Source organism: Denticeps clupeoides, chromosome 8, assembly GCF_900700375.1.
Source record: "Denticeps clupeoides chromosome 8, fDenClu1.1, whole genome shotgun sequence".
Taxonomy (NCBI): Eukaryota; Metazoa; Chordata; class Actinopteri; order Clupeiformes; family Denticipitidae; genus Denticeps; species Denticeps clupeoides.
This window is the reverse complement of record NC_041714.1, coordinates 18,130,068-18,236,375: the sequence shown is the minus strand read 5'-3', so window position 1 is coordinate 18,236,375 and position 106,308 is coordinate 18,130,068. Positions and strand designations below refer to the sequence as shown.

Genomic DNA, 106,308 nt, shown 5'->3' with positions numbered 1-106,308 from the left:
TTGATGTATGATTGAATGGTTTCTTTATGGGGTCTTCTTCATTCTAGTGTCTTCTCGCAGCAGCGCCTGGACCGGCAGGGAGGTCGGGAGATGAAGGGCCGTTTAGTTATGGGCTCTGAACTTTGGACCTTGGCTGCTGTAGATCCGTTTCCCACCAGATGTTCTTCTGAATTCTTTTTGCAGGGTGGGCTTCACATGTCTAATACAAACCACATCCTTATAAACACTGAAATATTTAGTAATTAACAATTCCTTAAGAATAATAATATTGAATGACTTTCATATACATTGTATATGCTGCATGTTTTCTTTTTTTAATGATTTTATTGAACATGTTCTTTATTTTTGGGCCAATGTACATTACGTTGTATGAGGATATTGACCCTGAAGAACTTGCAGTGTCAGATGCTGAATCTACCTGTAACTGTGGTCACCAAGATCTCTTATAATCGATTTCCATAACCTAAGCAGGGCGAGAGCAACTTGTACATAATAGCTTGGTGTTGCTCTATCCGTCATCGCCCACCAGGAAGTCACGTGGGGCCCGCACACAACTGTCGATGATCTAGGGCCCTGTGTGGGCCCACTGAGCAAAGCAAGGTCCCCGCACACTGCTCCCGGGGCGCCTTTCATGGCTGCCCACTGCTCACCAGCGGAGGACACATTTCGTTGTGTGCGGCGTGTGCTGTGCTGCTGTGTTGCACAACCACTTCACTTTTCACTAGTTGGTGTCTAATTATTTCTGCCACCCAGAAGACCTTTAATAATGTTTTCACAGTCTAACGATTGGCAGCTCTCATTCTGAATTTGTTTCAGCTCTTCATTCATGTAAAATGCTGAGGAGGCCTGTTTTGTACATTCATTCGAATAAACATCAGCCGAGCATTAATATATTGTTTTCACAAGCAAGTCATTATACATTTTTTATGTTGCCCAGAAAAGATTCATAATTAAGTAATAGTTATTCCGCTCTCACCAGAAGTCTGTTTTGTTAGAGCTCGTGCTGAACTAGCATGTCACAGCCTCCAGGTGGCTCTCCGATCATTCGAGTGACACGTCCATGGACCATGACCAGAGGAGGCATGCAATATCTCCTTCTCAACCAGAGTCCAGTCCACCACCGACAGCTGAATTACAGCATATTACATCCTATATATACACACATACGTCACAAAAAGGAACCGCTTGCCTAAAAAACAGAACCCCCCCGAGCACGACACAGCCTGTATCTATTGTTTTTAAGGCACTCTGGGTAAGGCTGATAAATTCTGTAAATGTAAATGATCATAACAAATATAAAGAGTATACCAACAATAATCAATAATATTTATAATCAAATCTGTTCCCGAAAAGATGTCATCTTCAGTAATGACCTACACTGGTCATAAAGATGTGATATAGAAGTATCTGCTTTCACATGACTGCTTAGTTGGTGTGAACACAGTCAGATTATGTTAGTTCATGGTCAGTTGTCATGGTCCATCTTCATTTCCCTGCTGGTAAACTACTTTATGTGACATTGTGGCATTCATAACAATAATATAGATACAAAGTTGGCAAAATATCATGACACACTGAAGTTTAAATTGAGCTCTTGAATATGGGAAAATTCAAATTGGTCTTAAACTTGATATAAATGTGACTGGCTGGCTCTTTATTCCTTGCTGATACGGACAACAGTCTTGGAACGGCACTAAATCCAATAAAAAAGTTCAGACTCTTGGCACTCCCACCCGCTCCCCTCTCCGAACCATCAACCTTCGGTGCGGAGTGCTGCCGGCCGGCATAAATTCATTTAGTTCGCGGGAGGCGCTGCACAGTTACAACTAAACACATTTGTGCAGGATATAATTGATGTGTGCAATAAAGAATAGCTGCTTTCAGTCGAGGCGGACGTTTACGGCATTTTATTACGCCATTTGGCATATGCTCTTACCCAAAGCTCTTATATGCTCTTTCCTGACAGGGACAATCTCACTGGGTTATATATGGACACGGTGCCGAGGCACCTAATTAAAGGATCCTGAGTAATCTCATCTGATGATTACTCAGGACCGTTTAAGACCAGCTCGGCAGCACCCAGTGGGTGCTGCGACATTAATGCAGACACTTGCTTTACCTTTTGGCTTTTGTTCCTGGGTCTACGCCGCATGCCTTTGGGTTGGTTTCTGTTTAATTCTGTTCCTTTTGGCCCTCGTACCAGTTTAGTTTTTTGAATAAAATCCTGTATCCCAGGTGTCCCGTTCCTGCCCTTCTTTCCCCCGTCGTGACAAAAGGTAACTTTTACATTGCAAATATTTCATCAGCATTATTACCACAATGCTAATCCTGCAATTGTTTACTGAAGGAAGTCATTTGTTCAGGTTGCAGAGAACGATTTAGTTTAAGAGGTGATATTTGTCTATAAGAAATTCAAGACTTTCGTGTGGTAATTGACTAATCTTACATTATTTTATATATATAGATATATACACACACACACACAAATACATACACGCACATAATGGGACAGTTTCACATTCATGGATTAAGACTAGTCCTAGAATTTTAAACGTTTCATTATTAGCATTCTCTTTTAGTCTAGGACTAGGCCTTATCCATCCATTCACAGGAAACTGACCCAAAAAGCGTATAATGTTTGTAAATATGCAGTAAATCTCAATGTATATGAAATATTACTGCACATTACAGCCAAATGAGATTCCCAGATAAAGTAAGGAAAAAATAATCTGCGTTGTACAAACAACTGCCTTATCTGCAGCCACTAGTCTGTGATTTATGTGGCCTGTCTGTATTTGAGCTCTGGCTCTACAATAAGGCAATTAAGCTCATGCCACTGGGGCAAAAGCAGGGAGAATCAATGTGGAGCAGAACAGAGCAGCTCTGCAGTCACCTTCAGAGCAGAATGGCAAAGAGTGGCTCTCTAATCCAGGCTAATCTCCAATCAGACGTATGACATTTTAGACTGTGCAACATGTTATAACTTGCCATAAGAATTTGTGGAACACCGTAGATTCCAGAACGGATGCATTCATACATTTGAATTATGAGCTCATTAAGAATTTTGTTTGTGGTTATGTAAATCAGATATGACGACTGCCACCAGGCATCACCACAGGGCTCAGTCTTCTGGACGATCTCGCATCACATCAGATGCGAGATGGATTAAACCAAAAATAACAAATACCAAGGAAGGGTGTACTCATCTGTACTATTAGTACAAAGTCATATAATAAAAATGTAATCGTTTCACAGCAGTTACCATGTCTTTAACGGACAAAAAACAAGCAAGAAGACTGAACATCTCTTAATTGTGTGTTCTGTGGCCGGACCCCTGGTACCTTTAATTATGGATTTTACACTAAGCCAGCTCTTTAGCCGCAGTTTCCCCTGTGAGCACCAGGGGGAAGTGTTCTCTGTCCATTCTTCATCACATTAATCACGATTGACTGACTTGTTCCGGCGGACTGGTTTCCTGTGCCAAGCACACAGCCAGCTGTCGTTCAGCTCCAGTGTGTTTCTCGGTTTCTTTTCGGCTGTAGAGATGTCTGTCTGAAGTCCCTTACAGGACAGCAAGTTTTGCGGTTGAAAAGTGAAAGTGACAAGACTGCTGTATTTGTGCTCTTCACTTGGCTCTGGCCGGGTAGTCCGGGCTGGGGGGGAAGGCCATGATAATGCCATGAAGGCTAAAAGACACAGGTCAGTCATCTCAACACCCTCATCTTTATGCTGAGACAGAGAGAAGGTCACGAATGGTCATGAATACAAAAAAGAAAAGTGAAAAAAAGTGAAGTGATTGTCATTGTGAAACACTTTTTTTTTTCTTTTTACTTGGGGAATCATCAGTACTGCATTCCAGTATTTGATTATATCTGTAGTAGTATATTGTATGTGTTGTAAGAAGCATTCCTTGTTAAGAAGACTAAGAAATGTAGAGATTTTTCCTTGTTAGGATTACTCAGAATTCCGCAGACAATACAGGAAAATGTAACGTCAATCCAATGCATTATTATATTCATTATTATTATTTTATTTTTTAAATAATTTTATTTTAACTGGATTAGTTAACTGGAAAGCTGGAAAAGTATTATCCTAATCCATGAAGGAATGATGGAAACCATCAAAACCAGACAGATTGATCTTGGTGTTTGATGCCAGAATCAATATGAACAATAACAACAAGGCCATTAATGATCTTCCATTAAAATATATGTATGTCTGTTTGTTAATCGGTTTGTGTATGTGCTCAGAATGGAACTGGAAGATAAATTATGTTGTAGGCTTCTTACGGCCAATTTATGCAAAGTCCACACACACCAAACGAGGAGCCGATTTCAAACCCACAACCTTGCAGGTGTGATGCTACCTGTATCACATAAAATCTCAGATCTCAGGCTACAGAACGCTCCTTCTACTTAAGGGATCACCTCCAGATTTACCTTTCCCCCCCCCCCACTGACCCCATCTTGGTGTCTGCAGAGGGGAACAGGGCAAATGCAGAGAAGCAGTGTCCTTATGTTTGTCAATGGGAGTTTTTAAAATGTTGTGCATATTGGATGTCAGAGAATATAAAGTGTGAAGAAGTGTCATTGAATCCAGAATGTCCGCTTCTGAAGCCATAAAGACAACGCAGACTATTACAGACTGCTGGATCCTGCGCAGAAGCAGGATATAGGCAGGAAAAGGGTTCCCACATGTAGAGTTAGACTCTTATCTTCAAGGAGGTTGTTAAGACAGTATACTGAAAAACAACATTATCATAACTCAAAGTCACTGTGAACACACGGTCACGCACAGAGAACGTTCTAGGCCTCCTCACAACAGATCATTCATCTCAGAAGACGTCTGCCTTATTGTCTAGTATGTTCGTCTCTTCCACATGAATTCTCCAGTAATTAGATGCGTCCTAAACAAGCACAAGCCGACTGGACATTTACAGAGACTGGCCCACGCTTGTAGGCACGATGGGGCCTTTTACACCTTTGCAGCAGGAAGACATTAAACAAATCAAAGCCTTCTGATGTTCCCTGGAATGAAATAGTACAAGAGCCAGAGTGCATGCGTGCATTTTACTGAACCATTCCACCCACACACACTTTCTGGGCCCTATTTCTGTGATCTATGGTGAGTTTTTACACCTTGTCCACCAGCGGTTATGCACCTGCATCTTCCCAAATAACTAACAATTTTGTGCATGCTTCATGCTAATGGGAGCATTTTTTTTTAATGAAGTGTGGCTGGGGAAATAGTCAGCATGTTGCTATTTTATAGCAGTGAATTGAATTTGCCCTTTTTACCCACGAAAAAATACATCCACAATGTGGTTTAAATGCTATGTAAGTGAGAAATAAGTGTGCAGGTGCAAGGAACACGTATTTCACGTATTTGCAGTGGAGTTAAATTATTAATTTAAAGCGAGCTATTAAAATAGTCTGTAAACCTGACTTTGCATTAATTATATAGATAATTATGAGTGTTCAGCGTTATTATTAGGTGGTCGTGCTCACGCAGCTTCTATTTCCTATGCTGAATATTCCCAACACGCAAGACACCATCTTATCTCATTTATAACATTTAAAGGTAACTTTTAATTCCGATCAATTTTACTTGCACCTTCTGCTTTGATTTTGCATCAGATTACAAAATAGGGCCCACCCTCAGAATTCGGTTACTCCACTGGAGACCTGTGGGAAAATCTTCATGGGGCCAGGTATGGCAGAATTGTATACAATATGCCACACGAGCGTGTAGCATGATTGGTGAAGGAATTTTACTACCCCGCAGTTCAATAAGAGTAGCTTTACACCCCTCAACACAGCCAAATCCATACAGTGCCTTAAAACACAGCAAAAGATTAGCAGAATCATATCCATATTCATATCCAGAGGGGACAACACACTATTACAGACATGCTCAACAACACAATCTAGCAGTCTGCTCACATGTCTCGCTGCAGTCTCACACACACACACACACACAATGCAGAGGAATGGACAAGCCCCACCCACAGCAGTTTCCACCTGAGCATCCAGCAATACAATCTGTAGTTAAAGCACCACTATGCAAATAATGTTTTACCATTATTTTTAAAAAAAATCACGTCAGCGGAAATCTTTTGGCCAATCCATCCAGTTTAAGGATACCCTCTGTTGGAGTTTAGTTTTCTTGCCAGCACAGGTAAGATCAATGTTCCATTAGATTAAGCAAAAGCTAACAAAAGGGACTCCAGACGCGTCAATATTAGGATAAATTAGCCAGGAACTGGCTCTTTCTCACTGCCATATGAGAATGGAATAGGAATTATGGGCGGGGTCCTGCTGTTCTACACCAGAGATCCTGTTTCTGAACAGGAAGCAGCAGTGTTGTCCTGCTCTGTACTTTGACTGACTGATTTCTGTACTTTGACTGACTGCCATTTCTATGAAACGCTTGTGTGAAGAGGCCTGAGATACACCATGGCTCGACGTGGGAGAACCTAAAGCTAATATTCGGCAAGATGTGGTTGTTCCAAACTTAGTAAATACTTTTTACATTGGAAACCGCCATGTTTTAAGCTCTTGGCAGACACATATTCAAATATTCATTTAGCAACACAAATATAAAATAGCCTGATAAGCCCTTGCTCCTTCTGACAAACTGTAAATGAACTGAGAGGGGCTATTAGTCTAATTTTACAATATTATAAAATTAACACATCTGCAAAGGTATAGGGATGATCATATATGTATTACTGAGTAAATGCTGATGGAGCACAAGAATTTAATGAAAAATCTAATGTCTGCCTACTGTGATTCATCCATTTAAGAGGGGCTTTGGAAAATATTAGAAATAGGGTATTTGTAGTACAGCATTATCTGAACATAAAATATTGATAATAAAGTATTTATTAGTGGACAAAAATCTTTTTGGACCTGTTTGGGCCCATTTGTTTCACTTTGCACATCACTATAGTTATTCTCTTCATCTATTGGCGATTAAACGTTTTGGGAACGATATGATAACTGCATAATAAAAAAGATTTTGTGTATTTTTGTATAATTATATGCTTGTGGCGTATTTTTTAAAGAACAGACAGAAAAAAAATAATAAAAAAATTTAATCAGTTTTCACGGCCAGTGCAGGGCAGGTAGGACACAGATGCACGACTCAGGAACAAAACAGGGGTTTAATAGACAAGACATGGAAACACATAGCTGGTGACTCAAGAACATTTACAACAAACTTCAGTCACTTTGGCACACGAAAGATGCAGAAGAACGGGAAAACCTGGCCCGAGTGCCAGGTTGACAACAATATATATTTTATGATCGTAATTGGAGGATCAATTCAGCCCCATTCAACTGTAATGGACATGCACGTTGGCGTGAAACAATGCAACTTTGCACAGCCAGAAGTGCCAGTGGAACATTGCCATGGTAGAACATTCCAAGTCACGTGGTGATGTCACCATCTAATCAGGCATTACAGCAGTTGGCAGCTAATGTGGTGTTTCATTATAGTCACCAACGTCAATGAACAGAAACGCTTATCAAGTGTTGAAGTTTGCATGAAGTCAGTGTGCAGGTTCTTACACACACAAAGCTACACAGGGCTGTGGAAGAGGTATTTTTTGGAATGAAATTCTCCTGGCATCAGCTTCCTATGCAGAGAGCCTCCCGTCAGCTGACAACCCGCTCAGCCATGCCCAGACTTTCCACACATGGGTACATGCCTATCAAAAGGGCTTTCGGCTTTGATGAGCAAAATTCTGTTATGCATTTAAATAAAGTTTAGAGGGGATGGTGTGTTCATGGGTTCTTTCTACCCTTGGGTTGCTAAGATGGGCTAGGAATACAAGACTTTGAATAGAGTGAGCATTTTATATAAAAAAATGGACTTACTTGCTAGGAACTGGAATTAGATGTCTATGAAAGTGAAATAATTCATTGTCACTGTGAAAAATGTGTCCTCTGCATTTAACCCATCACCTTAGTGAGCAGTGGGCACCCATGAAAGGTGCCCAGGGAGCAGTGTGGGGCAGTATTTTGTTAAGTGGCACCTATCACCACCTTGATAGCTCAGGATTCAAAGTGAAATGATTGTCACATGTGATACACAGCAGCACAGCACATGGTGCACACAGTGAAAGATCGGTATTCAAACAGGCAACCTTCTGATTATGGGGCCGCTTCCACCACTGCCCCTATGGTTAATATGGAAAAAACAACATAACCAGATGATCTGTCACCTAAGAGTGAAGGACATCCATGATGCCATTGTAAATAAGAAGAATAGTATATACAACTCTCTCTACACAAAAGCACTGTATTTAAACCACTTCAACCTGATTCAACCTGGGAAGACCCAGTTCCTGAAAAAAGTGCCAATGTCCACAAGAGAAAATTGTTTTATACATTTGGCTCCCAGGAAGTTGTCACAGACCAATCGAAATTTGTTGTTTCCACCCTGTTTCTCTTGTCGTCGCCTGCTTGGGGGTGTCGCCACAGTGCAACAAAGACACAAGGGGAGGACCGCGAACAAATGGTTGGCCTTTCATACCTCTTGCTCCAGGGAAGGCCATTTGACAAAAATATGGAGAACAAAGAGGTGATTATCCTCTACGCAAGACAAAGCTGCAGAATATCAATGGCCCTGCAACTTACCATCTTACACCATCAGAAGAAGACATCAACTTCATGTTTGAGAAAATGGCCAATGGCTTATCAACGGCTTAATCGAGGCCAGACTAACCAGAGGGGTTTAAGATGTCCATTATAGAAATCCCTCAGTGCTGGAGGATTAGAGATCAAGGTGCAGAGCCAGGGTCAACAAGTGTCACCGTTCTGCAACACGCAGCCCAGGGTGCACCAAACTGTGTGATCCAACGACCTCCTATGTTCTTTTTGTGTTAGTCTCCTCCGGGTTCTCCGGTTTCCTCCCGCCATCCAAATGCATGAACACTAGGTGGATTGGCAAGTCAGAAAATCCGTAGGTGCGAGTGTGTGAACCATGTGTGTGTATGTGTGTGTGCGCCCCGCGGTGGGCTGAAGCCCAGTGAACTAAACTGCACAAAATTCTGCCGGGGGTTCTATTAAGAAAAACAACCAGAACATCTTGCTGTCACTATCTGTCATAGTCTAAAAAAAGTCTAATTATAGCAAGCTTTAGTCTAAATAAATGTAAAAAAAATTAATTCTGCTACATCCCAACCCTTTTCACCATTTTTATTCCATCTGTGTTTAGGTTCTATGATAGAAAGACCTATTATATCGCTAAGTGCCTAATTAACTTTTGAATGTAATTAACTTCTTTGTAAATCCTACAAGTAAACTGACTCGATGGCACTTTTCTAAACAGTAAAGTGTAAGTAATTCTCTGAGCGGCAGTTCAACAAAGAGTAAAAGAGCGACTCTTATGTCTCCTGTTGGAGCTCTGGTGGCTTTATAGTGCTGTAAAAGATGCTGGCTCTCAAGGCGTTAGGGGAGTGATTTATGATGGACAGTGGGAAGTGTTGACTTCCTGTTGGCCTGCATTAGTGCCTAAGTGACAGCTTCTGCATAGTGTCACACTTCCCTCTGCCTGGGCCCCTGGGGGACTGTGCTGTCAGGCTCACTGATGGGCTTGGCCGTGATCGATCCGGTGCTGGATAAAAAGTCTTCATTTGGTGTACATCACCTTTCGCTAACAGCCCGAAACCGAGCAGGCATTACTGTCACAGCCGCCCGTCCCCGGATCTGCTGGGCCGATATAACAAACGGGGAGTGGAGGCGTAATGGAGGCGCAGCTGGCGTGGCCGCATCCCCATTTCAGGGCTGTTGGGCCGTGATTGAGATAATAACGATGGAGAAATTTGCAACCCCCACTCTGTCTGGGGTCAGAGGTTCTCACCGCAGCTCTACAGACAGCAGGACAGTTGGGTACTCTGGTCGTTGTCGGCACTGTGAATGGTGGCATGGTGGAGGTTCCACCTTTAATAGAGCCATCGCATGAAATGTCTCTGATTACGAGGAAGTGTTTTAAAGCCTGTTCACGCAATATAAAATAAACCTGACGGTGAAAACTGTACCTTCGAAGCGAAGTGGCGGTTTCGTGTCTATTAGATGTATTTTCCAATTCCCTCCTAATGACCATGTGTGCCTCTATTTTTCTTTCAGGTGGTTCAGCTTGAGGAGTCGCTGGACGTCCGCCACTCAGTGTTTGTTGTGGGCAGCGCTGGCACTGGGACATCACAGGAGCTGAAGTCTCAGAATAAGACCTATGAGAACTGGCGTGGGCTGACCTGAACCCCAGAGCCAGTAAGAGTGTGACAACTCCTTGGTAACGTGCTCATGTAATGTGTGTAGTGCAATATTTTGTAAAAGTACTAATGTGACATGTCTGTTGTTGAGTTGTTGTCTCTTAATTATATATGTGTTACTGTAATATGGGTTATCTAAGAAATGACATGAACGTTGCCGAAACGTCGTCTGTGTTCTGTCAGTCATCTATCTTGGCAGGCGTGAACTGTGTAATAAAAAGGTTCAGATATCAACGTGTCAGTGAGCGGCCATTAAAGGGGTTGTAAAAATGTCACATGTGATGAGGATTACTTAATGCTCATTGTGCTATTTAATCAAAAGGTAATTCATGTGTCATCCTCCATTATGAGGAGCAGTTATAGAAGACAAATCATCTATGCAATTCAATATTTGTGTATCCTCAAGCACAGAATCGGGATCCGTTTTTTTAGTTACACTTTTTATTTGGATTTCAATAGTACAATATCTAGAAATGTATTTATGTACTATTTCCAGATAAGTTGGAGAAAAAGTAGTGTTGCTTGTTAGTGGTGGGAAATGAGAATAAGTCTCAAGGGACACTATTGTCAAGCTGTTGTTTAAAGCAGTGCTATGATATAAGCATGAGACTGGTTCCCTGGCATCCGGAGGAAAACAAGATGGAACCACTCTGTATATATCTCTGTCTTGTTGGTGTGTAATTATTATTTTCATAAAATGATGGTTTCATACATTTAAAATGGAAGAAGCCTAATAATGTTTCACATTGTCCCTTTTCATTCTTAATTATTTAAACTCCACACATCAAACATCGTGAAATTATTTGATTCTTTAGATCATGTAAAATTAATGGTCTCGTGTAAAAAAATGGTCTTGTAAAAGAGCCCTGTACTCAGCTGTCACAAATTGCATGGGTTGGATTTATTGCATTTATGAGAAGAAATTTAATATGATATTGTATGTAGATTGCAATAATCTGTCACCCTGAATCACTGACTTTTCACACAAGACGTTTATAACAAAGAGGAGAAATCGGTGGAATTTGCATTGTGCAATGTGCAAGTTTTTTCTCAATATGGCTGCACCATTGGCCCCAAGCAGGTGTTAACAGTATAATTTAAACAGTTCTGTTAAGACTCAATGGTGTGAGCTTATCCCATGGTTCACCATCTACTATGTTATTGCTTCAACACTTCACAACATTCATTCATTCTGACATCATTCAACTGATGAATCCCATTTTTCATGAGACTTTGATCCGAGGACTACATTTAATAATGCATGTGGACTGGATCTCTGGTCCTGATGGGACCATCAACCTACCTTACCACTACCACACCACATACAGAGTATTGCCTCTCTTCTCCTGACCATTAACCTCCAGCTATAAACACTACAATCCTATTGTTGCCCCTGGCAACGAGAGGGAGGTCTACTAGGTCAATAACGTAAAGCATATAGACCTCCACCATGTTGGATGGATGCCACCGAGTGGCTCCTAAAAACCCCTATGCTTGAGAGAGGATTTCCTTAGATGAAAAATGTAAGTTCCTCTCAGTTCTGCTGTCATGTGAGAGCTCAGTATCTCACTCGCTTTCCGTCTCTGCATTCTTCCCCATGTTCACTTCTTCTAGACTGAGATGATGAGAGAATAGCCGGAGCCACTGGAGCTGTGTGGCTGGAGAGCTCTGGGAATAGCGCCAGTGTGGACATGTGATCATTCCAGGGATGCGTATATGGGCTAGAAACCTGCACATCTTATGTGTGTGTGTATAAACTTTGTGTTTCATATGTTCATGTACACACATTTCTGCATCACTTCACATTATGTTTTCAAATACGTTGAGATGAGAGTAAAGGCCTCGTTCACACGGACGTCTGAACCAGGCGCTTTTTTGCCGTTCACGGCGTCATCTGCGTCCCAGCATCCACACGGGTTTCCGGGTTCCTGCAAGTTTGGATGGTGTGAAATAAACATTGCATGCAATGATTCTTGCCATTTATTTCCGCTGAAATCCCAGTTAGCAATAAAGACCATCAAGAGAACACAACTATTCAGAGGGCGTTCATTTTGAATGTTCATGTGGACGAGTGTGTTGCTGTTCTCAGATCATCGATTATGTTCTGTGCTGCATTGATGGAGAATACTCCACATCTCCATCACGATGAACTGATTATGAGATTAATTTCGATACCCTTTATACATATTATGAAAAATTAAAGCAGTACACAGACTTATTCTCCCTCTCTGTGTTCTGAATGCCTCATTCTCAGTAAAAGCAGCAGAATTCCCTGAGCGCGCGAGTGCTGGGTGGGCACAGCGGGCATCGGGACATCTGCCGGGCAGACCGCCGAGCAGAACGAGGGGGAGAGCGGCAGTCTGGGAAACAGCAGGCTAATGGAGACTAATGGAGGAGGATTATCCAAGAACAGGAAGCCTGTTTACGGTCTTTCCTGTACTTACAGTTACAGTACGGCGCGTTCAGTCCTACATCAGGATCATTACTCACGGTCCCACAGCACAGCAGTTCTCGGCCTATTTTCCAGGACCATGCCCGGATCTCATGATCCAGTGAATCGCTAGACACCAAGCTTAACAGGGACATTTGAGCTTGGGACAAGCTAAGTAACACATTTCTCATCTCCCAATGTGGACGCTCTGACCAACATCTGCAGCACCAGCCTCAGCAAACTGAGGTTCAGGTGGTTCACTATGGAGCAGGAGGTGTCCAAATAACCACATTTGCAGATGTTCGGATGAGAGCTGCAGCAGAAATGACTGTACCTTCATTTATTTACATTACAGGATGGAAAGGGGAATGAAACTTTGAATTGAAAACTTTTGATGTTTTTATTAGTTAATAACACATTAATACTATACCTTAGGTTAGGAATGTAATGTAGCTATGTTTTTACATTACTTTACTTTACTTTACTTAGCAGACGCTCTTTATCCATAGAAGATGACACCAGCAATTCTCATTCGGTTTCTATAGAGTTTTGAGAGCCCTGATAAGGCTTGTCAGGAAAAGAACATGCTCGGGAATAGCATGAATATCGCATTCATAAGAATGTTTTCCCTGGGTTCTCTGTGTCAAACCTTCATCAATTCGTCTGAATTTACTCAGACACATTCTGCGCTGAAGGGCTTTTCTATTAATTTACGACTGACCTGAAAGCAGAACTAATGATATAAAGTGCGTTTAATTGAAAGTATGGGGGAGCAGATCCAATCTCAGGGGTGTCATGGTTTAATGTGTTTAAATGAATATCTAATACTCCGTCTGCAGGGCAGCACAGCTCCAGGGCCCGTATTTCTGTCATTTCATATTTTTTTAATGCAGTAATTAATGTTGTCACTTTTTTCAGCAGTAGAGACCAGTGTTGAAAACATGATCTGAAAGCCAGCTGCAAAGAGAGTGTTGGGAGAGGGATTACATTATATTAAACCATATGGCTTTTATCTATATTACGAGTCTTTATTTTGGGTTTGCTAAATATTCAGACTGCCCCCTTGCCAATCAAATATACACACATTTCAATTTTACAGCTCGTATGCTGAATTGAACTCATTTACTTCATAGTCATATAGTTTGGCTTTGAATCAGTGAGAGGGTTTGACTAAACATGTGGGTATCATGTGAGCGGTTATCGTCATACAAACATTTCTCATCTCTGCAGCTTTCTGAGACGACATTGTGAGAACACTAGAGGCCGGGAGGAGGAAAAAAGCCACAGGATCCCTGAGGAACCAGTCTTTGCATGGTCATGGTCCTCCTCTGCTGGCTATGGGCAGACATGTGGACCCAGGAACTCGGAGACCCTCTGTCCACGTCCAAATGAGAAGTTGGGATCCCATCCCCTTCATCCCTCCTTTCTCCTCACTCCCTCCTTTTGTCCCAGTACTCCAACCCCTCGAACAATTCGGGGCGCAAGTCTATACAGCATCTGCCCCCCCAGCTGGAAAAGCTGAATCAGGGGACCCCATCATCCCCATCATTTGGTCCGTCCAGGAATCCTTGTGCTTCATCCCTGGCAGGAAGATGAGACACATGACACTTATTTAGTGAAAGTGAAGTGATTGTCATTGTGACACTGCAGCACAGCACACGGTGACACAACGAAATGGGACACAACGGTAGTAAGCGGGGTTTGAACCTTGGAATTTGTTTGTCCTATGGTTTATGGGCGAATGTGTCACCCACAAGGCGAATACCACTCACGTTTAGTTACCAAAATTCCATCTGTTGCTTCACCTCTTTGGCGACCTTCCCGTCATCAGCGCCATTTGGTTAATATATTCGTCACAGTCCTGCCTGTTCTCCCGATCCCTTTCATCACAATCAGACCACAGCTTGCACTCCCAGGCGTTCTTCAGTGACCAGTCTTCTTCCTCAAGCAGGCTCAACTTCAAGGACACTCGTCAGAGTCAGTCGTTTTTGATGTGCATAATAAATAAATTACGTATCTAATGCGGCAGCTTTAATTTATTTAAATGCTAGGGGCTCACAATTATGTATTTTTATTTTCAGGCTAATTGTTTGTGATTTTATTATAAACTGCCACAAGGCAGTTATTTGTAACACTTCAATAGACATAATTAATTAACAGATTGTGAGGTTTGGATCAGCTAAACTAATTAGCCTCTATTGGGGGCTGTTCACTTCAATGTCAGGTGCCATGACACCAGCGGGCGTCACCAAAGCCTGCCGCGCTGAGCACCGTCTTAAATCACCATGCGCGCATCCCTGACAAGCAGAGAAAAGCGACTCTCGACTCCGCACCGGCCTATCAGGGTGATTTATCTCCTCTCAAGCGCGTTGTTTCGCTGCTGCCGCATTCCCTGACGAGCCTTTTGATGGGTCATTGTTGGAATATAAATCAGCACAGGCAAACCCACAAAAGCACATTGCAAAATGGCAGGAGGCGGGACAACTTAGTGCTTAAAAAAACTGTTTGTTTGCGGCCAACAAAATCCAGGCTCCCAACCAACTGCCTAATGTGAGCGCAGCACACGAACTGCAGCCAGACGTGGTGGCGAGGAGGTTAGCATTGCCGAGGGCTTCCAGCTAAGAGGGGGAACTATGTGCGGCTGATTGTGTCCTTACATTGCAACCATTCATTTGCAGAAAAATAGATAGTACTGTGCAAAAGTTTTGTTTGTGCAAAGTGGGCAAAAAACTGAAAATTTGAATTCAATAATAATTTGATTTTACGTAAGTTTGCCTTCAAACCAGAATCATTTATTACATTTACATTTCGGCCATTTGTTAGACACCCTTATCCAGAGCGACTTACAATCAGTAGTTACAGGGACAGTCCTGCTGGAGACACTCAGGGTTAAGTGACTTGCTCAGGGACACGATGATAGTAAGTGGGATTTGAACCTGTGACTCAGTAATCATAGTCGATTGTTTTTCCCACTAGGTTACTACCACGCGTAATTTTTATAGGTCCACTTGCATGAAGACAAGAATTTTGTAGGATTATATTCAATGAGTTATACCAAACACATGCTTATGATCATGAACTCCACATATTGAAACACATTCATTCACTGTAACAGGAACAACTGGTTAGGGAGTATAAAAGTTGGTGGGGAACAGCCAAACTCAAGTTATAGTGCATCAGCAAGATCTTTCCCAGAGAACGATGTCAATGCAGACTGGGCCTTCAAGAGGTGCAGTTCAAGCTCTTTTGAAGAACAACAAAGAAACAAGCTGGTGTTAAAGATTCTAGATGCAGCGTTCGCACACAGAAAGAATTTCCCCTTCAAAATGTCCAGCCGTGCCATCACCTTAGAACTGGCAGAACCAGCGGGTTCTACGAACACCCATCTACTGTCTGGAGATGTCTGGCCAGAAGTGGTGTTCATGGAAGAATAAAATGCCATACCTCCATTCAGACTGGCTCTGGTTCATGTGGAAAGGCAGACATAGATATGTAAATGTTTAACTCCAAACGCCATGCCTCCGACATGGAATCAAGACAAAGTGACCCAGCTATGCATGACAGATATGGGAACTGGGGAACAATGCTGAATGCTGACAGGAGGCTCTCTGGACTGGGGAATAGCAGGAGGCAGGTTGTACATCAAAGGCCTGGAGAGCCGTACAACAACAGGGCTGCCAATTCTCAACGCAATGAGTGTGAGACACTCGCATCTGACTCGTCTTCACGCGCTCTCACGCCACACCTATGATTTCTCATATTTTTTATGTATTTTCCAACAGAACATGTATGCAGAAGATGAGGAAACTGAAGCACCGAATATGTAGCCAGGTAGAGTGCAGCCAGTGAAGAGCCGGAGCAGCTACAACTGAACCTGGTACCGTTTGAGGGCGTTATGTGCATCACATGCAAGGAAAGAAATGCTGTTACAGAGGCTGGAGCAAGAGTGCTGATGAATGATGGAGAATTTCGTGTGTGTGTGTGTGTGTGTGTGTGTGTGTGTGTATATATATATGTACATATTTGATATTTTCTTTTATTCAGAAATGACATGTCTTTGTTAGGAGCATCACCCATTTCCGCCCACCTCTCTTCTCTGCAGCTGGCGCATTCACCGGATCCTGGAATCTCCCTGTGGAAACGCACTACTGGTGGGGGGTGGGAAGCACGGGGAAGCTTGCCGCCTTCATCAGCTCCCTGGAGATCCTCCAGCTCCCGCTTAAAAGGGGATCTCAAGGTTCATCACATCATTTTTCATGCCACTGAAACACACGCTTGTAATGCTCACCGAAACAGAGTTTTATCCTCACCGTAATGTACAGTGCTTACAGTAACACACACACACACACACACACACACACACACAGGGCTTACTGAAAGATTATATTATAACCTATGGATGCTTAGCTACCTTTTTTAAAAAGGAAAATTTTATTGAGAATGTGAGAGTGTGCATTTCATATTTTGATTCAGATGGGCTCTGGTGCATAGATATATAAATGTTTAAACAGATAGTAATAGACATTAAAAATAATAAGAGTATTAATAACAATTGCAGTGAATAAGTTCTTGTATTCTATTCTTGTCTTGTCTGTGATCTCATTTGCAGAAGCTCCCTCCCTGTGCTGTGCAGTTTGAAGCTCATCATCTTTTACTGAGTAAATGAAGTCCCAAGCGAACCTGGGGCAGGATAGCAGAGGTGGCAGAGACTGATTTCTTTTTTTTTTTTTTTAAGTGGCCTGGGCTCTGTGCAGATCAAAGTGGGAATGAAGAATGTTGGAAGCCCAGGTCGCGGATGAGAAAATCCTCGCCCTGTTAAATGATCTTGTGGCATCAGGTGAGCATTTTAATATCGTCCCAGTTATTAACACCCACACAACATACCAGATCCTGCATACAAGCGATGCAATCATCTCCTTTCATGCTCTATTCTACAGCTGACATTTATGTAAAGGTTAAACAGTGAATATATCATCCGATAAAAGACCGCTGGCCTGTGCGATGATGCCCTGGGGCACTTTTCTCATTTCCACCCCTGTGCCAGCCTGCTCCGCACCCCCAACGCAGATCATCATCATGGTGGCATGACAGAACAGAGAACACAGACAAAGTAATCTGTCAGTTCACAATCAATATTTTTTCACATTTGCAGCTGTATGGTCAGCACTGCATGATTTTAAATCGATTCGGTTTTCAGCCATTTTCAGTGCTGAATAAAGCAGTGCGATAAACACAATGAGATTAGTTCCGTTCATGTTTGACTAACATGCAGAAATATCACACTAGAAGCTCGAATCACACATCCAATAGAGGCAGGTGGCTGGATTATGTGAACAACTTGAATTTCCGAGGTCCAAGATGAAGCGTTTTGTAACAGAATGTGGAGACAATGAAAAATAATGCAGCCTGCCACACTGCAGAAATTTTTCTGTAATGGTTTGAGGAACATGACAATGACGCCAAGGCGTAGCCTCCGCATTCATCTGATACCTAAATGTCCGATCCATGGAGATCCAACTCACAGTTTACTTTAAGAGTAAAGGCCATGCTGATAACATTGTGGAACCCGATTTCTTTCTATAGTCCATGGCTGAAAGGGTTTTGTGGTCCACAGTATTAGGCCGACGATTTTCAAGTTTGGCTGATCTGCCTTACCATCTGCACAAATGTACAAGCAGCTCGCCTTCACCAAGGAATAAAAATTCCTGAAGATTCTAGAAAGTGCTTCCCATCAGTCTTCCCTCAGCGAGCTGTTGTTTTGTATTGTGGCTGTCTCATTATTTCTCTGCAATTAAACGTCTTTTGTCTTGGAGGATTTGAGAGAGACACTTGAAAACAATGACACATCACTCAATCAGCATTCGAGAGGCAGCTTGATAATGGTTGCTGAGTTTAGGTCTCAAGACACATGCTCGGGGGACATTTAATCAGTCTCGCTCATCACCTAATGGAATTAAAAACCATTTCAGGAGCTGAAGTCAAGCAGCTAAATGGCTGGATGCCCACTACAGGAGGTATAAAAGTTGTTCTGCTGGTGACGGTAAGGTCAATAAAGTCCTGGATGGACCCCCTTAAGGCCAAGCTGGCAGCAGAGGAGGTGTAACTGAAGCAAAAGAACGAGGAGGAAAAATCCTGAATGACTGATGCAAGGGGTTTGCATGGAAACCTTGAGGAAATCAGACAACAAGGATCGAATGGTAGCCAACATCAACATGGTAGTGATGGGAATGAGGACCAGGCACCAATCAAGAAACTCTGTCCTTGGGGTTTGAGGTCAGACTCCTCACCTGGCAAATTGGACTGGTGCTGAAATTCTCTCTTCTAGCATAAGGGAAGTTTTGCTTTCAGAAGTTGACTGCTATGCATGTTTAGAGGGATTAAAAAAGGGAATATAATGGGATTAAACTGCAATCCGCACCAAACCATTTAAGAGCAAAGACTTGAAAGTGACTTGGCTGTTTACTGGTGTGAGATGTAACATGCATAACTGAATACATTTATTGCCGCAAGGTGATAATATTATAATAATAATAAAACACCAAACAACAGAAGGAGGGGGATGGTGGTCCCTGTATTTAGTGAATGTACATTGCTCTGAACAACAGAATCTTTGTGAGAACCTTACAATTAAGTATCCAGCATTCCCAATTTTTCTTTTTTTTTAAATTCTACATTGCAAATGAATGCTAATGACTTCCAATCTATGAAGCGCCACATAATTATGTAGAATTATGTAGAAAACAAATAAAAACAAATAAATAAATAAAAAAACAGAATTGGTTTAAGTCTTCAAAGTCGCTTTGACAACAGCTTTGCACAATCTTGGCATTCTCTCAGATCCATAAAATGAATAGTAAAGTAAAAATAAACAACAGTCCATCATTACTTTAAGACATGAAGATTGGTCAATCTGCAAAATTCCAAAAACTGTAAATGCCCATAGAAATACACCGTAAACACATTTCAGCATCTTCAGAGGAGAATGCATTGATCGCGGTCAAAGAAGCCACTGATGAAAAACAACAAGAGGTACAAGGAAGGATGTCAGGACCAATGGAAATCTGTCTCTTCATTCTCTCGGCTGCTCCCGTTAGGGGTCGCCACAGTGGATCGACTGGTCTGGTTGACCAACCTTTCTGACACCAACACTGTCACATGCGACCCCAGTGGCTGGGTTGGAAATCTGTCCTTTGATCTGATGAGTCTACCGGAAATCCAAGCCACACCTCACCGTTTTACGACTGAATGCGACGGCGTGTCCAGTTATTTGACTATAGTATGTGTTGCAAAAATACCTCAAGTTTACATATATACATTTTCCTCTTTAATGAAAACACATGCAGTCATGCTCAAGCACACACTTCCCCCCGAACAGAATAGTAAGCAAGTTCTTGCGTTAATTATTAAAGATTAAGTCTTACTGAAGGGAATCTGTGTGTGAAAAATGCTGAATCAGTTTTGGATTTTAATGCTGAATGTACACTGTGCTCATGCCACGTCAGTATGTTCAACACAATGAATGTAAAATGTGTATTTGTTTAAAATGTGTGTGTGTGTGTGTGTGTGTGTGTGTGTGTGTGTGTGTGTGTGAAAATGTGTCCGTTGGTGACAATGTCCCCCTCATCACGACTACTTCACCAAGTATTGCGGACAGCAGCTGATGGAGCAAAGCTGGAGGTTCTACCTGAACCAGCTGCAGGTCCGACAGCCTCACTCCATTCACACGAGAAATGCCTGGGGTTAATGTACCACTTCACATCCATTCAGCCTTCCGAATATGAATATTTATGATTCAAATGCAGCTGGAACACATGCGCACATTAGCATGCACCTGCTACAGAAGAGCACTGCTGTTACTTTTCAGTTAAGTACCTTGAGTTCATTAAAGCCCAGGACTACACCCCGTGATGGAGGTGTTCGGAAATGGAAGGCATTTTACACCCTCAGTTATTAAACCAGAAGAGGAATCACGCATCATACATCTGTCATATTAGCAAGCCTTTCATGGTACTTTGGTTTGATTTTTCTCATTTAAAAATGAATTCTTTACATCACTGAGGTCTGGTGAACAATTGCTCCTCATCTGTTCCCAGGTCCAGGCTAAAACACGCTGGTGATTGGGCATTTGCAGTTGCAGCACTTTGACACCATATTTGGACATTTTAAAAATGAGGTTGGAAACTTATTTTTATACACTGACTCTGTGTGCCGGAGTGAAATTAATACACTACATTTATAAGTATATTTCTATAAAGGTGTGCTTGGTGTCTTTTATTTTCTTATTTTCTAAAGACTTTTATTTTGGTTACCTGTATTCTGGTGTGGGTGAGGGAATTATAATGACAATCTGGGTGTTTAATTAATTGTAGAATGTTGAAGTGTGTTAATGTTTCTGGTTATGTCAAATATGTTTCTGTATTTTTGTTTGTTCAATTTATGGTTATTGTAAAAAGTTATGTGGGTTATGAAACTTTGATCACCCCCCCGACAATTGTTTGGTTGCGGCCGTGCCCTTGGGTTAGTGGGTTGGAGACCCGGTTCAGTTCTCTTGGAAACATGGCGTGAGTTGTGAGAGGTGCGTGGGGTTGGTGTGCAAAAAGTTTTTCCTTTTTTCATTATAAATTATGTAAATTATTTTTTTTATGTTCTTATAATACTGTATATTGTAGAGAGAGGTGCAGAAAGACGCAATGTGTCAGCTCATCATTTGCGGTTCGAGAAATGAAATAAAAAAAATTACACAACGCAGAAGAAGAACCGCTACTGCTGACAGAGGAAGGAAGCGCAGAGGCGGGACATACTGGGAAACAATGATTTATTAATAACACAAATCAAACCAGCGCAAGGACCAAAAACAGGGGAAAAAGGAGAAATGAAAAACTGCACACAAAATTCTGTTCACAAAAATGTTGCAGCCATTCACGGGCGGAACCACAGCGCCTTATAACAGCACCCTCCAGAATGGTCCCAGGTGTGTCTCCAGGGGCAGACAATCCTGACACCCTATTATGAAATTTTCACATCAAATTCTGCTTCGACGTTCAGAGAGCAGCAGCTCAGATGGTCGGATCTGGAATTGCCCACCCTTCCTCAAAAAAAGTAACTCCATTGACCGTTATGGCTTCCAAATGTGTGAAGCGTTGCAGTTGCTCAGTGATTGGATGTAAAAATTAGCACAAATGTATTTCGCGAGACTCTGAAGAACCAGTGAGTTAAATTTAATAGGTTCTATAGGTTCAGCCATGTGAGCTTTAAAGAAAACTATTTTTTTTACAGGTTTAATACTTTCAGGCTGCAAAAACCCAGCTGATATAAATGCTGTCAAAAAAGGTCCATCAAAGACAGTTTAAGTCTTTCAGCATTTTTATACTTTTTCATCATCATCAGCATCATCTATCTTAAAAATTAATGGTTAGCCTGGGTGTACCTTTTTAAGTGAAAAAATAATGAGCTCAAGTTATTTCGAGCTGTATGTCTTATCAGCAGAATGTAATGGTGACTTGGTTTAATTAGCATGACTGTGGGCACAATGGACGCTGCACTCCTATTATATTAAATAGCCATTAAAATGTCCAACATGCCATGATGGCTCCAGTCTGCTGTTATGGTGTGCATGGTTCATCTTGGTTTTCTTCCTGTAATTGGTGGTCACCTGGAGCAGCTCGTGATCTTGAATAGGCCGAGTTTCTGTGGAAACATGCAGCTGGCGGTATGACACAGTCCCAAGAGGCATAGTCTACAGATCCGAAGGCATTCGGTTACCCATGTTGCCCCTGTGATACAACACATGGCTGCGCAGCCAGGCTGAAAGTCCAGCTGAGACAGAAGAGCTTGAAGGCATCATGTGGAACACATGGATGGACCGGGGAATGTGTAAAAGCCCCCATACGTCACCAGACGGCAAGACTATTGCGGATTTGTATACAGAATTTATGGACTCTGTAAAAAGGACATAATAACCAATACCAGGTACCAAAATTGCAGTGGACGATGCCTTATAAATTATACCTATAAGGTCAGGAAGGAAACAAGGGTGGGGGAGGAGCCAACAAGAGGAGCCTGGAGGGAAAGAACAAAGCAAAAACAAACCAATACGTCCCCATGACCCAACACATAATACCCAACACATAAAAATACCAAAACCCCAGTTTGCTAAAAACACAGAACACAAAAATGAAGCATACAGCAGGGTTTAGGAATGAGACAGGGCAGCAGAAATCATATTGTCGATGCCTTTTTTATGGCAAATGGCCAGAAGGTAATTCTCGGCCACCAAGGATGACTGCATTAGCCGACGGTGGTGGTTGTATATTCTAGACAAGAACATTATAGGGTTATAGGCCATATACACAACCTTGGGAGGAGAGCTAGAACATACATATACATTAACCTGCTGTAATGCTCACAGCATAGTGAGGGTCACCTTCTCAACATTGGAGTAAGCTGAACTTGTGGGAGAATTTGCTCACTGGGTGATCTACTCCATGTTCATCTTGCTGAAGCAGGACTGCACCTGCCCCCAAAGCACTTGCATCGACCTCCAACGTGACCAGGAGAGCTTTTATACTTTCAAATGCATGCTCAGACAAGCAACCTTTGGGCTAGCAGACCAGAGACTGGATCAGGGTAATTATGTACTTGTAGAATATGTAAAATAATATCTAATAAAGGTGGTACCAGAACAATGTGATTAGTAACATTGAACATGGGTGGTAAACATGGCAACAGGTCAGAATGGGGCAGGCTCTTCCTTCTCTACCGCCATACGGTGCAAGGCCAGAGCGTGCTCATACTCGTGCTTCATGGCCTTCTCCTGTGCCTCCAGCTGCAAATGAAAAACACACAGTGTCACTCACGCATGGTCACGTAACCCACTCGAGTTAAAAACCCACAGAAATGCAGCTTTCGCCCGAGTACCCACTAGTTCATCCATCACCTGTTCCTTGCTAGTTGGAGTAGTTATGGGAGTAGAATCGACGACCTGGTCACCATGGGTGGTAGTAGCCTAGTGGGTAACACACTGGCCTATGAACCAGAAGATCCAGGTTCAAATCCCACTTACTACCATTGTGTCCCTGAGCAAGACACTTAACCCTGAGTGTCTCCAGGGGGAACTGTCCCTGCAACAACTGACTGTAAGTCGCTCTGGATAAGGGCGTCTGATAAATGCTTTAAATGTCACCAACCATCACACCCTGCTCTGCTAAGGACTCCAAGAGAGTTTGGTAAAGATCCTGTTTAATCATGAGATGCGAGGCTCAGCACCGTTAAAATGAGCATCAACCCTTCATCAACCATTCGTGATGATGATCCTGGAGTTTTGCATTTTGCTCTTACTGACTGACATTAAGGTATACTTTATTATTTGGAGAGTTGTGGGCTGCGCCGGATGTACCACTGAGACCCATCGTGCTGCAGTGCATTAGTCTGGGTTAATGAGGGAAACGGCTTTCTTCACTCACTGCACTCTTGAGCTCTGTAATGACTGGAGAGCAGTGAGTGCGTCAGTTCATTTGAATCCCAATTAGGCCTTGTGCTGACTGGTTAATTGTTTGTTTTCTGGTTCTGGGGTAATTAGATTTAAAATATGCCAGGGGAGACATGCTCATTTCTAATGAACTCATTAAATTTGGAGATTTTGACTCTCCTCCTCTGACACTAAACTCACCCAAGGTCGGTCCTTCTCCCAGAGAGCAAATTATGCCTCCCATGTCTGAATTACCGGAGCATTTTTTTAAACATTCTTTTTACAGTTCTGGTTTGCGGCTGTGATCAACGTTTGAATCCACTGGCGCTTCCAGCCCGAGTTCTTCTTGGAGTGCAGCTGAAGGAACTAGACACCTGGAGAGCTCCCGCAAGAACGAATTTCCCCACGGGAAAGTTTTTCTGGTTGCATTTCCACCACCAGAAGGAAAATTGATGTAAGTTTGTCAAATGAGAGAAAAAACTATTTCTCTCATTTTTCTCTCATAACAACAAAGTGAAGTGATTGTCACTTGTGATACACAGCAACACAGCACACGGTGCACACAGTGAAATTTGTCACTGTGCATTTAACCCATCACCCTTGGTGAGCAGTGGGCAGCCATGACAGGCACCCATGATTCGAACCGGCAAACTTCTGATTACAGGGCCAGCAAAAATGATCCACTTTACTGATGTGTTGTATCAGTGCAACACCTCCCAAGCTGCGTCACTACAAGAAGGGCAATGATCTGTTTAAAACAGACCTGATGTGACTCATGGGTTGAAAACTCCAACATGTACTCAACCAATCAGATTCCTACTACATACTGGTAATTCCCAGTGAAGCGAATTAGACTGTACACTGAAGTGGGAGATAAACTAGAGCCACAGTGGTTCCTAGTTTGTCTAATTAGGGAGAACTTCTGCCAACTGGTCCTTAGAACTGCAAAACGGCTCCTCCAGCGTCTCTTGACTCTTGTTCTCTAGGTGTGAATGGTTTAGGTGGATTGCCTGTTGTCAGAATAATGGGTGCTGCTGTCACTGGACTGCCATTGGGCTTCTTTGTAGCTCTCAGCCTCTCTGTAGCTTCCCCGTCTTCGGAGGAAACAGTCCCATTTCTCACTCTGTCAGACGGATGTTGGGGATTGAGTGATAGTTCCGACAGAGTGGAATACGCAGTGGCACATCGTGGCCGTCTGTTGGCACATGCCGGTGGAATAAAGTGCGCAGAAAAGTGTTCTTTTTACAGACAGACAGATCAGCGATGGAACAGGAGGTCAGCTGTCTGACTGCTTTAGGTGACAGCAGCTGAGCTTTGAAAGTGGAGAGAATGTTCGTCCCAAAACAAGCAGTCTTTTAAATGGCCTGTGATCAGGTACAAACCCCAGCAATCTCCCAGAGGATTGTGTACCAGTGTTTATATAAAAATGAACCCGTCTCATCCCTGAGAGGCTGTCATGTCTCTGGCTCAATAAGGATTGATCCTGCTGACTGTTTTAGATGCATGGGGCTGCTGCAGGATATGAAAACTGTCTTTATTTTGGCCCTTTTTTATACCTCACTGCCACTATTAAACTCCTCTTGCTATTTTAGGTTTTGGAGTTTTGTGGCGATGAGGGCAGTGAGTCTGCAGCTTCATTGAAGACTTTTCCCAGTTGAACTCTGCCCAATTCCACCTTCTTATACCTGTCTCTTGGGCGGATTCAGCTGCTGAATAAAGAGATCAACCCTCTGAGATGGGATTTTTTCCACTACACTACCCCCATGGAGGCTGGTGTATCCTCCCCTGTGGACTTCCTGTCAGATCACCAGTGGGACAGAAAACATTATCATTATTGCAATATTCATTGTCAGCAACTTTGGTATTAATGTTTCATGCATTTTACACAAAAAACGGTGCACAAAAAATCTTTACATTGAGAACTTTTTGAACGTCTGGCTATGGGATTACTTTGAACGTCTGGCTGGGGACCATTTTAATCAAAGCTTGTCCCAGCAGAAGGGGTGAGGGCACACTCTAGTTTGGTTGGGTCCACTTACTAGGTACTTTTAAAGGTAGTGTAGCTGGGGGACACCTACAGCTGTCTCTTGGTCTTTGCCACATAGTTTCATATGTTCTCCTTAGTGGCCAACGTGGTGCTTACTGCCCCTCTGAAGACTTCCAGATTCTCTCTTGTTTGGTTCTGCTGTGTGGGGTGTAAATACATGAATCGAGTGGATTGACTGAAAGGGAATGTGAGAAGGGAAAAGGATTTCTCAGATCCTCCAGAACATGGCTGTGTTCTGTTGCCACGTCCACTCCCACATCATCCAAGCTGTAACAACAGTCGCAGTCTAAGGTCTCGGAGCCATGAATATTTCAAACTGCATTGAGCCCCAGTACATCCAGACTGCCTTCCCTGAGGCAGAGACTGCTGCCTTCCTCATGCCATTAATGCTGAGAGCCAGTCTTATCCATGTGGTTAGATGGAAGAGGCACACACTCACTTATGTGAAAACTAGGGAATGCAGTCTGACATTTTTTTTCTCATTCATTCAGCATCGTAAATAATCTGCAATTCTGCTTATTAGTTATAAATTTAATTAATATGAAAGTGAAGTTATTGTCATGCACAGCACAGCACATGGTGCAGACAACGAAATGTGTCCTCTGCTTTTAACCATCACCCTTGGTGAGCAGTGAGCAGCCATGACAGGCACCCGGGGAGCAGTGTGTGGGGACAGTACTTTGCTCAGTGGTACCTCGACACATCAGGATTTGAACCGGCAACCTTCTGATTACAATGCCGCTTCCTTAACCGCTAGGCCACCACTGCCTGTGAAGAGGACTGAAATTCTGGTCTTTAATTTAATTTATATTTTATAAATTTTTTATACAATTTTATCGACTTGGATAGCTGGCACAGACCGGGTACTGGCAAAAAAAAATGTACAAACAAATGTTCTCCTCACACTCAACTCTTTGATTAATTTTCCCTGTCGCTAACATTAGTTTTTTTTTTTACAGCAGGGCTAGAATGTTTGCAGCAAAATTCCCCTCATTCATGGAGAAGAAAACCAGGACCATGACCACTCTGTAATTTTTCAGCCCATCGATCACTGCAGAGAATCTTCGGTATAGGCCTACTGCTGGTCGAAATCTTAGTGAAATCCTTGACCCATGCGTTATCAAACCAAAATGTCAACAGCATTTTGAATATAATGTAAAATTACAACAAGAGCTTGTAATCAGCAGCCCTTAGAGACCTGACACCCATCATTCCTGCTGTAACCAATAATAAACCAAAGAAATGCTTTAAATCACGGTGGGCAGTAACATTTTTGTGTTGGTTCTCATGAACCGTTACTTTGAAGTGTTGGTTCAAAGAGGATGGATTTTCTTTTGTGAAATGCTTTAGGCCATATGCTGTATTCATCAAGGAAGATAAAAGCGATCATCATAAACTACTTCTACACTGTCAATCAAGTTCAAAGTGCTGCTGCTCAGCTTATATGGCTCAGCTTGGCTATGGTAATAATGATAATGACAGATGACCATTCTTCACCCATGACCATATTTACATGTTTATTATATATTATGCTTTTCCAAATGCATATTAAAGTATATATTATTGACAAGTTTACCGTGCATGAACAACATGACTACATGACAACATGACAATGACAACATGACAACATGACAACATGACTCTTGCTATTTACCTAGACAACTCGCAGCTCTCTCCTTCTGCAACAGCCCGCAACCTTGGCGTAACAATAGACAACCAACTCTCCTTCTCAACTCACATCAGCAATCTTTCCCGCTCATGTAGATTCCTTCTCTACAATATCAGACGAATCCGCCCTTACCTGTCAACCCAGGCCACCCAACTACTGGTTCAGTCCTTAGTAATCTCACGACTGGACTACTGCAACTCCCTTCTAGCTGGTCTACCTCTATGTACCATCCGACCTCTACAACTCATACAAAATGCAGCAGCACGACTGATCTTCAACCTTCCCAAATTCTCCCATACCACCCCTCTGCTACGTTCCCTTCACTGGCTCCCAGTAGCTGCACGCATCAGGTTCAAAATACTGATGCTGGCCTACAAAGCCAAACATGGAGCAGCACCATCCTACCTCACAGCCCTCATTACACCTCGCACTGCACCTCGTCTACTCCGAGCCTCCAGTACTGCTCGCCTGGTCCCTCCATCTCTGAAGGTAAAAGGAAAACATTCATCCAGACTCTTCTCCGTCTTGGCCCCTCGGTGGTGGAATGAACTTCCCCTCGAGGTCAGAACAGCTCAGTCACTGAGCACCTTCAAACGGCAGCTCAAGACCTTCCTCTTTAAAGAATATTTAGATTAAATTGTAATTTTCTTGTCAAACTTTGTGTACAGAATCTACAACAGAGTGAATTAAATAGATGTATTCATAGTTGGGGTCCTAGTGAACCGGAATTGATCTCTTCATCGATGGTAACTTGAAAGCACGTTGTAAGTCGCTCTGGATAAGGGCGTCTGCCAAATGCCGTAAATGTAAAATGACTATCCTCAAAAATGTTGGGGTATGTTACCCATATGACTGCTTGTGTACCTAGGGGCACCGAGTAGGGGATGAGACAGGGATCTATTTAAACAGTTAAGGCCAAAATTATTAGCTCCCTAGGGATTATGGAAAGATTTTACAAAATTTCTTCTCAATGTTTGCAGCATTGATGAAACTTGATATAATCAAACATTCACCAGTCCCACCGTAGTCACACTTGCCTATAAACTACTACCTTTGTGTCCCTGAGCAAGACCCTTATCCCTGAGTGTCAGTCACTACTGATTGTAAGTCACTCTGGATAAGGGTGTCTGATAAATGCTGTAAATGTGCAATCAAATCTTTCCAGTTACCACTGGTATGATGACCACGCCACTAGTGGCTTGTGTCATCTTCCTATGCCACCTGGAATGTGTCCTCTACTGCTTGGTGCTGTTCCTTGACCATGAAACCTACAGGTACATTACACAACAGAAAAGATCTAGAATGACTGCCCTCAAATCACAGTTCATGTGGGGTAATGGCGGGCACACCACGTGGATCTGGCCCTGTTTGTTAGCAGGAAGGGGCCAGCCAAGTGTGAAATATGCATTTCAAACGAATTTCAGCTAATTATGCCAGAGTGCTATGTGACAAAACTGTTCAACCTCACATTGCTTCTCTAAATAACAGATGTCACTACACAGCACTTCCCAAACAGACAAGATGCCAAGGAAGCACTTTCATCAGTGTTGACTGGATTTCTGGATCTTCTGTGTGGTTCAGAACCAAGCAGGTGGGAACTTTTTAGCCTTTCTTCAATTGAGGCATCTGTCCTTCTAGCAGCACCTTCTGCAGTTAATTCAGACAACCCAGTTACAGAGGCCTGACACAGGATAATTGCTTTTTTTTGCTGTTGAAATGAAGATATGAATTCATAAATTATGGATTGCAAATTTTCCACAAGAAAGATCATCTGTCCCTGATGGCTTCAAATATAATACGTTCCTTCTGATTGCTGGTTTGGGCATATTTTGCTAAAAGAATAAGAATACATTTTGAAGAAGAATAATAAAGAGCGTATCTTTATTTGCCAAGTAAGCCTCTGTGAATCCGACAATTCAACTTGTGTGTTCAGCAGTTTAACTGAACAAAGTTGACTTTGGCACTGTGGGTTTGACTAACACTGCAACACCTAAAAAGCCTGAAATGTTTCAGCCTGTTTCAGCTTCTCTGCTGCTCACAGGCTGTGCAAAGCAGCTAAATGCCTATCCTAATACATGTGTGCGAGCATGAAATATTTACATCTCTGTTCAAGGTCAGGTGAAGTTTAACATATTGCGGCTGAATGGTTGAGAAAAGAAAAAAAAAAATAAAAGCTTGCTCAGAGTCACGATCCATTAATTTATAGCGTGATGCCCCAGTGCAGCTGGCATCCCAGGTGACACAAATGGACAGCCGGGTCCCGATCACCCACACGTGCTTTAGTTTAGAAGCAGGGTGATATGGACCCATTAAATCCTGGTGATGCTGCATGCCTGTGTTTCTGTTGTGTGTGTTTCTTCTCATTCATTCATCTTTTCATTCATTTTCACAATGTTTTGCCTCTTTCTTCACCTGATGTAATCATGATTAAAGCTTTTTTTTTCTTTTTAGACCTGTTTAAAGTAAAGTAAATTCATGTTTAACATATTTAGCCATGTCCTGTCAAGAACCCATGAGAAAAGGAAGTAAATGAAGATGATCTGAACAGACAAAATCCAAGGGACTTGCACCGGTTGTTTGTGACAACTGGGTGTCCCCGCATGAGCAGGCTGCGTTGCATTCACTAATAAGCCTCGAATTTATCACTGACCAGTTAAGTCAAGGTAAAAAACGGAGGTTCAGACTGAAGCTGAGGGCCGGACAGCTTTCGGCTGTTGCTTGGATACCACTGTGTTTCCAAGCACTAGTCCACATTGATTGCTTATTAAATGGAGTTCTTTTTCATTTTTGGCAGTTTTGCCAGTATTTACGGTATTTGGTGTGTGGTGCCTGTGCGCCAGCATGGATTTCTGGATCATTCTGTTCTCATTTTCAGGTCTTTCTCAGCCTCTGCAAGGACTTCTCTGGAGGAGTCTTTTGGTAGTCAGCACATTCACTGGACATCTAGATTTAAGAATCATTTGACCTGAATAATTTGACCTGGACCTGGCCAAGGATGAAATACTATAACCCTTCATGAACCAGGTTGCTGTACGTCTGGCCATCATACACTCAGCAATGGTAGTCAAACACTCGAACCTATGGACAATTTAGATTCATCAGTCCACCTAGAACCCAAAACCCGGGATGTTACCCAACACACCACCATGTGTAATAATAATAATAATCTTCATCGACGTCATCATAATAATATTCTTTTCCCTCAGCCAATATTTACATTTACAGCATTTATCAGACGCCCTTATCCAGAGCGACTTACAATCAGTATTTACAGGGACAGTCTCCCTGGAGCAACTTAAGGTTGGTGTCTTGCTTAGGGACACAATGGTAGTAAGTGGGATTTGAACCCGGGTCTTCTGGTTCACAGGCGAGTGTCTTACCAACTAGGCTACTACCACCTTTTATATGCGGGTAAGCCATTTGTATTCATAGCCAGTGTAATACTTGTCTGTTCTAATGCCTGCTTTGTGACTGACTGGATTATTGATGATTTCTATAGAGGTTTTCTTTCCTGCTGTCTCTTCTGAACTAGTTGCTGTTTTGTGTGTGTGTGTGTGTGTGTGTCCTTATGTGTCCCAGATGTTTATTACTGTGTCTTGAGGCCATAACCTGGGTGACACGTCCGACAGTAGAAAATTCCGCAACATGTCTCAGGGTCAGTGGCATCGAGGTCACTGGGTCATTCTTCAGACTGTCCCCTCACACAGAACTACACTGGCAGAAATGTTAATGTGCGCCAGTCTCCCAGCGTCTGACAGGGGTCCTATCCACACGCCTCTAATGACTGTGTTAGACACCATCCAGTCATTACTCCTGCCTGGGTTGTGTTTCCCGTGGAGTCCTGAGAAGCTGGGACTGTAATGAGGACGATCCAAGCGTGAGATGCTGCTCCTCTGCGTAGTAGGTTCTGACGTAGATCCTGCGTGCAGAAACTTCCAGCTCTTGTACTCAAATGGCTCCTGTTGGCAGATGTGAACATCAGAGCGCAGTAGTGACAAAAAAATACAAACAGCGGGAGGAACATTAATCTGAAGATCCTCCTGTGCAAGATCACCATCACATGCAATAAACTGAAGCAAACAGACACACACACACACACACACACACACACACACACACTGCCTGTCTGTCTTATCTCGAGTCAGTGTTGACCCTTTGTGATCTGTGCAGCTTGTGGATTCAGGCTTTGGTTGGGGTCAGGGTGTCAATAGGAAGGTTAATAACACTCCATCTCTTCGGCCAATCAGCTGCTAGGTCTGAAGGTGACGCACACGAGTGCTGGAATCCATCTTCCCAGAAACCAACTATTAGAGAAACGCACCATTGCCAGACAGACTCTGTAACGCACAGCACTTTTTAACCCTTTTTAACCCTGCGGCATTTATTTCCTTTAGTTTTTAGAAAAGACAATGAGACTTTTATGAGCATCTGGGCAAAGTAACACGTCTTTTTGTCATCATGTCTATATTGCATTCGTCTGTCCAAGTCCATTCTGGACTTTTACACTATCTCCGCTACTTTGACATCTAACTACGACCCCACTTGGACGTCAATATGCAGTCAAATCCAGACTTGGTAACTTTTTTGGACATCGCGGGGACATCTACAGCAGGTGCAAGAAATTGACATTATTAATGAATATACCCACTGTGCAAAGACATGTTAAAGAGATGCCTTTTCAGGTCATCTTTGCAGGTCCACACACGTCCATCTTTGCCCCAACAGACTGTGATGCCAGATGACTTTTATACCGGATCACCAGGAGCTCCGGATAAGGAGTGGTTCTAGTCCAAAGTCATTCCCACTGCGCAGACATGCGAAGAGGGATGTTTTGTGCTCTAATTCATATTTTTGAGTTTCTTTGAAACAACTCAATCAGAGATGAAAGTCGGGTGTCAACACCAACCAAGACAAGAGTGTCTTCTCTCCCCCTTTTGAAGAAGGGAGTGAGCCTATGTGCACAGGTATAAAGAATAATTAGCCACCTCCAGATCCAGTCCTGCCCATGAACTGACACTCACTGGACCTGAAGGGGCGCAGGGGGTCGTCACACGGGTCCCGGTGTGCTGTGCTGCAGTGTTTCACCATCACATCACATTTTTTTTTTCAGAAATACACTCCTTTGAACACACACAGCAGCTTGAAGTAGCGTGCGGTACCGGCCAGATACACTCATAAATTCATATTGACGCCAGTCACACCTCTCAGATTATTATCTCTCACAGCACCGGGTGACATCAGACAAGTCAGTAAACTCCCAGAGCACACAACGCTCAGCGCTAGTGTCACCGCTCCTTTTACTAGAGTTTATTTTATCATTAACTGTAATTGTCAGTTTTATTGCCCCTTTCACACTTCTGGATTTGTGTTAAAAGGATGGTGTTGCATGCCTATTAGTATTATTATTATTTTTATTTATTTTTTGCTAAATCACATTTTATTCCCTAGGCAGGGTAGGGCTGCTACAAACCTTTTTCAACCCCAAACACCCATCTTAAATCACCCCACCCCATCATATTTTTTTTTACTTTGGGTTACAGATTTGAGTCAAGCTCAGAGTAACTGTGTTAAATATATTAATTAAAGACGTGTTGCTGACCACACATGCACAGCGCGCACCCCTGACATTATCTCCTTATCGCTGAAACACAACACGCAGCTTTTCCAGCCAATGGACGTGTCAGCTTGCCTGCGCTATCGGTGAAAGCAGATCTACATCCCGTCACATCAGACCTTCGCGTAGTCAATTCTGACAGGATGATTGAAGCATGGTTGCATAAGAGTTCTGAAAAAGCTCATTTCCCCAATTCAACCGGAAATTAGTGGCAAAACATTTTCGCAACAGGAACAGGCCTTACGAAACCAGTTCTCAGAACAAGTCCACATGAATTTAACTGCTTAGCAAAGCCTACTAAGTAGCAGTAGTAATAAAAATAAAGTTGCGTATTTTTGCTATGTGTGCAGGCATCGTAAAAAGCAACGTTCTGCACATGCCCTCAGCGCCACTTTTTGCGCCGTCAAGTCACCCAGGATGGTGTAAAAAAGCGCCGTTTTCTGCCCTGTGCGCTTCACAGCCAATAAAGTTGATCAGGACCCTATCGGTAAGGCAGAAAAGCGCCATTGAGGGCGTGTTCGAAACAACGCTATTTACGGCACTTGCACGTGTACGTAACTTTCCTGCAATGATGTTAGCAAGGTTGCATATTAATATTATTATTACCACTACTACTACTTTTAGAAAACGCGCCTCACGAGTGGCAAATTGTGGCAGCTTTGGCATTCCATAATTCTGCAAGCCGCCCACCCATATTCGTGCCATTTTTCTTCTTAATTTCTACTTTAATTGATGGAGACAGGAGCATTTTGTGCCAATATTAATGAACCAGCGCATTCAGGAATGACATTAATAGAGACCAGTTTTCAGCTTGCGTTTCAACCAACCAATCAAAAATTTCTGCGAGCAAAAATCCTCGGCCTTTACATCCCGTTAAAATGCTAAATAAATGAGTCCCATTATCCTGCAGCGGAGGCGGCCCTCCTTGGTTTTTAGACCGCTGTGATTAATAAATGATCTTGAGGGTCATTTATTGATTTATGAACTTGCTGTCTTCACCCTCATTATCACCCATCCATTCTCTTACCCGAGTTATTGTTGCGGGGAAGCAGGCAGAAACGCGCCCTGTATAGAACCTCAACCCATCTCTTCATTTCTGTTGTCTCCAGTTCAGACTTCATTGCTCTCAGTGCCACTTATCAAAACCGCTTCCGTAATACCCGATATTGCTGCATTAGAACATCAACCAGCAAAAGTCAAAGTTGATAAAAACGTTTTCCTACTCCATGTTTTGCTGAACTTATCTCATTAAATTAGTTTTTTGAAAATTGCTCAGTATAGGGTCTATTCACGCATTCTTTTACTCCTTGTGAACGTTAACACTTTGCCTTTATTTGACATTAAAGGTCCTATTTTTACTGTGCTATGTATTATATGGGGAGAACCAGAGCAGAGCAGAAAGGTTTTTATTTAATGATTTACTTCTTAGAGCATTTATGTAAGAGCGTCTGCCAAATGCTTCTGTCACAGCGGATCCCGTGAGGGCGTGGAACCTTTCCGGTTCCCGTATCCACTCATCATTTCCCAAAGCAGGTCCCTTGATGTTTCTATGTCCAGTTTAAATAGAGAGACTGGGCCCTCCTCCCTTTCTGTGCTGTGACAGCTTCTCACCGGTCTCTCTGTGCAATCTGGATCTGTGTGTTGGGTCTCTTTGGTGCTGGATCTTAATGTTCTCTGTAATGTGGACTTTAATGTGCTTTAATTCACTGCGTTCCGGGCCCTGCTAGTGCAGATCATGCTTGGTGCTTCGATAATGAATGCAGGCCCTGTGCAGTGGTTCTCTGGCCTCGGTGCTGCAGCTCCGAATGGCGTGGCTCTGCCTTTAAAGCAGGCAGGGCTCGGCGCTCAGAGCTGCCGTGTGAGTGGAATATTAACACGCCCAGCGCTGTGGGCTCAGCTGCTTCACCCACACAGAACGCAGCACTGAATGCTGTTTTCTACACTGCACTGACATGTGTGCTAAATAACAGCCCAAGTGCGTAGAATGTGTGTGTGTATGTGTGTGTTCTTTTTTTAGTCAACTGTAATAATAAGAGGGTAGTGAGCAGTACAGAAGTGTGTGTATGTGTTAGTAGGGTGTGTGTGTATGTGAGAAAGAGAAAGGGAGTCCTGTGTGGCTGAAGCTGTGTGTGTGATCTCTGTAGCCCCTCCGCACAACTCTTGATGTCTTGTAGTTTAAGCCCCTCCCTGGTCTGATATTCATGAAGAGCGAGTCTCTCTCTCTCCATGACTGTGGTGACTGAACCCTGTCACCATGGGTGACCTCCCCATGTCCATCATCGTTCTCTACGGCTACCTGGAGGCCAGCGTTTGGGTGAGGAGCAGGCAGATGGATCACGGAGGAGGCGTGGCCCTGCAGACCCGTAATTACCCTTCTAGCCTCCAGCGCTCTGCAGTCCAGTCACACTCTCCAGCGACAGAAACCGAACCAGGAGGACGGTTCTAACCGCATAGTGATCTAACGGTCTCCAAAATTCCAACACCATGGCTGATTAAATTGCAATTAGAGCATGATAGTCAGCGCCGAGGAGGAAAGATTAAACATTTTAATTAGCCTGGCCATAGAACGGTGCCGATTTTCTTCTATGTATCCAAGCTAGAAACTGAGATCAGAGTAGAGCGTATTGACCGATGCATATTGCATGGTTGCATAGCAGATCTCTTTATGTTTGGGGGAATATATCTTGTGTTCAAATCTCAAATATGTATTCATTTAGTTGATATGGTTTCATTTTTCATAAGGTTTCCAGGAAAGGGGATAAAGGTTCCTGGCCCTTCTCGGGGGTCTCTGCCCAGTGGGATCATTATCTCTACCATTGATTTAGTAGGTCTCTTTGTGATCTGTAGTCCAGACGATCTTCTCTCAATCAAAGGTCATAACTGTCATCAGGCTTCACAAATGGCCTTATTAATGAAGAGCATTATGACAAAATCGGTTGTAACGCCACGAGGAAGAAGGCAAGGCGAGAACTCCGGAGCAAGGCAACAGCCGATTTATTATAAACCAAATCAAATCAAACTCAACATGGGACGACGCCCGAAAACTGACGAGCCATGAGGATTAATTCATCAGAGAGCGTAAGGAACAGCGCCACTTATTAAAACGTCTTTCACTTACATTTACATTTACAGCATTTCCCAGACGCCCTTATCCAGAGCGACTTACAATCAGTATTTACAGGGACAGTCCCCCCCTGGAGACACTTAGGGTTAAGTTTCTTGCTCAGGGACACAATGGCAGTAAGTTGGATTTGAACCTGGGTCTTCTGGTTCATAGGCGAGTGTGTTACCCACTAGGCTACTACCACCCCACTTCACTATGTTGAGCGTCCCATCATGTCTGGAGGCCAGTGAGCAGTGAAAAGTTTGTGTTGGTTCGAGTGGGTTTGTCTGGCTGTAGGCCACGCTGCCATCTGTGGAACAGTAGCTATTGCTGCAAAAAGCCAGAGCTTTTCCAGCCCAGGCTGGACAGGCCCGGCTCGTCCCGTCATTGTTCCTGCTGCAGGTACACATTTCAACTCTGCAGCAGAATCCAAACAATGACTTTTTACCTCTTTAATTATTGCGGCATGGTTCGTTACCTCATGCGTGAGGCGATATCGTTCCTTGTGATCGCCATGTGATCGGAAGAGTCCTCTGGCGGTGACTCATCGTCTCCGACGCAGAGACTTTTTAGCCCCAAAAGAATCAATTTGGGAGATGAAACGGACCTTTAAATGAAGATCGATTTCGGCTTGGGGCGCATTGTCTGTGGCCCGCTGCTGCCTGTATGGGGCAGTGTGCATGATTGGACTCAGTAATATTTAATTAGCTAAATGACTGCTGGCACCCACTCAGCTCACAGCATAGCAGGACATCTCACTGCTCATTTGGCATGCGTGTCCTTAAGCTAACACACACACACACACACACACACACACAAGCTCTAGGCAGTTGGAGGGGGTGTTTGTCATGGCGGACCCTCAGGGCCCTTTGGCCATCTGCGGCATCCCACTGCAGCATCTTCACCAACCACCTGCCACGCCCACACAGCACTGCCCTAAGAGGCGCAGCTCCCATCATGTTTGCCCACCAAAAGAAGAAATGATCACTCTAAAATTTCAATGGTAGGTTTAAATGAACAGTGAGGGACAGAACATTGACAACATAGTTAATTGCCATTCTTATGAATGAAATAAGCATTTGGTTTTGTAAAATGTGATTTAGTACTTGGGGGCAAAACCTACACAGAAGTCAGACATTTCTTGTATTTGGATACAAGGTTTGCACGTATCTCAGGGGGTACTTTGTCCCTGTCACGATCCGGTCCGAAATGGGGTTACTCCTGTCCGGGATCCGTTTCACTGTTGTCCTGTGTAATGTTCCCTAATCATTTTCACCTGTGTTAATTGTATAAAGCTGCCCTGTTCGTTTCTGTTTGCCGTCAGGTCTTTGACGTTATGTTCCGTGTTCACCCATGTCAACGTCTCGGATGTCTCCCCTGTCCTGTGATTCACTATTAAACCCCTGTTTTGTGATGTCAGGTGATAGCGTCCTTCATTTCTCGTCACTCTTCGTCCTGCTCTCCGTTCACCTGCCTCGTCATGCCCGCGTGGACGTGACAGTCCCACTCCTCTTTGCAGATCTTCTCCAAGCCATTTTCAATGCCCTAGCTGAAAAAAGGAAGTTCTAACTCATGATTTGAAGGTACATGGACCCATCCATCCTCCCTTTGTTGCAGTGCAGTTGTCCTGTCTCTTGAGCAGAGGAACCATGCAGGCTGCATGATTTCAGTCCTTCACGATGTAGTTTGTTACTAGCGTTGTTTTTTGGTGACTATGGCCACAGCTGCCTTGAAATCATTGACAAGTTCCTCCTGAGTAGTTCTGGGCTGGTTACACACCATTATCATAATCACTCCACAATATGAGATCATGCATGGAGCTCCAGACTGAGGGAGATTGGCAGTTATTTTATGGTTCTTACATTTGTGAATAATCACACCAACTGTTGTCACCTTCTCACCCAGCTGCTTGGCAATAGCCTTGTAGTCCATTGCAACCTTGTGTCAACAATCTGGTCCCTGGCATCCTTGGAAAGCTCTTTGGTCTTGGTCATGGTGCAGAGTTTGGAAACTGGATAGACTGACTGCTTCAGTGGACTGATGTCTTTTATACAGGTAAGGAGTTGAGATGCTCCCAATGTCACCTGTATAAAATACACCTGGGAGACAGAAAACTTGATGATTAGTAGAGGATCAAATACTCATTTAATTCATGAAAATGGAAAATAATTTATAACCATTTTGAAATGCAGTGTTTTATTTTTCTGTAATTGTTCTGTCACCTATCAAGTCACCTATCTTCTTTGTCACTTGTCACACATCCTGACATACTGCAGCATGTACACAGAATGTGATGAGTTTACAAATAGAAAAGACTGGGAAGATTCCCCTCAGTTCCCGATACATTTGACTCCCAGGAAGTTGCCATAGACCAATCAGAATTTGTTGTTTCTGCCCTGTCACACCCTTGTCGTCTCTTGCTTGGGGGGGTCGCCGCAGTCCAACAAAGACACAAGTGGAGGACCAAATGATTGGCCAATGGGTTTGTAATTGTAGATTGGTAGATTAACCCCACATTATGTTCAATTAATGTGTGAGATGTGTTCATTTTAAACCATTCAGCATTTAAACCAAACCATAACCACTTCCGATGCAGTAAAAGTGTCAATAAAGATAACATAAAGATGTCTTAACATGTATAATACTAAGATATTATCTGCTGTCTTTGGTTACACATATTGTGTCAGAGTACGAAAAAAATACATGTGAAAAACACAATATATGATTTGAACACCTTTTAATGCCAGAAGTGGCATACGTTCTCTCTCACAAGTGGGGCACTTCTGCCTTAAATCTAGCAAAGGTGTGGTTCTACAAGTACCAAGTTGGGAAACACTTGAGCATCTAAATAATAAGCTGACAGCAAGTGTGTGTTATTGTGTTTAATGCGTAAAACTGAACAAATGTTAAATGTAAATGAACATCTGACTTTTTACAACACAATATTATTAAACATTAATGCTAAATGTGTAAACTAAAGTAATTTTTCTACACGTTCCTTCTAAGAGTGCACAAAGGGCACCTTTAGCATGGATAGAATGAAGGATGAAAAGAAGTATGCATGCATTGCTGTGATACTTTTACTATTTCCAGAAAATTGCAAATAGTCTAACGTATGATCAATTATGGTCATATAAAAGCAATATCAAATATGTCACAGGAAGGTGGGACGCAAGTGTGAGAAAGCATTCCCATGACCTCCCAAAAGGGAACGTAATGGGGATAAGCATGAAGACTGATGACTGATGAAATGGGGAACACAAGGAGTCAAAACACACATCTGTCATGATCCGTTCCGGCAGGAGCTCTCCGGGTCCGGAGTTTGATGTTCGTCCTGTGTTATTATGTTTCCTGATTGTGTTCACCTGTGTATGGTTGTATAAAGCTGCCCTGTTCGTGTCTGTTTGCCATTGGATCATTGTGTGGTGATGTTTCCCCTGTCACGTCCCCCATGTATTAAACCCCTGTTTCGTGAAGTCGTGCGTATGCGTCCTTCTTCCTCGTCATGTCGAGCCATTGTGACAACATCAGATAATACAAGGTAAAAATGAGGCCTAAGTGAGTTTGTTGAGTTCTAGATGCTGTAATTATGCTGCCGTGGTATGAAACAGGTCCACAGTGCATCAGAACCTGTATCAAGAACCTGGAAAACACAATACAATATGAAGTATATATATATATATATAAATACTTTGTTACTGTACTGTTTGACACAATTATTTTTTCTTATTATTTTTGGAAACGGAACAAAGTTTCTGAGTGTAGTAAGAACTTAAATTGATGGGCAAATTCAGCTTTTGTGGTTAGCAGATGAGCGGAGACAATAAAGGTGGGTGCAACAAACAGCTGGCAACTTTTCTGTCACCTTCACAGCATTATGCACATAGAATCATAATACAGAATCTAATGAGGGAGCCCAACCCCCACTGCTGATTCTGAATATTTTTCTGGCTTCAGACAATATATGCAGTTTTTTTTCTTTCTCACTTTAGGTTCTCTACCCCAGATCCAATTAAATGTGCTATACATCTTTTTTTTGTTGAAACACTACAGCTAAAACAAAAGCAGGTGGTGAACAGCGTATTCCCGCAGGACTTCAGGATTAACATAACCATGGCACAGCTACTGTAATACACAGGAAATAAAGGTTCCTCTCCAAGAGCCCGAGTAGATCTCCCCACTCCACGCGACAGCCAGGTCGCCTGCGATCGGCTGTGTTTTGGGGGGCCGTGACATTTAAAATGTTCGACATGGGATATCTGTAAGTGTGCCTGAATGCTTTATGACAGGTGACCTTTTCCAGTTAACAGACTGGGATCAGTAAGTGATGGCTGCTTTGCATTGAGGCGGCTGACACAAGTTAATAGAGGAGGTGAGGGGACCCAGCGGACTTTTTTTTTTTTTATATCGAGTCTGTGGCACTCGCCAAAGACCCGAGGTTTTTATCGCTTTTATAGCTGCATTCACAGCTGTTGCTTCTTGTGTTGCTTGCATAACAGTGGGCAGCGGTGGCTTAGCGGCAATGGAAGTGAACTCGTAATCAGAAGGTTGCTGGTTTGAATCCCGAACCACCAAGGTGCCACTGAGCAAAGCACCGTCCCCACACACTGCTCCCCGGGCGCCTGTCATGCCCGCCCTCTGATCACTAAGGGTGATGGTTAAAAGCAGAGGACACACTTCACTGTGTCACTGTGTGCTGTGCTCACAATCCTTATTTTAAGTGTTTAAGGACTTAAGCATGTTTCCTTGCAGTGGGGTGTGTTGTATGGTACACTGGTAACATTTTTCTGCAGTTTTTCTGATATTTGTGTGTTTGGAGATGCCCAACTCATATGGCCTCTGCTAAGATATATAACACATTCAGTTTTGCCCCTTTTTTTGCATGCGGTGTTGAAAATTTGTCTCATAATCAATGCATCGCGATGCAGACATGGACGATTCTACATCGATGCAATCCAGAACCGAATCGATTATATCATCATGATGCTCAGACGTCCATGTGAACGAGGCCTTAACTCTCGTCTCACTAACATATTTGAAAATATAATGTGAAGTAATGTCGAAAAAATTGATGCGATGCTTTGTGATAATCGCGGCATTGATTATCGTGACCGAATCGTAATTGACCAGTGAAGGTTCACACCTCTTATGGAAACATACACACTACTCTTCCTCCTTCAGCTGCTCCTGTTAGGGGCCGCCACAGTGGATCAGCCGGTCTGCTTGGCAACAGATTTGAAACGAATTCTTTTCTTGACGCAACCCTCCCCATTTTCCTGGGCTTGGCACCCACACTGTCACCGCGTCCCCGGTGGCTGGGTGGCATATTCAACAGGTCCGAATAAAGGGTGACTGGTTACGTTCTAGTTAATATTTTGTCGTCTCATTCTTTATTGTCCCTACAGTATTAATGGATGGGGTCTGGAGTATTAGCTGAAATAAATTCTTCTTGCTCTGGAACGGCTCAGTAATGCTGAACACAATGTGTTCCTGTTTCCTGCGCCACATCAAAGTGATGAGCTCCTGCACTTCGTTTTGTTTCTTGGCCTGCCAGAAGTGTGAAATGTTTCAAGTTTCTCATAACTTCAAAGGGGCTTCTCTTAATGTTTTGCCAGCACTAAGACGTGGGCTGTCTGCAGGACGTCTGGCTCAGGCAACCCGTGCTTGTCCCAGAGCTTTATTTAATACTTGATGTGGTGAATGTGACTGTGAAAAAGCACAGGAAGCAGTAGCCACTAATCTGAAGCGATTTTGTTGAATGTATCAGTGGCTGTTGCTCCCTGTGTGAGCACCTCCAGAAGATCTGGTCAAGGCTGTGGCACTGCTGACTGTGACACCCTGAAAATGAGGCGAGACAGACCTGTTCATGGAGGAAGCTCTCCAGGACACACAGGGACATTTTTACATGTTTGTGAGGACCAATAATTATTAAATAGATATACGGTATAGTATTAATGTATTGTCCAGAATGAAGGTCATTTAATCTTATATTAGGGGTCAACCCTGATTCCCACATTAACCTGATCATTAATTCGCTTTGGGAACACGCCTGCAGGCTACGTTAATCGCATCACAACCAAACGTGAACGTCCTAGTCTGCCTCGTGAGAACTTTATGCTTAATGTTTATGCCGTCTGTGCGTTTCCTCTGTCGTTCCCGTGTCCTGTCCTCTGTCAGCGCCTCCCTCTCCCTGTTTGCCAAGAATCCTTCTCCCAAAGATCATATTAAGGTTGGTGTTGTGCCCGGATCTTGTCCTGTTTCTGTGCTGTAGGTGCTGCTCAACACAAAGCGGCTGATAGCACACTGCTGAGTTGTATTACTAAATTTACACATTCGGTGTAAAGCTTTATGGATTTTAATGAAGGTCTCTGCTGATTGGTTTTAATTAGAGAAAGTGCAACAGCACAAGAAATCCCTTTTAATTATTGTTCCACCAATTTTTTTCCCCTTCTTGTGAACCCCGTAGACAGCGAGAGCAGAGAATTCAGGCCTCCTGCGTCCTTCTGAGGAACAGTAAAGCTGGTGAGGTGCTGCTGGAGATGTTTCTAATTACAGTGTGTGGCTCTGAGAGTCGTTAGGACGTGCAATGGGGCTGCATAATAGAACAAGATTTTACGAGAGGTTCACATCTGCATCTCCACCGTGGAAAAAGGTGAAGAAGGGAAGAATGAAGGTTTATAAAAAAATTTTAAAAATCATTAAAAGATAAATAAATTATCCAATCTAATGACGCATAATATGCTACATATGATATGTTATTTTATTACAAAAAAAAGCAACATTTTTTAAATTTAGATGTAGGGCCGCAGAGTGGTGTGGTGCATGATATACCCATGTTGGTGCAGGTTTCCTCTGGGTTCTCCTCCTGTTGTCCTCCTGGCATATACACGTGGGGAAATAGTAAATAGTCCATAGGTGTGAGGTGTGTGTGTGTGTGTGTGTGTGCCCTGTAATAGGCTTCCACCCTGCCCTGTGAATTGGCTAAATGTGTTAAAATGAATTAAAATACTATATTTTGCAGTGAAAAGTAAAGCTGAAATGTAACTTTGCAGCACAATAGAGTGTGATGCTGCAACTTATTTGTAATGAAAAGCCATAATCTGCATAATCTGCATTGAGGGGAGGGAACACATGTAAAATTTAGCCACTCAAGCACGTTCAAGTTCCCCATGTGACACATCTGCTTGCACACAGGATTTATTTGAATAATTTTTAGCCAATTAAATATTGTTTTTAATACATTTTCTTGCTATAAAATGCAAATTGCATTTTAGTTGCAGTTATGATAAAAGGGAACCAACATATACTCAGCAGAGTAACAATTTCAATCTAAATCTGACTGTGGCTTATTCTGTTAAAAAAAGGTGTCAGAAAAATATAAAAATTATAAACCGCAAGTTCTGGTGGCGGCGCTACACTACACATATAAAATGTGAGTCCGGATCATTCCACCTGCCATTTGTCAACAGACAAACTTGAGACTCTTTTACATTTATGGCATTTATCAGATGTCCTTTTAAGCGACTTAAAATCAGTAGTGAAAGGGACAGTCTCCCTGAAGACACTCAGGGTTAAGTGTCTTGCTAAGGGACACAATGATAGAAAGTGGGTTTTGAACCTGGGTCTTCTGGTTAACTAGGCTACTACCACCCTACTCCCACCATCTTTTATAACCAAGCACTCCAAATATCTGGAATTGGGATAAGTAAAGCTTTCTGTCTCTGTTGTGTCCCTGATAAACTTGTTGAACCCAGTGTGGCTGCAGGGGGCCTGAGGTTCGTGGTAAGAGCAGCACATAAATGAGAAGATGAAAATTTCACTCATCGTTATGGTGTTGCTCAGTAACCTGAATCAAGAAGCCTAATGAGTTATTGATATTTTACTCAATAAACAGCCTTGACGCTGCTCTGATTGACCTTCAGCGCTGAAACGCTTGTAGGTCTGGACAGAACATTAAATTACACAAAGTGCAATCTTTGACATTTGACCTTTTGGCAGAATATCAAAACTATTATTGTGGTTTACTAGCTACAGATAAGTGCAGCGCTGACCAGTAGAGTCTGAAGGACTGTAGTGTGGTATCATTTATAGAAAAGTCACCACTTGTATTCAGACATTAAGCACGGATGAAGCTTAGATGATAGCTGAGATGAAGCTTAAGTACAGACGGCGCAGGCAGCAGCTGCTTCAAGACCCGGTTCCAGTGCATCTCGTAACGCTGGACTCCTCAAGTGCTGGCGATTCATTAAATAGCCATTTGAGAGGAGGAGTGGCTGAAAGAGAGATCCAGACAAGCCGATTTCTTCTCGGAATCTAATTAACTTTCACCACTGTTCAAGGAGACTTTGAAATTACTGCTTCAAATCTGTATAAAAAAGGCTTTGTTAAGACCATTCAAAATTCCGTAAAGGAATTTCCCAGTTTGAGTGGTGTTAATGAATTTGCATAGACGACTTTGAAATTTTATTAGCCTTTGGATTTCAAACACAGTTTTGTTTTTTTGTTTTTTTTGCATTAAAACAATGTTTCTGAATATTTTGCATCTCCAATTTTTTTGTAAATAATTTCAATGTATAATTTTCAATGCCAAAAAATTCTACAAGTTGAATTTGCACAAAAATGTAAGGCACAATATTCAAAAATAATAATAATTGAATTTCAAAGGCTTATAAAATTTCAATATCTGTTTGTTTTTCCTCATTAAATGCACAAGGTGCAGGTCATACGTTCAGTTGTCTTGAAGTCATTAGGTGTACAGGAGAACTCCCTGAAGAAACGACAGGGGAATTGATCAACCCCATGCAAGAAGTTGTGCTGAAAATGGAGCATGCAATCTGGGTTGTGTGAGGCTAATTTGCCTCATTAAATCCGAGATCATGGAGGAACAACTCTGCAAGGGGAACAGGGACATACTGTTCTGTGGAGAGAAGTTGGCAGGAAACAATCTAAATCCATCCACTTGGTCTATTGAGAGTTGACAACTCCCTCTCTTTGCTCTCATTGGCTGTAGTAATCAGTGCTGGTAATGAGAGCACCGCCCCTGATCAGCATCCAATCAGGCCGATCACCCAAATCAGGGTGAAATCATGCAGAAATCGTGTCCTTTGATTCCCATATCTTAATTTTTCAATTTAATAATTTTTGGAAATGTTAAAGTATTCAGCAAAATGAATAAAGTCTCCCAAGAGCAGAAAATTCACAGAACAACACACAGAAGCCACACAGAATAGTTCCACACAGATTTTAAACAGAGTTGATCCTGATGTGTTCTTCTCTTATCACGTTTTCCTTTCCCAGAAGCCACGGCATCATTTTGTAGGCCCCAAACTCTGTGCTGTGGACTGAAGCACAGCTTACAACACAAAAACACATCTCCTACGAGTATGAAGTGTGTACAAAATCGTTTGACATTTTGAGGATGCGGGTGCCCTGGTGACTGAACCATCAATGTGCGGTGACGTTGGACGGCCAAAATTCCCAGGTTCAAACCCCACTTAATACCATTGTGCACCCGAGTGTCTCCAGGGGGGACTGTCCCTGTATCTACTGATTGTAAGTCGCTCTGGATAAGGGTGTCTGTTAAATGCTGTAAATGTAAAATAGGGCCCTGCTATATAAGCCTCTGCCTCACACATTTACTTCTACCCTGAAAGAGACACTTGCCACTTGCTGTTGGTGCTGGTTAGTTTGCGGCCATCTTTCCTCAGCTGCCAACTGTGACTACTTCTGCTAAAATTATTGATTTGCTAAGTCTGGACTAGACGTGGGTTTGGGCAGCGAAGTGGGGGCCAGTCTGGAGTTGAGGCAGGAAGTGCGCTCGCTTCTTGTGATGCTGCCGTGCACTGTGAGGTGGTGTCAGGCCCGGTGAGGAATCCGGCATAGGGCCAGAATGGATTAAGAGACGCTTTAATCATTTTGATGGGGAAGGCTGGTTGCTAGGTTACAGGTCAGGCCCGAGACAGCGCTAATGTGATAGTTGCATAAGGGTAATATTAAAGAACCCACATTAAAATGTGTTTTTTTTGTTTTGTTTTTTTAATACCACAAGAGCGAGTGTGTGAAATAACGGAACAGAACTGCAGACCAGGGTCAGCAAGTACAGCGGCCATCTTCCTCAGATCTGCCCCAGCAGCATAGCTTCAGTCCGGAGCCATAAACCTCAAGCTAATTAGCTTTCAGGCAGCATGGTCTGCCACAAGACACGGCATCTCACACTAAACAGCTCATCCCCAGACCAATCTATAAGGCGTCAGTGCGGTGAAACCGTCATTACGGCTGCAGTCTGCACTTTGTGCACCGCGCTCCATTTCCAGGCGCAGGACGCCATCAATGGCGCCTTGATGAGTGTGTTTTAGTGCACCCGGTTCGAGATGGATAAACTGCAGAGCAGTAATTGCTCGAAATGAGCCGGGGTAGGATTTAATGCTCTGTTTTGACCGTATGCAAATTTTTGCACAATAAACATAAGGGTGCACCGATGTCGTAAATAGAGTCTGCGCTGCGCTGCGAGATGGCAGGCCTCTGTTGACAGCCCGCGATTTGCCTGATGGCATCTGCTGACTGGGGATCGGCGGTGTTTGATCTGGAGCAGTGGGAGAAGGGGAGCTGCTCGGGCTCAGGATGCTCAGAACCGCGGATTTTTCACCCAGCGAACGGGTGAAATTCACGCCTTGCTCTATACAAACCTTCCCTGTTGCTCAGGGCACAGCGTCGAGGCGTCTATTCGAAAGTTCAGTTGTTATACGCACAACAAGGGTTTGAAACGACATGCATCAACCTTCAAAAAGCAACTTTGTAAAAAAATGGGCCCAAGGTGGCATTTGACTTGACTGACGCCGACATCAAAATGCCAAACAGAGGCGTCTTCATCAGTTCGGTACTGAACTCAAGTGGACTGAACGTTCCATGTCATTTACAGACCACATTTTTCAGACGAACACAACCCCAATAAAATGAACCATGATCGGTAAATTTATCTGCATTTTAGCGCGCCTTAAAACAAACATGGCAACTTTTCTTCCGTCTGAAAAAAACGTGTAAAAAAATGTTTGCTTCTCTTTTTACTGATGCAGGGTGTACATGCAAGCCCCACCCTGAAGTTATGGTCCTGGAGTTCACCACGGTGCTCCGCGCACCTGAAGCCTCCTTCTTGAAAGTGGCTTGATCTTATCACCGGAGGCACACAGAGCTCTCAGCATTTCCATCTAAATGCTGATGGGACGACGCCGGTGTAAATTGGATGCTGCTATGCCTTCCCAATGCATTCAGGTGAGGCGGGTTGCAGCTTTGTTTACTCTCTGCCGCCCGTGGCGTTCCATGAATTTCGAAAAACTTTCGAAAAACCTTCAGTTATGTGTAATCCAGTCCAGTATTCACAGTCAAATGTGCTGATCATCATCGGCACATCAGGATAATAGTTTAATATATATACACACACACACACACACACAAAAGTTTGAACACTCCTTCTCATTCAATGTGTTTTCTTTATTTTCATGACCATTTACGTTGGTAGATTCTCACTGAAGGCATCAAAACTATGAATGGACACATGTGGAGTTATGTACTTAAAGAAAACACATTGAATGTGTATGTGTGTGTGTGTGTGTGTGTGTGTGTGTAAGTATGTATGTACACACACATGGTGGCTCCAACACGAGTTCTCACAACTTCAAAGTAGTGAGAAGTGTCTGGAGTCCCTGCCCAGGATGGGGTCCAGCACCCATGACCAGGAAAGGGATTAACCTACAGCTGATAGTGAGTAAAAACGCTACCAGTCGAAGGTTTGGATGCCCCTACTGATTTATGGGTCTTGCATTATTTACATTATAGAATAAAACTGAACTAGGAAATAACACACGTGAGGTTATGTAATAAATGAAAAGGTTGAAGATTTGCATCACTCCAAATCAGGGAGCTTTCACTGTGATGGCAGCATTTCACACTCTTTGCACCACCTTAATTTAGACAACAGGGACGGTTTTGAAGGTTTATGCTGAAAACTTTCTTATCATTAATTCGTGTTAAATAAGCATCTCATCAAGTGCCTTTTGATGATGGCAATAATGAACAAAGCTGCCATGAAGGTAAAAAGAGGCGACTCTGAAAAAACAGATTCATCAAACATACTTCACATTCTCCTGATACAAAGAAATATTAAATATGATGCTTGGATTGGATTTTTCAAAATGGCTTCATATTAGTCTCCATAACCGCCACAGAGTGGGGCGTCCAGACTTTTGACTGGTAGTGTATATAAGTTTGCATTAACTGTGTTATTAATAAGAAGGAGAAAAGTCTTGATTAAGAAGATTTTTAGAAAAATAAGGATGGTTTATTTGCAGCTACTACAACAAGCATTAAGATACTCAGTTGTCTTGTGAGTCACTGAAAACACAGTCTACAGCCAGATATCAACAGTGCTATATTTATATGTATATTTATTTATCCAACCCTCATTCAACCCTCATCCTACAGACACATTTCTTAAAAGACACACATACACACTACTGTATACAATTTAAATGGTCAGATGCTGGGATTAATGGGTTTGGTCAAACTGAATTCACAAAACTGTGGCCATAATTTTCTCTGAATCTAGAACCAGACTACAGCAGTACGAAAGCTGACCAAAACAAACTTGTCCTTACGCTGCTGCTAAATTAGCTTATTTACAATCGTCTATGCGAAGAAACCGGCTGATGTATGATGACGACTAAGCTAGCCACCTCCAATGGAACAAAGGAACGGAGCTGAAGTGATCTCCTCCAACCGATTGTGCTTTTTAACCCACAATGCCGCACCGGTGTGGGAACAGGGAGTTTTCCGGAGGTGCGGACAGAAGAGCTGCTCGGTCTAACGCGTCTCTAAAGCTACGACTAGGACCGAAAGTACAAACGGAGGCCATGTTCAGCTATAAACATAGTACAATTTCAGCTGCACATCCTCAACCCCTCGAAACCCCAAGCCGTGGTCACCAAGCCGCCCGCGCAACCCAACGAAAGCCCTTGTGTTTGAAGAGGTTGACGGGATGAGCTGCAGGGAAAGTCCTCTCTGTGTTCTGACAGTATATGGGCCACAGTGTGTGTCACAGTGGGTGTGGGGACAGCTGGCAGCCGTACTGCTTTAGACAGTTACTTCCGTCTTGCTGCCGGTGCGGTAGTGGTGGTGGTGGCCGGGCACGTACTGGAAGTGCTCCAGCGTCTGCGTGCGGCGCGAGGCGAAGGCTTGCCGCTTGGAGGCCGTCTGGTTCACGCTGTGGGAGTTGTGCTGCGCGTTACCCGAGCTGCTGGGATGTGCGTGGACCTTCGCCATCTTGTAGCGGTCCAGCGTGGGTGTGGAGGGCACGAACACGTCCGTGTGGGAGATGGCGCGAGACATGGAGCGGTCCGCATGGAAGCCGGAGCGCTTGATGGACGCCATCCTGTCAGGCGACAGCAGAGGATCCTGGGAATGCAGGCGGTCCTGCGAGTACAGGCGCTCGTGCGAGTGAAGGCGGTCCTGGGAAAAGTGTCGGTTGTGGGAGAAGAGGCGCTCATGCGAACGCAGGCGTTCAGCGGAGAGGAGCTGCTCGTCGGACAGGATGCGGCTGCCGTAGGTGGTGGGCGTGCCATAGGGCGAGGCTACGTAGTCTTGCTGCTGGCTGCGTTCAGGGGAGAGGACGCGGTCCTGGGACATGGCCCGCTGGACGCGGCGGGGGCGCTGGCGCTGGGACGACTGTTGCAGGGGTGGCTGTTGCTGGGGCGGGGCCAGCTGTGGGGTGGGACCATCCTGGGCCATCTTCAGCACATGCAGAGGCAGGGTGCCCCGGGCAGCCAGGTCGGGCAGGTGCCTCTTCCGGCTGTAGTAGTCGTCCATGTCCTTGTCAGCTACAGGGAGGGGACAACATGACAGCAGAAAATAAATCTCTGGCAAGGCTGTGAATAAATGATAATTCCAAAATCGATCTGATATTTTATCAGCACGGCTGGAACACACCGCCAGAGGGATGATTCTGCAGGTCCTCCACCCACCATGTCCTTGTAAAGTGGCTCACATAAGTACATATTAAACTGAGATTAAGATGGAACATGTTCACTAGTGAAAGGTGTATGTCCCGGATTTTTTCGCCCCTAGGACAGCTGAGAAAACTATTTGCATTGAAATAAATAAATAAAATAATTGGAAGTTGGAGGTGCTGTCCAAACCTCATGTCACTCAATCAATTAATTGCATGAATGCACAGCGAATCTTTATATATGTATATGTGGGAAGGTCATATAGACCCAGAGAGACCTAAAATACAAAGACACACACACACACATATACACAGGATATTCTTAATAATGGGCAATTGCATTTGAAATGATTACAGGAAGAAATGATGATTAATAATTAGAACAGTATGAGCTGCGGAGGGATGTGAGGATCCTGCGCATGTTTGCATCAGTAGTACTTCATTACTTTCCACTAATATATATATATACACACACACACACACACACGCACACTTAGAAACCGAATATTTATCACAAACAAGTCAGACTGATTACAGCAAATACAGACCTTTCACCATAGATGGACGCCAAGCTGAATACAATTTTCAAATACTGGGAGATTTAATTTATGCCAATTCAGTAATAAAACCCCCAAATGGGACTGGATCAAGTCTGTTAAAGATAAAAGAGCTGAAGGATTTATATCATCATTTTTGGCACAAAAATCAGCTTACTCGTGTTTGTCAGATAAATACACTTTAATCTGCTGTAGTAATTAAAGATAAAAGAAAATATTAGCTCTATATTCAGTGCTGCTTATTATCTAGAATGGGTATGCAGGAAATGAAAGCAGTGACCTAAATTGATCAGCCACAACATTAAAGCCACCTCTTAATATTGTGTAGATGGGGTGGCGTATATACAGTAAGTGGTGAAACTTTTTCTGGAACCATGAAGTGCTGGTGTAGAGGGTTGGGGACAGTAATAAACCAACCAATACTAAGAGCCTGACTAGAGGGGACACCCAAGTCACCCGGTTATTACAATGAAACTATCTTGACTTGAGTGATTCCTCATGGTGAACCTCAGGGTTCAGTCTTTGGCCCTATGAATATTTCAACCTAAATTATTCCCCTTGGTTACATTATTGGAAATGGTGTAACATTATTGCAATTATAACAGTCACAAAGCCTGCCACTGAAATAGCCAAATCAACACCACAGCAGTAAAATAAAAAACACATTTCACTTTTCTGTGCATCTAAATCAATAAAAAGTATCATGTTCCTTCTCTGACCCATGTGTCCCCTTGTCTTTTCCCAACTGTGTTGGAAACATGTTTTTACTGTAGTGGCATGAATATCTTACAATTACAACCACTTCAAAACAACTTAAATTTCATATTACACCACCAGAAGTGCAAGGGCAGATTTTTTTTAAACCATTAAATGTGTAAGACCTTTCAGCTGATACTGGGTCAGAACTACTACACACAATTAATGAGTAAGTACTGGATGCTAATATTGGTATATTACATGTGACATTTACACCCTACAAAGGCCAAAAGTGTGAAAATGTTTTTTGTCAAATTGCTCAAATTTTGTTCAGGGCATGGTTCTTCAGAACAGGTAGAGGTTTTAGTCTACGCTCCTAACCATATTATTATGCATGAGTGATTAAAATCCACATTCCCCAACCCAACCTTCAAAGGGAACTGCTTGTGCAGTGAAACACCTTTCCCAGTCACTATAGCAACAGCAGCAGTGCTCATGGGCAATGCTGAGTTGAAATTCTAACTCGAGACAAAAAGAAAAATCACAGGATGGTAAGAGCTGTGACCAGAGGTAGCAGCACTATTTAATCCTGTCATTTGGGCCCGTGTTAGAGCCCTGGGAATCATCCCATTCCTTCCGTTCTGAGATCTCACAGCATGTCTACATAAACTTTGAAAGTTGAGCGCTCGGGGCCGGAGGAACAGTACGCACTTAGTTTCTTGAGGGAAGAGAACTTGTTGAGGTCGGCTTTGACTGCAGCCTCATAGGAGGGGGGAAGATGGGACAGACTCTGGAAGGAGCGTGAGAAGGACAGATCGTACGGCTCCGTTTGAGATGTGAGGATGCCACTCATCCGGGTGTTGTCTACACAGAAAGAGAGAGAGACAGAGACAGACAGAAAGAGAGAGAGACACAGAGAGGAAGACAGACACAGAGAAATCACATCAAACTGACTTTAACATTAATATTGTGGATGTGGGTGTGGCCTTAGGCAGGGTGTGACCAATGAATGGTTGTGGTTTGAGAAAAGACAGAATTCTGGGAAAAATCATCACAAAACAACCAACACCAAATATTCTGTGACTTCACTGGGGTGATTTCAGTACAAATTATATGATTTAAGAGCAGGTTTATGCAAATGTGAGAGCTACATGTAAGGAGTTTGGGTCAGCGTGCACATCACTGACATCCCTACAGACCTCCTCTACCATACTGGACACAGGAACAGATGTCCACCTGAACTCATCTGCTTTCCATGGGAGACGTTACACCTGACCTGATATTGCATTATAGTTCAAGTTTATACATGAGAGAATTGTGCATGGACTCCTTTTTAAACTCAAATGGCCACGATGGGTAACGACTCTACACCCTTAGTTATGATGTGGAGAAAAAAGGCTCTTTTTTTTTTGTTGCAGAAAGACAGTCGTCCTATAAGTTAAAGCTGACTTAAAGTAATGGTTCATTTATTTTTCAAAATCTACTCCCTCTTGGTAAATTTTGTTTTTAATTCTCAGAACAAAGACTGCATGAAGAAACTTTGAAGAGTGGAACAGCGATGATGATGGAGAATCTGAGAAATGACGCCTAGCAGTCTGGACTTATGATGAAATATCGTTTTACTCTGTGCTAAAAAGATAATTTTTTTGTAAATGCAAATTAAATTCTCAATTATTTCACAGATGAGAGATAATAACTGTACTGGTAACCAACTGGCCCAATGACTTTTCTCATTAAAGTTGTAAAGGTCGGAAGCCAGATTGCGCTAAATGGAAACTGGATCATTGTCTTTATTCCTGCTCATTAGCTAATTTCCCCAACCCATCAGTGCTGTATTTTATGGCACGTTCCCATAGCATACGCTATCTGATTTGCCAAACCGTGCAGGATTTTCAAGAGACACCTTAAAAAAAAGCTCTTGAATTTGGCTGCTTTCTGCCATTTTTGATAGTCAGCAAACGTGTGAAATCCCATCACTTTCCAAAACTCACTTTTTATTTAGACCATTAGAACATCTTTGATTTGAAGGTTTCTTCAATTAAACGACCTCATTTGGCTGCTCGGCTGAGTTCGGGAGGCTTGCAGGTTGACAATGGGAAACTGGCCAATCAGCACACAGCAGGACCTCAGTGCTTAAGTGACACCCATACGGCTTTAATTGAAACGGTAGTTTCCCATTCCGGCCCTGACACAGAATCACCCTGGACATGACAAGGACAGAGTGTGTGTTTCTACTGCATCACAACTGGAGGGGTTGTGTAATGTGATGTGGCAGGGTTGACAGTGCATGGTGTGTGTGTGTGTGTGTGTGTTATACACAGTTTTCTTTAGGGGAGAAGAACAGCAGCAGATAGGAGAGGGAGTGAAAATAGGGGAAGGTGCCTGAGACATGTCCCATATTGGTGGCAGGGGACGGGGGAGTGACAGGGGTATTTTGCATAGTGGGGAGAAAGAGACTTACCACGCATTAGTGATCTGTGAGCTGGTAAATTCAAGTAAAGAAAGAAATGAATCAGTGAAATGAACGAAACGCATCAAGCTCCAGTCTGACTGCACGGGTGCAGTGGGCGTGGCCCACAAAACAACTTTCTCACCCCACAGTCAACCTATCACAACCAGACAAACCGCCATTGGGAATATTTCTGTCAAATCGGCTAATTGGGCCGTGGCTGCCTGCACAGAGGAAAGCCAGGAGAAAAAAAACAGTAATGGATCTGGGAAGAGAGACGATTGCCTCTCCAACCAGTGCAGGCCCACGTTTAAATCGGTGCGGCTCATTAGGGGAGGAGACCCCATGAGTCACAATGCAGTGCCCACCACATCCAGCGATTTAATAGTTTCCTTTACAATGAAGGGGTAAGAGAGAGAGAGCGAAACAGAAGTCTAATTTCCATTACAGATTTGTGCAAAAATTACTAAATATTCTCAAAATGTGATGGAAGACCACATTTCCATCAAGTGATGTTACAACAAAAACATGTTCTCTCCCATGAACTCTTCTTCCATACTGACATTTTTCACCATGCATTTTAGAATGTCATGTGACCTGTAAATGTGGGGGGGGGGGGGAGCATTTCCACTGCAGTTTATGAAAACCGTTTTTAGAAATTGAAGTGTCTTAGGTATATTCAGCATATTTCAATTTGTGCAATTAATGGGAATGCAACTAACCACAGAGAGGCAAGAGAGGGAAAAGGAGAGGCAGAAAAAAAAAACACCGGCATGGAGGCATATCTGCACCTCGCGTAGTGGAGTTCCAAGCCTCCGTCCACTGAATGTCAATGCTCAGAATGCATTTTAAACTCATTCCCTGCTTGCAGTTTTGGAGTTATTGATTTAATTGGAATAAATTTGATTAGTCCCCTGAAGTAATCAACCCATAATGGCATAAGAGAAACTGACTAAGCGCTGAAAGAAACCAAATGACATTAATCCCCAAAAAACGGCCACGTACAACCGCCATATTGCTGCGTGGCCTGTGCTTTCATGGTACTCTACCCAGTGTCTCAGTGTAGAGGTCATAATCACCAGCATCATCTTCTACATGTTCTATGTTAAAGGATGGATCTACGATGTCTCAGAGTGACTTACAATCACTAGTTACAGGGTCAGTCCCCCTGGAGACGCTCAGGGTTAAGTGTCTTTCTCAAGGTTTTTGTGTCTTCTGGTTCATAGGCGTGTGTTATCCTCCTGATGCTGGTTTCCCAGGCGGTCCTCGTGTGAGTCAGGATTAAGACATGGCAAACGATGCCCCCCGAGGTCGGCAGGTTTGGTTTGGTAGTCTCAGTTTTTTGTGGAGTGGGGAGTGTAAATCTTTATGTCCCTCACTAGAGGTCTGTTTTTCTGTTGTTGCTGCAAATCGAAAAGATACTGAACACGCTGCCATGTTTGAAGGCACTTTGGGGTCCCCAGACAAAGCAACCATGAAGGCCACACTAAGCGACCATGAAGGGATTCTATTTTAAAGTGAAAGAGATGTTTTTTGTCATTGCGAAACACTGTAGCGCAGCACACAGTGACACAAAGAAAATGTGTCCTCTGCAGAGCAGTGTGTGGGGACCTTGCTCAAGGGGACCTCAGTAGAACCTTCGGTGGCTCGGGATTTGAACCCGCAGCCTTACAACTAGATTGGCTGCAGAGATTTATTTGAAATACATCAATCTGAATCATCCGTGATTACTGTGATGCCAAAAGACCATATAGATGTCACACTTGTGTGTGCTGATTTCATTTTTTAACACTAATGATCCGTATGCTGCTGATAACCATGCGCCCCGCACCAAGACACAGCCAGCACCATTAAAACGCAGCCCACGAGCTTTGTCTGACAAGTTCGTTGTTAGCATGTGACATTGTTTCTGCTCTTACCATTTTGAGGCGTTCGCGTAGGGCTACTAATACCCAGGGGGTTGTAGCTGTGCTGATGGGTCCCTGTAGAAGAAGCAATGAGAACTTATATATATAATAATCTGACCTTATCAGGAAAAACACATATATCAGGAACACACACAAGCAACATTTCAGATGGATTAGAATCAGAAGACCTCAAAGACCATTCTGCTGCCGAACATAATCTTCCAGAGAAAGCACAGCGATCCCTGCAACACTCGTCCTTACAGTCAGCAATACCCACAAAATTCTGCAAAATGTTGCCCAATAATCAAGTCTGAATAATCAAGAGGATCTTCCAATAATTCAGATATTATGAGCCTTATTTTCAACTCGCTATAGCGAACACATCAACTCTGTCTTCAGGATTTGCAGAAGTGAACAAGAAACAAACAAAAAAGAACCGTTCGCTAGTTATCACCCAGAAGACTGACAGCTCATGGAAATGATTGGCAATGAACATTTTTTATAACACACTGCTTACATCTGTGGGTATTATGGGCTAGCGGTGTTGTAACTGCTAGATGGCAGTGTTTGGCTGGAATGATTATTATGGGATGGCAGGATCAGATTGGCATGATTATGCTTAGATGACAGCATGGCGTGTGATGGCATGGAATTATTATTACCATGGGATGACAGTATTAGGTCGCGGTGACTACATTGAGTCAGTGGCATGATTATTATGGGGTGATTGTATTGGACTAGTGCAATGACTAATGCTGGGGACTATGGGACACCAGCAGTGTATGTGAATATGTCCCTGCTTTTGTTAAGACCACGGGATACAAGGTGCTAAAATATTAAAAGCAGGACCATGTGAGGCCATGAACATTTTTTTGGGAGCAGATATGGGGCTGTTCTTGTTAGGATTCCGCCTGCTGTGCACCAGAGCAGCTAGTCAAACAGCCAGCTGCATTTGTCACAGAGAGGAGCGCTGAAGACTTGGTGACAGCAGGAGCGAGTCAACAGTGGCGTACAAAATGCATGGTGTGAATTAGCGCCGTCGTTTGAAAAAGATTCTCATGGACAAATATTTTACATCCACACTGAAACCAGAAATAGTTTCAACAATAGCCCTTAACAAGGAGGGAAATAATTTCATCCCCTGCCCATGTGCAGTTAAGAATTTCAATGGTAGGTTTACCTGAGCAGTGCAAGACAGAACAATAACAAAAAAAAATCATTAATTGAAAAAGTGAATCACTTGAAAAATCCCTTGAAAAAATGCACCCTTCTGGATTTTCTTGTTATTATTCTCCATGTTCAAATAAACCTACCATTGAAATTAGAGAAATTAGATCATTTCTTTGCTAGAGGGCAAACTTACAAAATCAGCGGGGGATCCGATAATTATTTCCCCCACTTTACCTGTTTCACGTACGGCATAATCGATCCTTTCAGCTCCGTGATTGAGATGATTGCTCGTCCGCATTTTAAAACTGGCCTAAAATGTTGCCAGCACAGGATAATACATACAGCAGGAAAAACATTCATCCATCATCTTCTGAGAGAATCGCACGCAGACAGTCTGACATTGAATTTATGGACTTTATCGCCACAGCAGCGGAGCGCAGAGCCAGGCCTGACTGCGATTAATGTGGACGTTCGTCCCGTCCAGTAATCCCCCTGCCACCGGGGGACCACTTAGATGCTTTTAAAAACCGCTAACTCCATAGCCCGAAGTCTTGTTGTCACGCGGAAGCATTCCTCTCAGTCTTCTGCGGACTAATGTTCCACATCCTGACCTATCGGGCCATCTCCCGTACCGAAGCTCATGGCCCAGGGTTTAATGACACAGCGCCGTATTTTGTACGATGTCACCGGCGATGGCCAGAGTGAAGAATTTCATCTTTAAAAAAAAATGTAGAGGGAATGTGCGAATGGAACATCTCTCTGTATTTTGCAGACCGCTGGAACGAGGTGATCGGGTCGTTCAGTACAATAAGCAGATTGCGCGGGGGGGGGGGGGGGGGGGGGGGGGGGGGGGGCACGGATGTGTTTTTTGTACATGCAACACTGGAGAAACTGTTCCTGACTGCCAAAAGAGAAGCTGGTCCACAGATTGCCCGTATTGCTGCTTCACACGTCATGCATCCTGATGCCACCACCCAGCTACCCCACATAAGTGCAAGCAGATGGCACCGGTGATTCAGTGTCCTGACATTTCCCCTGCACTGTCACCAGTGGCACACTGCATCAGCTAATGAAGTAGGTAGATTCCTTGAGAAAAAAGGGGACGAGTCAGACCTCATCTGGGAACGTGGAGGACCCGTAATCGGAGGGTTGCAGGTTCAAATCCCGAGCCACCAAGGTGCCACTGAGGTCCCCTTGGACGAGGTACCATTGCCACACACTTCTACATGGGCGCTTGTCATGGCTGCCCACTGCTCATCACGGGTGATGGTTAAATACAGAGGACACATTATCACTGTCATCTGAAGATACTATGCGTCCAGACCCCCTTGATCCTCAAAGCAGCATCTGATCTGCACAGGTCCCGGCTGCATTGTGCCAAAGCAGGAGCAATGATGAATCTGAACTTTACTCCCTGTCTTCTCGTCCAGAGCTAAGGAGCAAGGCTTAGAAATTCATTCATATTTGACTGCTGTACAACAGGAAAGCTCAAAACACATTACTTTCTTCCCCACAAAATTCATATTTACCTCAATACTTACTACAGGATGGGCCATTTATATGGATACACCTTAATAAAATGGGAATGGTTGGTAACATTGAACACATTTCATAAGTGGTCAGAAACTTGTAAATAACTCATGAAAGAATAAAGTTAAAGTTAAAACCAAGCACACCATTGTTTTTCTTGTCACATGACCCTCTTCCTATTGAAAAAACAAAAGTTGGATCCAAGATGACCGACTTCAAAATGGCTACTATGGTCACCACCCATCTTGAAAAGTTTGCCCCCCTCACATATACTAATGTGCCACAAACAGGATGTTAATATCACCAACCATTCCCATTTTATTAAGGTGTATCCATATAAATGGCCCACCCTGTATATATAAAAATTAAGTTAAATCAAAACATGACAGTTGGCACTAATTTGAGTAAACGTCACATTAAAAATTATGCCGGGCCATCATATAAAAACTGAAAAAGTTGCGCAATTACATGATGACATGACAACAACAACACTACTGCATAATAAATTAATGACTGTCAAAACCATAAATACTCATCCTGCATCAGCCGTAATCACAGATGTAAAAGCAAGAGGTTCAGAAGTTCTTTGAAAACTGCACAAAATTGAAAAAAGGAAATAAACAAGGTCACTCAAGAACATGTGCACCAACAGCTGTGGAGCCCGGAGCACTCGGTTCCCTAACATCACCCCCCGGATTCAGTTCACAAAAATAATAAAAAAAACAAAAAAACAAATACAAAACCACGTTGTTTCTTTAAAGCATTTACATGTCAAAAAAAAAATGAAAGAACTATATGTTGCATTACATTACATTTGGAGGCAAGTTTCGTGTGTTTATGCAGAATGTGTAAAAATGGCCAGATGTAAAACCTGACTTCCAGGCTGGCCAGGGAGGGGAATCCATCTGTGGACGACGCTGAACGCTTTAATGAGACATGCCATTCTGGACCAGAGTCCAGAGCCTCTGAGACACTGGAGAATGTCTACACTGGCCGTCCTGAGGCCGAGTTGCCCCAATAGCTGCCCAAAGTCGTTTAATCTCCTCGGCCATTTGGCCTTAGCCCCTGACGCACAGCCAGGGACACACCGACTGTGGCCAAGGAACACACTCCCAGCTGGCATTTAGGAGCTGACACCCAGCATTAGCGTTTATTCACAGTTAGTTAAATGTCGCAATGAAGGCAACTCGAGGATCTGGGGTCTCAATTGTGTTTTGCTCGGTCCAGCTAGGCTGTGATCTTTGCAGTTGTGTCTGATCCAGCGTGATGTGCTGACAGTAATTTGATTTATTGCACTCTTCCAGATCAGTTCTTTTGTTCTCTGCGAAAGCTCTACGGATGACAGCTCTATTCCCTTATTTTAAGGGAATGTGTACGAGCTTCCTCACTTATAGGCTGTGATACAACAGTTTAAACGTAGATAAATAAAGTTTTATTCAAATAACAACAACTTTAGTTGACCAGAATTGGCTATAAAGAAGTTTCAGAAGCTTCAGAAGCTCTCAGTGTCCTAGACGAGTTCAGAGCCGCTGACCCACGGTCCCTGCAGAGGACAGATTTTCCCTACCCTGGTCAGCACCACCAAAAACCTTTAGAGAAACATTCAACACTACATTGTAGCATTCAGGGACTCATAGATGCATTTGCAAATAATGGTGACTGAAGAGTTCAGTAAAAGGATTTTACAGAATTTTACATACGCCACTGAAACCAGCACAGGTATTTTAATGTTTTTAAACGATTTAGATTTTTACATTTACATTTACAGCGTTTATCAGACACCCTTATCCAGAGCGACTTACAATCAGTAGTTTCAAGGACAGTCCCCCCCTGGAGCACTTAGGGTTAAGTGTCTTGCTCAGGGACACAATGGTAGTAATTGGGGTTTGAACCTGGGTCTTCTGGTTCATAGGCGAGTGTGTTACCCCACTAGGCTACTACCACCCAATTATGATAAACAACAGACACATTCCTCATAAACGAGTTCCCCTAGACTGTCTATGGTCCTGCAGTGGCTAGAAATGGCGATATGTGTAAAGAGTGCTATGTCGTCATAACGGGAAATGGTGGTAGTAATGGGTGGTAGTAGCCTAGTGGGTAACACACTCACCTGTGAACCAGAAGACCCAGGTTCAAATCCCGCTTACTACCATTGTGTCCCTGAGCAAGACACTTAACCCTAAGTTGCTCCAGGGGGGGACTGTCCCTGTAAGTCACTCTGGATAAGTGCTGATAAATGCTGTAAATGTAAATGTAATGAAATGTTACCTCCCATTTCTAATGCTTTTTCCACCCAGAGAATGTAGCACCCCTCCCCTAAAAAAGTAAGTCCAAAGCAACTGTCATGGCTTCCTAACGTGTGAAGCATTGCAGTTGCTCGGTGATTGGATGTAAAAATTAGCTCAAATGTATTTTTTAGTTCTGTAACAGACTCTGAAGAACCACTGGGTTAATAATTTTTTTTTTCTGGAAAAATACAGACACAAGTTCCTGTCTGCGCCAAACATTGTGGCATTGATGACGTCATTTCCACAAATGCACACTTAACTGTGCTCAACTAGGCTCAAACGGCACTTCCTGGAGAAATCTCATTATGTGACTTGCTAAAAACTATATAAAAGCAAAAAAATTCATGTCGAGGGACCTTTAAATTGCACTATTTATGGAGCACACAAGTTTACAAATCTACTGAACAACACTATATTGATGGTCTATAATTTCATAAATGCCACTTGACCTTATAAAATAACCTGTCATGGCCTGACCCTGGGGGGGGGTACTCCGGCTCCATTTTACGGTCCAGGGTTTCATGTTGTCGATGTCGTTGATATCTGTATTGTGTGCAACTGATGTAAAGTGAATAAATGCAGCCTTCACGTGTCCTTTCCTCATCGGGTCATTGCATGTATGTGTGTGCCTGTACCCTGTCCTGTCTGTTGAGCTTTGCTTTAAGTAAATCCCTTGTTTTGTGAAGTTGTGAGAATCCATCCTTCATATACAACCCTTCATAATAAATTTCTAGTCATGAATAATTATTCTGTCATGAATAATTATTTCAGCACTATTTACATATATATAGTGTTCCACAGGGCTGTGTTCTCAAGACTTTATAGTTTTACTCCAGTACATTTCAATGTCGCCACTACTTTTTCAAAAGACAGTCGTTCCTTTTATACGTTTAAAAATCCAACCTCTGACCTGTTAGATCCAAGCTAAGTTGCACACGGCATCGGAGAAATGCTTTCTGCCTCTCCCGCAATGCCTCAGATGGCTACAAAGAATGAGAGCATCAATCGAATTACAGCGTGCAGCTATTAACCTGAAATAATCCAGTTTTCCTGCCTCAGCCGCATACGATCACCATCTAATCTAACGAAACAGGTGGAGGTACGATTTAATTCTGATGGAAATTTCTAATTGCTAGTTTCTCAACAAAGTTAACTAGACAGGTTGGGAAAATGCCGCTACCCGTAATGGCAGTAGCAGGATAAAGCTATTTTATCAATTTCAATTGGATGGCTGTGTTAGTCGTTTCATACATATGTTATGTTTTCAGTGTTGCCAGATCCTAAATGTTGAAGTATGGTACCAGCATCTTAAAAATGATCATACACACGCAGAAAATCTGCTTCAATAACAACACACCAGTTTACCACCTATGTGTTACATTGTGCATTGTTTGGCTATAAAGGTGATGATCACTCAATATTACACCCTTATTACACCTCGCACTGCACCTCGTATACTCCGAGCCTCCAGTACTGCTCGCCTGGTCCCTCCATCTCTGAAGGTAAAAATCTCTGAAGGTAAAAAAAAAAAAATTCATCTAGACTCTTCTCTGTCTTGGCCCCTCGGTGGTGGAATGAACTTCCCCTCAAGGTCAGAAATGCTCAGTCACTGAGCACCTTCAAACGACAGCTCAAGACCTTCCTCTTTAAAGAATATTTAGATTAAATTGTAATTTTCTTGTTGTCGAACTTGTGTACAGAAACTACAACAGAGTGAATAAAATAGATGTATTCATAGTTGGGGTCCTAGTGATTGATCCCAGAATTGATCTCCATGGTAACTTAAGCACGTTGTAAGGCGCTCTGGATAAGGGCGTCTGCCAAATGGCGTAAATGTAAATGTAAATGTAAATAATGGTCACCCAAAATTATATTGTGAATACAGTAGTAATGTCCAGTAGTCCATTAAAAACTCTGCATCAGTTCTCAATATCAGCTTCAGCTTCCAAAGACTTCCAAAGCCACAGTCTCTGAGCAAGACACTTAATCCTGAGTGTCTTCAGGGGTACTGTCCCTGTCACTACTGATTGTAAGTTGTTCTGGATAAGGGAGTCTGATAAATGTAGTTCCTAAATGTAGTACATATCATTTTAATAGTTATTAGTGGCAGAGTAATTAGCATTTCACTAAAAATGTATGTCAAAAATGTACCTAAAATGAATTTATTTAACCAGTAAATTAAAATTAGACATTAGAGCCACACTTACAATTAAAGCCACAATAAATCACTGTACTTTTACTTTTGATACTTAAGTGTATTTGAAAGCAAATACTTTTGTACTTTTACTCAAGTATAAATTTTAAATATTGAAAATAGTTTAAGAATTGCCAGATGGTTGACATTTAGCTGGAAGCTTCTGGACTTACAGGTTCCTACTTTCAAAGCATCAATGGAACATGTTCTAACTAATATTAGAAAACATTAAATAGGGCCCTGCGATGCATTAAGAATCACTGAATCTGAAGCATCATGAGATCCTTGCTACTGTGGGCAACATTATAACATTAAATCACACTATCATTCCCATCCAATGAATAATGCTTTGTTTTCTAGCATCACCATGGAACCCAAATGCCCCTCCCACAGCCCTTTTCCCTGGCCACTGGGAAAGTTTCTGTAGTATATGTTCCAGGCCCACCAGGTCCCTGAACGGTCATCCCAGGCTGGGAGACCATGAAGACTGCAGTCCTGCTTCTGATCTTCTTACCAACTATAACCGTACTGGCTAAAAATGACAAACCACCACCCACAAAGGAATAACATTCTCATCTTTCAAGCAAATATGAAATCAGAAATCATTCAAAATGTTACAACCCCATAAAACACTGGGTAATCTCATATTCAGTAATTAACAAAGAAAGCATTGTTCTGAACAGACATAGTGAAATTTGAACTGTACAGTCGTATAGAGTTGCAGTTGGAGTAGATTTGTTGGTGCTGGATATACTGTACCAGGACGATCCGCTGGCTCTGCAGGACTTGGAGGGTTTTGGACGGTGTCCTCATGTCTCTCAGCAAGGATAAGCACAGATTTTTCTGATGTCTTCTTTAATTACCAAGAAGTCACATCATTCAAAGCTGCCCTTATCCCTGCCTAGGACAACCCCTTCCAAATGGACGAAGCCAAAGACAGACAAACTCCAGGAAAAGAGAGACATTAGTGGACGAGTTGAGGCAGAAGAGAGAAGAGATTTCCTTCTCTTTTATGAGAGAAGTAAATGAAGGAATTAAAAGGGAAGCCAGAGGACGGGTGAGAGCACAGACACACACACACACACACACACACACACACACAGACAGTAGCCAGGAGGCAGAAGAGAGACGACACACAACGTTGATCCTACCATGGTGACTCTGCGACCTCACTGGCCAGTGCTTTTCTCCTACAAAACACAAGCAGGCAGAGCAGAGTGGGTGAGTGTGCCTGGGAGCAACTTAATGCACACGCATACACACACACACACACATCATTTTTATAGCTAGACATAACCTTAGTAATACAGTAACACACACACACACACTTATACACATGCTCACAGCACAATAAATGCTCCTCGGCTAAAGCAGCAGTGAGCAGTGGGGGATGAGGGGGGATAAACACAGTAATTGTCTCGCTTTGAATGCATTGCACATAAAATTAACGCAAGATCATTTATTCAACTAAAACCAGTTGTTTGCAATAAAAAAAAACACAATCTATTCATCTGCTCTCATTAAGGCGTTCACAAAAAAGAATCACGATGCAGCTAATTACTGCAGTTCCTGAAGTGAATAACTCATTTCCACAGAGAAGCCGCGCAACCGTTCCTCCTTCCTTCCTTCACACCCGAGGGTGTCATGCCATCCCCTCACACGTGTCACGTCTGATCTAAGCTGCCTTTCATGTGCGGTCACTAGCTGAGAGATCCATCAGTCTGCAGGTGACCGTCAAGGGGAGAATCTGCAGAAGAATTGGAGGGCTGGAGGCACACCTGCTCGGCCGAGGAGCGGATAAAAGCCGACTCTGAAGTAGTACATGAGCAGACGATAGCGTGCCGTTAGCACACGCAGGAGCAGCAGCTCTACTGAGTTAACATCAGGGCCTTGAAGCACCTGTACAAAAGGTGATGAAGACCATCAGATGGAAATTCGCTTTGAAGACTGGAAAGCAGCGACGTAGATTTCATATGTGAGATACATGGTATTTTAACAGAACACAAAAATGGGGACAGACACTGGGGCAGTGGTGGCCTTGCGGTTAAGGAAGCGGCCCCGTAATCAGAAGGTCGCCGGTTCAAATCCCGATCCGCCCAGGTGCCACTGAGCAAAGCACCGTCCCCACACACTACTCCCCTTGGGCCTGTCATGGGGATGGTTTAAATGCAGAGGACAAATTTCACTGTGTACACCGTGTGCTGTGCTGCTGTGTATCACTTCACGTTCATGAGCCTGGGGATGCATTGGACGGAAAGTAAGGTAGCTGCTGGTATTTATGGGATACGTGTGATTTATTATTAACTACTACATATGACAACAATAAAAATGATTTGAAATCTATAATTTTTTTTAAATTACCTAAACGTCACATTAAAGGCTTTTACCCTGATTATCCAAACTTGACTTGTCTATAAATGTCACCATGTTGTCTGTTCACCACCTGCTACTCATAAAGCAACGTCCAGAAATGACATTTAATATTCTATTTGTTGGTTTTATGCCTCCTGAATCCTTCCTGCTGGAGAACTTGCAGAAGAAAAGGTGGCCGCTCCCACCGCCCCATCCCAGGAGTGCTGTGCATGGATGCCGTTTTCTAATACAAGCTGTGGCTGCAGTCCTGCCTCAGTAGACTCCACAGAGGAGGGTTACCAAGGTGACAAGAGACCCCAGTGACATCACTGGCCAAAGTCCAGCAGAACTAGCTTTCCTCAGAAGCCAATATGCAGAAGAGGTGGGACACGTCCCAGCATGCAGTCACCATGGCCTGCTCCCACATGCCTGTGACCACCCTCAATGCAACAGCCAAGTTTCAAATCAAGAACTCTTCCACAAAGCAGCAGGGTCAAAGGAGACGAAAGCCCAAACTGATGCCAGTGGGGGGGCCACCTTCACAGAAAAGGCTATGGGGACCACATTGAACTGAAGAACTGGCTGAAGATCTGAATTTATGTCAGATAAGATCCAGCAGTACATTTTCAAAACTTTTGACAGCATCAACCTTCACAGAGAAAGGAATAGCACTCATGCGTGGTGGTAGCCTAGTGGGTAACAAACTCGCCTATGAACCAGAAGACCCAGGTTCAAATCTCGCTTACTACCATTGTGTCCCTGAGCAAGACACTTAACCCTAAGTTGCTACTGATTGTAAGTTGCTCTGGATAATGCAATGTTATGCAGCCACTCACTGAAGCCCACAAGCTTCATGGAGGAGTCACCGGAAGAGCTGTAATCGGGTCTAAAATGTTAGGCCGCACCCAGCCTGAGCCTAACAGAATAGATCCCCTGATGCCTCTCCTGACAACGGTGGCAGAGAATTGCATTTAATAAAACAAATTTACAACACGCGTAACACTTTTAGCTATCACAAGCAGCGAATCATATGGAAGGGGTAGGTACTATAGACTGGGAGTTCGTGTTTGTTGACTGCTCATCTACTGACTAAAATGAGCTCGAACCCGACCTGATCCCGGGCTCAGGCCAAGGTTTACAGCTCTAGTCCTCGGTTCGAGTGGCCCTGTATGCTCTGCCGGTCTGCTGGAGCCTGGAGCTGCAGCACCCAACACACCCTGCAGCAGAATTCGGTGTTTGCAGGAGATTCTCGTTTAGATTGCAGCAGAGAGAGTAGACACGTCTGCAGAGCTCCGGCGTGCTCGCGTCTCTTGACTGCGGTTGTCAAACTAAGCTGCGGCGTTCCAGCAAGGCAGCCGGTGTGCTCTGTGCAGTAGCAATTCTTTCAGCTCAGAGCTGGAAGCAGACAAACAAGGCAGAGATTGGGAGGGTTTTGTAATGGCCCTGACAAGCTCTGAACTGTGTCCTCTCCATCCTACAACTGCTCAGCACTCAACCCAGTCTACAGAAATACTGTAGCGAATCACACCAACCACACAAATAACCCCAAACAACCATGTCTGGAGTTTTTGGAAGTTCTCGGAGCTTTGGATTTTATTTGAGGTAGTCCACTTATTTACCAGCATCCAGAAAACTCATCTCCATGCCACAGCACCGTTGCTTCTTCAAAAGGGCTCCACCCAGAATTGGGTCTGGACCGCTGCAGTCCGAAAATGATTTATTCATCAGATACCGCAATATTCTTTACACCAAGCCCATATTATTATTCTGACATTCGAACAGTTTGCAAAGAAGCTGCAGGTCAGCCCTTTCTGTCTGTGATGGTGCTGTGAAAGCAACACTCAGACTTTCTTATAGAGCAGTGGGGACCAGGGACCCATGGGGGACTGTCAAAGGCAGAGGGGGGACATAAATGTGATGCCACAATTCCCCTGGTACACCAGGTAGCACCAGTGAACTGATTCATGGTTCCCAATGCCCAACAGGATTTGGGGTTTATCACATGGATGCCTGTATTAAGATGCCTTGTTCCACGTTCCCTCGTTCACGTTATGCTGAGTTCATTGTTTTTTTCCTGTGTGCGCGTGTGTGAGGGAGAGATTTATTTTTCTTATTAAAAAGACATATTTTCATGATGCCGTGAGCCTGTGCCGCGTCCATCACACCACTCGACATGACAATAATCCAGTTGTGTTCAACTGCCACCACAACACCTACAACTTATCCTACTAATTAAAAATTTATTTTATAGGCTGTCATCTGGTTAAAAAAAACAATGAACGATTTTCCAATGAATCAATCGTAATTAATCACAATCTTAAGATTATATATTTGTGCCAGGGAGATGATCTGGTCATTTTCGTTTAGATAAAACACTCTGCAGGCTTCCTCACAGTAAATTAAATGGAAATGTGACTCCATGCAAAATAGTTTGTAAAAATGGCACTCATCAGATCGCGGGTAACAGGTAAACGAAATGCCGCTGCGTCAATTTCATAAAAAAAAATGTTATTCACGTGACATATTTATACATTAATCGCAACGATTCATTTTGGCAACCCTCATGTTATACTTGTTATGTGGTTTTAATTGAACACGGGCTGAAAAGGGTTCTGCTATATGCTATGACAGCATATAGTACTAATGAGGCCTGTTGCTGAGAGGTTGCCTTGCCCCATGTGGCTCTAGAGAAGCTGTAATTTTCATCACTGTCTCGCCCGCCTCAAGTATCTAAAGTCAGCAGCGGCAGTGATCGGCACTCATACCGTGCAATCGTTAATTATGCATTCGCCGAGTTCTGACAGGTGGCTTTTTTTTCCCCGCATTAGCATGTTAACAAAACGGCGGGCGTGAGATGCGCCGGTCTGGCCACTCTGCATGTGTGACTGGCACAGCGCCCCGTCGTGAGCGATCACGCTGCGCCCACTCGTGCCGGCACGACGCCGACATGATCATAGACGAGAGCGTGAGCGAGCGGGAAGGGGCTTTAAATGCCATGCGCCAGTCGGTGCCATGCGCCAGGCAGGTAGGGGAGAGCAGTTGCCGATTAAAGGGTCCAGGAAAGTTCTCTCACGCTGATGATGAGTCAATATCGGATCTTCCAGGAGCGAGACATGGCCCGGCAATAAATTGGCCGGGATATGTTTTTGCACTTATAGTCCAGACGCCGCTTTTGACAACAAAATCCCTTGTCTAAATACCAACCTTTTCACAGCAGAGGCATTTTGACAGATGCAAAATGTTACTGCGTCACAGTGCCGCCCCGGCCAGTGTAGCAGCATGCTCGCTATAGTTATTTCATTTCCCCCCAATAGAGCGACGGAGAGAGAGAAGCAGTGAGATATTATTCTCGCCCGGTGCTGCTGTAGATCTGGACTGTTCAGAGTGGGAAAGATGCATTTTAAATGCCTGGCATCACAGCTCATCTGTGGTCCGCGGGCTCGCTCCTCAGAGGAGTCCATCGGTCAAGCTGCCTGGTGTCCCTGTGCTGGTGGCCTGGTGGTGGCAAGACCCTTTTTCAATCCACTGTAGAAGCATGCGAACTCTACAGTTAATGACCAAAACATGAAAAAGAACCAGCCGACTCTTCAAGAGAGGACGGGGTTCAAAAACAGATCTCCTGAATATGGGCAAAAATGTTTTAACAAAATGCAGACACAAGAACATGTGAAACAAGGTTAGTGTGTTATGTTTTCACATTCGTTTTAACAGCACTTCATAAGATCACAGCATGGCACTGCGCTTCGCGCTGAGAGAAGACAAGCCTCTGAAACTCTGGTAGAAGTGGTTGGTAGAAATATTTGAGCATGTCCTGCTGAAACGGTCTCCAACTGAGTTATATATTTTGCAGTGTGTTCAGATACTTCAGTAGAAGTGCTAGATCATGGAGAGGTACTCTGGGTATTCAAAACCATCCAAAGTTTCTACATCTGATGAGTGGTGGGGGAAGGCACATGAAAAAGACGTTACATATACAGTGGAAGTAAAAAGTGTGCAAAACTACGTTAAGATATTTTTTTTTTATGTAAATAATAAGACCACGATAGAGAGAAGATATCTAAGGGTCTGTCACTTTTAGTTTCACTTTTATCTTCTGACCTTGTAAAAATAGTTGTTGTGGTTGGCTTAATTATGGACCAGTAAAAAAAGAAGGGATTGGCATATATTTTGTAAAAATTATGAATAGAATTTAAACCTATGAGCTAGTGAGAGGGTTTATATCACTTCTGGTTTGATGGCTGGTGGACCGTTGCTCTAATGATCTGACAGCGACTCCCAAAGACGAACAATATATTCTTGATAAATAACCCCCAACATCATCTATCAAAATAAATGATTTTATTCAAAACTTTCCCTATCTTTAATGTGAACTATAACTTGAACAATTGAAAAGCACACAAATCTGTTAATTAAGACAATACTAGAAGTAATGAATGTACATTTACATTTTACATTTACGGCATTTATCAGACGCCCTTATCCAGAGTGACTTACAATCAGTAGTTACAGGGACAGTCCCCCCCCGGAGCAATTTAGGGTTAAGTGTCTTGCTCAGGGACACAATGGAAGTAAGTGGGCTTTGAACCTGGGTCTTCTGGTACAATGTACAATAAGATGGTGGCATAAGTGTGCATACCCTAAAACTAATACTTTTCTGAAGCATCTTTTGATTTTATTACAGTCTTCTTGGGTAGGAGTCCATCAGCATGGCACATCTTGACTTGGCAGTACTTGCAACTCTTCCTTGCAAAAGCATTCCAAATCTGTCAGATTGTGAGGGCACCTCTTGTGCATGGCTACACCACAGCTTCAGGTCCACCTACAGATTTTCTGTTGGATTCAGGTCTGGGCTCTGGCCGAGCTTTTCCAAAGCTTGTATGTTCGTGTGGTAAAGCCATTATTTGTGGATTTGAATGTAGGCTTTGGGTCATTGTCATGTTGAAATCTGAAATTCCTTTTCGGCTTTCTAGCAGACACTAAGGGTTTGGGACAAAAGTGACTGCTATTTGGAACTGTTCATAATCCAGACATATGGAGAATACGAGAGATTGCGGACACACAACCAGGACCTGCAACAGTGACAACACCTGCCTGTGTTGCTGAAGGTCTCTTGGCAGCCTGTAGGTCCTTTACAGCCTCCCACCTTAGCTTTTCATCAATTTTGCAGGGATGTCCAGTTCTTGGCACTGTTTTCCCGTATTTTCTAGTTTATTGGTTTAAGGGAATGCACACTTCCGCAATCCGTTTATTGTACATATTCTTATTTTTTGTATTGTTTCCCCAAAATGATCTGCTGAACTGTACAGGTTATATGTCACATTACAGGCGGGAAAGGTTTTGAAATGATTTATTATGGTCTCAGTTTTTACATCACATTTAAAATGGGGTGTGTACACCATTGATATCCACTACTATTTCAAACAGGGGTGACAGATACAGCCTCTGCAAGACAGAAATTCAATGGACAAGCAGAATGATGAGACAAAATTCCTGTGTAGGACTGAAAGGGAGGAGTGCAGGAACCACACTGCCAGCTACAACCTTCATCTTCATGAATCTGCTGCGTGGAAGATGCTCTTGTCATGAAAGATTCAAGAGCTGCACTTTAGTGCACGATGTACTGCTCCAGGAGTGAGTGGTGAGTATTAGATACAACTCTAGTTCATATTTGAGAATCATCTAAAGCCACATATTCACCTAAACCCCCTTTTATCTGTCATCCTTAAAGCATCAGAGAGCTTTCATAAGTCGTATCTTTCACAGTGAATGCAACAAGACGAAGGTTCATCAGGGTGCAGTGGGTCTGATCACTATTACCAACGCCCAGTGTTTTCATGATAAAGTGTGGTTCCTGAATTTAAAATACATAAACCTGCTCCAACAATCTTTACAGAATCATACGGAAAAGTATATTATTTTGTTATTAGAGATGATGATGTTAGAAACCCTAAAGAACAAAAGCGGTGAATGTACTGCAGAGGGCCAGACAGTGAAAAAGCTGCAGAATATTTGGAAGTCACCACACATATGCTTGATCCAACCAGCCTGGGGCAATCTGTTGAGAATAATGAGCTAAAACTGGTCATAAATAGTGCACACAGCTGGTGGATATTTACTGCAGTAAAACACCACAAAGAATTAAGCCTGAGTAAGCCCGATATTTCTCATGTTTTGTTCCATTATGACTTAGTATCATAAAAAACATTTCACCTACAAAAGAAAAAACACCCCTCACCATCACACCCACATACTGTTACACACTACAATGTAGTCCCCACAATTGTCTAACACAATTCAGTTTTCATTTTTCATTCATTTTGGTATTAACAGCCTGCATACACAACGGCGGCTGAATGCAGCCGTTGTGTACACAAACAGGCAAGATGTGCATGCTAAAGTAGCATTTCTCAAGAATGCAATTTTACAGATTGGGCTGATAAAACATTATATCGCCCCAGGAAAATCAGAAATGTATTTGCTATCCTATTTGCTTTACTCATTTGTCCAAGTGACACTGTATGTTGTGTGTGTGTGTGTGTGTGTGTGTGTGTGTGTGTGTGTGTGTGTGTGTGTATATATATATATATATATACACACACACACACACACACACACACACACACACACACACACATTTCATGCCTTTAGGGGTGTAAATCTTTAACAATGAAATTATCCAAAGATCGTGTAGTCCTCTGATTTATGGGAAATGTTGGCTACCTGGCAAATGTTTTGTCCTGGGATGAAGACATATTTAATAAAATCCAATATATGACAGTTATATCAACACAATCTGATCAGAAGCAAATGGCCAAAGGATATTTTGGGGATTATTTGGGGATATTTTTTCAATTACTTTATTATTTGAATTTACCATTTTGTACATCAGTGCTGAATTGCTTTTAAGCGAGAGTCACGATGCATATGAGAATGAGAATCAGCAACCCTTATCACAACCTCACACCCATGTTCCAGCCTCACACTTCACATTGTCCCACGTTCATTTTTAGTCTGTGACAATGACCATGAGTCTCTTGGTCATATTAAAAGCACATTTACTGAAGAAACTTTAAAGATCCTTTTTACAGCGCAGTTTGGTGAAATGGATGGATATATAGGTTATATAGGTTTATATATAGGTTTAGTTACATGATCTTCATTTAAGTAATTATATAAGAAATATATATTTTTTAATCAATATGTGATACAATATATATTCCAAATACAGGAACACCATAAGTAGAGTAAAATACAGCAAAATAGGAACGAATGCCTTCCAGCCTGGAATCATACAAGCCTCCTCTCTGAGCTACAGAATCCCATGCAGATTAGACATCAAGACGATTAACAAAACTACCTGAGGAAAAATCCATTTTAATTGTGAATGCCATGGAAGAAACGACCAATGGCGAAAAATCTATAAGATCAATATGCAGAAGAGACGCAGCCCAAGATGGTTCTGTTGCACAGTGGCTTGGACTGAAGAGGCGAATGTGACAGGGCCGGGCGTCCAGCACCCATCCAGCTGACGCAAGCATTTCACATGAGTTAAAAAAAAAAAAAAAAAATTTATATAAACACACAGACCGTAAAAAAGAAAGAAAGAAAAGAGGAGGAGAACGGTCTGTTTTTTTCATCTGTGAACTGGTCAGTGGAGATGAATTTATATAACATATGATTTGGGGATGAACACCTGGCGTTCCCACTGTGGGGAAATTAAAAAATATAGAGATTTTATTATTTTCCTGTCATACTGGGTTGCACAGGAATATCAATATTTGCACAAATGGTGCAAACTAAGATACATATTTCACATAAACTGCACCAAATTATTCCAGATGAAGGAACAAGAAAACAACAAAACGGTATATCTGTCAAGTGCGGCTTAATTTTCGACTTAATGAAGAAATGCAGCAGCTGTGCCCCTGTTATGAGGCTCTGAGACTCTCTCAGACTCCCAGTGTCCTCCAGCAGTGACGAGTTTCTTTAGTAACGACCCCCGTAAATAACCCTCCATCCTTCCGGTTTGATTTGTGATGATCCTCAGCGCTGACGGACTCGAACCGGGCCAAGGAACCCAGGAGCACGCCAAACAATAAACTCCACAACACTAAAGATGACAAAACGGAACAGGCTGAAATATCATTTCATTTCATCTCCTTTTTTTTCAGGCATTTTCAGAGATGTACTCATTATGACGAGCAGATGTGCACATTCCCCCCCGCCTCAAGGTTATTATTCAAGCAATGAATAAAACATAGACGGCCCCACAATATCCTCAGAATGAACACATCAGCATTTAATCTGTTCAAAGGCAACATCTGATGAGTTTGAGTGAGTGAAACTCACCATAAAATAATAATAATAGCAAATTCCAAAACTCTTGTGTCAGAGAGTGTCTTCATCAATAAAAGAACACAATCTGACGCAAAATGGCTGCACATCTAAGCTGTCAGTCGTTTTCAGATCACCTGGGCAGCGGCCACCCCCAGTGAATGGGGAAGCATCTGATAACCAAAGATAATTGCAATAATTATCATAATTACAAAAGAGATGAGACACGCTCCCAAGCATTCACTGTACTTCTAATTAGTATAGATTAGAAATGTCATTTTAATATTGCGCCAATATTAATATAGGTTAACTGATAACGTCCCATCTTATCACCATTTCTATGACAATGATTAAGACAGGCATTTCTGAAAATGCCACTCAATTTATTCTGGCATGGCACATGGTACAGTCTCAAATTAAACAATGAAACACAGCAATGTGACCAGAAAACACTTCCTAATCGAATGTCTCATATGATACCAACACATTTGTTTTTCTAAACGTTTATCATTTTATTATAAGATAAAAGAAGTTTTATTAGTTCTGCCCTATTAAATTATCCAGCTTAAGTCTGTGTGAAGTTATGTAAGAGCTTGAGATCTTTATCAGGACATCCGCTTCATTCAAAATGGTGGGAAATTTTTTATGTGTGGATAACATTTTAGAGCTAAAAAGGAAAAAATAGCATAAATTATTTCTGCATCAATGCATTTATCAATGCATAATGTGACTAACCAGAATAATCCAGGTTTTTTGTGATTTTTGTATTGAACATGGCAAACAAGTTACCAGTAAGTGCAGTAGATTCTCAGACAACAAACAAGACCCAGCATTCATGATATGCACGCTCTTAAGGCCGTGCACTTCGGTAATTAGTTCCAAAAAATAGCAGTGTCTGCCGCTGACTGTACAAACTCAAAAATATTTTGTACAAAAGTTTTTCTCTAGGATTTAGCAAAAACCTGTGAATCACTAAACTAATATTTTGTTGTATTTTTACATTTTAACAGCATCTATCAGCTATAGCACAACATATCACCATTTTTTATAACTGCTTCAAATCTGTCAACCAACTTATGGCACCTTTCAGCTGTTATTCCACTCCATGATTCTTTAACAGCATTCCACAATTCATTTACATTTCTTGGTTTTGCTTCAGAAACAGCATTTTTGATATCCCACAAATTCTCGATTGGATTAAGGTCTGGGGATTGGACTGGCCACTCCATAACATTCATTTTGTTGGTTTGGAACCAAGACTTTACACATTAACTAGTGTGTTTGGAGTCATTGTCTTGTTGAACCACCCATTTTGAAGGGCATGTCCTCTTCAGCATAAGGCAACATAACCTCTTCAGGTATTTTGACATATGCAAACTTATCCATGATCCCTGGTGTGCGATAAATAAGCCCAACACCACAGTAGGAGAAACATGCCCATATCATGATGCTTGCACCACCATGCTTCAATGTCTTCACTGTGTACTGTGGATTCAGAGTTTGGGGGTCTTCTCACAAACTGTCTGTGGCCCTTTAACCCGAAGAGAACAATTTTACTTTCATCAGTCCACAAAATGTTCCTCCATTTCTCTTTAGGCCAGTTGATGTGTTCTTTGGCGAATTGTAACCTCTTCTGCACATGCCTTTTTTTTTTAACAGAGGGCCTTTGTGTGGGATTCTTGAAAATAGATTAGCTTCACACAGACGTCTTCTAACCGTCACAGTACTTACAGGTAACTCCAGACAGCCTTTGATCATCCTGGAGCTGATCAGTGGCTGAGCCTTTGCCATTCTGGTTATTCTTCGATCCATTTTGATAGTTGTCTTCCGTTCTCTTCCTCGTCTCTGGTTTTTCTCTCCATTTTAAGGTCTTGGAGGTCATTTTAGCTGAACAGCCTATAATTTTTTGCACCTCTTTATAGGTTTTCCCCTCTCCAATCAACTTTTTAATCAAGTTGTTCTTCGGAACAATGTCTTGAACGACCCATTTTCCCCAGGCTTTCAAATGCACGTTCAACAAGTGCTGGCTTCATCCTTAAACTGGGGCCACCTGATTCACACCAGTTTTTTTCACAAAATTGATGACCTCACTCATTGAATGCCACACTGCTTTTTTTCTTAAAACGAATTACCGAAGTGCACGGCCTTAAGAGCGTGCGTATCATGAATGCTGGGTGTTGTTTGTTGTCTGAGAATCTACTGCACGTGCTGGTAACTTGTTTGCCATGTACCAATAAAAAAATATACTAAAAACCTGGTTTATTCTGGTTTAGTCACATTGCACTGCTATTATTTTGAACAATACTGTACATTTACATTTAATTCACCGGCATCAGTGTTTGATGAATCTGTTTTTTCACAGTCACCTCTATTCACCTTCATGGCTGCTTTGTTCACTCTTGGCATCATCACTGCTTGATGAGATGCTCATTAACATGAGTGAATGATCAGAAAGGGTTCAGTCTTATGTCTTGTGGAAATGTGTTCTATGAGCGACGTTTTTGATTTAATATCATTTAAGATTAAAGTGAAAGTGAAGTGATTGTCATTGTGAAACACTGCAGCACAGCACACGGTGACAAAATGTGTCCTCTGCTTATAAGCATGACCCTTGGTGAGCAGTGGACAGCCGTGACAGGCACCCGGGGAGCAGTGTGTGGGGACGGTGCTTTACTCAGTGGCACCTTGGCGGATCGGGATTCGATCCGGCAACCTTCTGATTACGGGGCCACCACTGCCCCGACTTAACTTAAATTAAAATTTAATCTGTCCTGAAGCTGCCCTGTTCTTTCTGTTCGACGTTGGGTCGTTGTTTGGTCGATATTTCCCCCAGTCTTGCGTTATTGTAATTGTATGACGCAGTGCGTATGCGTCCTCCATGTCCAGCCACCGTGACAGCCTGCCTAGAACCGGCCCTGTTATGTGGATCTTCTTCGGTTGAATATGAAACCCAGGCCTGCTGCACTCGGACTGAGATCCTGCTCCTACTAATTACTATCATCTTCACTTATTAAAGAAAGAGTGGAAGAAAAGGCTGGTGTTGCCCTTGTCAGGGTAACACCCCCCCAAGGGTATTTTAGAGCTGCATCAATAATTTCCTCAAGTTTTAATTAAATATTTCTGAGCACATTTTCAAGTGTCCTTATGTGTCTGCAGAAAGACAGTCTGGTGAATAACCACTGCACAAGGATTATTCCCCCAACCTGACAAGGCATCATGCTCCATAGCGCAGCGGAACAAAAGTCTCATATTAAGCAATTCATTAAAATATTTATGATACTATGCTATGTTAATCTTCATATTTTCCAGACGTCCGCAGCCATTTTAATGTGCTCTTCAGAGGTGTGTCACGAGTTTGGAGGGCACGTGTGCACGAGTGTACAAACAACCAAATAAAGAGGAAGGAAATTAAGCAGAAGCATCAGCAGCTCTCAGCACCGGTGGATTGATTTTGTCCAGAGCCACACTGCTTTTTATCATTTTTATGATACCAATGCCCACCAATGAGTGTATTTGGACAGATGATGCATATTGCTAACTTGAAAGTCATATTGGTGGCCTAGCGGTTAAGGAAGCGGCCCTGTAATCAGAAGGTTGCCGGTTCGAATCCCGATCTGCCAAGGTGCCACTGAGCAAAGCACCGTCCCCACACACTGCTCCCCGGGCGCCTGTCATGGCTGCCCACTGCTCACTCAGGGTGATGGGTTAAATGCAGAGGACAAATTTCACTGTGTGCACTGTGTGCTGTGCTGCTGTCTATCACATGTGACAATCACTTCACTTTTTTTTTTTTTTGTCAACAAAATTTATGATGAAATATCTTTGTCAATTAACCTTTTCGTCAATTATCTTTTTTGACCTTTTTGAGGGAAACAACGTAAATGCTGGACAAGTGACAATAACTACAGTGAAATATCTCATTTTAAACAAGACTATGTTTTACAAAATAAGAAATATACTAAAATGTCTCTTCATTTTTGAGACTGCTCTTATTTCCTCTTGTTTAATCGCATTCTTCTTATGCAGTATTTCTGCTTCCTGTGACTTCCATCCAGTTGCACAGATGATGTCACTTCCAAAATACACATTTGCGGCATTAATTAGATAATTAGATTCCTTAATACTTGTAGTGGGTTATCAGATGGGTGGGAGAAAAAGACGAAGCAATCTTAGATGCACTTTCTTTATAATAGAGTGGAAAAGAAAGAAGAATGTGTGGTCAAAAGCATAAAAAAAATCATCCATACACTCATAAGCTAAGTGTCTTCCATGTGTGAAATTGATGTATTGTATTTTTGAGTCTATAAAGTTTGAGCAACATTTATATAATAATAAGATATGTTGTGTCTGTTCCACTAGGTATTTGTACTATATTGACTGGGTTAAACAGAATTGCATTACTAAAAAAAAAAGTAATTGAATAAAATTATCATGGATACTTTTGACTAAAATAAGACTCAGACTTTTGGTTGACTAGATGTGACTAAGACCAATAGAAAGTTAAATGACAGCTTGATGTAAAAAGTAGGCAAAACTAAAATTAAGACTGGCCACCCAAAACAACTATACTTGACAACAATGGAAGACAAATATGGAAAACAATGCCATGTTAACATGTTCTCCTGTATTAAAATAACAAGCTCCAGCCCTGTGTATTAACACGACTGCACACAGACTTCATCCAGCCATCCTTGCATTCATCCAAATGGCGCTACAGAGAGCACAAAGAGGCTCAGCAATGAGTGCGAGCGACAGGGTGGCACAATGGATCTTTTTCATTCTGGGTGGTGATAATCTAAAGGTCAATGCTTTCGGGGCAAGAAACCACAGAGGGTTCAAGCCAACAGACAAACAATCTGGCATCAGATCACCCAAATCTATAAGCCTGTGTACCGAAAAAAACTAAATAAATTCACATAAAAAAAAAGAGAGTACGATGATCACATATATGCTTAAGATGTAATAAATTGTAATCATTATATTATGTATAAGGTTATTTTTTTTAAATGTACAATATATATATGCAAATTAACAAATATAACCTGTCCTTAAATCCCAACTGTGATCAAAAATATAATAACAGATAATATTTAACAATATAACAAAAATAGGAAAAAAGTGGAATTTACAGGTTTTGACTGCTTTTGCTATTTCCATTATTATAAATAAATTCCTTTGATATCGCAATTCCCCAGTTCGACTTCATCATCTTTAGCAGCCAGTGACAGGCTTGCCAATCATGCTTTGCAGCCTCATCGTATATCCTTTTCAAGCAGCATGGGTGCATGGTGTCATCTCAGATAACTGCATCCGGCAGCAACAGTCTGATCCTCACACACATTTGATGAACAGAGTTTCATCAAATGTACAGCTACAACAGAGACCAATATAACAATGTGGGGGTGAGGGGTGATAAACCTTATGTATGTGTTGGTGTTAAGTGGGCCGCCATTGTTAAAGACTCACTGTTTATATGCATAACTTGACAGTCCACTTCAGCACAGTCAATGTATTGCTCATATTATCAGCCACAACACTGAAATCACAAGACGTGAATTGACCAACATTGATTATCTGGCTACTGTGGCAATGGTACGACAGTTCCCAGTTCCTATCACTCCACAGGTCAAATTAGATGGCCAATATTTATAAAAATACCTGGGTAACAGTAGCGTATAGTAGTAATTTTCACTCCTGGTACACTCCTGGTCCTATGACTTCCACAATGCGGAAAACACGGACAGAATCGCTGAATCCAACAAATAAAATGGGATCCGTTGTAATAAAAATGCAGCCCACTACACACAAGTTTTTTTATGTTGAGTTCAAATGTGAAGCACTTTTATTCCACAAAAGGAAGGATAATATAAAGGAAGAAGAAGGGTAATATTGTGAAACAGTTCTTTGCATGAAATGCACATATTATTTACATGTAAATGGTCTACAAAAGCAGTGAGTAAATGCCCAAGTACATTTTTGAACAGTGATTAAATGTGATTTGTCATACTGCATTTTATTTTTCCCCTACAGTTTCACACAGTTTTTACACAGTGAGTAAATACATTTATAATGGAAAATATGGAATTTAAAAGAATTGAAATAAAAAAATGGAATTTTAAGGGGAAAAAAAGGATTTCATACGGCCATCTGAAGGTTCTAATGTCTATATGCAGGGCTCTACAGTGTGACCAATTTGGTCGCACACGTGACCTAATTTCTCAAATTGGTAACTAAAAAAAGGATGTCACACCAGTGCAACCAGCCGATTTCAGCTCAAAGAAGCACTTTAAGCTGTATACACATTTTCAGAGATTTACCTTTCCTGTAGTACTGTGCTTCAAATAAAGAACTTTATGTTAACCAGATTGTTATTTAATCGTTTGCAAGTCAATTTTGCCAATATGGACAGCAATTTAAAATCAATTAAAAGCGAACCTGTAACACTGTGTTGTTAAATGCGATGAAGTCGAACGTTTGGTGCACCTAACTTTTGTGCAACATCAGTGCAACCAGTGAAAAAAAGTTAGTGTAGAGCCCTGTGTTACATTCATGATTGAAAAATATCAAATTTGGATGTTTATGTAATTATATTGGTAATTGTATTTCTTGACACAAATACCAATGGAGCAGTACTGGAATAGGAGTGTTGATCCTGACAACATACTAACCATCTTTCCAGCTTGGAGAACCTTAACTCTCCAACAAAGGATTTAAGAGAAATTAGCAGTGCAGGAACTGCATGACACTTCTTTTTTTTTTTTTTTTTCTAGAAGGCAATAAAAAAAAAACATTGTGGTTATGTTTCAGTGTGTGAACTGTGCACACAATAAAATGTATGTAGCATTGACATCATACGGAAAGTGGCACTTTCAGTTTGAAATATGAAGCTCTATAATTTGTTGCACCACAAGGCAGCAGACTTTTACACACAAGAAATCCTCTACCGACTTAAAGCATCAACACATGCATGAGCACAACAGATTATACTTTACATTACTAACATTACTGTCACCTATCCAGTTACCTAAAAAGAACTTGCTGGAAACGTTTTCACAATTATGGTCAGACCATGTGACAACATTTTTTAATGCTGAGGCAAAAATGTGACCAATTTTCTGCTTTGTGACTAACACTAATGCAAAAGATTCAATATTATGTTTTAATTAGGACTGTCAATTGATTAAAAAATGTTGCTTTGACAGCACAAAGCAAGTGCCGGCCAATCAAATCCATTTATGTAAATTTCCCTGTGAACACAATGGCCAGTCGCATTGATGCAAAATGACCTAGTGCACATGGCAGCCAATCAGTGGGGTTTATGCCAGGTTAAAGATTGGTTACCCCCCTGCGCTATCTGCACGGCAGACATGCCTACAATCAATTGTTAATGCAACGCATACAGTACTGAACTAAATGACGCTCATTCATTTTAATCCATTAAATATGTCAAATCAATTAAAGCATTCATTTTCAACCCCGTTTCAGCAAAATACAGCTCTACATAATAGAATTTGAATTTGACTACTGTTTTTGTCCCAGTATAAAGGTACTTTTTTTCCACTTGATCTCTTACATCACAGACCAAACCCGTTAATCATTGAAAAAATAACAGATTTTTTGCATTATAGCTGTGCAAAGGGAAGATCCATGTCACAGCCAGTCAATTCTAATCATCAGTGGGTGATAAAGATTGGATTTAAAGGGCCTTATGATCTTTGGGCAGTGGTGGCCTAGTGGGTAAGAAAACGGACCCATAATCGGGATCCCGAGCCGCCGAGGTGCCACTGAGGTGCCACTGAGCAAAGCACCGTCCCCACACACTGCACCCCGGGTGATGGTGATGGTTAAAGGCAGAGGACACATTTCATTGTCTCACCGTGCGCTGTGCTGCAGTGTTTCACTTTTACACCATGAACAGTATAAATGCCTCACACCATTTTTACTTGCACCATGCTACCACCATGCAAGCGTTCCATGCAAGAATCCCATTCACATCAGCTACATATGAGTTTTTGATTGATTAACCACGGAGCCTGCAGTTATAACAGGAATGCGCAAATCATTTATACACTTCCAGAATGAGGACAATTTTGAGCAGGACGTTGAGCAAGTGCCCTAAACCAAGTCACTGGTGTGACCCTCATGCCTCAGGTCAGTCACAACTCTGGTTTCTCATTCATATTCTGTTTACGCTCTCGATAAAATGTCACCATCTCCATGCCTCATCAATTTACCAAATAGGGCAGTGGGTACCGTCCAAGGTACCATCCCCACACATTGCTCCTCGGGGGCCTGTCATGGCTGATGGGTTAAATTTCGCTGTGCTGCAGTGTTGCAGCACAGGGGTGGTAGTAGCCTAGTGGATAGTAGCCTAGTGGGTAACACACTCGCCTATGAACCAGAAGACCCAGGTTCAAATCCCACTTACTACCATTGTGTCTCTGAGCAAGACACTTAACCCTAAGTTGCTCCAGGGGGACTGTCCCCTGTAACTACTGATTGTAAGTCGCTCTGGATAAGGGCGTCTGATGAATGCCGTAAATGTAAATGTGTTGGTCGGTTCCAAATTCAGATTGTCCCTCAGTTCATTCAAAGCTCCGTGAGCGAAAGGTAGACAGGACCATCCTGACAGCACTTTTGGCGGTGCAACACTGAACTGTGCTCTCAGTTCTTGATGAGGGTTTTTACTTTTTTTTCCCACAATGACTTGGCCTCCGGTAAAGGAGATGCATATACACTCATCTCCATCAGGTCCTACAGTTACATTCGCTCTGGTTCTCTCTATGAACAAATCCTACGGAATATAACGTGTCACTTTGGAGAACTGATCATTAGGGCGTATCTGCTCCAGGCCGACAAGGCCAACATTCGGAATATTGGCGAACGCACATAAACCAGTCGAGGAGCCATGATTAGACTGTGGAATTGCTGTGATGATGAGAAACTGCAGCATTAGCACAGCCTCATAATCTTATTTCAAACGTGTTATGGTGATTATAGCAAAGCTTCAGGGCTCAACACATGGAGAAACAGCACCAATAACCACCAGTAACCATAAGCCTATAACCCATAAACAGACTTGCCAAGAATATCCACATAATCGCAGAAATAAAGACGTTTTGAAAGTATCCAACAGTAGAAGAGTGTTCACTAAGTGATAAAAGAAATCTGGAAAACATTTACATTGACTGCATTTACCAGACGCCCTTATCCAGAGCGACTTACAATCAGTAGTTACAGGGACAGTCCCCCCCTGGACACGCTCAGGGTTAAGCGTCTTGCTCAGGGACACAATGGTAGTAAGTTTTTGTACAAACCATCACCAACCCTGCACTGACACCATTTGCAGGCTCACTCTACCCTGGAAGGGGGTCCCTCTCTGTATCACTCCTTCCCAAAGTTTCTTCCTTTCTTTTTTTCTCCATCCTAGAGTTTTTTTGTGTGGAGTTTTTCCTTGTGTGCAGAAGGGTCAAGTGTGGGGGGTGTCAACTGTTGGGTCTGTCAAAGCCCATTGAGACATACTGTATGTGATTTTCAGGCTATATAAGAAATAAATGTTACATTTACAGCATTTACTTAACCAGAGCAACTTACAATCAGTAGTTACAGGGACAGTCCCCACCGGAGCAACTTAAGGTTAAGTGTCTTGTTCAGGGACACAATGGTAGTAAGTGGGATTTGAACCTGGGTCTTCTGGTTCATAGGCAAGTGTGTTACCCACTAGGCTACTACCACCAAACGTGCTGCTATGACAAGTGTTGTGTCGGGTCACACTGACAATTAAAAAACAGGCCATATGTATTTTCAACTGATAAATGCTCGAACAATCTGTCTTCAGAAGATGTATGTCAGCACTGGTAGGGTGAGCAATGCTGCGTGTTGGTACATGATCTGAACCAGCTGCTGGACGGGCCGGGCAGATTGTAAGGACCGTGAGGCAAACGGCATTCTTTAAAACACACATTCACACACAACGCTGACGTACATTATTCTCGCATACACAGGAAAATGTATTCTCCGTTTTTTGTCAGAAAACCTTTTCAAACAACCAAACTCCTGCTGCAGTGGTCACACACAATGAGCACAACACGATGGGCTGGGCGTATAACAACAGCTTCTTGTACTGGCTGTGTTTATACCAAAAAAGCCGACTCTTACAATAGTACACAATGAAGAAATACAAGCCTTGTCTAGCTGCCCAACATCTCCTGTTGTCAGCTGCATTGCGAACAGGCTGTTTCTCCCTCAGTTTCCAAGACAAGCGCCTAACCTGGCCCGTCTGTCCTCACCTCTTCTGCACGTCCCTCAAGAAACGCAAACTGAGGCAGGGTTCACGGGTTCAGTTCCGCAAAGCGTGCGACGGCGCGAAAGGCAGTCCAGGTCGGGTCTTCTGAGACCCAACCCCTGCACACACGTTTCTTCACTTTGAACAGGTCGTCCCTCAGTTAGTTCTCCCGGTCACAGGAGGCATTCTGACCAAAAGGAGGAGTTTTCACAAAACTCCCGTCACCAGTAAACAGAACAGCGCTAAAGTGTAACATGTACAACCTACTCTACTCTACTAATAATTATAACCTATATTAATACAAATCAACTGCAACATGATTGCAACTGTGAATATTAATAACAGAGGTCTTAGCTCATTTGATTCCTTTCTGGAAAAAAGTCAAATATCAGTAATGCTTAATGAAGGTATCTTGAAATGCATAATTCTAATAAAAAATGAATAAAAGCCTGTTTTCTGCACATTCACCTTTTTTTATCCACTGTGTGCTAGTGTATATGTAGTGGTGAGTGGCACAGGAGGCAGGCTGCTTCCATGGAGACCCCCGGTTTTTCTGCAGTGGCACAGAATGCACAAGCCGTGTTACACCTTTCACGTTAAAGTGACAACTTGCATTGTTGCCACGTCGGCTCCTGCCAATCTGAGTCTTGGCATTAAGCAACTCCGTAGATAATCACTGCAGCTTTTGGGGAAAAAAAATATTTTTAACAGTTTTGACAATATTGGCAGCTTTCATCCAACAGTAAGTGTAAGATGAAGAACCAAGAAGAAGCCGTTTTTAATACATTGGGCAACATTTTCTAACGGTGTTTTAGCATAAGGGCAAAGGTGTCCTCAAGATTTACATCCATAAAGAGACAAAACAAGAACCAAAGAATTTCCATCATGATTGCACATGTGACATATAGATGGTCGCAGGTTTTAGTCCTGCAAAATGAGGAGGTAAACCAAAATGAGCTTATCCTACCACTGCTATGCTGACGACACACAACTCATCTTCCCTCTTCCTCCCTCAGATGCACATGCTGCTTCCAAAATCTCTGCACGTCGAACTGACATTTCATCTTGGATGGCAGCCCATCATCTAAAATTCAATCCCACCGAAACAGAACTAATGTTCATTCCAGCAGATTCTTCACCACATCAGGATCTTGCTAGCTACCTGAACAACTCTCAGATCTCTCCTTCTACAGCGGCACGCCATCTTGGAGTAACTATAGACCACCAACTCTCCCTCTCGACACACATCACCATCTAGATTCCACCCAGATACTTGTTGAGTCCCTAGTAATCTCCCTACTGGATTACTGTAACTCCCTTCTAGCAGGTCTACCTTTGAGTGCCACCCGGCCACCACGGCTAACATACATTAGAGCAGCATGACTTGTCTTCAACCTTCGGAAATTCTCCCACACCACCCCACTGCTACGCTCCCTCCACCGCTGAAGGTATGAGGAAGACACTCATCTAGACTCTCCTCTGTCTTGGCCCCTAGATGGTGGAATGAACTTCCCCTCGAGGTCAGAGCAGCACAGTCATGGAGTGTTTTCGAATGGAAGCTCAAGAACTTCTCAAGAACTTCAAATGGAGTGTTTACAAATGGAAGCTCAAGAACTCAAGAGAAAACTTAGACTAACTTTCTTCTAGTCTGACTTATGCAGGAAAAACAACAACAGAGTGAACAATGTGAAGCAGAACTGATTACTTCATAGATGGTAACATGAAAGCACGCTGTAATGTGCTTGGGTAAGGGCGTCTTCCAAATGCTGTAAATGTAAAGTAGCATGTGTGAGCGCTGTCCTCCCATTGTAAAATCTGTTCATAAAAACCTCATTAAAGATCATTAACTTAAATTTGCCTTTACACTTGAAGGCTACAATAAGTAAAATATACTAATCCCTGTACAGAAATCATTTAAATAAGAAATAAACCAAAGTAATTAAAACAGAAATGTAATCTAACAAAAAAACATTTAATTTACAAAAAAAGAGAAAAGATGTACGTCATTTTAGCTCAACAATTCTTTTCGAGTGAAATGTAGCCTGCTGTCCTTCTCTGGAAGGACGTGATCTCTCTGGGCTCATTTTATCTCTAGTAGAAGAAAAAAAACCCTCATTATCTCAATTAATGAAGCTTTTTAACATTTGCCGGTCCAAGAATATCACACGGTAGAATAATGCGCTGTATTTCATAATGGAACATAGAGAAATGCAGGGGCTACGCAACTCAACGACACAATCTTGGATCTGGTTCTTCAGACCAGCCAACCTAACACATCAAATACATGGAAACTGGAGGTGTGAACCTTCACTGGTCTCACAATTCGATTATCGGTGTATCATGATGCACCCCATCAATTTTTCTTTGTTTCTTCACATTATGCTTTCAGAAACGTCAGTGAGATGAATGCAAACTGTTTTACAAAGCGTCCGAAAAGCATCTGCATTTGGATGATGTTCAAAGGCGTCAAGAGAACGCAGCTACAAAGCAGAGGGAGCTCATTTGGAACGTCCGTGTGGCCGAGGCGGAACTCCTGCCCGGACCGGCGCTGTACTCGGATCAGGAAGCCACAGCCGGCGCTACGTTTTATCTAGAAAATAACCAAGCAAGGTCATTGCGATGTAATCAGTTATGTTCCACGTCCGCATCGCCATGCATCAATTGTGAAATTAATCTCAACACTCCTAATGGACACTACTGAACATGGCAGCATTTCCTGAACCCAATACTGTGTGGTAGATACCGCCCCTCCACAGTCATTCTAAACGCGCCAACTGCGGAATAAAGGACAGATATCCGGGTGGATTATACCTGGGGCTGATAATTCCTAATTTGCTTCCCATTACTTTACACAATGCCACGAGACCGCTCCGAGCCAGTGTGGTCCGAATGACAAGGCAGCTCCCCATTCAGATTTCCCCCCACAATGGGAGGACGGGAAAACAATCATCCTGTTTGTGGAGCCTCACAATGTCGTGAGAAAATAGTAACGGGAGAGGAGAAGATGAAGGAGGAAGGGGACGACTGCTCCCCCATCACTGCGCATGAATTATAGATTACTGGCAACTCAAGTTTGCCTCGCAGGTGGCGCGGCTGATGGATTTGAGGTCAAGAAAGCAGGATTGATAACGGGTGCCTTTTATTGGCATTTTCCTCTAATGAGAATACATATTGGGGGGGGGGGGCTGACTGTTTGTCATCCGCTCACACGGCACCTACATGCCGCAAATATTAAGCATGCACGAGTTCTATGATTTTTATATCCTGTCTACGTGTAGAAAGAAGCAAAAAGAAATGCGAATGCCTCAGTCTTTGACTAAATGAGAACCGGCGGCCGATCTTGTCCGCCCTTTCCTTGCGAGTGTGTTACACACCGTAGCAGTCAGGGTAATCTCATCTGTCCTGGTATCAGATTAGGAGGCGTCTGCGGCCCTCTGAGTCATATATCTCTCATCTGTAGCATCCTTCCTGAAACCTGGAGCTCCTCGGGGCAGGAAATCATACGAAGCAACCGCAGCCTCAATCACCTTGGCAACGCCCTGATGTAGCGAGAAAAAAAAAAACTTTACAGCCATTAAAATTGCGATCGACGGTTTGGAGTTTTGCCGCCACGGGCCACTCCGTAATAATTGTTTCAGCGTCTGGGTTTTATTCCTATTCGGGATAATTGTGACTGTGGCTGCTCCAACAGACCCGGCAGACAGAACAAGCTGCTGAAGAGCCTTATCTGGTATTGAGGGGGAGCACAAACGGATTACCCGCCTGCAAGAACGAGCCTGCGCCGAGAAGCGGCTGCAACAATGCACTCATTCATGCGGCGGCGGCAAACAATTCCAATGATATAAGCAGCACGTCGACGAGCAGCGCTGTGGGGGGGTTAGGTGTGTGCTGCTATGCAGCAGATACCAAAATGGCAGGGACATGGTTGGGACTGTCCTACGATGCAGAGATTTTGAGATGCAGAGAAGTCTGAAAATGAGCCTCGTTAGCACACACTTCTAATGGAGTTCTAATCGGCATAATATAATATAAACCAATAAGTGCCAAAGCACATAAAAAGGGTACAAAACCTTTATTAAACATAAAAAACATTTTGAAAATTAAACTAAAAGTTAATAAAAAGTCAACAGCCTCCAATGATGTCAAATTTTTTTTAATGAGCTCTAAAAAAACGTTGAAAACAGGCAATTAATTTTTGTATTTGTAAGGCGCTTTTTACAATGTACATGAGCACAAAACCTCTAAAATAAAAGCGATGCAGTGTGAGCCCCAGGCGATAACAGCAAGGAAAAAATTCCTCGAAGGATACAAGACTCTTGTGAGACACGATGAAAGAAAGTGAAGTGAATTGTCATTGTGAAACACCCCAGCACACGGTGACACAATGAAATGCGTCCTCTGCATTTAGCCATCACCCTTAGTGAGCAGTGTGTGGGGACGGTGCATTGCTCAGTGGCACCTCGCGGCACCTTGGTGGCCCGGGACTCGAACCTTACCTCCTTACCTGCTAGGCCACCACTGCCCCTGGTGATTAATAACTACGTACAGTGTAGCGGTATATACGGATTGCATTCGGATAGGATCGCCATGATTGGGTACAAGTCCATTGTGGAGTGTGCAAAGCATTTGTCCGTCGAATGAGTAGAACAGAGTGAAGTGTATGAAGTGAAGGCGTGCAGCAGGGCATCTACATTCGCCGCAGGACTCCGCCAAAGCTCCCTGGGGTGTTCTAGCACCACCCCGCAATGCAAGGGTCGGTGCAATGATGTCAGGCTACAGGCAAAAAAACTCGCCGTATACCACAAGATTAAGAGACTGTTCACTCATTTTGCAAAGTCTAGGAAATCCTAATGAATATTATGCCCATTTTACTAATGCAAAATATCTGAATGATGCACAACAATAACCTCTCATGGCCATTCTTTCTGTTTTTGTGCCCCCGTGTGCATAACAAGCGCACTTTTGTCTAATGTGCCATCATGTGGAGTACAGCCGGCCGGCCGATGAAGCTTTGCAATCCAGAGTGAGCTCCGGCTTCACGATCCTGCACACCTGACTGCCAGGCAGACTGCCCGATAGCTTCAAGTGTCTAAAATGGACGTCTACAGGGGCCGGCTGAGGGAGAGATGTCAGCAGTCTGCGTCCCACATGTCCAGCCACGCCATTTGTCCACTGTCCAGCAAGCGAATAAGTCAAACGTCTTTCAGTGACCTGAACAAATAGACAGCAGGTCACTCTGATTATTTTTAGAGCACCAGCGCTCTCTATATAGAAGGACGGTTCTAGGAACATCTATGACGTACCCTGCTTACTGAAGCACTTTCAGACACACACTGTTCTCTAAAAACCGAACCGTCTGGCCTGCATTTACTCAACTCAACAAACCGACTCATCGACTCATGCAACAACAAAAAAACTGTCAAAATTTGTGTGCACACTCACACGCACACACACACACACACACACACACATATATATATATATATATATATATATGTTTCCTCAGCTCTAATTCATGTTTGTGCTATACGATGGAATATTTTTGTAGGTGAAATGACAGTGAAACATTTTGAGTCGAGAGGTTTCCACAGGTTTCAAATATCCGATTAGATTCGCTGGGGTACACATCCACCAAAAAGACCACACTCCAGTGATGGCATCAAACCGTGCAGAATTTTAAACGTGTTCTCCTTCATGATCCTGTATTGCCTCTGAGGACGTGACACATCTGAACCCACTGTAAAAAGCAACTATGAAAAGTCCAGTCTTATTTTTCCTGTTTACTGGACACTGCATTGTCCCACCCATGGCCGCAGATGCCGGGGTCGATCCTGAGAACACGGTAGAGAATCAGCCCATCGCAGGGTGCACACACTCACACACCCCACTCATGCCCAGTTCATCTAGTGTACATGCCTTTGGATGGTGGGAAGAAACTGGAGAACCCAGGGGGAAGCCCCCACTAACACGGAGCGAGTATGTAAACTCCCCTCACACACCCTCCGAGTCGGGATTCAAACTCACAACCTTGCGGGTGTGAGGCCACGTCATGCTGCCCCTGTTCTCCTAGTCTGGCTGAATCTCCTAGTCTGGAGATTCTCTGGCAAATTAAATCAAAATGCCAAAAATTCTGTAATATTTGCTTGTTACTTGTCCTAGTATTTTAGATGAATACTCTGGATGGAACCTCATTTAATTTCAATGTATTTAAAAAATGAAGGTTTTGCAGACATTTTTAATGTCTCACAATGTAAACTTTTTTACTAATTTCAATTAAATTCAAAGCAACTTAAATAAAATATTCATACAACAGATCACATTTTAATTCTTTCATATGTTAAACTTAACAGCAGTCATGTAGCTTTCAGACCAGTGACGTTGTTGTCCCGCGCATCATGTCCTGTGCTTCACACCATCTTGGTCATTTTAATTGCATATATTGGTATTGCATGAACATTACTTTATTGAAATGTTGCACAGTTTTAACACCCATTATAACAATGGTGCAATAATAATTATATTTGGTGCAATAATTTTGTCTGAATGCTTATAGAATTCACAGAATTTTATTGTGGAAGTTGGTTTTAATAAGTGAGACTAGTTTTCTGTGTCCCGTGCATCACATGGCAAGTTTTCAAACTGCTTGTACTTCTTGTTCATAGTTCTGTCCACTAGTTATGGGGATAAAGTAACAAAATGTCTCACAGCACACTCACTCCACCAGCTTGGCGGTAGTAGCCTAGTGGGTAACACACTCGCCTATTAACCAGGAGGCCTAGGTTCAAATCCCACTTACTACCATTGTGTCCCTGAGCAAGACACTTAACCCTAAATTGCTCTGGGGGGGGGGACTGTCCCTGTAACTACTGATAGTAAGTCGCTCTGGATAAGGGCGTCTGATAAATGCTGTAAATGTAAATTCCCATGTTCATCCTGCTGCATCTCTTCCCCACATCTCTGGCTGCTCCGTTGGACCATGACACCTTCTTCCATCAATTCAAGCGCCGGTCCTGATGCTCATGTTCTTTTGGTGCTGTGTAGACATCAGCATGGACACCCTGAACAGTCTGCAGTGATGCAAGTCCATGCACAGAATGTGTGCTCTGACCAAGTCCATCTAGAGCAACTAACTGGCCCAATATGACACATTATGCGTAAACGTAGTTGATTATTTGTCATATTTAAACTATGTGTATCTAAACCTTGCCATTTTGTCTACGGTTCTTGTACACAGCAAGAGAATAAAGTTCACTTGGTCTAATTTGCTTCGATTTTATTGCAGAGGACCTGTTCAGAAACCCAAATGTGGACGTGGTTGCCCGTGGGCACCTGCTCGCTTTGGTCCAGCCCACACATCACTGCTGACGATGGAGCGATGGAGCTCTGTTGACGGGGCGCTGGATCTCATGAATTCCAAGTTCAATGTTCAAATGCGAATGCGAACTCTCTCAGCTCCAGCGCAGGCATCAGACTTGTGCAAGAGACGAATTTTAACCCCACTCTTTACTTCGCTTGTACTCTCGACAGCATTTCATATTCTAGACTAAAGCGATGGAGACAAGAGGTGTAAGCAGTCAGTTTCACTGGAGGCGGAAAGGCAGGACTCTCGCAGCACTTAAACAGACAGCTGGACAAGAAGAGGAGGAGGATGACTCAGATGGCATCTGCGGGGCCGTGGGCGGCACTTCCTGTTTGTTGCCATGTTAATGAAGGCACCTGCCCCCAGCTCTTAATCATTGGCTTCGGCGGCCCCGCCCCCAGTCCCAGGAACGGTGGGCGTTTCAGTCCCGGCAGACGCTAAAATACTCGCACGCTATCATTTTAGCGTCCCGTTTGATTACTCGCCCACGGATTTTTACCAGAGTCTTCACTCTGCAACCCCAAGACTTAATCATGACTACGTCTGCATTCCTCAAACTATTTTGAAGCACTCAACTCGGATTTTCGTAGACTCTTTTTTTTTTTCATTTACTGTGCATTAATCATTGGGCTCAAAGTGTTACTGGGAGTGTTAATGATGCTACTCAGTAAGCGCATATGGATGCATGAATATGGATGAGATCTGAAGCACACAGACAGGTCCAGTTTAGCTCTGCAGCAACCTTAAATGTTTTTGTTAAATATGAAATAAGGAATAAAATACAGTTGGTTAATCATGCATTTGTTAGCAATATAATTATATAAACATATTATATAAGCACAATAAGTAGAAATATAACTTTTTGCCAATATTCATAAGGTGGATAGGCCACACTTTACTGTGTGCATGATAATTCACGCACACAAATGCTAATTATGTACATGCTCATATTCAGTGGATGAAAAGTAAAGCATCAGAGGCATTGGGTGTAATTTGCTGAAAAGTCTAAAAATAATTAGTCAGACTGGTTATAATTTAAATTTCAATTTATAGCCAAGCGATACATTTTTGTTAAAAATCCCTGATAATTCCATCTAGTGGCAGTTTTTGTATAATTGCCTAATAAAAAGTAATATCATAGACAACAGATCTGAGCAGTCAGAACTGTATTTTGGATATCTTAAGGCCAAAATATGCTCACAATCATTGGAAATTATCATCATAATTTATCATCACAAATTGAGGTTTTCCTAAAATTGCATTTCATTTAAAAGAGTTAGATTATAATCAGTGATAATAAAACTGACTGATCATTCTTTCTGAAGGACCTGATATCAGATGGTCCTTCACCAAGTGTGATTTACTACAAAGAATATATATAATGAAATAAACTTGCTGTAAGTGTTTATCAAATCATTTATACACATTTTCCAACAAAAAAACAATATTTCAAAAATGAGTTCCTTGCTATTGTAAATTCTGCTTCTGGGATTTACTGTACGCTGATGAATGCATAAGTACGAGCACCTATAACGTTTCTACTCTACATTCCCATTGAGCCCAGGTTGGAGATGAAGCAGCATATTCTCTTATTCATGAAGCCTGCTCCGGCGAGAGCGCCACTGGAGAGGCGGAGCCGCGCTTCTGCAGGGATCTGACCCACATTCGCTCGGCTAACACTCAAGCAGGGGTCACAACCCCACTCTGCCGCTCAGATGTCATTAGATCCCTCCTCTTCCTCGCGGCTCACTGGGACACAGGGAACGGTAATTGCAGGTAGGCGGCGGTGGAGATGAACTCTGCGAAGGCCTCGCCGAACCGTGCATTAAACCCCCCGGCACCTTCCGCGAGCACGGCCCACAACATGCCTCCGTGTTTATGGTAATTGGTAAATGACGAGTCTGCGGTTAGGGGCTGTGACCTTAGACATATCCTCACTGCCATGTTTCCCAGAATCCTGCAGCCAACTGGTACCTTAACCCAGTCCCACTGAGCTACCTTCAGCAGTCACATTTGTCTCTAAGCAAAAAGTCACTTTGTGCTTAAAAAATTTAGTGGGACTCAGTGTGTGTGTGTGTGTGTGTGTGTGTGTGTATATATATATATATATACACACACACACACACACAACACACACACTGTGCAAAAATGTCCCATGATGGGCGTGAATGCATATCACACAGGTAACGTTGCCGACTCTCCTCAGCAGCGATGCATGAGTGAGAGTATGTAATGAGTCCCACTAAATTGACATGTGTGTGTGTGTGTGTGTGTGTGTGTGTGTAATGGCCTATGTCGTACAGTGCAACCGTCTGCCGCTGCTTCTGTTTGTTTTTCTCCGAGACACGGAATCAAGCACCCAGACTACTGGCAGACCCCAGTGATCAGACCAGCAAATAAATCCTGGTTCCTGACAACTGCTTAACAAGGACATACCATGAAACAAACCAGAGGGTCACTACAGCCACCACCACCGTTCCAACTACAGCTATAGGGATCTTCAAATGGACCAGTAACATCATTATGGACACGTAATCTAGACCATGACACTGACTACATCCTGGACTTCTCCAACCCTACAACCGTAGGACTTATCATTATATCATCCCCAACCCTGCACTGACACCATTTGCAGGCTCACTCTACCCTGGAAGGGGGTCCCTCTCTGTATCACTCCTTCCCAAGGTTTCTTCCTTTCTTATTTTTCTCTCTCCTAGAGTTTTTTTTTTGTGTGGAGTTTTTCCTTGTGTGCAGAAGGGTCAAGTGTGGGGGTGTCAACTATAGGGCCTGTCAAAGCCAATTGAGACATACTGTATGTGATTTTGGGCTATATAAGAAATAAATGTTGTTGTTGTTGTTGGCTGTGAAGGGATTCGTTCCTTTGATTCCTATTGGCTCAGTGGCGACTCGAGTGACTGTGACTTGGTCTCCGGCCCTTGCCCCGTGGCCACCGCAGCTCTGGAATGATCTCACAGCTCATATTTCATCAGCTGTAGACAAATGGAGCTGCCTTGCCTGAGCTGCACATGAGTGAATATGTCACGGCGAAACGGGCAGTGAGGACACAGGCAAGCCGCAGCTCTGAGGCGGCGCCGCCCCTACCCACCTCCGCGCCGGATGCGTTCTCTGTTCATCCGCAGACCGGCGACGGCGGGAAGTCGTTTACCACAATTACACACCGAATCGCTTGTTCCACGGCGGCTCGGTGCATTCATAAATAAGGCAGTCCGCAGCAACAGTTCCTGCGGAGACGTGATAAACTATGGGATGTGTAAGAACACAGGCCGCGGGTACATGCTAATTAAGCCGTCATCAGCACAATGCCTCCCGTGACGTGCGTCAGGAAATCTGTTCTCTTCTCGGGGAAAAAAAAAAAGAAGCTATTAATAAAAGGCGACTTGAATTCTTTTACCTTCGGAAAGTGCTGATCTGTAACCCTTCATGTGCTCTCATCTCCACTTCGCTCACGTAAACGTTGCTTCAAAGAATCGTTCTGAAGCGGACCACGCCATTAAAAGTGTTTTTTTTTTTTTCAGGAGGAGTGCTACACTCAAGGCGGCAAAATGAGCGGCGGCCCACGCTCCAAAGGTGCCGCTGCAGCCCATAGCCGAGAACCCATTACGTTTCCACAACGAATTCATACGCACAGCACAATCCCTGCGCCTTCATGACAGTTTCGGGCGCTTCACCTGAGCTTTAGCACCTACATGTAGTCTACTGCACCAATTCATTAGCACCCTAAGTGCAGCGCCGCTAAGTATAGCAGGAACATCATAGAATTAAAATCTCATTTTTTTTAACCTGCTCCTGATCGTAGGATGTGAATGAAATGTAATGAATAGAATAGAAAAGAATACAATGTGCTGTCTACGTCTGTGCGTAACTTTTGAACGTAACTTGCACTCGATAAGTGCGTCTGATAACAGACGTAATTGTAAAATGTGAATGTTACACCTTCTTTCTGTACCTTTACAAATACACATTCTACTATTTCCCTTTGGGATATATAAAGTACCTACACACAAATATATATACATTTATACAGTACAGGCCAAACGTTTGGACACACCTTCTCATTCAATGTATTTTCTTTATTTTCATGACCATTTACTTTGGTAGATTCTCATGGAAGGCATCAAAACTATGAATGAACACATGTTGAGTTATGTACTTAACAAAAAAAGGTGAAATAAGTGAAAACATGTTTTAAATTCTAGTTTCTTTGCTCTGATTACTGCTTTGCACACTCTTGGCATTCTCTCGATGAGCTTCAAGATGTCGTCACCTGAAATGCTTCTCCAACAGTCTTGAAGGAGTTCCCAGAGGTGTTTAGCACTTGTTGGTCCAGCTCACCCCAGACCATCTGGACTGGGTTCAGGTCTGGTGACTGTGGAGGTCAGGTCTCCACTTTTTGTTAAGTACATAACTCCACATGTGTTCATTCATAGTTTTGATGCCTTCAGTGAGAATCTACCAACGTAAATGGTCATAAAGTAAACACATTGAATGGGCACATTGTGCCCAAACTTTTGGCCTGTACTGTGTGTGTGTGTGTGTGTGTGTGTGTATATATATATATATATATATATAAACATTTCTGTGCAAAAGTCTTAATACAAACCAGAACAAAACCATTTTCACGAAGTGTGTAGAGACTGTTGTTCTCTGTGAAGTGATTGTCATTGTGAAACACTGCAGCACAGCACATGGTGACACAATGAAATGTGTCCTCTGCTTTTAACCCTGGTGACAGTGGGCAGCCACTTAGCTCAGTGGCACTTTGGCAGCTCGGGGTTCCTTCAACCTTCAGATTACGGGTCCTCTTCCTTACCCGCTCGGCCACCACTGCCCCGCAACACAATATTGTTCTCCATCTGAAGACTTTTGGTTGTAGGAGAACATTCATTACTTTACTGAGTTGGGAGAGACCACCACCAGTTTGATCATGGAGATCTGCCATTTAGTAGTCAAAGCTACTACAAAGCGGTGAGAAACACGGAACTACAAAAGGAAGAAGAAATAGCTGCAACTCACTATCACCTCTTGAGGTAAAACGCGGCATTACAAGCGGCAGGCTGCTGCTAGCTGATTAGCGTGTTCATTTTGGTAAATATCTCTAAATCAGAATTCAAAGGCATGTACATGTACAAGGCATAATTTAAAAACTAGCACTGTTAACACACATTTTAATGCCTTGATAGGTTAATGCTAGCAATTCCTCTAAAACAGAATGGATCAAAACAATCCCAACAGCGGCACAAACTAAAAGCGCTACCAGGCAGCCACCAGCTAGCACTTGATGGATTCTGACAGCAAGATGGGTTTTGATTCCCCTTAAATAAAACCGGGTGTCATTTGCCTCGCTTCCAGGGAAATAATATGAGAAATAATACGTGAGGTGGTCATTTTCATTTGCAGCATTTATCAGACACCCTTATCCAGAGCGACTTACAATCAGTAGTTACAGGGACAGTCCCCCCCCTGGAGACACTCAGGATTAAGTGTCTTGCTCAGGGACACAATGGTTGTTAATTACTGTAACAATTAGACATTTTATCAGAAAAGTGACAATGCTGCAGGAACAGAACAGAACACGGTACCTTTGACATGACCTCGCCCCAAGGTCACAAAGCCAGAAGAGATGAAGTTATGGAGGTCGTGACCTCCGCTGCGACTGCTCTCCTTGGCGTAGTGTCCACCTGAAAACATCAGATACAGCTCACAGTGTGTGCAAAGCGAAGCGTTCTGGCACAGAATGGGAAAACATGGGCACTTATTCATACACAAGGTCGGGATAAACACAGACGCCTCGCGACAAGAGCCCTCCGCAGAATTCTTTTCAGCGTGTGTAGTCAGACACGTGATGAGGCAGGAGTACTGAATCAGCCACGGAGGAGACTGGAGTACCTGTGGCGTTTTACGGTCATTTGACCGTTCACCTATCGAAAAGCACAGTCAAAGGTGATATTGACCGATGTGAATTCACTTTACGTGCCAAGCGGGTAAAATGTACATTCAGAATCAGATGTAACAGACTGGTCTACCAGGTTAAGGCGGCTGTGCATAATAATGAGCGAATCCCTGCCCTGCATGAACTCTACTGCCTCAGACGGCAGATTTGACACCATTGACCATCGTCTGCCAACACCGCCACACATGACCTGACCTTGAGTGCAAATAGAGGTGCTGGCCTTCGAAATTGATCACAGAGGGTTCGAAAAGTACTAGGAGGCTCAGCAAATGCAGGCCTCAGCTCAATCAATGGTTATTTTATTTTGTAATGCTTCAAATTCATTAATAAATGACGCAGATTTTGTGTTTTGTTGTTGTTAATACACCTGCACATGTGTATCTGTGTAAACACGTCAAAAGTTTGGACATTATGACGTTATTTTTTACGTTATAGAACAAAATAATACACGTGAGGTTATGTAATGAACGAAAAAGTCAGGGAGCTTTTGCTCTTATTGTCTGACTTATGTAAGAAAAACTAGAACCCAGTGAAATAAAATTATTGCATTCATGGTTTGAGTCCTAGTGAACCAGAACTGATTACTCCACTGATGGTGACATAAAAGCACGAAAGAAAAGTCGCTCTGGATGAGGACGTCTGCCAAATGCCATGAATGTAAATGCTGTGATGGCAGCATTTCACACTCTTGTCTTGGACAAACGGGGACGTTTTCCAACAGTCCTGAAGCTTTATGCTGAAAATTTTCTGATCATTTACTCATGTCAATGAGCATCTCATCAAGCGGTTTTTGACGATGACAATAGTGAACAAAGCAGCAATGAAGGTAAAAAGAGGAAAAAAGACGATTCAATTAACATTCGTCACTTTCTCCTGATGCAACAAATACTAAATATGGATTCTTCAAAATGGCTCCATCTTAGTCTACCAAATAATTGTCCTTTTCACTGTTTCTGTGCATAAAAATGTCCTGTGCCGTCCTGGACGTATACGAGGCCAACCACCCAGAGGAAGCGGTCGGTGTCTTCCATCTTGGATCCTCGCCCGCTCATAATAGTGAATTTGTTCCTATTGTTGCTGCCCGCCTTTTGTCTTACTGACACCATCTCTCGCCGAGCTCCTTTCCGTCGACTACTCTCCTGGATTTGCCCCTCGACGCCGTTTCAGAACCTCACCGATGCCGGACCTTGCCTGAAGACCAGCCACGGCAAAGACTGAACTCTTGACCTCCCCTGCCGCCCTTCCCATGCCAGCGTCTCCTCTCCCCACCCGCCTGCATCTGCGGCCCTTCCTGGCATGTCTGCTAGTGCGGCCCCGGCCCATCCCCTGACAAAAAAATTATATCTTCTAACATTGTAGTGCCGGAGGGCTTTCGGTATTAACTGTCAATCACTGTTAACCGCCAGTTATTTCTCAGCTCATGCACTTCCACCGCACTGTCTGCACCTCTCCCGCTGCCTTTCTAGTCATCTCATAGAGACCAATACAGCGCTGCATAACTAATGGAAGGAAGTCAGATATCAGACATACCCTCATATCCCCGAGAGGAGCCACAAAAAGAGCAAAAAAGACAATATCGCAATATCACCCTGCCCCGAAACCGCACTGAAGCAATCGCGCAATTCAATTTGGCCATACGGTGGAATATCACCACCACTCTTCCTGGGGATTACTCATCTGATCCTCAGTTCCGAGTAATTTCTAATCTCCCACCGTTTAAAGGCACACGATAATGGTCCAAAAATTCAAAAGCAGCCGTCGGGTCTGAAATGATCACCGGCACCAACAGGGATGTTTCTGCAGAGCATGGGTGGGTGCTCACTTACCGCACGTCACGAAAATTCGTTTAGACGTCCACTGACACACCCTGCGTATCAGGAAATGAGGAGAACGCAGGAAATAGGGGCGCATCTACACCTGGGCGCGTGACGTCTTGACAGGAGCGTGAGCGAGAGCCGTCAATCGCGCCTGTTTACCGCGTGTCTTTCCACGGTTCAGGGTTTTGGATTGATCGACAGGAATCCCTGTAGTCAATATTTCGCGCGATTGGCTACGGGCCTATTACAAAGTCACATGACCGTCCGCTGCTAAATTATGTTTTTCCTTAGGATGCCATTATAAATATTACCCGATAACGCACCTGATGCTGTCATTTTCAACAATTCCATGCAATTCTCAAATACTGGCGGTTCTCGGGTAAAATCAATATCTGTGGGGCAGTGGTGGCCTAGCGGTTAAGGAAGCGGCCCCGTAATCAGAAGGTTGCCGGTTCGAATCCCGATCCGCCAAGGTGCCACTGAGCAAAGCACCGTCCCCACACACTGCTCCCCGGGCGCCTGTCATGGCTGCCCACTGCTCACTCAGGGTGATGGGTTAAATGCAGAGGACAAATTTCACTGTGTGCACTGTGTGCTGTGCTGCTGTGTATCACATGTGACAATCACTTCACTTTTACTTGATATGGTCCTTTTTAAAGATGTTTTACGAGATAGACTAGATAGCAGAGCTTAATATGTACATTACCCATTTCGTCCGCACCATCGTAACGTGTTCGTTTTCAACCACGCAACGGAAGAAACACTGAGGGGCATATTTTACAGTTTACCAGCTCACGCTGCTGAACATTGATCATTTTAAGGCAGCAGACAGAAAGCAAAACCTGATCAGCAGGATAATAAATGAGCCGTTCCTCATGAATTCCTAATTTAGTCCAGCTTCGCGGGACTCGGCCTTGCAGAGACGCAGGTTTGGAGGCTCTTCTGTGCTGTGACACTTTTTATCAGCAACGCAAGAGTTTTAGTCAGCAGTAGAGCAGAGACAATTAGAATATTCCTAAACTGTCCAGGAAGGGACTGTCTCAAGATTTAAAAAGGGAAAGTGTGCTTAGAAGAACTGGGTGTCGGTCTCATCCAATCTCCTGCAGCACAGCCCGGAGTGACACGGTGAACTGTGTCCTCTGCTTTTAACCGTCACCCTTGGTGAGCAGTGGGCAGCCATGACAGGCGCCCGGGGAGCAGTGTGTGGGGACGGTGCTTTGCTCGGTGGCACCTCAGTGGCACCTTGGCGGATCGGGATTCGAACCGGCGACCTTCTGATTACGGGGGCGCTTCCTTAAACCACCGCCCCAAAATTTCTATGATAAGGAGAACGACGAAGAACAACAGGAGAGCCGAATCTCTTTCGCCTACGCGCATCACTTCATTGTTTCAAGAAAAGAAGGAAAATCTGCAATAATACAGTTCGGGTAAAATCAATATCTGATCAATATTTGCAGCTCGGATAAACGGTACCGATTTGTTTGTATTGGTGCCTTTTGCTCAGTAAAACTGGCCTAGTCACAGTGCGCTCAGACAAATTCCATCTCGCACGTTCTTTACATTTATATCCACGGCAGTAGAGGGGCGCGGCCAATCGTTGTCCTCGGAATCCCGATCAAGCCGAGGTGCGAGACGAGCGAATGGCGTCAGACGGTGAGATGTTCCCGCCGGTGCCTACGATACCTCCCCGTACCTCACCCCTCCCGTCTAGCGGCGTGAACATGTCCGCCACGGCCGTATCTGACGAGCGGGCTGACCAGGCAGGAGCAGCCAGGCCTCTTACCGTGGTTGGACTTGGACGCGTGAACGGGCGTGTAGTGGTTCTTGGATCCTGTCCTGACCGGTGTATTGTCCTTGGGCGAACTGTTCATGGCTGCAAAGTTCTCGCAGTCGTACTGCGATATGGGAATGGGTCCTTGTTGCCTAAGAATATCTGCCAGGGCTCTGGAACAAAAAAAAAAAAAAAAAAAGAACTTTCATGAACGTGGTGGACGTGTCCCTCCTGCGCGAATCACGAAGTGGTGGCCGCAAAGGGACAAACAGTACTGGTTTATTGATGGTTTATTGTCAGTACAACAGTATATCCGGTATATGTGTATGGACATAATGTTTCACACAGACCCCCCCATGGTGCAATCATAAAACAAAAATATATGTATATACACACTAAACTAAACTATAATTACAACTCAAATGAAATACTGTACGGTATCTCTATAAAAGAAAAGTAAAACTTTTCTGTACAATGAACAGGTCGAGCAGGACATAACTGGACACTTTGGATGGTTCAAACAGGACACGCAAGGCTGGACGTGTATTCTAGTTGAGTTTATCGGGGTTTTTTTGGGTGCAGCTCCTCTCCGAACGGAAGCCACCCACTGACGTGCACGTTCTAACGTTTAACCGGAGCTCACCTGTGAATGTTCATCTCGGGGGGAGGCTGCGTGGCTTTGTCGTACGCCACTTTGGCGGAGACCCCCAGCACGATGATGAAGGCGATGACCCCGCAGGTGATGTAGACCGCGGCGTTGGTCTGGTCCATGCTCGGGTCGTACGCGTCGCCCGTGGGCACGGGGGAGGGCGGCACGGTCTTCACCCAGGCGGGCTTCTGGTAGTTCTTGCAGGTCCTCTGCTCCAGGCGGTTCCCCTTGAACTGGCAGCAGAAGCGCAGGTAGCACGTCCCGCAGCAGTAGCGGTGGTCGGTGTTGTTGCACTCGAACATCTTGTCGAACTGGCCGCTGACGTCGTAGTAGCCCAGGCAGGTCTCGTGGGCGGGCGCCGCGGTGCCGTTCAGCGCCCGGACCTTCGGGCTCCGGTTCGGCGCGGGCTTGGGCTTCGCGCCCAGCGGCTCCAGGTAGACGAGCAGCAGCAGGAGGTGCCGAGCGCCCATGGCGGCCGGTCCGGTCGGCGGGACAGCACGTGGACGCCCGGAGTCAGCCGGAGCGCGGCGCCGCGGAGGAGCGCGCCGGGGGGCTGCGCTTCTTCATCACGGGGGCCGGGCGCGTCGCGGGAGTCGCGGCGAAGTTCATCTGCGGGGCGAGGCTTCGGTTCGTTCCAGTAGCAACCAAAATGCAGCAAAAAGAAGAAGAAAAAAAAAATAGTTATGCGACTCGCCTTGGTCCAATCACAAACGTGTCCAATCACAAACTAATGAATACAAATGCTGGTTTATAATCATTTGTTTTTAATTCTATATGACTTTTTATCTTCTGCTTTAACCCCAGTTTAAAAAAGACCAGCTGCTTTTTCAAATTATTTTATTTTAATTGTAGTTGCTTTTTTTTTATATATATATATATATATATATATGTATGTATGTAATTATGTATATGTGTATATATGTATAGCAGGACTCATCTTTACTCACCGTGACGATCGGACCCGCTCGCTGGCCGCCGCTGCTCTGCGCGCGCGCCCGTCCCGTCTCGTCGGCGCGAGAGCGCCGCGGTCCGCCTCGACCGCGCTCGGCGTGACGTCAGCGCCGTGACGTCAAGCATGGGGATTATTCCGTCGTAGGCAGCGTGGACGTGTAATTAACAGAATGGGCCGTTTCCAGGCCCGCTAATTCAGGGACATTATTTTATTTATTTATTTATTTATTCATTCATTCATTCATAGAAATTTGCTTTGACACCATTTACCACATGCCTGAAGAGATGAATGGATTTATTTATCTTCTCAGGCAGTGCGGTGGAATTTCTTCCTCTACTTAACAAGGCAAAGGACTGTGAGATGACCAGAGGTGGAAAAATATTGATTAAATAAAAGTATATTTAATAAGGAAAAAGTACCCATCTGTAATTAAGAAAAAAGTGCCAATCAAAAAACTACTAGTAAAAGTAAAAAATTACTTGATTTAGTTCCTTTCAATTACTTGATTTAGTCAAAACTCCAATACAGCACTAGTTGTTTATATTCAACTTTTAGGTGTTATAAACATACAAACTATGTTCACATCACATCATAAAACACTTTCAAGAACAGCTGACCATAAAATACCAAATTCTGAATAGTATGTATCAACATTACAATAAAAAAGAGAAAATCAAAGTATCCAAAACTTTCAACAATTCCTTATTAACAAACGGTGCTTTTTGTTCTTTCTATAGCAAACATAAATATATGAGTTGTCTTTACTGACAAATGAGCACACTGACTGCTGAGATAAGAAATGAAATAAAACGTCCTGCCCAATAGAATTCTACAGTATTAGACTGTAAAACACCTTGCTCAGCAATGTAATGTATTGGATACACAGGCAAAAAGCATATACAGTGCATCTGTCCCACAATCAGGATTGCCAGTGTGTGTGTGTAAAATGCAAATGAGGAAGAAAGCGGCGGCACGAGAGCAGCCAATCAAAGTTCTTGGACAATCAAAGTTCTTGGACATTATGGGAAGAATTTCATCAAATGACTCTATTTTTAATTCATCTGTTACATTGTGTATCTTTTTATTTCAGCGATAATGTCCGCAAAGTCGGCTTGTACTGCACCTGCTGTACAAGCATAAAAGGTCATACAAATATACACAAGAAGTACAAAGTAAAATACATGGAGAGTTCAAATTTGGGAAAACAATCTAAAATAATTTAGCATAAAAACATTACAAGTCTGGGAAAGCTAAAGAGAACAGATGAGTTAGTGTGTCTTGGTCTTGGGCTCAGTCTTGGTACCCTCAAGTCTAGGGGTGTTGAAATTAATCGTATAATCGATTCAGACGTGGATGATTCTGCATCGATGCAGTGCAGAACATAATGGATTACATCATAATGATGTTGCTTGTTCATTGAAGGTTCTCACCTCTACTCAAGTCTCGGCAGTGTCTTGGTCTCTAGGCGGTTTAGGCGGTCTTTACTACAATGATACCCTGGGCCCTGAGTGTCCCGGGATAGGCTCCTGCAGTGAACAAGCAGTCTTCTAAAATCAAATCTAAAGCGAGCATGAGCATGGCGCACCTTTGCAATAAAATCATTTCAAGGTGTAGTGGCAGAAGCATTCCATTTCTACTCTATTCTCGATTGTCATGATGGTTGGTTTATAAGTTGCTTAGTTCTGTTCACAAGCTGGGCTCAAATCAACCGGCCACCAAAAAGGACTAGAAAATAAAGGGAGGCTTCAACAAAATGAAGCCAGTGTGAATACAGCCGAAATCAGTCTGGACCATATGAGACAGGCTGTCAAGGACACGTTCCTATTAACTAATTGATTTCAAAAGAACTTTGAAATGTGGGCAAGTCATTGCATCACAGTATTAAGCTAAATTTAGGGAGTAAAAGTCTTGCTATAAGGATTTAAGTCAGTGTTCTCAGTTCTGTGATTAAAAAGCCCTGAAGCAGTTGCTAAGTTACAATCCATCCTGTGTTACAATCCATCCACTTGTGATGAAATATTTAATGAACTGATACTCATAGAAGTAAGTATCATCTGAAGAATGGCTGGGTAAGAGTTTGCTCTCCCCCCCAGGCTTCTGTCTGGGGGCCACTGTGTCGATCTGAAGTTTGTCACAGTGTCAGGAAATACATACAGCATGACAAAAAGATGAAAAAAAAAGAAATCTTCAAATGGTCATTGAAACGTATCATCTGTACAGTGGCCTTGACATTTACCCTCCAAATACAGCACAGAGACAAGGCAACATGAAAGGCTTCAGTGTGGAGTTTTCCAGTCAGATTCCATCATTGTACAGTAAATAGACACACAACTGTAATTCTATTGCCAATCAGATTCCGTCTTTATAAAGTAAATAAACATGTCTGTATTTCTATTGCCAGTCAGATTCCGTCTTTATAAAGTAAATAGACACACAACTGTATTTCTATTGCCAGTCAGATTCCGTCTTTATAAAGTAAATAGACACACAACTGTATTTCTATTGCCAGTCAGATTCCGTCGTTATAAAGTAAATAAACACTCGACTGTAATTCTATTCCCAGTCAGATTCCATCATTGTACAGTAAATAGACACACGGCTGTATTTCTATTTCCAGTCAGATTCCATCGTTATAAAGTTAATAGACGCACAACTGTAATTCTATTCCCAGTCAGATTCCATCATTGTACAGTAAATAGACACATGGCTTTATTTCTATTTCCAGTCAGATTCCATCGTTATAAAGTTAATAGACGCACAACTGTAATTCTATTCCCAGTCAGATTCCATCATTGTACAGTAAATAGACACACAACTGTAATTCTATTGCCAATCAGATTCCGTCTTTATAAAGTAAATAAACATGTCTGTATTTCTATTGCCAGTCAGATTCCGTCTTTATAAAGTAAATAGACACACAACTGTATTTCTATTGCCAGTCAGATTCTGTCGTTATAAAGTAAATAAACACTCGACTGTAATTCTATTCCCAGTCAGATTCCATCATTGTACAGTAAATAGACACACGGCTGTATTTCTATTTCCAGTCAGATTCCATCGTTATAAAGTTAATAGACGCACAACTGTAATTCTATTCCCAGTCAGATTCCATCATTGTACAGTAAATAGACACATGGCTTTATTTCTATTTCCAGTCAGATTCCATCGTTATAAAGTTAATAGACGCACAACTGTAATTCTATTCCCAGTCAGATTCCATCATTGTACAGTAAATAGACACACAACTATAATTCTATTCCCAGTCAGATTCCATCATTGTACAGTAAATAGACACATGGCTTTATTTCTATTTCCAGTCAGATTCCATCGTTATAAAGTTAATAGACGCACAACTGTAATTCTATTGCCAGTCAGATTCCGTCTTTATAAAGTAAATAGACACACAACTGTATTTCTATTGCC

The 106,308-nt window shown here is 43.0% G+C and overlaps 1 protein-coding gene across 5 annotated transcripts; it reads right to left on the bottom strand.

Moving 5' to 3' along the window:
* Positions 1-48,918: 48,918 nt before the first annotated feature.
* Positions 48,919-102,983, bottom strand: LOC114795806 (protein shisa-6-like). 5 transcript variants are annotated; one of them, XM_028989460.1, is made up of 9 exons: positions 102,881-102,983; positions 101,928-102,555; positions 101,297-101,457; positions 97,326-97,424; positions 64,546-64,584; positions 56,225-56,287; positions 54,318-54,338; positions 52,568-52,720; positions 48,919-50,475 (listed from the first exon to the last, which is right to left on the bottom strand). In XM_028989460.1, exons 2-9 carry the CDS (start codon positions 102,401-102,403, stop codon positions 49,733-49,735), a joined length of 1,755 nt encoding a protein of 584 aa, XP_028845293.1. In that variant the 5' UTR covers positions 102,404-102,555; positions 102,881-102,983; the 3' UTR covers positions 48,919-49,732. The 5 variants fall into 5 exon arrangements, with proteins under 5 accessions (XP_028845293.1, XP_028845294.1, XP_028845296.1 ...); XM_028989461.1 differs by lacking the exon at positions 54,318-54,338; XM_028989463.1 differs by lacking the exons at positions 52,568-52,720; positions 54,318-54,338.
* Between the last annotated feature and the right edge of the window lie 3,325 nt (positions 102,984-106,308).

Bases quoted from the DNA above. Each gene is read 5' to 3' on its own strand.
- LOC114795806 (XM_028989460.1), bottom strand. From the start codon at position 102,403: ATGGGCGCTCGGCACCTCCTGCTGCTGCTCGTCTACCTGGAGCCGCTG. The intron at 101,458-101,927 runs GTGAGCTCCGGT...TTTTTGTTCCAG, and splicing joins CCCGAGATGAACATTCACAG to AGCCCTGGCAGATATTCTTA. The intron at 64,585-97,325 runs GTACCGTGTTCT...TGTGTTTTGTAG, and splicing joins GGGGCGAGGTCATGTCAAAG to GAGAAAAGCACTGGCCAGTG.